This window comes from Diadema antillarum, unplaced genomic scaffold (assembly GCF_040938485.1).
Source record: "Diadema antillarum isolate AM-2024a unplaced genomic scaffold, OU_Dant_1.0 seq00001280_RagTag, whole genome shotgun sequence".
In the NCBI taxonomy this organism is placed as follows: domain Eukaryota; kingdom Metazoa; phylum Echinodermata; class Echinoidea; order Diadematoida; family Diadematidae; genus Diadema; species Diadema antillarum.
Window position 1 is genome coordinate 1 of NW_027272060.1, and position 141,626 is coordinate 141,626.

Below are 141,626 nucleotides of genomic sequence, written 5' to 3' on the forward strand. Positions count from 1 at the left end.
GTAATATTGCTGCTCGGTAGTATTGTGCTCGTCTACTTATAACAGCGCGATGGCCAGTGTTAAAAAAATGTGATTGACACCACCTTTAGAAACAAACGTATTTGTGGACGCAATTCAATCGGCTGAAGGAAAGCCGATTTCGTTAAATCTGCATCTTTCGTCAGTGAGAATTTGAAGCATTCTCGACTCGCGAGGAGTGGAGAAACTCCGTGGGGGTCGTTAGGGTTCTTCACGTGCTTGTCGCCCAGCACGGCGAGGTGCGTCTTATTTAAATTTTCTCTCGGGGATCCTATTTAGACAGCTCAAGTGGATGTGTACCGCACATTGAAGAGCATCGATCTTCCCCGGGTTATCCCAGAGCCTTCCTCGGCGCGGAACAATGGCATCGAGATCGATGAACATATTTACCAAAAACTTGTCATTTCTTTTTTACCTGCGCTGGAACACAGTTGCAGTTGAATGCTCTTAGACGACACGCGCCTTTCAAACAAGTATAGATAAAGTAGCGACCCCATTGTCTGTCTGTTTCACTTCCCCCATTAGATCACTGCTCGCGAACAAGTCGTTCCCCGGGCGTATGGAGCTGCACTCATGAGCATCGCTTTGTAACGGCGCGGAACATTGTTCGTCCCGAGCTGCCTTCCTTGTTTTGTGTTTTCTACACGAGTTGGAACCAACATACTAAAAAGTATCTTGTCATACTCGCTTGTAAGTCTGATTCGAAGCGAAAGATTTGCAGAGATTTGTTGTGTGATGATTATTTGCACTGGAGGAGTTTGGTCGACACTATCAGCGCGTGCATGGCAGATGGGAGTAGCTGAATGCATAGCAGCGTTTCTAGGAGATTTACAGAGAAAAGCAATTTTAGCCAGAAAATTCATCGATTCCGCGTCTTCTATAAGCTCATAGCAAAAACAATAAAAATAAACAACAGACTATGTCACAACATGCGATATACTGCAAGGCTAATATGTGACACAAAATTGTGAACCTGAAAACATAGTAACCTAGATTATTGCTCGTCGGTTTGCATCCTGTTGTCAGCAACTCTCATGACGACGGCAACAGCTTCTTCCAACTCGTGAATGACATCGGCCCGGTATGAGGGTAATCAGGCTAGTTCGATTTCCCCGTTGCCGACTCCGCTGCAGAGTCACGTTTGCCTGCACTCTCGCTGCCCTCGTCCTCCTCGCTTACGCCGCCTTCTTATCGGCCAAGAATACGGAAGGGACGCCGAGAACCGCTCGGCGGCCGCTCATCCTCGAGCCAGAAGACTCGTCGATGGAAGATGAAGATTCAGCGGCCGGTAAGATATGCCCTTCTCTCATCCATCCATCCCGCTGTTTTTTTATCATGCATGCCACCACTTATAACTATGTTTACCTCTCGTTGAGCATTTGCTTATTTATCTTTAGCATAATATACAACATTATAAACAGGAGAGGTTGTAGAAAGGTCTAGCCGTTGGACATCGATCATTGATGTAGCCCTCCACCACCGTATTCGAAAGAAACATTTCCTTCGTGTATCCCAGTACACACCAAAAGAACGTATAGCATTGAAAAGTCGCGATGTTGCTTTGATAAAATGCCTCTACTCATTATAGGCTGTATTGGTCATCTTCGCGCCTACTCTTCATTTCTCTCTCTTTCTCTCTCTCTTTTCTCTCTCATTTTTTCTCTCTCATTTTTCTCTCTCTTCTTTCTTTCTATAAAACAACAACAACAACTACTACTCTTAATTGAATATTTAGGGCCTACCATGGTGGAAGCTGTTAGAGAAGCCCCAAGCCCAAGCTTTAATGTTAATCGGGTGTACCTGAAATGCATCTCTCTGTGCATGCATCCTGATGTATAAACAACAACAACAACAACAACGAGAAGCAATGAAATGCCTTTGAATTCTTTATGTTATCTGTCGTGTGATATAATTATATCTATGCAAATTTGTCTATGCAATGGTCGGAGATAAAACGTATACATGTAGATTATGTACAATAATATGAGGAATTCAAAGAGGAACCAAGTCATACACCGTTCATATCCTGGTGAGATATAGAACAGACAGGTTAATCATGACATGCTCTATTGAGAGTGAAACGTCAAGGTTGCTCTTTTTCTATGCATCTCATACTTGTGTTTGTTATGCTTATCATACTTGTTATGCCAGGCCTACTATCAAAATCACAGTATGCAGCATACAGTGTGAAACATAAATCTTGTTGAAATAGAGTAAAAAAGGTTGTATTCATTAACATTCACAAACCTCGATATTCAGTTTTGTCTGTGTCAAGAACTAAATAAGATAAAGATGTAGACCTTAATCTCAGTGTGTAAATATAAAAACCACATCGCATCGAATTCATAACACAAAGAAAGGAAGGACCTAGAAAACGACCGGTACAAAAGTGGCCTCTCTTATACTATACCCGGTTATTCTATGATTAAGAGTAACGAGCACGGCGGTGACTGCTAACCATCATGATATCATCATATATCATAATTATATATCATATTGAAGCATCGAAAGATATGCAAGATTTGACATGTCAAAAATATCAAACGTTTGGACTCATACCAGTACAATTATCTTCGACATTATTGACCACAATGGTTCGAAATTGTCTATAGAAGCATTTTGTAACGTGTTCCTGCAAGGTAGTCCCGCGGACCTGGTCCTGGTCCTTGAACGTGACGATTGAAGTCTGTTTCATTGTTTGTATTCATTGTACGCCACATTACGCCTACTTTAATCTTTAGATAATTATTCCACTGCGAATCAAACAGCTATCTATCACCCCTTGTCTCATTGTGGCTGAGACTTGCGTGTCAGTCAGCCATATACTTCCGCTGGTACATTACTACAAGAAACAACAACAACAAATTATGTTTATGTTATGTGAAGTACGAGAAAACTTATAGCGTGTCTCATGACTGTGCGACATTCTGTGCAAATTTCCGGGATTCCGAAAGTGGATTATACTTACAGTAATTCGAGGTGTCTGTAATGATAGGACGTGAATTATCTCCTTGGTATAGAAAAGGATTCTGCCCATGCAGTAAGAGGAATGTTGTTATTCTTGGTGGGTTTTTTGGTTTGTTTGTTTTTTTTTTGGGGGGGGGGGTGCAAGGAGGGGCTGTTTGAATGCAGTGAGAAGAGAACTAAGAATCACAAGCATGCAGCGAAGATGAAAACATCGAATTCTGTACCACATTATCACACCGCTCGTGGAAAGCATATGTTGATAATTACTCTCATACTTTTTTTTGTCCTTGTTCAAATCAGCACGCATTTCACCTCCCTTTAAAGTGTATTTCACATTGCAGATAATGAAAGGAGATATTTTGCGTGTCAATTAGGGTTTTTTGTGTTTTTTTGTGTTTTTTTTTTTTTGAAAACAGCTTTTTTTACACGTTAACGCGTCACGATACGTAAAACCGTCATCATTTTGCGTCGCCCCTGTGTTCGGTTTTGAGGAATGACACAAAAATATTTCACAATAGTGCCAGCTGTTTAACATTATACCACATGATACAGTGAAATCAATGATCATTTCGGCGCCCTCGTGCACATGTTACCGATTACTTTCTGGACAGAGCAAATAAGATGATCAACAGGAAAATAGAGCTGTCTCCATGATTGTTATTTTATGGAAAAGAAAACACACACGCAAAATCGTTCTGTTGACCTATAAAAAGATTTGTGATGATTTTGTGCAATTCGTTTTCTCCCATATTTTACGTCTGGAAATACTGTCATCCTTGTTATTGTATACATACCATGGTCAATATCCTATAAACTACAACGAAAAATGTTTCCTTTCCCTCATAAATAAAAGGAAAGTGCCTTGAAGATAACGCCTTCCTTTTCTCGTGACATCTGCGTGGTCTCAGGAATAAACGATGACACTATACTAGATCCCATTTCCTGATTAGACGCAGTCATTGCAGGCGTTTCGGGCTCATTTAAATTTTCTCCAAGACATTTTGTCCCATGCGTGTCAGTAATGATATCTTAACACAATCGAGTAACTTCGTTGTGGAAATAATAGATTGCGTGAAACTGACAGAAGAGTAGAGATTTTTGCTGAAGATCTGGATTTACGATTACCTGTAGATTGAATGGCTGAAGAGCAGGAGGCATCAAACTTTCTCTAATCGTTTTAGAAGGCGGGAGAATAGGCCGGCAAAGTGAATCAATATTGTTCAGAATTTGCGGATTTATATTTTGTATAAGTAGATTATCAACGTAGACAAAAATACTTTCATCCACATGTAGTGATTGTAGAGATGACATTTTTATTCACAGTGATGATGTTAAAGGGATGGTATATTATCGGTGGAGATTATAGGATGGGGCTATTGACTTTTTGCGAGATACCAAAAAACCACTTATGAAATAGTAGATAGCAATACCATTCTAAGAGGAATTCAAAGTTTATTTGATGAAAATTGGTTTTGAAATGGCTGAGACATCCAAAAACTAAGTAAAGTGAAGCTATAGTAATAAAAGGTGCATGAGTCCCACCTTTTATTAGGACCGCTCTGTCTTGGATCTCGGCCATTTTAAAACCAATTTTCATCAAATAAACATTGAAGTCTTCTTAGAATTGCATGCTTTTTCATATTTCATAATTAAAAGGTTTCTCATCATCTCACCAAAAATGTTATAAACCTGAAGTTAGTTTCAATCAAAACTATATACAATCTCTTTAAAGAGCGCACTGTCAACGGATCAATGTTTTTTTCTAATACAATGACTATAATAAGGGCCTATATTGGGACCCCAAAGGTTGTTCTCATTACCAGTCCTCATGGTTTTATCATGGTATCATGTTGCAAAGTAGGCATACAAAATAGTTATTTTCATCTTCAAAGTTCAGTGCCACATTCTGGTTAGAATCAAGTAGACACAACGTGCTCTTTTAGGTTCGAGCATGGAGCTATACAAACGAAACCTCCGTGGCTCGAGGTATCTGAAGCTCTTGTAACAGGTTGAAGTGCCCGAGCTTGAGCGATCAGGTTCCTGGATTAAGGGTGGCGCAGCTTCAATGAGCTTTCTCACCCGAGGAGAAATGAAACCTACAAGCTGAAGGAATTAAAGCGCCGTTGCAATTGGAGAGTTACGTCACTGCCATCAATAGAACTTTTCTTGACGCCACGACAAAGGAACTACTCAATGCCCATACATCTAACCCTGCCTTCCAAACAGATTACCGCAGCTTTCAATAGCCTAAGGGAGAGCGGTTCGAGATTTTAATCTGCACGCGGCCATCCTTGGTTTATTTTTTAAATAAAGTTGTGAGTACTCAATTCTCTTGATAAAACCCCTTCAATGTTCGTTTACTACTGTTAAACAAAAGGTAACACGTATAGTTTCAGCGAGACAAATTGGACAGCTTGTACTGTCTCAAAACTGTCTCAAAACAGAACAGTAGCAATAAAGTATCATGTATATATAGGAACTATACATAAGTAAACGTGTCACTCAGAATCATTAACAAATTCAATTTTTTGAAAGATTAAGTCCCCCCTTAACCTCCCTCTCCCTTGTTAAAAAAAATCTTACATCACATTCGCTTTCGGCTCCTCCCAAACCGTTATTTTTTTTTCTACTCATTCCCTCAAAAGAATGATAATAATACGAGGCAGATGAGCGAGTGACTCTATGACTGAGTGGTCTTATTCATTCTGTATATAAATCTCGAGGGAGTGGGTGATTATTAACGCCAGAAAGAAGCAAAAAAGTTTTCAAAGAGACGATTTACAGCTCTTCTGCTACACTATACTACTATACTAATACAGAACTATAGTCTATAAAGTAAAGCGCGTATTATTCCTAAGTCAGTCCTTTCGACGGACCTCTGTTTAAGGTTGTGACATCAGTGCTTGTCTGCCGATGTATGTGCATGCTTGTTTTGTCATCCTTCCCCTTTTCTCTCTCTCTCTCTCTCTCTCTCTCTCTCTCTCTTGACATATCTATTGGCTAAACAATATTAACCTTATGATTAAACGATATTACTTTATCAATTTAATAAAAACGCATTAGATTTCAAAGAAATGCCATTATTGACGGATAACTATTATGTTAACGTTGTTGTTGTTGTTGTTGTTGTTCATTGTCCATCTGTGAAGATGGCTGGATAGCCCATATTCAGCTACACTAAGCTGGTCTTCCATGGGGTCCAGTTGGATGTGGGGTGGGACCACTTCACCGGTTTAGACACCCTGCTCTTTGCGATGAAACGTGAACCTTGTATAGCAGCAACCTGTGAGAATAACATGATTGATATCGATTAAACTTGCCGTGAAATCTTGAAAGAGTGTTAATCGGACCCTATGGTTTATTCGTAAAAACGCTTTTTAAAAATGTTGGTCCTAATCATCGAGAGGGGAATGGGTTATACTTCATATCGTATATCAGTTTGACCTGTATCTGATTGATCCTCTTCAGCCTCCTTATAATCAGTTTATTTCAGGGAAAATTATCTTGCCATTTCACTCTTTCGCATCTTAAATTGCATTGTCTCATCTCCTGACGATATACGTATCCATGATTTAAAATAAAACGACAACAACAATCAGAGTAGGCGGTAAATGACAACACATCTTTAAGAAGCTGTCATCGTAGCTAACGTTAGACAGTAAAACTTCTGATTCGGGTGACGTCTTTCACAATGCGTGTTCCAATCTTTACATACAGAGATCCTTGTGGGGGTACAAACACAGAAGCATAAAATCTTTCATGATTCTTCGTATTTGTTGTAAAGGTTCATCCCCCACATCTGTCGTGCAACTGGAATGTGTTCAACAGTTCATGCCATTCAAATCACACGGTCTCCGATTATTATCATCAGGGTTATCATCCTGCAATATCGGTTGCAGAAAATGGCCTTAAGGCATCAATTTTCCAGTCGGTGATTATATCTATATTCTGATGCATTCAATGGCTTTATGATTCTCTTTTTAGCTCACCTGAGCCAAAGGCTCAAGTGAGCTATTGCGATCGCCCTTCGTCCGGCGTCCGTCGTGCGTCGTGCGTCGTGCGTCGTCCGTCGTCCGTCGTGCGTAAACTTTTTACATTTTCATCTTCTTCTTGAAAACCCCATAACCGATTTTCATCAAACTTGGCAGGTAGCATCCCTAGGGGGTTAGGAACTCAATTTGTTAAAATGGGCACCATGCCCCACCCAGGGGGCCCCCAGGGGGGCCCAAACCCTCCAAAATTAAGGAATCTGTAAAAATCTTCTTCTCTAGAACCAGAAGTGATAGAGCTAAGTTAATACTATGAGTTGGTACATTGATGACTGTAGTTTCAAGTTTGTTCATGGCAGAATCAGGGGTGCCCCCCTTGGGACCCAGGGGAGGGGGTGGGGAGGGGGTGGGGAGGGGTCCTAATGGGGCCTAAATTGTACATTTTCATCTTCTTCTTGAGAACCCCATGACCCATTTTCACCAAACTTGGCAGGTAGCATCCTTAGGGGGTTAGGAACTCAATTTGTTAAAATGGGCACCATGCCCCACCCAGGGGGCCCCAGGGGGCCCAAACTCACCAAAATGAAGGAATCTTTTAAAATCTTATCTAGAATCAGAAGTTATAGAGCTAAGATAATACTATGAGTGAGTACATTAATGACTGTAGTTTCAAGTTTGTTCATAGCAGATCCAGGGGTGCCCCTCTTGGGGGCGGGGGGGGGGGAGAGATTGGGAAGGTCCAAATAGGGGCCTGAATTGTTCATTTTCATCTTCTTCCTGAAAACCTCTTGATGGATTTTCGTCAAACTTGGCAGGTAGCATCCCTAGGGGGTCAGGATCTCAATTTATCAAAATGGGCACCATGCCCCACCCAGGGGGCCCCAGGGGGCCCCAATCTCCCCAAATTAGGGAATCTTTAAAATTTGGGCCCTTATTGTACATTTTCATCTTCTACTTGAGAATGCCTGGTCAAATTTTAGTAGAGCTGTGAATAATTTAGATTAGTGACTGCGTGAAAGGTAAACTTGCGATACTCAGGTGAGCGCTAGACCCGCGGGTCTCTTGTTTAAAAACTCAGTTTGTCGCTGTGGTTCACATCATCTATATAGTCGTATGAAGCTGACACTGACATTGACTGAGCATAAGAAATACAGTGGGCGGGAGTGAAGACCACAATCTATCCCCCCCCCCCAAAAAAAAAAAAAAACAAACAAACAAAGAAACAAACAAACAAACGGTTTGTAGGCATGAAAATGACATCTAATTCTATAGTGAGCGGTCAATGTGATGTCGGGCTGTCGGCCGACATATCATATCAAAGAAGCAAAGGTCTTGTCTCCTGCATCGTCCTGGTTGAAGTTGTTCCAAGAAAGCCTTCGCGACGTCCGCTTGAAAATCTGATTTTTGGCCTTGAATCCTTGTGCTTCTCAGCGGGTGACCGTCTGCGTAGACAAGAGAAGAGCAGACACGAGAGGACAGTCCATTCGCGCCAAACAGGAAGGAAGGGTATGGAGGCGGAGAGGACGAGAGTGACTTGTCTATATACTCAATAATTTGAGGCAAACACAAAGTTACTGTACATTTCTGCGTGATACATCCTCCCTGGATATAGAAAAGAAAAAAAAAGGAGTGAATATTGAATCAGAATGAAGCGGATGATGTCGCTAGGATACGGAATGACCATCTTGGCTTAAACACTCAAGGATCTTGTCCAGAGCAGTGACGGAGATGAGTGAAATGGGGTCATGATTTTTCCATTTCACCGCATATTTTTTTCTCTGCATCATTGTGGTTGCATTTTCTCGTCCCATTCTCGTCTTTAGTGAGAGTTGGGTCGTCTCTTTCAAGTTTCTCATGATTGATAAATCAGGAATTGATTATTCTTAATATGATGTGTCTGCTATTATTTTCTTCATCATTTGTTTTTAACTGAAATGTTATAGTTAGAACCGCCTTTAAATAAATAAAAATAGTGGAAAAGAGATGAGAAAGGTCTGTCAGATGGACAACGAAACACTATACCGTTAAACTGTCACTGTGCAGCAAGGCAATAATGTGTTACAAGTCCCAATCGACTACTGTATAACCTTCGTATAATACTGTGGCAAAGGATCAATACTTTAGACGTGATATATCGTAGTCAGTCTTCTACCAAAAACATGCCACACTTTATTTTTTCTTTACTGCCGGATATTCGCGTTCTTGGACTTGTAGTCAATAGAAGGCTCCTGGCGGTGTTCCAATGAAGGTCAAAGAAGGTAATTCGAGAGACAGACGTCGGCGCCAGCTGTTTCATTGCGAATTGACTCAGGGTCCATGAGGCAGGGAATTCACAACAAAGGTCGATTATGCGTCAAATGGAGTGATGTATCACCGTCCATGACTGTTTATGACGTGACATTCAAAACTTTCATCTGAAAATAAGAAATTGTCAGAAAGCGGTGAAAATTCGGTGAAGTGGGTATTCCTTTCATGTTAGCAGCTCATGTCGCATATACATAGTAACGATATCATATTCCTGATACAGTGTGACCAAGAATTTGATGCAGTGAGGTGTTGATAATAATAGATTATAATGTAGTAGGAGAACATATAAATAAGGTGGTAGGTGCTTACAGTATCCCACATACGGATACAAAGTGATAACTTTAGTTTGCCGAAAGTCTAGCATTTCTTCAAGACGAATGAAGCAAAAAATAATTATATTTGTTAGATTGGGTGAGTGCAGCGACATTCAGCAGAACATCGTGAATATCGGACATTATCTCAAAAGTTACATTGTGTCAGTTTCTGAAGTTTCGGGGCCGCCACTGCTGGATGAGACGGTTTGATGGCAGGAACTGTTGTCATCCATGCAGCGATGTTGGCACCAAAATTTTAAAACATCATGACTTTTGAACGGATTGTCCGATTTTCTCGAACTATTGTCCTATTATGTTACATTCACTCTATATCCATATGCATGTGGGTTTCAGTCCCCATTGAGAAGCCAACACCCAACCTGTGGATACTGCAGGCAAGTGGAACAATATTATATTTGGTCCCTGATAACATTGAACATCAGTAGCCTATATAATTTCTTAATGTTTAATAGAAGCTTTAAGACTGAATATCTTGAGAGAGAGAGAGAGAGAGAGAGAGAGAGGGAGAGAGACAGAGAGAGAGGGTGGGAGAGAAATCTCCTCTTGTTACCTGATAGGCTACACAGTGTATACAATAGAGCAAGTAATTTTGAATCATGATTCTAGTGATGCAAAGTGGTTAATATTCACCGGCGATTTTTATCGGTAAGAGTTACCTCCCCCACTCGCACACACACACGCACATACACCTCACGACACGGTCGTGTGCGTAATGGTTCGGCTTTTGTCTCGTTCCACTTTACATCCATATACCGCTACAGGTTCAATTTTATTACAAAAATACTATTACGAACTCGAAGTGTGAGTTTTCCAGACATTCTGATTTGATCATTCTTTGCTAACTATTATTATCTATTTTTTTTTCTTTCCCCAGGCAAACAGGGAAATAAGAATAGGCGAAATCGAGCTCCAGCCTTCGGAGAAATCATCAAAGGGACGGTGAGTTTATGGTACCTCGTTTGTTCATATTATTATCAAATCTATGGATCCATTATAGTATTATGGAAACTTGTGGAGTTCCAGAAATCAAACGAAACATAAATTACTTTTTATAACACGATACGCGAAAGGTTCAGAATTGCGCGTGTAATCTTGTGTAGTATAGGCATACTCATTGTCACTTAATTCGTTTCTGCAAAATATTTGGTAAATAGCTAGGATTTTATGTACGATGACTTCTAATTCATTGCAAAAGACGCCATCTCATTTTGTTTATTTAGTGTGTTGGTTCATTATACATAAGGTTTGAATTCTCTTTATTGTTAAATCCAAACAGAAATGAGAGTCAGCGCGCAAACAACATGATGTAGTATGAACCGATATTATGCGTCGTTAATAGTTAAGAGCTTGTTATGGAGTTTGTTGTCATTATCCGATGGTGCACGATGCATAATGACCTCGTCACTATTCCCCCGGGATGCGACCATAGGATATTTATCCACCACCCCGGAACATTGATCAGGGATTTTTAGAAATCGGTGATGTATCAAACGCGAGGCTTTTAATACAGCTGATTCCTAAAGGGAAAGAAGTACAATATTGTAACTACACTGTACATTCAATAGCAACCTCGGTGCGAGCCAATTAGAGCCCATGCATTTTGAAGACCTGCCTATTCGTATGTCACCATATGACTATTACGTAATTACTATACAGCCACTGAAATGAGACATGAAAAGGGAAACCCCAGATTTCGTGAGCAGAAAAGGTGCACAACTTCCCTTTTGTATGGCTTCTCAATTTTATGCTGTGCCGCGTAAGTCAAAAAATTGATAGGCCTATTATACTTTATTTTGTTGCAGTCCTTCAAGGCCTCGCAGAAATGCCTTTCCTCGGCCTGTAAGATGTCTCACGCACACAGAGTGATGAAAAAAAAGGTCTTGACCCATGCATGCATCACAAATTAAGTATATCTGCATGCGATCCTTTTTGACAATCCTTTAAATATATATATTGATTATAGGCATGCCCATATCTCGATACTGATGATGCAGAACGAATCGAAGTTCGCTAAACAAAGCATTCACATATAAGAACGGGCGGTTAATAATTGGCTTAGTCGGTATATAACGCACTTGCCTCCACTCCACATCCGAAGGACCCGAGTTCGATTCCCACGTAGTCTATAGGCAAAGTTGTGTGTGATCAGACCGTCGCGGCGAGTAACAGAGGCAGAACGCCGTTCATTGAATAGGACATAAAACGGAAGTCCTGTTTGTGGAAGAGTAGCAACTCATACATGTAAAATATCCCTCCTCATTTATTTACAATTCATTGCAATTTGGCAGTATTGCCCCTTGGCCTATAGTACTATCAGATGGTCTAGGCCTATACCTCCCAGTTCGCCGAACACCACTATACGGCTAAACTTATTTGTCTAACTCCCGTGTGGTCCAATTCTCATGTAGTGTCTTGGTTTAAAGCCCAGTTTGGCTAAATATCGATTTAAATAGGCCCTACTATAATGGCCAGATGGTCTAATTACATTGTTCTCTCCTTGGACCTTTTCCCATTTTGTCTAATAAGCTGTGGGTATGATATCAGGCCCTATTAGACGAAATGGGCATAGCCCATCATCTGAAAGTAGACCAACTGGTAATGAGTCCTTTTGAAGAGCCATGAGCACCGAATGGTGGACCTGTGCGCTATACATGTAGCCACTATTATTATTATCATTATAAAAAGTGGAATAAATGGTAAATGGACTGGTTGTAGACGAAACGGGATTAGACCATGTGGATTTGAGACCGTAATGGCGACTGGACGAAGTAGGATTAGACCAAGTGATATAGATCACCATTATTCTGTCAGGGTGCATTACTCAGTAAAGTGATGCCGCCTTGAAGTGAAGCGAACATCCATCCTGATCGATACAGCTGGACCCTGGATGTACAGGACTAGCAAATGCAGCGGCATATTATTAATATATTATATATTAAACTTATCAGATGGAAAATGAAACAAATAAACGAAAAAAAATTACACAACTTGTAAGCGAGAGTTCAACGAGGTGGACTATGAATAAGCCAGTTCGGGGTTCCACTTGGATATGGTGGTCATTATCGTACCCAACAGGACATTCGGATGTTGATTTTTAAATTCAGTGAGATAGCATAATCATCTCGTTGTGATCCCCTGAAGTAGGAACCTATAATGTTTCAAGTAATTCTTATACATGTTGATTGCCACTGAAATGCATTTGTCAATTGAACATTCCAGGGCTGGATCCAGGAATTCCGTAAATGGGGAAGGGGGGGGGGGGGGGGCGCAAACAATATTTCTGGTTCTACCTCTGGGTTTCATCTCACATTTTTCTTTTTATTTCGTATGTTTTAACAACAAATAAAGACTTATGGGCGCGCCCGGTGCGCCCCCCCCCCCCCCCGGATCCGCCACTGCATCCAATGCGAAATAATTAGGGCTAAAAAGATGCTCTCCACGATGTAGGCCTATGTTGACAGACCATGATTCACAATTCATCCTTGGTTTCAACTTGATGGATGAATTCCATAAATTGCCACATGGGGCATGCAGGGTTAGAATCATTACTGGCTATAATAAGCTCGGAAGCATGGACGCTTTTTTCGATGGGTCTTCTTGAAGATACCGTACAGCTTTTTGGGCCTACTTTCGACGACAACTCAGCAACGCGCGCACTCGAGCTCCCCGCGGGCCCGCCGCGATGCGACTACAGTTTTAGCCATGGTGGAGAAACCCCATGCGGTTTTTACATGAAGATTATGCCATGTCCATATGCATGATTTGACCGACAAATCTGTCTAATTCCACGAAAAACTTCACATTTATAATAATGACATTTGCTGGGTCAGTTTTTCGCTTTTGAAAAACTGACCCAGCAAATGTCATTATTATATGAGAAGTTTTTCGCGGAATTAGACAGACTTGTCGGTCAAATGCATGATGTGCCCTTCTTTTAACCTTAGTCTTGATGCCAATGATGGTTTCGCAGCTTGCTGTTGGGTGGAGAAAATGTTGCCCTTTCGGTGAGAGCTAATATAACATCACAACATCGACCGGTTGAGACCTGTTTAGATTCTGCCAGTTTTGTCATGATCATTTACCACGGTATCTCACCCCCTGGATAGAAATGACCTCCAGAGAAGAATCTGAGTCAGAATCTACAATTTCCGGTCCGGGAAGAAATTAATGTACCGGGCTGGTGTTCTCTGTTGCGGGTAGTGTAAGATTACCCTTGGTATTCGGAGGTCTGCCGGGACCCTGTGGACCTTTTTCTTACCATGCGCTCTGGCAAATGTTATCTGTTTACCAGATATGTGTGAGAAATGATTTACATGGCATCCAAAAATTCGCGTTCATCCAAAACTTTTGGCCTAGTCAGTCTCTTTGAGACCAGACAGTCTTTTCTGGGAATATTTTGAGATGTTTCCGACATTTTCAGTTGGAAAGACCTTTGTAAGGTGCAGGTTTTGACCATGCCACCAGCCTTTTAGTTCAATTCAATTTATTTCCATTATCATCAACAAAAATGATATATAAAAGTATACAGTATACATGTATCATTTCATGAAACTGAGCAATTTGACAGATCCTGAAATGTAATACTCTATAACAATAATATAACAATATAATAACAATCTGTAATTATATATATACAGATGATTTTATAGTCCTATGTGGAAAACATCGCACACTTTACAATAGAAAAGAAGAAATAATGAAGCAATGGAAAAAAAGTGGGTATACTATCACTCGAGAGAACAAAACAATAAAACCAACTATGCAAATAGCATAAACATCTGATTTTATGTAAATATGTTGCATTAAAGAATTTGAGATATTTTGATGCTAAAAGATAAAAAGTACAAGAACATATAAACACAGAATAACGTTATAATATTATTGTACGGACACTGACCATTAAGCCGTGTGTACTGAACGGAAATAAAGATAGAGTAGAAGAACATAAACACAGCACAACATGATGATGACTTATTCTTTTACGGACACTGTCCATTAAGCCGTGTGTATAACCACGAAAATATGGTGACAAAACTACACTACTTATAGTACACAGAAGTTGGCACGCAAAACAAAAAAGAAAGAAAGAAAAGAAATGCATGCATGAAGAAAAGACCAACATTGTAACAAGAAATAAAAACAAAATCATATTACAACATAACCAGGGACGAAGAGAAGAGAGGAAGAGGAGGAGGGGGAGCAGAGAAATAGGCGAGCGGTCTGTGAACGCGCCACTCCATCGTCAGGACAGGTGAAGGTGCAAAAATTGACACATAAAGAAATTGATAGCTAATGTACGCAGAGAACCAATATTTTCATATATATCTAAATTTGATGATTAAAATGTAAAAGAATCTTTTAAGCGGTTATCTAGGCTATTCCAAAATCTAGACCCATTGTAAACAAATGTATTTTGAGTATGTACAATTCAAGAAAAGAATCGGCTGTGATTCGTTCACTTCAATTGATATCAAAATAGCCACTAAATCAAAAAAAAAAAACACATTAATACTTTATAACTTATGTCTTGTACGTATGTATGTATATGTAACAACACCGGCTCCATTACGATTCCAGTCTTTTCTTATAATTGAATAATCTGATATTTTTATTTTACAATCATTAATGTCTTTGTCAAGCCTAGTCTCATTCAGAGTGCATATATGAACACCATTCTTAATCAGAAAACTTCCTAACTCATCAATATTTTTATCAAACTAACAATATTCAATTGCACACATGTTAGATCCTTTTCATCAAATACATAAAAATTCAACTTATGTGATATCTGTGTACTCTAGTGTAGGAGGGAGTTGATTTTCATGGTCGTGTAATTCACTGTTGACACTCTGCATTCTGCCATCTTTGTCAAGATCATTTACTACAGTATCTAACCCTCTATAGAAATGATCTCTAAAGAAGAATGTGAGTCAGAATCTACAATTTCCGGTCCAGGAAGAATGTACCGGGCTGGTCTTCTCTGTTGCGGGTATAGTGCAAGATTACCCTTGGTGTTCGGAGGTCTGCCGGAACCCTATGAACTTTCTTCTTGCCATCCATCTGCTTTTGTTATCTGTTTACCAGATATGTGTGAGAAATGATCTATATGGCATCCAAAAATTCGCGTTCATCCAAAGCTTTTGGCAGACTACTATGAAGTCTATTTGAGACAAGACAGCCTTTGCTGTGAATATTTTGAGATGTTTCCGACATTTTCATTGGGAAAGACCTCAGGAAGGTACGGATTTTGACCTTGCCACCAGCTTTTCAGTTAAATTCAATATATATCCATTATCATCAACAAAACTGATATATAAAAGTATACATGTATCATTCCATGAAACTGTGCAATTTGACAGATCCTGAAATATAATACTCTATAAAAATAATATAATGATGTAATAATAATCTGTAATTGTGTATACAGATAATTATGTAGGCCTATGTGGAAAACAACGCACACTTTACAATAGAAAAGAAGAAATAATGAAGCAATGGAAAAAGTGGGCATATGATCACTCGAGAGAACAAAATAAAGCCAACTATGCAAGTAACATTCATCTAATTTTATGTAAATATGTTGAATGAAACAAATTGAGATATATATGTATATTTGATGCTCAATGATAAAAAAGTATAAGAACATATAAACGCAGAATAACATTGTAATATTATTGCACGGACACTGACCATTAAGCCGTGTGTACCATGAAAATAAAGATAAAAGTACAAGAACATATAAACACAGAATATTTATAATATTCTTGCACGGACACTGTCCATTATTAGCCGTGTGTATAACCACGAAAATATGGTTACAAAACAACACTACTTATAATACACAGAAGTCGGCACATAAAACAAAGAGGTTTTTTGTCAATGTCTGATATGTATTACCCTAAGCAAGGATTCCATAATTCAAATATGGTAAGACATAGTACATGCACTAAACTTGAATAAAGTGTCATTAATGCACCTGAAGGAAGAAAATATGTCAACCTATCTATTACGCCTATCTATATCAACCCCTCAAATAATATTAACACTTCCACAAAGTTTCATTTTCGACACAAACACCTAAAATTTTATGGACGTAACGTCATCTAATAATGGAGTATTATCAAATGCAATATTCCTGGAAGTCTATCTAAATAGTTGCTCTCAATTTCCAATGACAATTTTATTTGCGCAAATCCGTAGTGAAACTTTCTGTAGTTCATTATTCACTGTTCTTATCAAAATACTAGCGTCAGGGTAAGCGTAAAAAGATTGAAGTCATCCACAAGTGATATGAATGACAGTGTATATATGAGGACCAAATGAAATTCATCAATGTGAATTATGAAAAGCAATGGGCCGAGCAAACATCCTTGAGGATCACCACCACCAATTGTGTACATTCTACTCGAGACAATTTTACATCATTCATTTTTGCATCACAAAATTCGAATTCTGAAATCTTGTTCTTTTACTGTCAGAAGAGTACATAATATAAGTTGATTTTCAGTATTTACAATCAATTATCACGAAACCACTTGGCAATTTGAATAACTCATTCAAAATTTTTATCAACACATTTCAATCAAAATAAAACGTCAAAGTAGAATCATCAGCATATAAAATTAATTCATCCACACGTGCAATATTACATAATGTCACTGATAAACATAAAAAATAGCAATTTCCCTGATGTAGAACCCTGCTCACTCCGTAAAAATCACATAAAATATCTTTATGTAATGTATAAAAAAAATTGTGTCCTACTATTCAAATAACTTCGGTACCACTTTAATGGAAAACCTCTAATACCATAATAATTAAGTTTTTTTTTTTGCACAATGTAAGTTTTTGAAGTTTAAAAAGTTTCTGCAATATATATTGCACGTTTACCCCATACAATATTACAATAACATGATAATTGTGATCAAATCATACTATTTTACAGATTTGCTGAAATTTTCAGTGATAATAGGACCTATATATTTTAGTTGATTCAGTATACTCTCATTATTCTTGATATTGAAAAAATATAATTGATATGATCTTTCTAACTTAAGTATTCATCGATAACACAAAAATGTAATACTTTTATCTCTTCCAGTCTCAATGTCATTATTTGTAATGCTTATTGAATTTTATCAATATTTACATTTCTATAACAAAAAAAAATCGTGTAATATGTCTTTGTATAATTTATCTGTAGTTTGGTGCCTTAAAAACATAATTGCGCCCTTCCAGTTTAGTATTTAGAAGCTGATTAATCACTGCAACATCTTTTCTAGGTAAAACAGGCTGGTGTCATCAGCAAATAAAGTAACAGATATAACAAAATGACAGAATAACACTTGCATAATTGCAAATCCTTGATACACATTATAGTGGTCCAAGCTTTGAGCCTTGTGGAATATACCAACTAATATATCTCTAAATTGTGAATTAACATTATCTTTACAAACATATTAATTTGTTTTTTATTTTTTCCGTTATATTTTCACAGGAAGTGGTCCAAGCTTTGAGCCTTGTGGCATATACCAGCTACAGTGTCTCTAAATTGTGAATTAGCATTATCTTTACAAACATATTAATTTACTTTTTATTTAATCCGTTGTATTTTCACACGAAATGAAAACAACAAAAGTGAAAATACTATACAGAAGCTAAAGTAAATTAAGTGTTTGAAATGCCCCATAGTGAGACAATTGAAGTGGTAAACATAGAGTTATGATATGATATCGGCCGGTTGAGACATGTTTCGTATAGCAGCTGCTCTCATACATAGCTGACTGTCGTATTTCCCCAAATATAGACGCCCATTCCAGTTTGTAAAGCCATCCCCAGCTAGTAGTGGACCCTTTACTTACGAGGACTTATAGCTCTGCCTGAGGGAAGGACTTGATATCACGATCCCGTTCACCCTGGCCCATATCATTACTTGATTAAGCATTAATTATAGTATCCTATATAAGCCTGTAAAATTCCTCAAAGTGAAGATTCACTTATTTTATCAAATTGTTGCTTGTAGATATTTGATACATATACACGTCCTCATTGCCCTATGATTGTTAAAGTGTTTTGAGAATTACTTTGTGTCTCTATATACGAGCTGCGTCTCAAGATGTAGAGACACACCTTTTGTGTGTGTGTGTGTGTGTGTGTGTGTGTGTGCTATTTCACAATTTTGTGAAAACACTTGTCACTGTTTACATTTTATCATAAAGACCTCCAATTTGGAAGCCCCTGCCTTGTCAACGTCCTAGGACTGAGCCCATTAAAAGGTCGTTAATCTGCAATTAGCATGTCTATGTTCTTTTATTTGTTGTAAAATTTTCCGGTTTAAAAATGAAGTTATTATTTATACATGTATATAGACCTACCTAACAGTATATATATGTTTGTATGTGTGTGTTACCCCGTAAATCGAGTACAAACTTAATCTGATGCCACTGACACCACCTATATTGTTTTCAATGCAATATTCATCGTGATGGATATACAATGTACTATATGACAACTCATTCATTATGAAGTACAACATGTTTATTTAGATTTTGTCCTTTATAGAATATCTTCATAATCATGTATCCGTGATTGGTAATTAAGTGCGACCTTTTTCTTAATATCCCAACATTTCTTTCTTCGGCGTATTCATGGTACAGTATCTCTTTTATATTCATGACTTGATAACTTGAATGATTTCATCTATTTCTACTTTTAGTTATTGCAAATCCCCCTCCCCATATTATGCAGGATAACAACATTTTGTTTCAACTACCGTATGTGTGGATCTAAACGCTGTTACAACAAGAATGAAGGATTTCATAACGCGTTTTACTCTGCTTTTTTGTTTCAAAGTATGATGAGATTCATTTATATGTTATTATACTGTTTGGAAATTAGGAGGACATACAATGAAAATTTGAATCAGGGTTAGTTAATGCAGAATCATCTTTTATAGCGTGCCTTTAATACTAGCAATCTCTTTGCTCATCGAAAGACGATGGGATTCTTGAACCTTTAATATTGAGGTATTTGGTATATCTCTTGTTGCATGGAATGATGAGAGTTACCTATTCCTGTATCACTCGTAAATATTTGTTAAGAAGAAGGTTGAACTTACGGATAACGACACACGGAATAGTGTAAAAAACGATCTCGCGGCGTTGTTTGACAAACGCTATCGATGTTCGAAGAGATTTTCTGTACAGCCGGGACTGGAAAATGTGAGTTCCGGGTTGTTTGAAACGGATCTAACTACAGATATTGTGGCTTCTGGAATATCCGTAATGTAGATATACTCAAAACATTGTCACTTAAATAATCAAGGGTACAAGAATAGGGCTTCTGGCATATCCGTAATGTAAATATACTCAAACACTTCAACAATCAAGAGTATGCCAGAATAGTGGTCGAAATAATTTTGTATACAGAGCGTACTATAGAAATCATGCAATTTGTAAGACACACATGTTACTGTGGTCAGCAAACAAAAGATGATTGAAAAGAAAAATGTTAGTTGCTCCACCTAAGAGCGACTCACCTCAATCGTTAAGGGATTTTCCCTTCCCGAGGCCAGTTGTTTAAAAAGAAAAAGAAAAGGAAAGCTTAAGCTTCGTCTCAAGCTTGCTCTCTCTCTCTCTGTCTCTTTCTCTGTCTCTCCTTTCTCTCTCTCTACCCATATATTTGTATTAACTCTTTATTGATTTTATTGATTCCATTGTGAAGCAGTTTTTTTTCCTTTTTTTTTTAAGTGACTCGGCATGCAGTTGAGTGTAAAACTAATTCGTCGCAGCACCAAGCATGTTTTCTCTCTCTTTTTGTTCTATTTTCTTTTTCAAATCGCCGGTAAAAAAGCCAGCATATTTCAATCTAGTTAGATCAATTTTGGTTTATTGCAAATAAAAAGGAGTATAACAGTAAGTCCGTATACTAATATTGCCATACATATAAAAATAAATGAAATATTACAACATATTACATTACTATCAAGGATCGCACTATCGATTTTAAAACTAAATACACATGTGGCAATATACATACATACAGTGTAGACGTACACATTAAACATGCATATAATTTTATGAAAGAAATAACGGTGAAACAAAATGAATTTCCACTGTTATGTGTATGTGATATTAAATTGTATCAGATATGGAATTATGTCAGCCCCCCACAAAATACCAGTATTCCATATATATATATAACACGAAAAATCAACAAATAAACTGGTAATGCATTTGTTTTTTTGTCAAAAAAGAATGAGTTTATTCGACTCAAATTTTCGATGGCCTCCACCTTCTTCAGGAATCGACAATGACGGTATACCAAAATTTGTTCAATTTGTGTTTTGGTACCGTCATTGTCGAGACTCCTGAAAAAGATGGAGGCCACCGAAAATTCGAGTCGAATAAACTCATTCTTTTTTGGTAAAAAAAAATGCATTACCAGTTTATTTCTTGATTCTTCGTTATATTGGAGCCAATACGTACATTCTACACACACACACACACACACACACACACACACACACACACACACACACATGTAAACATATATATATATATATATATATATATATATTAACATTTTAAAAACATTACTAAAATATGATCCTTATCAATGAAATGATATATTTTGTTGGTTTCACATGTCTGTCTCATAAGTTTTCTTTTCATTTAAGATTTGTTCTATTCCACATTCAAATGCAACACGACGATATATATTAGACACTGCACAGGACATGATAAATACCACTGTGCAAAACAAAAGCAACATCCAAAGCAAACAGACGAGCATTAAGAATCAGCTCTGTTGTGCTGAGGTTCATAAAATGAGAGACAATGATAAAAAAAAATGAAAAGTGCTTGTTGAGAACACTTTTGAAAGATTTAAAAAGTTATATTACAATGATTTAGAGAATGAGAAAAAGAGGAAGATGAAGAGAAGGAAAAACAACACGGAAAAAAACACACACGAAAGGAGCCAAGCTCCGGCTGTGAATAATTAAACTGCATGTATTACATTATGACCTATGCGGTTACGTCATAATTGTCACAAGTAATTAAGATATGTAACTGGACCCTTTAATTTCATCTCTAATCGGTAGTGCAGTTCGGAGATATAAAGATGAGACAGATAAAAACCTAACAGTGTTTCCAGTTTGCGTTCAACTTTATATCTAATTTCCATCCGATCGCACATGGAAGTAGACTGATGAATTGCATTCCTTTGACAATGTGCAGCAACACTGACGTGACGTTGGAGATAATAAAGATATCATCAAGCTGGTAAAACGTATTTCCTGACTTGAATATGCCAAGGACCAATAAGTTATCATAAATGCGTTTGGATTATGGGGAAGGGGCACTTGAATTGCAGCTTTGTCAACATAACATGAATGCAAAACAAGAGTCATAAAGATACTCAAAAAACTTTTCCTTAATTAATATCAGAAAATAATGTCATGTTTATAAGGATGATCGACAAGTGCTTACACTGACGGGCCCATTGGCGTGAATAATTGTCGATTAAAATACAAGGACAACGATTGCGTTTACCCCAAATCTCGCAGTCTTCGATATGAATGCCATGGAATTACATCAAGCTCGAGAAAAAAACGCGAACACATCGAAAGGCGCCTTTTATACGCAAAACCACGCATGTATGGTACATCTTCTCCCGATTACGCAACGCCATGGGGGCTTCACAGCTTTACCAAGACGTGAAACTGTGAAAGCTTCACAGCTTTACCAAGACGTGAAACTGTGAAAGCTTCACAGCTTTACCAAGACGTGAAACTGTGAAACCCTTCATAGATTACCAAGACGAGTAGTGTGTCCCTCTTGGCATGTCTCCGTCCGGCCTCTACGAAACCGCAATCTACAACACAGGAGGAGAAATTTCTTAGAATTTGTGGAGAGAGAACAAGAGAGGGAGAGGGAGAGAGAGAAATCATCAGCCAATGCTGAAAAATGTGTAACAAAGTTTTTCTTGGGCAATATCTTAAAATGAGTCACGATGTGAAGATACATGCAGTGAAAATGTAATACACTGCCGACACACAAAGAAAAAAAAGTGATGTAAAAGATGAAAAAATTGCTCTTGATTTCAGGACACGTGTTTAAAAAACAAGAGGAAAAACAACAACGAATAAGTTCACCGATGTACAATTTCCCAAATATTGCAAACTAGCTAAAGAAGAATTTATGTCTCAGTTGATAGAAATTAGTCATTTCTGCAAAACTTTTCACTTTGCCTTGCAGTCTTTTTTTTTCTGTGTGATGAATATATCCGTAATCGCTGGCACCAAGCCGTCTTCTGGGTGGCATTTTATGAAGCATTTTGTCCGACAACTTTGTCTGACAAATTTGCTCTCAGCCAATGAGATGCAAGGATTTCTGTAGCTTTTAACAGTTCGTCAGACGAAATACCTGACAAAACGCTTCATGAAATGCCCCCCAGATCTTCAGATGTAGGTTAGGTTCCCCGAAGCAGGCGTTTTGCTTTTCCACCTCTGATCTGCGTTCCTTTTCGAATCCATGAATATCCCTTTTTACACATCATCAGTCATATCCTTTTCTTTTCAAACTTGCCACGAGAAAAAAAAAAGTTCGCATGAACATCATACACAGCTCATCCACGTGGTCTTTAATACACTTAGTGTGAATGTTTGTCTTGCGTCTGCATCTGTATACGTGTCTGTGCAAGTTTACGTGTGATACACAAACATGTCCATGATTGTTATCATGTGTGTGTATATAAAGTATTTTACTCAAAGAAAAACTTAACCTTGTCAATCATGACAATGACATGTTTTGGTCGATTCACTTGCTCTCATGAATGTGAGGAGATATAGAAATAGCTTCGCCGTTTTTTTATATTTCCGTTTCCTGCACCTATAACATTCCAAGCATGTTGATCTCTGTACATGGTATTGACGACACAATCAATGGAAATGATTCTACGAGGTCAGCTACGATCATGACTATGCAATATCCAACAATCAGAGCATACGCGCCGCCCATGTGAATACACCTTTGTACACCGTTCATGCAGGCACTATGCAATGCGTGTACTATGAACATGTGCTTAACATCCCTTCACGTGAAGACAGATGTCTATGTTTCAGAAAGTAAATATTGTGTCTTGGCCCTACAATAAATATATCTGACTGAATACTTTTATACAAGTGTGTCTGTATTATATATGAATATATCTTGAAGGAGGGTATCATAGTGGCAATTGATAGGCCTATGCATCTATTTCTCTTTTTTTATAATCATATAACACGTGTGTGTGTGTGTGTGTGTGTGTGTGTTAGCGTGTTTGTGTTTGTATGCGTGTCGGGCTTATTTAGATTTGGAGTATGGATAGATAGAGATGGAGAGAGAAAGATAGAGATTGGGAACTTCGCACCTTAAAAAAACAACAACCAAAATAATACACTAAGCAAAATGTTTCCAGTCAACAGCCATCGCAGAATAAAAAGGCGTGCATGGGTTAAGCTCATGGGTCTCTGACTACTTATTAACCAGTTGCATTCTCCCATCATTATTCTGTACTCGAGTGCAAAGAAGTATGAGGCATGCCACAGTCAGGTGGGGACGGTCATTTTCGAATCGTATGGCATTGTCGCCCTACCCAATCAGAACGCAGGTTTTCCCTGGGGAGCAAAATTACCCCCTCATACCTTCTATATCTCATATTAACTTTAGCAATTTAACATTAGTAATTTCTTTATGCAAGTTCCTGGTGTATGCTGGATTATGTATATTCCGTCACATATTATGTTCTCTGCTATAGGCTGCCAAATAAGAATATAATTTGTCCCCATAAACATTTCGTTTTATTTAACTTATAATTTCCATCAAAATGCAAGTGTATCAAACATGTAAACAACTCTTGACTTAGGCAGGTGAATCACCAGTGTTTTTGATCTACGAGTACATGCATCCAGCAGGTTAGCGCATAAAAAAATGTATTCAGAACCCCAAACTGACTAATTCTTGCTTCGAGAAAAATCAATTAACTGATTAAAATCGTTGATTAAAAACTCCCTGACATTTTGTAATAGGATTAGGTCGGCATTATGCACCTTATGAATATACACTATAAACTTCACGCGGGAAAAAAATGCTTGTTTATACATTGGATAGTCATAAAGGCTTTACGGATGGAGCTGAAAAAAAATGAATGCTTGTTGTTTGAACTGTAAAAGCAAATCAACAAATTCCTACCACAATTGAAACATGATAAAAAGAGGGTTTAAAGGTACAAAATATGTCCCCCTATAGGTCCTATTATTCTCTCTATCTTAAATGCTGATCACAGTTTTTTTTTTTCTTAATGACAGAACATCGTCAAGAGATTGAGAGAAATTGGAATATAGTAGGCGATTTTAGAGAGCACAATGTGACTTGACAGCAGCCTGCTTTACAGCCAGCAGACAGAATCGACTTCGTGTTTCTCTCACTAAGACATTTTGCTCTCGAGCGCGTCTGTGCACAGAACAATTTTTTTCACACGCCGTCGCCACTGCACATGAAAGGAACGGCACTCAAATCTCAACAGAATCGAGGCCTCGGAGAAATAACACATAAAGGCTTTCGAGCTTCCAACACTCGACTGAATGGGGCCTTTCACTCGCTACATAAAAAGGACAGGTAGACAATGCGACACACCCGCTATTGTTTAGGGCACTCGAAGTGCTTCCCTGGGACACGCTGTCTGCCGATAGCAACTGCACTGCCAAAACGTTTCATATTTGCCCGGAGCTACATCTCCTTGATGTTTGGAAAGAGCTCACAGTGAGTGGTTGGTTCAGTGGATAGAACCAAGGGATGTAGTTACGCACTTCTGTTTTACACACATGTCAAAGAGGATAAAGAGAGAGGGCGGAAAAGAGGGAGAGAAAGGGAAGGGAGTGGGGTAAGGGAGAAACAGCTTGAAGGGAGTCCGGGAGAGAAACACCTACAGATTAGGAAGAGATACTAAGTGCTGGGTACTGTTTGAAGTGTCTGACCAAACATTGTAAAGTCCATTGTACTATGTATTTTGCTCCCTCGTGTAATCGTTCTTTTGCCAAAGAACGTAAGGAAATGGAAGAACCATAGAAAGTGACAAACAAAACAGACACTTCATTAATTGGTGACACAATAAAGGAAACACAACAACAACAACGACGATGAGGGCGATGACGACAACAGCACAAATGAATCCCGATTAGTTACAGCCCAGGGCAAGTGTATCATGTGAAAGGCAGAGGTTTTTTTTTAGGTATAATGTGTCTAAATTTCTTTGGGTATGAAAGCTCTCACAAGACACGTGTTTAAAGTGCATCGACATTCTAACGTTCAAGTTGACTATACATGACGCCAAATCAAACGAAGAGAATGACAGACGTCACAAAAAAAAATGGAATGTCAAGTAAGTCCGTGTTGGGTCTTTGAGGTCAGTTTCACTTTTCTATCATGAAACAATAATATTTGATCACAACCATTTTTTTTCACCACAAAATGTGGTGATAGCGGCACCACCTATCATGTCTGCCATCGACTTACACATACAAATTTTTATTCATTTCTTTTGTTTTTGTTTTTCAGTGGTATCATGAAAAAAAAAAAAAAAAAATACCATGCTCCGGTATTGTAACACGCGATCAATATTGGCTTTTGGATTTGTTGAAGGGTGAAGGCTTCTGTAGTTGTTGCATTATCAAGCTACAAGGCATGACTTCAATCATATAGCCTATTGTTTACATCCCAGTGGAAGACCTGGATGTGAGGTAATGAAATCATTATCTGATTTTATTTGTATGATGTGGTTGCAATCGACCGGACTATCGATATACGTTGAAAACATATAAAAACAGGAAAATTCCTTTACTTTTTTTTTTGGGGGGGGGGATGTCTTCGTGCAACACCCAGATACCATGACGTTTGTTTGATTTATTCTATCATTGCCGAAGCCGACTCTGTATAACACAGAGTGGGCGTTGCCGCATCCAATACACCTCATACGCAGGAGACAGTCGTGGAAAACTGCGAACTCACTTAACAGGTATCGCGATCATGATTGTGAGACGCGATCGATATACATAGACTCAAATCGTCATCACACTTGGCTTCTGTTACTCCCTCCATTTCACCATGTGTAAGGCCCAGCCCACATCAGAGCAAGCCATGCATAACGGCCGGGCCTCGTGACCACACGTGTGTCTTCGTTTCAGTGCTGTCCATTGTAATGTTCGAAATCTTAAAGGGGCTTCTCCATTTACAGAAAGCATAATAATGTATAATATCCCTCGACACTATAATGTATACGAAGTCGACGAAGCCAAACGAAGATCGGAAGCCATCTTATGCAAAGTATTGTCACCTCAAAATCACAGATCGAGGACTCTCTTCACATTAATAGATCGGTCCCCGTACTTCATGAACAAGACTGTTATTCCTCTGCTGTTCTTTATTTCTACAAGACAAAATTGCTAGAATTCTCTGAGATTGTATACAGTAGCCTACCGAGGTTGTTGTATAGTGATGGATCTGTAAACCGTCTCAAGCCAGTCGGCGGTATACCAGAATGCGAATTTTATAGAAGAATAAGGATTACCTTTATTGAATGTCTATCTTGACTCTGCAGCATGCATATATACATATCAGTAAGCTACTTTTGGTAATGGAAGCTGTTGGGACATTTTGAGAGTGGGAGAGGAAAAAAAACAAATTATGGATAAATCGCCGTTATTTGATTATCATTATACTTAGTTTCTAGTGGTACTGACAAACGTAGAGAGAATGCTTAAAGAGAAGAGTGCTTAATTGGCGGAACCAATGCACTTCTATCACGTCGCGACATTGATAATCTGGTATTGTGCAATGAATAGAGATTCGAATTTGCAACCCACTGACATGGAGGCACCACCTGAAACAAAAAAAAAACAAACCCAAACAAACACACATACACAAAAACACTGTTTTCCCCGAGGCGTCGCGTCGGCTTTCTAAAAGCGCAATTTCTTTCCTGCGAAAGCGAAAATTTCTGTCTTTATATCATGGAATTAAAGACCGCGCCCGATCGTCGTTTGTTTCTACGGTGTCGTTCGCGTGTATTATGCACTCTTTTTCTTTTGTTGTTATCAAAATTGTCTTTGTTTATAGACATTGATGACACGTTGGACCCAGTCCCAGCTACGCCCTATATTATACTTAGTAGTTTGTAGATCATTATTTTTTCATTTAAAAAAGGATTTCTTAAGCGTTTAAAAAATCACAATTGGATGTAATGTATGTTTTCTTATTTTTTCTCCTTCTTTGTGAAATCCCCTCTCAGAGTCACGTGATCCTTAATAATGCTGTGCCTGGTTGTGGATCAGACGAGTTTGTGTCCCTGGTCGGTAGCGCCATCAGGGAGACGAGTTCCTTGACGGTCATTGTTTATCCAGACGAAATCACGGATATGGTGAGTGCAGAGTACAAGCAGGGTGGTGCCCATCTCCCTACCTCTTGCTAACAGCCCTGGCGTAATTAGTACTCATATCTGGCGAGCGAAGAGAACCAGAATTTTCGCCTTGATAATTATTAACTCAATAGGGACACTAACATCGTGTCAGGGCCGTCGACAAGAAGCTACCCTCTCCCTGGAACAAGGCAGCAAACAGGGGCGCGTGTTGTATTATTAGTATCATGTATGTTTACACCTATATGTGAGTAGATTATGTTAATAAAAAGATAGATAGATGGATAGATAGATAGATATAGATAGATAGATAGATAGATAGATAGATAGATAGATAGATAGATAGCAGATAGATAGAAAACACATTCTTGTGGGTGTAATTGTATTACATCTCAAACGCGAGTGACTTTATCAATGTATTTTTGTGCATGACTGCAACTGTTTTTGATTTGTGTTTCTCTTCTTGATACGTGCCAAACATGGCACAAAATAATGAAACCGGAGAAAAATAACCTCGAAAACACTCCAAATAAATCAAATTTTTATGACTGTACGCGCCTAAGTTTTGCTTTGTTTTTTGTTTTGTCCGGGGGAGGGGCGGATCCCCTCCCCCTGTAGATGTTTTCGCTGGTACATAGTCAACGACAAGCATCGGGTCTTGATGTCTCGCGAATCTGAGACAAATTACCCTTCATTATACACCTGACATCGCTCGATCCGACCAGCGGATGGTAATAAAGAATTTTGAACTACACGACCGAAGACACTGAAAATTTGTTAATTCTCATGGTGTATATAGCGGCATTCCGCTGCTTGACAAGAAGCATATGACGTGTGAAACCGTCTCGTGCAATATCATCACACGTTACAGGATCCGCAACATCTGAACTCTCGCTGCAGGAAAACGCCCAGACACCAATTTTACACCGCCATGTTCTACAGGAAGAGAGGATGGGATGCACACATCATTAGATCCTATATACACGTTAGACTTGGTGTTCAGATTCAGATTCAGATTCACCACGCCCCTCTTCCTCCATGTCTGCGCTTTCATGATAACATTACCATGCTACCTCTGGATAGCGTCGTCTGATCAAACAACATTTATTCCTGCAAAAGGGCATCTCTGGTCATTGTTCGAGTACAAAGTCAAACAATCAAAGCAGTAAATATTTTTATTACAAAAAAAAAAAGTTCAAGAAATCAGAACATTTCAAATTCTACATGCTTTTGAGGAGCAGCGCAATATTGTCCCAAGTCGCATTAGGCTCATGCAAATCGAGTGGATGATTGAATTCGACGGCAATGTTGCGGCTGCAAAACTCTTTCATTATGCACAATACATCTAGGCCTATAGAAAATGAATTATTTTTATCCCATGATTCATTAAATTTTAGTTGAACTTAAAAGTCACAATGAGAACTCTGAAATTATTTGATGCAGAAAAACGTCTCCTTTGGCTGAAAAAAAAAAAAAACTGTAGATTTAGAGAACCAGGAGGTAAACGATGATCGTGCTCTGAAAGTTTCTTTTGAACTTAAGCTCATAATGTCTCTCAAGACAGCAAAGTCTGTTCATCTCGTATTAGCATCACAGTGTCCGGGCGTAATCCTATTGACTGTAATTGAGAAGGGGAAATGACTTTGACATAAGCACCTTTGTAAGACTGGAGCGTAACGCACCCCAAACCCCATCCCCTCCCAGCTCTGTGAATAACAGCATCACAAGGAGGGGTAAATGGAGGCGCTTACGAATAATAAACACATCTCCGTTACAATTAACCCTCTGATTAACATCACAATACATCTTAATCTACTCCTTGAGATGACTTCCTCTTGCTGTATGGGGTAAAATCAACGGGCTCTTCAGAAAGTATAAACTTAGTCAATTTAGGGAGGTAACGCTGCTTGATACAATCACTATACAAGGTAAACTTGGTCAGTGTTTGAATGCAGAAAGAAGAAAAAGGACAATACACGGAGATTTGTCATCTCAGGAAGCACGCTATTAAGCTTATAGGTGACATTCAAAAACTACGAACAGGGCTTAAGAAGTCATCAGAAATCCTCTTATAATGGGGGAGGCATTAGTTAGAGTACAGCAGAAAGTACGGAACTGTGTGAAGTGTTTTCATGGATACCAGCACTATCTTGACACCAATAAAACTCATTTATCTATACCTTTCCCCCCTAATAATTAATGACTGTGTTCACTGTAACTGCAAGAATCATTTTGTAATATTACGTGCATGTGTTAACGTCATTTGCGTAGCTCTAGAAATGTGAATGATAATGAGAGAATACAATACATAAGATATCAATTATTTAAACTCCATTTGCCATTCTTCATTATGATACTACTTATTTGTATTTAGAGTTCAGTTTGAATGATTATTCGTTTAAAATTAATTGATTTTTAATATCTTTAAGAAATATCAACTTATTGTAACAAGCCATCCGTTTGAGTAATCTGACAATAATGATGAGGATCACAACCACCATCCTTGACGGGTGAACTTAATACTCCTGCTAATGCAAAAAGATCCCCCTGTCGGATCGTTTAAAAGACTTCTTTTGTACTTTTGATTCTATTATGCTACCATGATGCTGTGGTGGGATGAAGGCCAAGACGACCTCATAATCCCGATTAGTTTTAATCATTGATCTTCAGTGGTCTTGTATAGTGATAGCATCGATGACACAGCTATGCAGGGAGGGCTACTTTATGAGAGAAAGGCTTCTGTTCTCTGAAACGAGCGCGCATTAATTGAATGCAGTAGATCCATAATCTATGTCCGGAAATTTGGCCTCATTTTCTCTATCACCCTCCCTCTGTTGTAAATGTACACACAGAAACACAATTAAACAGTATGTCTCTACCTCTCCCCCTCAAATACAATATATATATATATATATATATATATATATATATATATATATATATATATATAATACAATTGGATTTTCACATTGGTAATTTCTAATATGATTAAACTGTCTACATGCTCCTTCAGAGTCTTAAGATCATCTTAGCTCTATTTTGTAGGAAACCCCATTCAGTTTTGTTCGGTGGTCAAAGAGAAGTTTGATCGCTAATGTCATGGGTCTGATTCTTCCAAGTTTAGCACCTGGATGCTCTTGGAACTGCATATTAATGTGTGAACACAATGGACAGAACATGGAGCGAAGGGATTCCTGACATGCTCTACAAAGCTCCTCATTTCTCTTTGACGACTGAAGGAAATGGGGTGGGAATGTATGCTCTTTTGTGTTTCATAAAAGTAATTTTTAATTATCTTGCAAAAATGTATAACCTCAATTCCCATTTCAATCAAAACTATACAATCCCTTAAGAAGATTGACTTGTCTGTAACCCGCCTGTGGAAAAGCCAACACGGCGGTTAACGTATAGACGGGCCCCCGATGAACCGCACCCAGCTTACCGAATGATCTTCAGTTAATGCCCTCATTGAACAACTTAACCGGATGATACCTTGGCATCACTACTCAATGCTCAAGTAAACAGTATCTGAGTGTATTTCTAAATCAACTATCGTTTTGTCATAAAATCGGGGGCAATGTTTTAACAGAAATAAACACACTCTCATAGGAAGGTGATTTCAGCCCGCTTGCAAAAACTGGTGCCGATCATCTCGCACCCGAATAAACACTTTCTTTATAAGAAACGAAATGCCGATGTTAAATAGTGAATTTGTATTTTATCTTTTCTTTCTTCATGTGCAGACTAACGAACCAGAACAAAAACTATCCCACATTGTCAGTGATATCTATTCCCCGGCGCTTTTCAGTGGTCACTTCTACTTCACACCGGTTTTAATGATGTAAGTATATAATGTGCAAACAAGGTTTTGGACACTTTGCCAAATCCAGGCTTATAACTGTGTTACAGCTGCAGCCATACCTAAACCGCATCCATTAAACTATCTTAACATAAAGTTGCCGTGCCTTGACAACATACGCTTTATCATCAGCTTGAAGAATGTCTTACTAAATGGCTATTGGCTTATCTGAGAGGAGATATATTCTTTTAAAGAGCTAGAGGACAATCATTTCTGGGGGGTATCGCAGGGAAAGGGTTTCTAATGGAGTTATTGTTCGTGGGTGGTTAACTGTCGAAATTATATTATACGGGGCATGCATTTAAGTCCCGTATGTAGCGAAAATTGCTTGCAGTCGCTGAAGACAGCCTTTGGAAAAGAGAAACGACCCCTTGATTGACCATTGACAATTCTGTTCATTCCACCGTGGCTGTTGCATTTTTAGAAAGTAACAACGAGTGAAACTACAACACTCAGGTAGAACGAGATCGGTCTGTTTGCATTATGTTGTCAAATCATTCATTCGCGACGCCTTAATTCCTTTTCAAATAACGAGCATTCACTGGTTTTGCGCGATTACTCGCGAAAGTAAATCACGTTTGAACGCGATGTAGTCATGTGTACACACTAGACGTGCAGGTGCATGAGTGAAAGGGGTGGTGTAGTATTGGTGGAGATGAGGGTTGGGCTTGTAACTCTTTGCGAAATATCCAGAAACTACTTGTGAAATAGTACAAAGCATACTATTCTAAGGAATGGCTTTGGAATGGCTGAAACATAAAAAAACACAAAGAAACAAAAACAAAGTGATGGTAATAAAAAGTGGGTCCCTCCTTTTATTACCATCCGTCTGTTTGAGGTATCTCAGTCATTTCAAAACCAATTTTCATCAAATAATGTTGAAGTCCTCGTGGAATTACGTACTCTTTCATATTTTCATTAAAAGTTTGTCATTATCTCACCGAAAATGTCAGAAAAGAGAAGTTACGTCTCCACCAAAACTATATGATCCTTTTAAGGTCTTTGTATTGTTATTCCTCCCCGTGATTATCTGCAGAAACACCAACCCCTTGATGTTTAGTATTATCAGGGACCCCTTTGAGATGGCCTACGCAGCTTACGGCTTGGTCGATCGCAGATCTGGAGACGTGGTAAGAAAAGAATTAAAGACTCGACAAAATAAAACAAAACTTCTAACTTGTAGCGATGATGTGTGTCGTGGAGTTCACATAGTCACTCTTGACTCTTAACTCCGAAATATCATTCTCCGAATGTGTAAAGAAATCAAGTGATTGAGTTTGATTGATTTAACCAGCTCCCGTGACTAATATCGATGCAGAATTTAGCATTCAGTTGAGATTGGTTCAAACTTGAATCAGTAACGAGACAGTATCTTGATTAGAACTTTTACCCGCTGACTGCTTGGTTTTTTATTTAAATCAGAACCACGCAAAAGCATAAAGTAATTTTAGCATCTCGTCGTTTTTTATCATTCATTCCGATGAGGACCTACAAAGTGCAGCCATAGTTAATTAAGTTACTGCGTCATTTACCGTTGGAATCGCACTTCCATCTTTTGGTCATATATTATATGCATTCAAATTTGATAGTCTTATCCACAGATATGTGTGATTTTTAATTTACTCTCATTATTGAACATTCGATCCCTATGCCATATTTACGTCTCCGCCTATAAATGGTAATGCTTACGATACTAATGATTCATATGTTTTCATTTCCATTATTGTTTCCACTGTTTCCACTGTTACTACCAGAAGGTTTGTGCGACCAGTACTTTACAATAGATTGGTAGCATATCATTTTTTTTTTCTGATGCACTCTCTTTTTTGTTATTCATTTCAGTCTTTCGATCAGTGTGTTCTCCAGAACAGAAGTGACTGTTTTGAACGCAACCAGCTCGTTAAATGGTTTTGTGGCTACGACGAAATCTGCTCGTAAGTCTGTTTTCATAAACTCCACAAATTACTTGATTTACAGTTAGTTCTTCATTTCATGGTAAAGTAGATTGAGTGGAAACTATTTGTGGGTGTGTGCGCGTGTGTGTTTGTATGTATCAAATCTTGTTGTGTAAGCTTTGCATCAAATTATTGACTGTACTGTAACATCCACTAACCACTGAATGTTATGATTCTGTCATCATCAACCCACCCAAGTCCGGTTTCCCCTCTCACTCCTCATCAATCACATGTCGGCACACATTCCACTGTTATGACTGTCTAACCCCTGCGTCTTGATCAACGATCTCACATAAATAAAAATAACTGTATCACTGTATCACATAAACATCACTGCCCTCTTTCCAAGTAGACTAACCACGAACACCATGCACTTGCTTGTACTGCAGACATGTACTATATCAGAAGGATTCCCCAATATATCCTCCCAACTACGAACGAGTAAAGTCCCTGTCCATTGTCTCTGAGTATCTAACTACTCCATAATTATAGTATATACATACTGAAATACACCACCAAAGAGTGTATTCCCAAAAACATTATACATGTACTACTCGGATGTTGGCTTCTAGCCTTCGCACACTTTACGTTGCTCTCACTCAGCTTTGTTATCAACTATAGATTCTATAAACTACAAGGTAAACAGTTGAATTTCAAAGTATTTTAGTTTTGGGTTATTTGCTCTTTTCATGCAGGATGTCGAAAAGCCCCTGAATACCCAGCCCTTCTGAAAGATAAGAATTTCGTAACTTTTTGCTCTTTCTATCTCGAGTTTAAAGGGATGGTATCAGCTGAGGTGAGGATCAGGTTTTGACTTTTTGCGGGATACTTAACCACTTTGTGAAATGTCAAAGAACATACAATTGTAAGAGGAATTCAAAGTTTATTTGATAAAAATTGGTTTTAAAATGGCTGAGATATCCAAGAAAAAGTAAAACAAAACTATCCAAATAAAAGGTGGGTCCCTCTAAAAACATCATAAAATTGTTGCAAACCGGAAACACCATCCCTTTAATGAGACTTTCACAGTTTTGTTAGTTTGTTTCTGTTCTGCTGAATGGTGTATTTCAAACCTAGACCCGATTCTCACTTTAAAATGTAAAGCAATGTATGTTTTACATAATTATGATTGCATCGCTCATATTGAATATGAAAATTGTTTGTTTGCTCATTTTTTTCCTCACAGCGAGCCATCCAAGAAATCAATGGACCGGGCCATGTCCAACGTCAATGAATTCTTCGTGTTCGTGGGTTTGATGGAGGAGTACAAGGAGACGGTGCAATTGGCTGAAAAGCTCTTACCCGACTTGTTTCGGAGAGTGACGAAGTTCCCATCGCACGTGGCGAATGTTGAGAATGGTAACCATCCCTCTTTCCATTTGGAGCAACGTTGAAATGAGTTCAGATGAGAGCAACAGTGAAACTCGAGCGAAAATATTATGTCACTTTTTTTTCGATTTTCTTTTCAGTACCCAAAGTGAACTTTTTTTTTAATTTCTTTTTTTCACCGGGGGGGGGGGGGGGGGAGGGGTAGGGGGAGTAGGGGGTTCAATGAATATTTTTTTTTCCTCTACAGAGGTACTTTATTCATTCATTTTCAAATCAATGAACAGGTGCACCTCAACAGCATCATCAGGACAGCGTCAACATTTCAATGAAAATGTCCTCTGTGAGTCAGAATTACTAGTATAGGTAATATGTGCGTGGCACATCTGTCAAGAACGTGGCATGTGATATTGAGATAATACTGCTATGAGTTATTACTGCAGTGATTTCTATTTTCTATTCGGCATTCTCTTGTTAATGAGTGTTGCAAATCTTCGTGTCTGACTTTAGTTACATTTTTTTTTCAGTGCTAATTTGTTCGCAAAACATTGTTCATATGGATGGGAGAACAAATTATAGATTTTTTTCTCTTTTTTTTTAAGGAAAAAGTATGAAGAAAAGGAGAATGAGAAAAACAAAGCATCCACGACAGATGATGATAGTAACAGTATAGTCATCTTTATTATTGCAATTAAGTATTATAATGCTCGTGATGATATTTACTGGTTGATTTTTTTTTAAAATAATTTTGTTATATTCATTAACAATACTACAATAACAATTATTATTCTCGTCAGGTTATCATGATTAGTGTAAATCGTTTCGTTTTCATATTGTATTCTATTAAAAAAGTTGCAGAAGTAAATTGAAATTGAAACAAAAATTGAGGATTGAAAAAGTGTAAATTATCATTATGATAATTACGATAAAAATCGTTATTTATTCTAATATGAGTAGCATTAGAGTTATGGTTGTATGTAAATGCAAGTTATACCGGTACTTAAGATTTGTTTAGAATACCGAAAGATGTAGTGTTTGGAAAAGAAATGAAAAAAATAAAGAAAAAAAAACATTGTACATATATAGTCAGTATATGTCGAATACAATCACATTAATACCGATCGATGAGTTCAGTTTGATTTTTTTTATTTTATCTATTTTTTCGTTTTGGTCTATTTTGATTTTCTATCATCGTGTCTCGGCGACAGATGTTCGCCGGAAGAAGTCCACATCTCCGCCCGAGGTGAGACAAAGAGTGCGGTCAGAGCTTAAATACGACTACCACTTCTACTACTATGTCCAGAGGAGATTCCGACAACTCAAGGCAACGCACAAGATCGCCAAGTCGGACCACGGATGACCGGGTTGAGGCGGTTGACTGAGGCGAAAGAAGGCCGTTACGGTCCAAGGTTTCAAACGACACATTTTATATGATATATGGCATGCATGTAATGTGTACAAATATATATGCCATTTTATATGGTGTTGTTTCTGGTTGAAAGATAACCAGACAGTCTTGATGACTCGCATGGAGTTTGTTGCAAACCCATGTTCATTTTTTTTTTTTCATATTCTTTGGCATGATGACTTTGTACAATACGTTGTTAAGATTATCAAGTTTTGGTGATTTGATAATGACAGATTCATGGCTGAAGTTGGAGAGCAATATTCGTGGATGAATAAGTAGTCACGTGTCATTAGTTCAGTATAAATTCTATCATCAAATCCTAATTATAATTTCATGTCGTATTTTCATATTTTGTTTCAACTCGACTGAGCGCACTAAAAAAAAACAGTTTTTCTGCAGTCTTCATGTCGGTGCAGCTCAGAGAGATCAAAGCAAGACCATTTTCTAGCAATGACCAAGACCGAAAGAGAATATATACTGAGCGTGTAATTTCTCTCAGTGTGGAAGACAAACGCGTACAATTTGTGAAATTGAGTTCTTGGTTTGAATATCTTGAAAGCACATTGCGAAATAATGCTTTGAGTTAGAAGATTTTAGGATGACATTTTACCACACACACACACACACACACACACACACACACATATATATATATATATATATATATATATATATATAATTATATGCGCGTGAGTGTGTGTGTTTGTGAGACAGTGTGTACGTGTGTGCAGTCTTCCAAAAGACTTGCATAAATTTCTGAATTTACATTGTTGTGACAGTAGCCGCAGTGTTCACTGCAAATTTGTATGCTTTTATCAATGAAATGAATGGTATGCGGACAAACTAAATACTAATATCCATAGAAATATCTTTGAGGTTTTTGTTGACTTATTTTTTGCGGAATGTGTCTTTTTCACGGAGTTTAAACCTCACGAAACGCTCTTACAAAGTCGCATGACATGAACGTCGATGTTTGCTTCACGTGTCGAAAGAGCTTTGCTTGTCATTGAAGTGGTCACGCTTGTATTTTTCGCTGAGTGAGCATTATTTCCTTTTACTGTTCTTTGTACGGACAAAAACCCACGCTGAATTCTTGAAGAGAGTTGAGCGCAGATAAAAAAAAGATTGCAGAGTGTGTATCATGTCTATAATAATATCATACAATCATGATTTTGGAAGATGTTATGATAACAGATTATACCAGTTTAAATCGAAAATGGTAAAAGTTTAATTCACTCTTGAAAGATAAGCACATGTCCGCATGTCATTGCTCACGTTATATCGTTGATGGTTTTTTGCAATATATCCTGCAAAACAGAGGGCTAAACTCCGTCTATATTTCACAGCCATTCCTCAAAGTGTATGGCATTCATGTGCTATATTTGTATGTGTTATGTATGCGTATGTATGCCTTTACATATATTATCAATGAAACACTCCTGACCTTAAATTACGCCGCAGTTACTGGATGGGTTAGCTGACTTTGACTATTATCATATAGAATGTAGACTTTGATCAAGTTTGATATTTTGTTTTTCCATTTTCTATGCTCTCACTTCCGTAGATATCACGTAGCGTTAATCATTTATCAACTTCATGAAATCGGCAATTCGTCTGTAAAGTAGGTTGCCTATAAATTAATGAGGTGTGAGAGTCTAAACTCTGGCCGACATTGAGGGCAGGCGTGCGCAGAAATGTAATTCGCGTCCCAGTCTGCTTGACAATAATATGTGTAAATCAAGTCGACTCAGTTTCGATTATGTTTTAATTGTGACTCTTCGTAATAATGTGGAAAGAAAGTTTGTATAACTTTTGTTGTTTGATATCGCCACGGTCCTTTCATCAGGCGATTATGTCCGCTTGAGTTTGTGCTTTCCTTTGTTTCTTTGTTTGTTGTTTTGTTGTTTGTTGTTTTTACCGGTTTGATTATGTTTATTTTGTGATCTACATTGAGCGTGCAAGGACTGGTCTCTCTTTCATCAGAATTTTTCCTTGTCATTATTCGAGATCTGTTGTCCTTATCTTATTTTTCTCTTATCTTAATCTTGCCAGACGCCAGTTTATTATAATCACATATCCTTGTGTTTTATCTTATATAAGAGACTGTATATGTGTATTATTTGCTAATAATGGGAAACTCGGGCAAAGAGGAAACAAAGTAACGCGTCAGCCGAACACTTGACAAACTATATTATTATGTATCTAAGATACGGTATCAATGGAAATAGAAACTATGGTGAGGGACGTGAAAAATGCAAACAATGACGGTTATAAACAGTGAGAAGAATCCGATGACAGATTATTAAGTGTATAATTCAATGACTAATATTATGATTAAAGGACCGAGAGATATGCAATGCAAATGCAAATTGACTTATGTTGAATATAGTACCTTGGTCATCACTAATCTTATTTGACCAAAATACCTAAATATGTGTCGTATATTTTATGATAATTCTTCGTACAATTTTCTCCAAATTACTTGAATGCGCCGACAAAAAGCTTTTCAAACCAAGATGTAAATGATGTCATTGTCAATCACTGCTAAAGAGCTAGGAATACATGTATCCAAAATTCATTGGAATGCACCTTCCCCTAGAGTGAGCATAGCTTACATTTTTTTTTTTAATGCAATGTCTTCTGTTAATCCAGCAGTGACTGACATATAATATGTCAGAATCTTTGTTTCGGTTTCTTTCTCTCTCTCTCTCTCTCTTTTTTTTTTTTTTTTTTTTTTTTTTTTTAGTAGGCGTATCAAAGTGATCGGAAGAAAAATACAAGAAAATTACTGCATTTATTGTCAAATGAATATATGCCACATATTTAGGTATTCATTTGGCCACATATTATTGTAAGTGATGTCGAGGGTATCATGGCCAACATCAGTCAACATAAGTCAACATGCATTTACGTTGCATGTAGTCATTTTAAAAGCTCGCAATCTGCGCGGCATCCAGCGTCGCAGATTGTGGGGCTGCTGATTAATCGTCAGTTGTGTTCTGTGAACACATTTCATATTATACACAAGTGTGCAAGTTTCCTTCTAATCTCTGCTTTCTGTAATATTACTAATTCTATTAAATCCAAATAGTCTATTCTATCAAATCCAAACAATCAATTTCCACGAAGAACAAAACTGTCATTATGTCATGTGAGTAACAATCCGGGAATACTCGTTGCACCAAAAGAGAAAAACTTTTTTTTTTTTTGGCAGCACATTATTATGCATTACTTTATGTCCATTATTTGCTGTTAAAAAAAGGCAACTGGGAGGACTCAAGCATGGAAGGCCCGCAGCAAATACAATATGTCGTTATCATTGAAATTATATAAGAATATCTTGCTTACTGCAAAACGCATGGCCGAAGATTTGTACATGAATAAAAGTCAATGTCAAAGTGAGTGATGAAATTGTGTTGCGGTGAAATTCTGTTTGAAGTTGTTGGGATGATCAAAGCAGGATACAACTTGCATGCTTTCCTGATTTATTGTTGTTGTTTTTTTCTCCTGCTATATCTTTTCTGTCTTGGAGAAATTTACATCAGACGATCGTATACAGAATGTGATCGTGTCTATAGAAAGAAAAGGACGATTGACATGCTATATACATCTTCCTAATAATTACAAATCGAAACTGCGAAAAGGCGTGAATGATTATGGTACATCGATGCTGTACAATTACACACAGAGTATTCTCTATTTACTTCAAGGTCAGTGAAGGCCTGTACGAATTTGTTTTTTACTTTTTTTAATCAAAATGGTCAAACTTTTTGTTCAATTGTAGAACTCTGGTAAACTTTGAAGGCTATTTTTGCTTGCATAATGATCTATACCTTGCTTTATTCAGGTGACTTCCTTTACTGATGACTTTAGTATCAGTTATTATCTCATACTTATTCTCTTCCAGGGAAGACTGGAATCTACATGTCATGTACAATATATGCGTGAATTTTACCCACTGGTACACAATAGAAAAAAGTGCCATGTTACTAAAGAAAGAAAAAGAAGAACAGACTACAAAGTGGCAAACTCTTACATTGTATTGATGTATTGACATCTGAAATAAAGGTTTAAACCTTTAAAAATGAAAGTATATTTTTCTTGTCTTGAATGCATCTGCGAGAAAATACCACTATTCAGACTGAGAAAATACCACTATTCAGCCATTGAAAATGTATCGTCTGCTTATAAGCACCGAGGCATTATCGATTTTTTTTTTGTTTCACGCAATATCATTATTCATATGTCGATTCCATCATTCATACTTGATTACATTTGAACATTCAGATATTGTTTGCTAGGTGCGTGACACATTTCAAACATATTACAAAATGTTACAAAATAATTTTTGGCACTGTCATTTTGCCAAATTTCTAATTAGTATACGCTACAAAAATAATGCACAATAATTGCATTCATATACTCGTCCCAACAAAAATTATTGAATAATGGAATCAATTCTTGATAATAGGTCAACAGGACCTAATACATTTACAATATATACATTACAGATATATAATGCCCATTAACTCGATTAATGATAGTTGATTCAATTGATTCTATGATTATTATCGGGATTTATTCCATAATTGGATAATGGAATCATTTATTGATACAAAATGTTGATATCGATACCCAAATATTATGGTGATAGAGCGTATTTTGCTTTCGATGGGGTATAATGCGGTGAAAGGCTCATTTCCAATTACGGAATGGGAGAAATGGGAGCAGGTGATAGTGCGTGAAGGAATGAGCCAGAGGGAGAAGGGTCAAAGTTCACTGCGGAGCATGATCTGAGAAGTTTTGTAAGTTGGGATAGAGAGCGCGCGATGGAGAACGCAGGTGTGACAGCCGGGCAAGGGGAGGGGTACATTTTCTTCAATTGTGTGTTCTAGTACGGTGTGTTCTAGTACGGAGTGTTCGTATCGTACAAGCACACTGGAAAGCTATTAAAAAATGTTAGTGCTCCGGTGTTGATGTATTGTGTTGCTTGGTAAAAAAGAAGAGAAAAAAAAATCTCCCCCTATATACATATATATATATATATATACACATATATATATATATATATATATATATATATATATATATATATATATATATAGTGAAACGTGTGTGTGTGTGTGTGTGTGTGTACACATGACAGTATTGTATTGTCAGAGCATCAAAGCATAAAGAAAAACTGGTCATGCTCTAAAATATATCAGAAGTACATTAAAAAAAAATAATTGATTCTAGTACCAAGGGGCATGGTAGTTGGTAGACATAAAGAGGTAGACACCAAGAGGAAAAAATACAAGAACACATCGGTATGCAGTGTCTGAAATCATAGAGCTGTTTATTAAGTTAGCTATTTACAACTTGTTTTGAAAGTGTTACCATGAGAGGCAGACACACAGAAAAACAAAACAATAAAATTATTTATAAACTGACAGAAGAGCGTCATATTTGTAAAAAATATACTCGAGACAATGTTATGTACAATAGACAGAAAGCAGACGTTCGAGTCTTTGTTGATGTTTTTTTTTCAGTATTTAAATAGACTAGCGTTGTTTTTTAAAACAGAAACCGAAACTACACGTGGGTCTGTGGCTTAGCAAGAAGTTTGATTTGAACAAGACTCGTCACAGTTTGACATTAATCACTCACCGCTGGTACTCCCCATGATCTACACAGTATGTCGGTGGGTGGGGGGAATCAACCTCTCTACATTCTTCTTCCAGGCAGGGGACGGCTATTTAAAATCTGACTACCACCTGACTGACAACAAACACTCACGCAACATACACACACACACACACACACACACAGACAGCCACATCATCATCATCATCATCATCATCATCATCATCATCATCATCATCATCATCATCATCCCATATACAGAACAGACACACATACACACACATGAGGTCCTATATAAAACAGCTGATGGTGGTGTGAAATCGAATTCGCTTTTTTTTCTCTCTCTCTCTTTGAAATCAAACCTTTCACGCTCGTTGATACATGTACTTCTTTTGCTGAAATCATCAGTATGACATGTCAGAGCCAAAGACACATACACACAAAATATTGCTTGCAACCGACAATCAATTCTTTAGCAATTTCTATTTAAATACACATACCTTTAATGAGACATGTCCTCATTTCCCTTTAAAAAAAAGACAAAAAGGGATCTATCTTCCCCCTTGCATCTCAGTTGATGGCTGCCAAGTATATAAGGTAAGCTTTCATTGAGACATCCTGACGGACTGTTTGAATGACTTGAGGCAATATTTAAGTATGATCATGACATTCATAATACACTGTCCCAAGTTCCAATAATATCCGTTATATCTATTGCTTCTGATTCTGCTGCTGACCTAAATATTGTGTCTATTCAGAGGGGTAGTGCATTCACAGCAGCTTTGTCCATTTTCCCCAGACTATTTTACTGTCTGAATTAAAACAATGAGTGGTCAGAGTTCTATGTGAAGGTCATGAATATGGTAGCTACTCGTGACACCCTAGACTGGTTATTTTGTCACTGACAGTGCATATTCAACTAAATTTGAAAGAGTCATAATAATGCATCTTCTTAGTTCCTTTGCTGTTTTTATTTTGCTATTCGGTTGGTTGGTTTCCCTCAGGACAGTGTAGAATGAATGTTGACTATGAAATTAGACATCCTTTTGTCTATTCCAAAAGATGAATTCCTTTCCACCATGAAATAATGACACCCTAACCGTCGAGTCATGTAATATGCTCCTAGCTCACGCAATATATTCCTGGTGTTCACGCAAGTGGATAGTCGATATATGAGGTGAATATTGGCAGGTTGTATATATTTACAAATAATGCACATCTTTCAAAAGGATAGACAACACACAACCTGAATATCAATTGCAGTTATGGTTCTTAGCAAAGGTGCACAGTAAGTGGTACGCGTCCTATCTAGGAAAAACTATCATGACAAATTTTTAAAGCACACAAATCCCACAGAGCCCAGCTGGAGAATAATATACACCTTGGACAGCTGAAAGACATTTCTGGATTATTTTTCTGTACAAATCAATTTACTCCAGGAACCTGAAGATTCAATGAGTGCAAGAAAAACTGTGATCACAGGATTCAAGTCGATTTGACAGATAAATAGTCATGCATTAATTTCATCCATCAGGCACTGAATATATAATGTACTGGAATGTCGAGAACTTCATCAATAAATGAGGCATATCATGAATACAAATTCTGTTACAACAGTATCAAAAGGCCACACGGCAGCTGAGAATGAACCAGAATGAATACTGTACAAAATTTTACAGATCGCACAATGAATCTCCATGGTCTGCACTAATAACATAGATGGTACTGCTGCTTTATGGACGGCTTGCCTCACTTAGCATTCAAGTAGACTGTCATAAGAAACATAGATTGTAACAGAAAACAAAACCAGTAGTATTTTCATTAAAAATGAAAACAAATTTACAGATTGTTGGAAGCTTAACACATTCTAATAATGCTATGATTTTGATTGCAATGACATGTCATATGCAAACAAAGGTGATGTTTTGTCTTATAACTCTGACATTGATTTGTGAACTGAAAAATTACAATTACATCATTGTTTTTGTGGACAGTTCACCTGCCTTTTACAAAGTCATCACTAATTGCTTGATTTATTTTAGCTTTGTCTGAAATTTTGTAGCTTTCTAATTTCTTGTTTGATTTAAATGAAAGTGTCCTGTAACAGCTACTCTGTGTATGAAAGTCAATTTGACAGTGGGATGGCATTTCTCTTTAAACATCTTTTATTGCTCACAACATGTTTTCCACTGCAGGAAAGATAATCAAAAACTGCTTAAAATACTCAGAAAATCCACAAAGAAGTCAAGACACACAAGATTCCCTTTAATCATGACTTGCAAAATATGCATGCAACACATTCACAATCCACCCTTACATATTTTACAGGCAGCTAGATGAGCAAAAAATCCTGTACATAAGAGTAAGAATAGAGAAAATGCACAGATTCCATCTTATTTAACAGTGCAGTTGCTTGTCACAAAATGTAGTACTCGCTCTAAAACATTGCAGAAAACCTTGGTGCAGCTCTGACACAATGCTGCAACATTACTGCCATTCCATACAAATGCACAAATATAATTATGCTTTCATAATTCACAAAATATACATACAAAAATCCACTCCTGTACAAAATATATCTGACCACATGCACACCTTCCTGAAGTGAATGTAGATTCCTACACCCAAAATGTTTAATGTGCATAAATTACATCACACAATCATCATTTGTAATATTGCAACAATGACTTTACCACTGATTTGCACTCATTTCTTCCGTTTCAAATCAAATCATACTGCCATGCTATAAATTTCTCCTCGGGTCATATTCTGCAAATCTATGTGGTAAGCACTAGGCAGAGGTATTCATGAAATCATTTTCTACCTGATGACCCCTAACCACATCTTGGAATACTTGTGGGTGATGGTACCAAATTCTGACACATTTCAGTCTTTAGTGTTTGGGTTTAAAATACACATAACTCTCCTGCATAACGCAAAACTGTTGACAAATATACAAACAAGATCATAAATACTGCCACATTTCCCACTGGAAAATCTGTAAATGGAGTGTGACAGATCTGTGCTGCCACTGAAAAAAACATTTCATCTCATTACACTTTGTCTTCTGCTGTGTGGTCTTTGCTGTCTCCTGAGCCTCTGTAGTGGAAAACAACATGGGAGGGAAAAACATGTATGTACATGATTATAATTCAACATACTTGAATAATGTCACATAGTCCCTCAGTCACTTGCAAATACTGGCTATGATTCTAGCATATTTGTAGTTTTCATTAAAGAAAGAAGAAATAAATGATATAAAACACTGGACATGCTATTTGTTATGAGGAGCATTCCAAATTTTGAATTACACAATTGAGAAATATCTGGAAAATTTCATGAATTGCAACTGATTGACAAATTGCCCTACATCGACGTAAATAAGCACTGAATTGATCAGTGTTTTAGTAGTAGCCATGATAAAAAATCATGGGCGTACATACTCGAGCAGGATTCGAACCCACGACCTCCTGATCACCGGACAGGCGTCATCTCCACTACACCACCGAGCTTTCGCCCGACAGCAAGTGTTGGTTCTAATCCTTATAGCATGCAGCGGGTACTGCTTTGTTATTCAAATTTGAATAACAAAGCAGTACCCGCTGCATGCTATAAGGATTAGAACCAACACTTGCTGTTGGGCGAAAGCTCGGTGGTCTAGTGGAGATGACGCCTGTCCGGTGATCAGGAGGTCGTGGGTTCGAATCCTGCTCGAGTATGTACGCCCATGATTTTTTATCATGGCTACTACTAAAACACTGATCAATTCAGTGCTTATTTACGTCGATGTAGGGCAATTTGTCAATCAGTTGCAATGAAAACATCTCGACGGAAGAACTTCATAAATTTGAATTTCATGAATCTCGAGTATCTAAATTGAAATACAAATGAAATGAAATATCTGTCTTGTTACAACATTCACTTGTCTCTCTAAAATGAAACACCTTAACAGTAAGTACAAAATGATCATTTGAAACTGAAGAAACTTCACAGTATTTGGCTATGTCCATTACGTCCCTACAAAATTCAATAAAATTTGTGATCCTGATAAGCAAACCAAAATCTTCAATACATCCTATCTGTTGACTCGTATTCAAATGAAACCATTTATGTAACAAGCAACACACATTAAAACAATACAATTATGTGTTCTTCTTTTTGTTACTCATTATCACATGTATTTTGCTAATTTCATGTTTTTGCAATTATTGCAAATATGTTCTCCTTTTACATTGTATATACATGATTTTCTCTGTTTATTTGATGGAAATAAACATGAATTTGAACTTTGAACTTTGAGCAAATGGATACCCAGATACCAACCCATGCCCTCCTGGTCCCTTTGGAGAGGGAGAACAAGAAAAATGAGATGAAATTTGTGCCATCCACCGGAAGAAAGAGATTACTCACCCGGATGATTCTTTGCCTCCTCCTCCTCCTCCTCCTCCTCCTCCTCCTCCTCCTGCTCCCGCCTCTGGGTCAAACTTGATGTCCACTGATGCCTTGATGTTGTTAGACTGGAGGAACTTGCTGGCCCACGATGGCATCTCACCATTCTTCATCTGCTCCTTGTTCTTCTTTTTCTTCAGCTCCTTGGGCAACGCTGGCTTCTCTACTGTCAGTGTATCTATGGGAACCACGCATGGAAGAAAAAAAAAGGGGGAGGCTGGGTTACATTTCTAATAAGTTCAAATTCATTTTTATTTTTAATAAATACCTTGCTGACATAAGGACATCAAAGCCATATTTATGAATTTGTATCTTTTTCATACTTTGCACAAAAGCGTAGCAAACCAAAAGAAAACAAAACAAAGCCAATCAAACAACACAACAATAAAATTTGTTACATCAGAGAGCATCGGGGGGAAAATATGATTAATATTTGTATATTATACGATCAAAATTTCTGCAGGTAATATCTTATTGGTAAATATTTTATACTCATTTCAATCTGGAAGCAATGGCATTTTCAATCCACACTCATGTGAAATAAATGCTTGTAATTTTAGCATTCTCCCAAAGATGAAAAAAGATCTTTGCAGGGCACTAGCAAATCACATATAGACATAAGTTTAAGAAAAATGAAGGCTGTGCAGATGATAGTTGCAAGCTCTTCTGTATAATCCATGATGTAACTCACTTAGCATTAAAAAGAAAAAAAAATGAAAGAAATATATATAAAACTACAAAGTGCTAAGCCACTAAGTACTGACCAATAAAGCAACAAGTGCTGAAAAGATCCCAAGAGCCAAATTAAAAACAAGCACCACAGATTGCCTCTTTAAGACCTAAATGCATCCTAAACTTGACAGCTTATAACACTGTTTTATCATACTTTGCATTTCTGATTTGCAGCATTATTTCTCTTCACTGTTATAGTCATTTCAGGGAAGCTTCCTCTAAGACTGGCTTAGAGAAAACAGAGATTGCGACAGAAGAGATACATGTGAAAAAGAAATAGCATTTTTTTTCAACACAAAAAAACAACAACATCAAATTAGCATCTACATAGATAAGGTAGATTTACACATTGCAATGCATTCCAATATCTAAGCTTTGTAGTATCCTTCTCTCTGCTTCATGTCACCATATTGAATGAGAAAAAACAAACAAACATATGATGCTCTGATACTTAAAAAAATAAGCATCACTACTGCATGGAAGTGTTAAAAATCATGCTTTCACATAACAATTCACAGAACATGCAGCATGCACTAAACACTGAACATACAAACAAATATGAAACACTTTGCCAATTCATCTCATGCATAATCCAATACCAAGAAAAACAACATCTTCTAGAAGATTTCATGAAACTTATTATAAAGCCACAGATACCCTTGGCCATTCCACTTTTCTTTAGTTTCCCTCATGTCTGCCATGCACAAAAATTTTCTCATTGGTAGATTTACTTTCATGAAATGTAAATTATGTGGAAACATTTTCTTTCAAAGTACATCAACACTTGTAGAAAGTAACTTATGTCATCGTTTGTAATGGACACAAATGATCTCTCTAGCCTCATTCTGGTACTGTACATCATAATCTATTGTAAATTTGAAATGTTTTGGGTCATTAACTACCCATAAGTACATGGATACCCAGAAAAAATATTCAAATTCAATCTTGACTAGAAATTTCATTCACGCAGATTTGAAAATAAAAGAGTTATGTTGCACATCACAACCATCGAACAGTTTTTCAATTTTGCAAAACTCAAAAGTGTGTATATGATACTAAGATGCAATGCCAGGTAACCAATAATTTCTCTTCAATATATGAATATCAATATTTTGTATACATAGCACTTGATGTGCAATGGACATCAGTATTTGAGTAATTAATGTGGGGGATTAGATTTGAGGTGAGGTGCAGGACCATATCTTACACTTTGTCAAAGGATTAGATACTGGAAGGGGGTTGGTAGGGAAGGTAAGGAGGGGGTCAGAGGTTGGTAGAAGGGTACATGGATTAGGTGAGGATTGCCAATGGAAGGGGATTTCTGGAATATAAAATGAACCTCGTAATTTCAGTTTAAACTGGTGTATCGTTATACTCATTCTCTAAAAGGATGAAATTAGTAGTACACATTAACTTTCACTTTCTGGAGTTAGCAAATGTTGTTATCTGTCAGCCATGTTTGCATGTCACACAATTGTCATCACAACTATCTAGGGGCTTCGAAGTCTCTTGTTCAGCTAAAGGACATCAGGCAGTAGTTAAATTTGAAGATTCTCGTTGAACCCTTACTCTGTTTTGTTCTAACAACTGGCAAGCACTCTGAAGTAATTTCTTCACAGATGTCGAGTAATTGATTGTCAACAAATAGAGATTACCTAATCCCCCTAATCCCTTTTGTATCAACAAGCCCTTCCTGGTGTGGAATGAGGTCTATTGCTACACTTGGGTAGGCTTGCCAATCTACAACTCAGTCAACCTTGGATGGATTACTGAGTGGTGATGAAAAAACTTGGCAAGTTAAGTGCCTGTAACGGTTAAGACTCAAGATTAGCTATAACACACATACAGCTGTAGTACTACAAAAACGGCTCCTTGAATACATACTGCATGCTTTTTTTCAACCACTTCTTCTTAAAGTAATCATATATTTATTGTTTTCAATCAAACTTTTTATCAATGCAAATAATCTATAGTAGCACATATCTTAAATCTATTTCAATCTCAATCAAAGAAAACTTCATAGTGGACGGTGTATATCTGGAGTGATACCACAAACCTACAAAAAGAAATGGACTGCATGTTTTAATTCCATTTTAGCTTGATCTTAAATATGCTGCTGCTATGAACTATCTTGGAGACAGAAGATGCCATAATATCATATGACCAACTTTGCCTGGTGTAAAAATGTGAAATCCCATATCATACAGTGCATTATTTGTGCTCCCATACAAATACCATTTCAAAATTTGGAGTGAGGACTCAGTTCACCTACATATATGTGATGTGATGCTGTCAAATATGAGGACTCAGTTCACCTACATATATGTGATGTGATGCTGTCAAATATGTGATGAAAACAAAATGATGTGTGAACGACTCGCTCAATGGAATTGCTTTGTTACATGAGTGGATGTGGTAAATAAACAATATGTCATATTCATCATTCACCCACATTTGTACGCTGTCAACAATAATAGACAGGGTGGTTTTTTTTTAAATCTCTACTTTGATAAAATGTGACGTTGCTTGAATTCACATAAAGCCTCGTCTTAGAAGTTCTCAGAGACTCACGTATGCACACACACACACACACACACACACACACACACACACACACACACACACAGCCTAGATTACTCCTAGCAATGGTTAACATGCAAAGCTGGGCTGAAGCTATTACTACCAGCAGCCTCTAGATTGGATGCTCAAACAGAACATTCAAACCACACTGATAACTTATTCATCACTAAATGCACAAGGGAACATCAACATAAATTCTGCACTGTATCAATTAAATTAGGCCATTATTCCATGGAAGTGATGAAATGGCTGATTGATGCAATGAGGGAAGCAAAATCTGCACTAAAAAAAAAAAAAATGAACAGCAAATCAATGGCAAAATGATGAATGGTAACAAGACATGCATGAGTGATTACAAACATGTGGCAGACTGATGTGAAAAACAAGCATGAACGTTTGATGCGTGTCGAATGCATGGTGAGAAGCCGTGGAATGAGAATGAATATGCAGCAAAACTTACTTTCCGCGTCACCTTCGTTGCCACTATCATCTTGGGTACAAAACATTTTTTTTTTTTGAGGGGTGGGGGGGGGGGGGGTTGGGGTTGTTTGGATTTTTGGAGAGAGAGAGAGAGGATATGAGGAGATATGAATGGTGATGATAAATGAGAGAGAGATAGAAACATTGCCAGAAGGGAAGACTCTCTGAATAATGACAGACTTGTACAACACATTGGGATATTTCACACTATAAGCATATAACATGACATTGATGGTTATTTGTCCCTTTTCCCCTTTCTTTTCTTGGGGTGGAGGAGGGGGTGGGGGTGGGGGCGGGGGAGGTGTTGGGTAGGTAGGGGACAGAAAGTGTCAAAAGTTTTTTTCCAACATTTTTTTTATTATACATTGTTTCTTTTTCACAATTCAAAAGAGATCTATGTCCTTTTCTTGCACTAAAGGGAAGAGAAGCTTCTCCTATCCTACTATTGTTTTTCTTCCTGAATTATATATCAATTGTAGGTCCCAAATTATTTGATCTCTTTCATTCTTAGTTCCTGTTTTATAATCATCCTCAACAAGGATGACACATTTATTCACATACTGGCAAAAATCTATCTGGCTGGTCTTTCAGTATGAAAATATGAATATGAAGAATGAATTTGAATACAAAAAAAGTACTGAAATACTTAAAAGGAATGATCGTTTCTTAAATAAGTCTATTAAGTTACATTCATGTCAATCTACTCAGAATACCTTTAGCAGCCACAGACTAGACTCTCTGGTGGCATGGGCTGAAAAAGTCCTGATTAGGACTTGAGATAGCAATGTCACATTTCTAGCAAAACTGGAAAGTAAAAAAAGGCCAGTCTTGATGGGGCAAGTAGTACTTTGTTAGGTCAATTATTTCCAATCTGATATTATCACTGTTAAAAAAAAAAAAAGACCAGAAGAGATTGTGAAGGCTTTGAGTGTTCAGGAAAACCCAGAAATATGATATGATATCACATGGCATGATATGAATATGTCTTGATTTCACTGCAAGCTCAGAGAAAGTGATGGCGCGAGTCTACCACTGCATGAAGTCTGACAGTTGAGTAAATGAGTGACAATGGGCAAAGAAAATGGGATTCCATCAAGATGGAATCCTATTTATTTTGCTCATTTTCATTCATTTTTTTTTCTTTGATACTTTTTTGGTACATTTTACGCATCTACAAACTGACTTACTACAAATGGAAAATGTCTCATATAAATATGGCACTGTAACGAGAAATGAAATAATGGGATCAGGGAAGTGTCTGAGAGACTCTCTCTCATACCTCTCTGATTACAATGATCTCACTTCAATTTGGAACCCCATTGGCGAATTTTGACGGGGGAACTTAGGTGTATAAACTCAAACAGACCAGTAGATGATGCAAAATGTGCAACACAACACATAGTGAGCCAGGTTAGCCCTTGATCTACAGCCAATCAGTGCGCTTCTTTCATTTCTTGGCAATTCTACTAATCTGCCAATGGGGGGGGGGGGGGGGGGGGGGGGGAATACAGTCTTCAGACGCCAGCTCAACTGGAAGCTTCATGCAGCAGTGTCCCATAGTCATAAAGATATCATAATTCATGGCCATGACTTGTGCATGTATAGATAACACATGGTGGAACAAATCAGGATGTTCTAAGAATAGCTATTCAACTTACTGATTGGACTTGTTTGTATGACAACTAGTGACAAGAAATATGAATATATTTTGCTGGTGAGAAGCATTGTACACTACATTACATGATGTCTCATGTTGTCATATGATGCATAGAAGGTCTTTCATTTGACAATAAGTACAGAAGGCAATACACAGCAATGCCCATGATTTCATATTTCCAGAGTACTGGTATATGAATACATGCTAACTTGGGAAAAGCTGGTTACATAGAATCATGAATGTTGTTGGAGAGGTACATGCATATAATAAAAGTTAATGCAGCTAAGATAACGCTGTATTTGATCTGTGACTATGATACATTGGTGCATCCCTCTTGTAACTTTTCTGTTTTTTTATTTCAACCTGGAATTTTGAATCACAAGAGAATAAAAGGTCGTTACTTCTGACTTCCCACAATCCCTATGCCCTCCTGTATCTCTGACAGGGACTTTGGGTAATTAATCAAATCATTTTATCCTTTTTTTTTTTAATGCTTAACTCCTTGATAATGCATTTTCTCAACTATTGGCTTATCTCTTTTCTTAGTATATACAGCCTCATAATGTAGTGACATTACATTGATTCAATGAATGTGAATGAAACTGCTCGGATGAAGCAGCTACAATTGTACTAGCTCAAACTGAAAGCATGTAAATGGAATGTGGACTAAATGAAACACTACACAGTCCTATACAACCATGTATATCAAAGATTTTAGCAATTTGAAAGAGGTCCCAACTGATATCAAAAGGCAAGGAGTAACATCATTACCATCATATCATATTTCATCACTGAATACTGCATCAATTTTCATGGGACCTCTCACCAGATTGAAGAGAATAGGATATCACTGCAATGAACTTTGATTGTGATGTCATGAATCACACAGATAATGATCTCTAAGGAGAGTCTCAATGAATGCATGCATGATTCAAGAACTCTGAAAGGGGTTGGTATGCAGGAATCTCTGATGTTCACTTCTTTCCCCCAAGGAGTGCTTGAAACTCACCTTTGTCTTGCTCTGGCTCCTCCTCTTCCTCTTCAATCACTTGCTCCATGGGCGGGGCTTGCTGGACACTGATCTGTCATTGGACACAAGAAAGAGAAAGGTGTGGTCATTTGAATGAAAGAAAAGTCATTCTGAGGAAGTGTACACTACCTGATCCATGATCATGCAATTTACTCTCACAGTTTGTGCTCTTTCCCATTTTATATTGTTCACATAATCTGCATAATTCATGATTCTTTACATGAAAGCATTGTAGTACAAAGAGATGTGGATTAGCAAGGTGGGGTATTACATGACAATTAAAATAGAAAGCTTTTTTGATTGGTCCACTGCACAGAGTTGCAAGTTACTGAGATAGATCTCTGAACAATACCTCAACAAAGGAAGAGTGGAACTTACCACTGGAGGAGGAGGAATATTTCTTGGTGTAATCTTGATTTCAGGCTTGGTCTCTGGTTCACTCTCCTCTGCTATGCTCTCCGATCTGGGCATTCAGTACAAGAATGGTTTGTCACTTAGCATTGCATCAAAATATATGGCACACTACGCTGAAGTGATTTCCTCCAAGGTAGGATTCTTCCTGTCATAAATCTTTTCTCTGAATGATTAAAAAATATCTCTTCATCTTTCCAAATGCACAAAATGTGCTGAAGTGTCTGTTGGCAGCAATATTTCCTTTTTCTTTGTGTGTGTGTGCACTATGTACTCAATACATCCTGTACTATAAAAATATCACTATTTTTTAGAAATTATGTGAGATAACTGGTATTCATGAAATTTCAAAAATGAAATATTGCCTCAATTAACAGAGATTCAAGGTATGGATGGTGGGAAATCACTACCATTTCTTATGAAAGGGGTAATATTTATATCTTATTTAATTACTGTGGTCTTTGATCATGAATGCAATCACTCTCAAAATTATCTTACAAAGTCCTAATCAAGAAAATATTCATGGTTGTGACATACATGGCATATTGATGCAGTATATGCATGGCCGACAGAAGAATGAAATCTATATTGAGTCTACATATCCATCAGAAAGTCAGTATGGCAAAATTATAAGCATTTTCAAAGAAGACTGTTGGAATTCTTGGCTCAAAATGTGTCAATTAATGAAAGAATTAAATCAGACGTCCTATTTGAACATACCCACATTTCCTGCCCAAATAGACTTGACTGACTTGAAAGAAGTATCATAATTTTCAAGTCATCAAATGTATGGGTTTTTAGAGAAACAGTAGAGAAATACAGTGATTGAGGTGCAGTTTAAAAATGTACCCCTGCATGTTGTCTACTGTTTGATATAGACAATACATAAACTGTCATGAGGGGACTTATGACTGTCTGAAGGGGAGAACTACACAGACAGAAAAACTTCCATGTAGTTTTCTACAAACATAACTGAAAGAATCGAATGATACTTACATGGTTGGCTGTCTCCGTAATGTCTGACATGGACAAAGAACAAACAATGAAAAAGTTTGCAAGATTGGTCTTACAAGATTTCTGGAACCTCCTCTAAACTATACCACACACATGCCCATTGATATGCTTCAAAACTTTTGCATCATGATCAGTCAATTTCTCAATTATCACACGAAATAATTTGTGTTCTTGCATTTTATCAATCAATAATATGTGAATTGCATGTGACATTTCCAGAAATTTCATTCTCAGCAGAGCTATGGAATATAACAATGTCTAATATCAATGCTGCAAGTATTTAGAATCATCTCTTAACCCTGAGTTGCTGTATTTGTCAAATATCACATGGTGTTTCTATTTTTTTTTTCCAAATTTCACAAGTTGGGTGTTATTTGTGAATGTAACAACACACAAAAATATTGACTCTGATCCTGACATGAATGCGACATGCACACATACATTTCTCTGTTTACTACTGTACTCCATGATCACAAATTTAACCACTCACAAAATTGCCAGGGGGCATTAATTCTCAAAAAATCAGAGTCGCTACATATAATATGGCATATACAGTATTCCATGTTTCAAACTTTGCTTTGCAATGAGATTCAATATCATGAAAACAAACATACAAAAAGACGAGAAAAAATGATGTACTCACCCCTCCAAGACTGGCATTCATTGAGTGTTGAGCCTTTAGAATCTTGTTCAGTTCTTTCAGCTGATAGGAGAAATTTGGATTAATTTTGAGAAAAATAAACGTGAACATCAATACAGCATTTGATGATTATCCACTTAATAAACAGACAGCTGCAATTAAACATGTTATATAGGATAATGAAAAAAAAAATTATGATAACAACAGTTACTACCTTGTAATGCCATTCAAAGCAAAACTGGATCTCTTGTAAATGGATGCTTCTTGTAAATACAGCTGTGCATGCAATGACATGATCAACCATTCAAATATACACTCAGCAAAATACAATTTGTACTTGCATTCCAAGGACTAAGCTGAAGAGGAAATGATAGTAGTTTAATGGACAAGTACAATATTGTTTGGTCAGTCTTTCTGTATGAAGCTCTGGTGATGTTTATGACAAAAACAAGGATATAAAACTAAACAAAAGTTCATTCACCTCTTGAGGGTTGATGACGGTGATGTCTCCCAAGATATCCTTTCTCCAATTACCGCCGGACGTGTTCTTCAACTTGAGCTTGGGCCGTCTGGTCATCGTGTCCATGCTGGAGGTCGACCCCGTCGTCGACATCAGTTGATCTTGAGAGGAACGCTGTGAAGAGCACAAGTCAAAGGAGGGATGTCACAAAGTCATCAAACTTTCTGATATATATCTCAATTATGCATTCAATTTGATGCAAAAGCTACGAGTACATGAAATCACTGACAATGACCAAACAGACCACGGAATGTAATTAAGTACTGAGATGATTGAGATGACTATAATAAAAGACTTTGAATAGAGGGTGAATAAATGGCAAACAAAAGAAAGAGATGAGATTACACATACAGCAGGAGTGACAGAAAATATCAGGGAGCCAAAAGGATGACCAGACAGAGTATGAATGGACAGTGAGAGCGAAATATCGTCGCTGGGGTGACAAGACCTCGTATCTACAAAATGTCAAATGTTCAGGAGAGCCAAAAAACATGGCGGCCAAAGCACTATACTGAATGGGATAGCCTTTCCTTTGACATGCCGTGGTGGCTTCATTTGTGGAGTAAGACAGTTGGGATTTGGACAGGACATTATTAACCAATTATTTGACCATTAATCCAAAAAAGTCATTTTCACCAAAATTGCAGATACAAGGTCTTGTCACCCCAGCGACAATATATAGATACTGAAATAGAAATATTGGGTGTAATGTGTCAAAAATTACCCAAAATGGGTGAAACAGGCCACATTTGAAATAGATGATTTTTTTTGAAGAGTGAAGAAAGGGTAGATACTTGGTATTTTGTGATATAAATGCAGAAGATATGAAAACACAGAGACAAACATAAATAGCAAAAGAGATACAAGTAGACAGATGAATTAAAAAGAGGAGGAGGAGGATGATCTAAAGGTGCAGGCATATATTACATGGTTGAAGAGACAGATATGAGAAAGGGAAAGAATTGTACCCTTCGAGTAAATAGAATAATCTGACAAGCAAGCATCGAATAATATTACACAAAACAAAAGAAAACTATAGAACAGAGAAATGAAAGAAAATGAAGGTGAAGAGAGAAAAAAAAGATGGATTGGAAGTGAATCAAAAGCAAGAGATGCACACAAAGATATGTGACGACTGACATTTTTTCTTAAATTCATGTGGCATCATGTACCGGCAAATTTCCCATTACACTGACCATGTAAGATTCGCTGATGCATAAAGTCACAGCAATGGAGGGGTAATCATTTTTTTTTTTTTTTTCATTCGGCGAGTGACTACCGCCAATTTTGGAAAGAACTAGAGTGAAAACATTGATTTTCCAATGATTCAAAAAGCCAGATCAGGCAAAGCCATCACAAAAGCAATAATTTCCCCTTTATAGCAGGTGTCATATTAGCCAGTTCAGAGAAGCCCCAATACAGCTTTGCATCTTTGTGCGACACCCTGTGGTACTCCCATAGAAAAAATGGACAAGTGATGCTGACCCCTCGTTGTTCACCCCAGGTTACTAGCAATAGTCAGCAAATGGTATCAACCAGGCACAGTGTGCCATACAAGACAAAGAAAACGACTCACCGAAGTGAACCCCGGTGGGCTCATGGGGGCTTCGTCCTTGTCGCTCCAGCCAAGGCTCTCCTCGGTTGCCTTGCGGGCCATGTGGGGGCGCTGCATGAGGGGGACAGGTGCGTTGACTTGGCTGCGTTTGACCTCCCGTACATGTGAGGCTGGAAACCAGCCCTGCTGGTCATTCTTGCGCCCCTCCCACCACTCATCTTGCTGTATGGTGAAAGAATTGCATGCAAGACCCAACATCTCAATACGCTTTCACCAGAAGGATGGGCATCGGATGGGAAAAAAAAATGTCATTTACTGCAAGAAACTGACCTCTTGATTACTGTATCCCATATCACAGCCAAGTTCAGTTTTAATATCTTTGCACTGGCTATTGTTTAAATCCATATGCTATGCCACAAGCAAAATTTCTATTCTCAACCACAACCCGATCTCGACACATCATGGGCTAGGATGACAAACAGCACAACTTGCTGAAATCTGTAAGGTTTGCAACAGTCTGTTTCTACTTCTGTGCTACTGGACTAAACACGCCTAACTCATTCATAATGACAACTAAAAACGAACACTGCTCAAGAAAAGACAGGCTCACTCCAACATTGACAAGGAATGTTTGGGAAAGTACAGAGTCATTCTCACCTTGCCTATCACCTCAATCTCCTCCCCAACGGTGAGATTGAGCTCGGAGTCCTTGGTGGCGCGGAAAGCCGTGATGACCACGATCATGGTCTTGAACTTGTTCTTCTTCTTCTCCCGCTTCTTCTTCATCTGCCTCTTCTTTCGCTCCTCTCGACTCAGTCCGCTCAGGTCCTCCTCTGGCTCCTCCTCCTCTTCCTCCTCTATGATTGGCTGTGGATGAATGATGGACAGAAGGGGAAGGGTCATTACTTGCCAAGGAGAAACTCTGTGTTAACTCTAACCTGATAAGCCCAAAAGGTCATGTTGCTTATAAATACAGGGAGGTGGGCCACCTCCCTGCTTAATACATGCACACACACAAATACACACAGAGATGTCATTTAGTTGAATTTAATCACCCTTAATGCCAATCATGCACAGCATAATACTGCTGACAAGAGCATTTTGATGAAATAACCAAGCGCACATGTAAAAGCCCATTGATGACGCTTTCTTTCAAATTTCTCATGCACTATAGATGAATGAAGCCTTTTGTAAGTAAGCTAGCAGCAATCCACCAGAAACATTTAGCAATACAAATCACATGCCATAGTTGAAACGGAAGGTACATTTGTATGTTACAGTCTCGACATTTATGTACAAGCCACCAGTATCAATGTACAGTACATAGAGAACAAAAGACAATATACCTGAAAACCTTTCAACATAAACTGAATAAAAAGATAGACGTCCAAAAAACAAATTTGGACACCTTGCTTGATCCTGTTTGCATACATTTGTGAATTCAATGTATCATAACTAAAACATACGACTCTCCCATTACAAGATAAGAAAAAAATATAGAAGCTTTCATGATGTTATAATAAATGGATCGAGACAAAGTGCTGGATTAATACTGTATCCATCTGTAAACAATTGCACAGGACTTACAATCTTAACAGCTGGGTTAGGAAAGAAACTCCCAGGAACGCCAAGGTGGTCACAGGGTGAGGTGGGGAAGGCACCAAAAGAGGCTGTGACACTCTGATTAGAGAACACCACCAGTTAGAGAAGGTACAACAGCAGTGTGAGAGGGTACACCGCCATTGTGAGAAGTTACACCAGCAGTGTGAGAAGGTGCACCGGCAGTGTGAGAAGGCGCACCGACAGTGTGAGAAGGCACACCGACAGTGTGAGAAGGTACACCGACAGTGTGACAAGGTGCACCGACAGTGTGAGAAGGTGCACCGGCAGTGTGAGAAGGTGAACCAAAGTAAAGTAAGAGGGCAGATGGTTTGTGCAGTTGGGTTAGGAGAGAGGGGAAAGGGGTTTAAACACACATCAGACATGCATGGCTTAATTCAGGCTAGACAATCACCATAGTCTGTCAACTGTAAATGTAAGGTCTCCACGTATTATACTAAATTGGTGTTGATTGTTGCAACACTAGGCTTTGAAGTAAATATCTTGTATGAATTGTGTCTAGAATTTTAGGTAATTCTTATCATCTGATAATGCATTTAGATTACAAGTACTAACATTATCTTAATTGCAGTATCCTCTCTCAATATGATTGTAGACACTTCCCTTTCCTACATAATACGATTGGATCGCTTTAAATCTCAGTCATTCTACCACCATTGAATGGAACCAATTTCTTCATTAGTTGATTTCAAGCATGAGCAGTCATTTTCCTTTTCGACTCACAATATGTCCCGAATTTCAGACTGTCACATTCTAAGATGGGTTTCTTTATTACCAAAGTGCTGTTACTTCAAGTTTCAAATGTACGTGATAAAAGGTTGAAATCATTCCAGCCAGCAAGAGGATATTTGTTAAAAAGGATCACATGTTACAAGCAGGTAAAGTAAAGACCAGATGGTACACTATTAGGTATTGAGAGCATGTCAACACATGTATAATACAGTTATGATAAAGTCATAATTTTATGAATATATGAATATAATTCTATTTAAAAAAACACACACACATCCCCACAATTAGTTTTCATGCAGTGGTTACAGCAGACATTACTTTCCAATAACTTTTTTTTTCATTCATGGACACAAATTTTACAAGGAAAGAGCACTTTTTAGAGAATTATGAACTGTGATATGCTTTTCTGGAAGAAGTTTCTCATTTCATGCATAATCTTAAGGGCATGCATGAAAAACATTTAATTTGAACTGGACAAGGAGGCAGTACACACAGCTGACTTATGGCAAAATAAAATATAAAACATATAACATAGCACATTAAAAGTATTCATTCCAAAACTGCAATCATTTCTTTTACAGATACAAAATAAAATCAATAAGTTTTATATTTTATAGAGACTACAGTATTTTGAATACTACCACCATTAACCATGTCATATATCATCACTGATGTGAGAATATTATAACTTGTTTAATTGTTAGTAAAGAAACACATCAATCCAGGTGAAATGTTATGTGGCAAATCATCTATGAGACTATCAAAGGTATTAGCCCTCACTGGCAAATCACAGGGTGGGGGGGGGGGGGGGGCTAGAACAGAGAAAATGCAAAACATTGACTAACATGGCAGTAAATATAACTTGATTATTTCTCAAGGACATAATGTGAAACATATCTATTTTATTCGTAAGATGACTTGAAAACATTTTGAACTTCAAAAGCAGATTATCAAGGTCTGAAGAACTTCTAGAGTGATTCTCTTTTGCTTGTAACATCATTACTTTTTCTGAAATCTTGCCTCTCATACGGCAATCTATTTCTTTATGTAAATAGGCTGTTTATTTCAGGAGGGTTCACCAAAAAGGGCTTCTACCATTGGAAGGAAAAGAGAGAAGAGTTAGCTGTCCAACCAATGAGGAAGAAGGAGAGAAGAACTGGGGATTGTTTTTTGTTAAGGATAGCTAGAGCATCTTACCACTCTGCTGGGACGCCTCATCCGAGGACTACTGCTCATTCTGGGACTCTTCTCCTGCTCGCTCTGCCATGACAACACGATGAGAAAAAATAGCCATCTTCATACAGAGGATCCTTCAGATGACATCAACAAGGATCAACACGGCTTGACCCTCCCTGTGATTTACTGTATACACCATATATCTAGCAAGTGTAATTTTTGTGAACTGGGACTTCCTGACAATTTCGCAAGTGGTTAGATTCACGATTGTGGAGTACAGTAATGAAGAAAGAAATGTTGGGATCAGAGTTATCATTTTCACGTGCTCACAAAATTTCACCCCAATCACAAATTCTGCAAAAATAGCAAAAATATAATCCCACAAAATATATGGCGTATACAGTAATCATTCAGCTCATCCCCTGAAAGGTTTTTTTTTCAAAACATTTCCCTGACATGCCTTCTCCACCAATACGCACAGATGTCCTGAGATTAACTATCATTAAATATGAATCATATAAGTTTCTGTATTCCTGTTGCATCACAATGACATCCTAGTTGACCTGTTTTGCCAGAGCAGGTTTGTCCAGCAAATGTTACATCAAAACATTTAAGAAAAAATCTACCACACACTTCTCAAATAGCTAGGCCAATTTTACAGGGGTGCATGGGCACATATAGTGGTAAATCAAAATAGTTAACGATGGAAAATGCCAGTCATATCTGACAACAGGATACCATCATCAAAAACTCTGCCTGTTCCTTGGACAATGATTTCAGTGATACAATGTATATCACATTCACCCTGAAGATCCCATGGCACTTTTCACAGTAATCAGGGAGCAAACCTAGAGAAGCAACCTTTCCCACACACAGCTTCTGAAGGAATAATAGATGATGTCAACCCACCCAATACTAGCCCACAAAAGAGTAATAATAGCCTCCAAAGCTTCTAATCAATCACATCAATTATGCAAGAGGTCGAAGAAAATTGATTGCTATCTCAATTTCCTTTCCTATTCTGCTGCTTTCATGTTATCTCGTTGTCTGCCTGGCAGAAGGGACTTGCGGCTTTCTGGCTCGAAAAATCTCACGCACACAAAAATAATAGTCACATCAAATGAAAGAGCTTTCAAAACTCTGTCAAATTATGTCACAAACAAAAATTTGATTTAGGAGTGACATTTTATGCTGGGATCATTTTGCCCGGCAGATGACAATCTGTTCTTCTGAGAGATTGAAAAGATTGACCTGAAAACTCAACCTGTTGGACCAGTCTAATTTTACAGCTTACCTCTTGAGCTTTCTTGTCAGAATTTTGTGCTTTCTCAAGCTCCCTCTCCGTGCCCAGTTTGTTGTAGGCTTCGATCACTATGGCAACAAAGAGACTGGACAGAAAAACAAAATATTGCAAGGATGAATCTACGTATACATTATACAATGAACGATCAAATCACAAATACAGTTCTGTAAATCGAAACCCTGAATGTACAAAATCGAAACCCTGAATGTACAAGATGTATTCATGTTTATAAGATACAAAACCTGTCACTACAGAGAGTTTTTCTTGAATACTATTATAGACAATATCCTGGGATCCACCTGTATAATTGTGTTTGGGCTCCTGCACTTATGTAGCATATTTTCTTATTTCTTTATGAAAGATGTACATTGATTTAATTGATAACTGAGTATACAGAAGTAGAATGCGCTGAATACACTCTTGTGCAATTTGTGTCAATTGTTTGTATACGATACAAATGTCATGACACCAAAATGCTATAATTCTTCATATAATGCATAATGATCATTTGTAATCGAGAATGCATGATGTAGATTATTGCTTCTTCATGCAGTTAACAGAACAACTATGCATGGGCATTACATCTTTTTGAAAGCTGTCATTATATTCATCCAATTCATATGCAGATGACAAATGACACACAAATATTGTGTCAAGATTAGTCATAATTGGGTTTGGTTTGTTGGTGTTCATTGATCTTATTTCACTACCTATTGGTGGATCAAACATTGACAATGCATATAAACTTAGCTTTGTGTGTATATCACTATCTCTTCTATCTTCCTCTCTCTCTCTCTTTAAGAAGAAAGAAATAGACAAGTACATTGAGAATTCTGACAAAACAAAATTACAAGTCATTACATGTTGATTAATCAAAACTAGATAGCACAGTTTCTGCATGACTTCCCACTCAAAACAATAAAACAAGCTGTGCTCTAAGAGAATTCACAAGTTCAATCAAACATAATGACTTTTGCAATACTTCATCAATCAAACATAATGGTTTTTGCAATGTCTCCGTAACACCCAAAGATATTTGTTGTGACTTACTTCATGACAAAGAGATTGATGGTACTAAAGCAGCCAACGAAATATATGCAGACCCAGTCCGTGGTAGCAACCATAGCCTGCAAAAAAAAAAAGATTACACAAATGTTCTTTAGATTTCGCTCTTTTGCTTCTGTAAGTTATGAAATTAATTTGGGTATCAACAACATCATACATGTACAGTTGAACCTCTCGTATCCGGACAAGTCGGGACCGGGGCTCATCCGGATAAGGGATTTGGCCGGATACGGGAGACTCAATGCTTTATACATGTATATATACATACACATGTACTGATGTAGCCCATTGTAGTACCACATGTAGTAATGTGTATACTGCAACCTTTTCATTGTTACACACAGTAACAGACCCCAAAATAGAGGTTTGTGTTTGCAAGAATGAAATCATTTTCTTTTATAAATTCTTGGGATGATTTACCTAAATAATTATTAAGAAATGTATCAAGTATATGTAATTCATGTGTGTTTGTGTAGGAGTTCTCGTGGAGTTGGGAATCCCCCTTTCCTCCTGTAATTATATTTTTTTTTTTAAATCACGGCGAGATTGCGTCCGTATAATAGAGAGATCCGGATAAAGGGAGGCCGGATAATAGAGGTTCAACTGTATGTTTTTATTCTCATGTGCAGTGTAACTCCACAAATCAAGTATCATCTCCACAAGATGTCCTTTGATACACTCCCTTAGCATCATGACAACAAAGACAGCATAATCATGACATGTGATGAATGATAGCATGGATGATATTAATGACTGCCAGTATACGAATGATGCACAGGGTCTGAGTGCGTCATCAGGAATTGTGTGCATACGGTAACTATGGAATTTTTCAACCAAGGAGGTGCAGCTGTGTAGGTATAGATCAGCTTCCCTGATTAAAGCATGCACACTATTCCTACTGACACATGAAAAGACACATGCATTATATGTTTTATAGAATTATGGACAATTTTTTGCCAATTTTTTTTTTCTGTTTTTAATTATTCATCAGGTAATTACTGAATGCACGACAAATCTATTGGATGCATAACAGGCCATCTCTTGCTAAGTGTGCAAACTCTTACTACTGTACAAGCACAGGATAGCATGTTTACAGTGGCTATACATCGAGTCATTACCAGTTCACAAATTCGATAGAATAAATCTTATGGATGCAATCACATGGATTTTGTGACAGACATACAAAAGAGGTTAGGTAAAATTTCATCATTTCAGCAGGGAAGGGAGACCATTAATGGTACAATAACTTCACTGAGAGTAAAGCAATGTAGCCAGAGATTTGGTAAGGTTACAGTAAGGTACACGTGTATGTCTGCACGTCGGCCATCAACTCACAGCGTTCATGATTTCATGCCAGTTACTCGTGGTCACAATCTGGAACACCATTAGCCAAGAGCACCTGGACGGAAGTGAAAGTCATTCGAGCAGTATTTAGAATCCTCACATCAGCTTTTTTTTTTTTTTTCCAGATGACATTGAGAATCTTTCATACACAAAAATACACACAGCATGTTTTCAAAGTAGGCATCCTGACCCATGATTGGAACACTGCGAAAACTTGTCATAAGTGTACACAAAACACAGTTAGTTTACCCCTATGGAAAGCTGTGAATAATGTAGTACAGATTGTGAATTTGCTTGACTGAATGGGGTTTGTTGCACAGATCTTCCAGTGTCTTTGTCAACAAAATCACTATACTAGGCATACATGGAGAAATTATTCCTTGGTAGTTATCACTAACGATGCTGTGTAAGTAACGGTATGCCTCTACACTACACAATCTATTAGTGGGGGACCTGTTTGGGCACATACAATGGATTCAACTCACAGGAAAGAATCAAAGCCGATGCCACAGTTGTACTCATACACGCCGGCTTCATAGCTTTCGTCCTTTGGGACATCGTAAAACAGCTCCCAACCCAGGACAGAAAAGAAGAATGAACTGGTGAAAAGAAAAGATGGCAAACATTTACAAGTGAGATATTAAATCTTGACTGATCATCTTTATCTGCAAAACCTTCTCTATGCATCATTTATTGCTAAAACAGTTTAAAGTTATTTCTTTTTCATTTAATATCATCATTTTACTTTTGTATTTTAATGCCTGCTCTGTTTTGAAATGAAATCAATCTGTGCTTTTTCATCACAAAATGCAAATTTTGGCAAAGATTTAGGATCATGCCATCCTGGTTGAGGATTTGGCACAGTAGCATTATAACAGTTTCATCACACCTTGGTTCTTTTGAAAGTAGTCTGAGATAGGTCAGCACTATCTCATTATCTCAATATGTTTCTGAAGAAATAATTGTCTGCAATCAATATTGGTGTCAACAACATCATGAAAGAGAAGCTCTGGGTTAATAAATGCAAAAATCAAAGAACGACAAAGATGTGTATTGATTGAGTCTACAACACATCGACCGCCTATTTTCAGATCGACCACCCTGCGAAATGCTTTCTCGCGTATAAAACTAAAAGTACGCTTGGGACAGGGCGCAATACGCTGGAACATTCGAACAAGAATACAAATAAAGAGAAATTAGGGGGATACAGGTATATAACTTGAGGAAACAGGAGGAAAAAGATTTGAAGAAAATCCTCATTAGTAATACACATAATCATTGTTAACACAGCTTTGCCATTCACTAGATTTACGTGCTTTATCAATGGGAGAACGGGCAGTCGATTAAAATGATGAGCTTGCACCGGTGCACAGTAAAAAATGTCACTTGCGTTTGTTGCCGAGAATTCTGCGTATACGGTACGAGTCAACAATCTGAACCCGGGATATGAATCTGCAGTTTTTTTTGCCTCGAGTGAAATGAAATTAAGGTGAAACTGAGGGAAATATTCTAAGATAAAAGGTATTTAATCAAAAAATGGTTGATGAATAGAAGGTCCAACTATACCAGGTACATCATTACTCTAATACATATGACATGTTCTTGTATGTCTGTCCTCCTATATACCCATATTCATATCTATTTATCCATTATATCTATTATATCTATTATCGCTTTCTTTCTTCTCTCTCTCTCTCTTTATATACGTGCCTCTGCTCATGCCTACAGGCACACAGATATACAATAGGCTGCTCAATTATCATAATTTTATCGATGGCACAAGCAAAATTGGCTCTACTTCTTTATGAGACCCAATATAACTGACTTACATGATGATGAAGACTACAATGATGAGGTTGAACATGACAGGAAAGACCTTGATGGAGAACACCAGCACCGCCTTCTTGGTCTGTTGCCATGGAAACAAGAAATGATAACATCTTTGCTAAAGAGACATTCTGTATTGATATCACTATGATTACAGTTAGGAAAGTCTGTCACAATCAACTAGCACTATGAAAATATCATGGATGCCTCAAAGAGAATTCATAAACAAGCACAAGGAGTACATCAGTTCACTATATGACTGAAATAACTTTTCTGAGAACAAGAAGGGGATGGGGACAATTTGCTTACAAGTACATATCAGTCTGATTTGGGAATGACTGAAGGCTTACTTTGGAACCTGAAGATGCTTGACGTTGCATCAGATGTGGAATGCTGATTATTTTTACACAACTTAATCACAAGTCAACTTTAATGAATTCGATCAAAAAATCTCACTCCAAAACAGCGACAACAATACAACTAAGGACCTGACCGAGGACCTATGCTGAGCTTTGTTTGTACATCCACACGTATGCTTTGTAATTAATACATACAGGAACCTGTTTAATGAAGAGTTAAAAGTGATTATATAGTTGATTTCAACTGTAAGTCTATGGCAGCCTGTGTGTTAAGGAAATTTGAAATCGATTTTATCTTTTGATAAAACGGGGCCCTGATCTTCAAAAATTGAATAAGGCTTACATAATCATCGTAACCACTATGGCTTTTAGCTGGGATGATCACATTTTTACACACAAACACAAAGTTACATTACAGCTCAGTTGTTTTTGTTTAATTTTGTTTTTGCTTATTTTTATTAATTAATTTATTATTATTATTATCATTTTTTTTATTTATTTATTTATTTATTTATTTATTTATTTATTTATTTATTTATTTTTTTTTTTGGGGGGGGAAGCAATTCACTGAATGCCAATTAAAGCTTGGAGTGTTCAAGCTACAGGGGCGGATCCTGGAATTCCGTAAAGGGAGGGGGGGGGGGGGGGTTGGCAAAAAATATTTCTGGTGCCACCTCCCGGCTTAATCAGCTGACAAGCAAAAAACAAAACAAACAACCAAAAACACGGCTCACATGCAATTTTTTCCTTTCTTGTTCCACTTCCATGTGTCATCAGCTGACAACCCCCCCCCCCCCCCAAAAAAAAAAAAGGCTTCAGTGCAATTTTCTGGTGCCACTAGAATCGGCTGACAAATATATTTTTTTTTTAAAGATTAAGGGGAAAGGGTGCGCCCAGTGCGCGCCCCTCTGGATCCGCCACTGAGCTAATTGCAAGAGCATAAAGATGTGAACTTCTTGAACAGAGATATTCTCAAAACCATTAAATCCTTTCTGTGCTTTTGAGTTCTGATTGGCACAGAAAACCCCATAGTGTTGTATACACTGTCCAAAGTCCCTGGCACAAAAAGGAGTAAATACTTAACCTGCTCACCTGGTCTGAATTGAAGCACACTCTAATGAGCACAGCAAGCCCTGAGATAATGTTACAGATCCAGAAGTAGGCATCAGGGATGACGTAATACACAATGTTGGCTACCATGGCGATGAAGATGAGGGCAATGTCCAGCATTTCGATGACCTGGAGCAGGTTCCGACCTTCTGCTAGGACGCGTAGGACCACTTCAACCTGTATGGGCGAGGTCCAAAATTAAATATTGTAACAAAGTGATGTCATGATAGTGCGTGTACGCACGTTGTCTTAGAGTATATGGGTACGGACGGGGCGTGCGTTTACACGCACGCGGTATGAATAAGAGTCTGTACAGGAACTGACAAATGGGCAGTTGCGTTCTAGCCACGGCCGGGTAAGGACAGTGTGTGGGTAGTCCGTATACGAGCAGTTGGTGAGATTGTGAAGGGCTGTGGGCAACCCCGTGAGATACTTTCCTATGTTTTATTCGTCCATCTCCGAGAATAAAGGCAAGTAAAGTGCTTGTGCAATATACAATTCAATTACCGTGGCAATAACCGGTGAATTCATTTGTGATATCTGTTACGTACAAATGCGGTGATATATCAGAGAGAATTGAGTCCTTTGTATGCCAAGACAGGAGAGTCCCGACATCGATACACAACGGTCCCGGTTGTGTTACAATATTATTACTATCTCCCAACACTTGGCTACAATGTTGACTTCCTTTTTTTTCCAGTTCGCTATCTCCAAACTCAATACACAAGACTTAACCCATTGAGGACGGGCTGATTTTGCTACAACATACAATTTCCCATGGACCACTGCCCAGTTATACTGGAAACTCGTCTTCAACAGGTTAATATGAAACTACAGGATGTACACTTATGGTGTCTCAAGGACTAGTTACTCCTGAGATTTTCTAATGACTTGTTATACTAGCAATTCATAGTCAATGCCATCTCCTGGTACAATCACTGTCAGAATGATTTACTGAATAAAACCTCAGTGTTTTAATCACCATATGTATATGTTCAATCTGGTTGTACAAATATACAGGGAGATAATTCAAAGACATGAATTTTTTGAAGCAAAAGAAAATATGTATCTGTCACTTTATTATCTATTCAACTATCTTCAAACATTATAAATTAATTCAAACCAAAGCTACTACATGAATAGATATGAATTGCATATTGGCAAATGATTACTTACAAGGAATGCAGAAATGATGGTCGTCTTCAGAATCTGAATGCTGAGCATTGCAGTTGGTGACATGTCATGCCACTTCAGGCAGAACAGAATGCTGTGTGAAGGCAGACAAGAAGATTAATTAATTAATCCATTCATTCATTCATTCATTCATTCATTCAGTCATGCACTCTATCATTGGTGTTCTCATTTATTCCTTCAAACACTTCTTCTATAGTTCCTTTCTTAAATCACTTTTTCCTCTCTTTGTGCAAGCAGTCATGCCACTATAAACTTATTAATTCCAGAAGAAAACCTTCAAACAACACATAATCAATTCCATTTGCCAATCCTGTATGACTGCATTCATGATGAAGGCATTCAAATATTGATGCATTCAGTGATTCTTTTCTAGTCAAGTATCAATTCATATGATAAACTTTTACCATATAATTTTCCTTAACTAAGAATTAAGAGGAATATAAACTTAAAAAGAGATGAGATGAAGTGGCAATAATGTGCCTTTGCCTCAAATACATTGTATCTTTTTTCACTTTTCTTTGCTAATGGAGATGAATACACAGACCTCAGCATCAAAAAAAAAATGTTACTCTCAATAACAATTCAATGTGGTCAATCACAAATGCATGACATTGCAATTACCTCAGTATACAGACAGGCACATAAACCACTCTTCCCCTCACAGATTTTGAAAACTGAATACTGCTTCATACTACACTAAAGTAGAGAGGAGTATTGAGGAAAATGTTAGTGACTGGTGGCATTAGCAATCAACAGATCAGGGCAGGAAAAAGTGGATGAGAATGTACTACAGAGCATTCCAAGGAGATATCTCACCAGTGAAGTAGAATGAGAGTTAGCACAATTCTGGAAAAGGCCTTCGAGCGAATGACCTTCTGACAAAATGACTGCATCGTGAAGACAAACTTTGACCCGCCGGTATCCTGGAAGTAATCACAAAAAAAACAAAAAACAAAAAAACATTGAATTTTATATGCAGACAGTAAAGTAGAGCGTAAATACACCAATATCAAATGAAACACCATGCTTTTCATTTGTGTCTCATTTCATTTCATTTCATTTCATTGTGTAGTACTCATGCATCATTTATAGTGCATGTAGATATCCATTACACAAAATCCATCACCTATAATGTTAAAACATGATATGCACTGTATAGTGAAAAAAATAACTGCACTTAAATCAAATTTTGGTAATGGCACTGACTCCCTAACATGAGATAGAAGATGCACATTTTACTTCAACAGTATTCCATGAACACATCAATATGTTAATAATTTTCATATCAATGGAAAATACACAAGATTTGGATACATATATTTCAACTTATTTAGATGACAATGTTAATTGCATCAACTATCATAACTTATCAAAAGAGAAGATTATTGCATGGGTGATGATTTCTTGATGCATACTGGACTGCCTTAATTGCCAAGGCTCACATATTACTGTATATGCAAAAGTGCATGAATGAATGTAAGTTCCTGTTATCAAAATGCTACCAAAGTTATCAAAATGATAATTTATTGTTTTTATCTTTTTATTTTTTATAGGGGGATTGGGATGTTAGGGAAGAATATGCCCAGATTCTGAGAGACCATTTATTCACTCTCTCTTCTTGCTCTATTCTATCTTAAATATTTTGACTTACAATATCATAAAACTTGTCCTCTTCAAACTCGAATGAGAGTGCTTCGTTGAGTCTGATGGTCCACTCTAGAGAGTCCACCTGTCCATCATTGTTGTCGTCCAGGTAATCAATCAGCTGGCTGTTCATCTCATCAGTGTGCTGTCAATAAAATCCAATGAATAAAAAAAAAACAGTTTGTTTGTTTGTATTGTGTTTATTGTTCCATATTCCACATTTAACAAATAAACCATAAACATTTAAAAAAAAATGCATGGGTGAATTGTCAAATACAACAATAAAACAATTAAACATGTGAAATATGAGGAATCTAAGTAAAAGCATTGCTTGTAGGGAGTAGATATATATCAGAAGAGAAATATATCAGAAGAGCAGAGCTATAAATTCAATCAAACAGCAGAATTTAGAAATAAAGTGGAAATCTCAGGTCTGAAATCCAGTGAAACTGTAGGGGAAGAAATCCAGTGATATAGGATGTTGAAAATCCCAAAAAAGCACATGACTTTGCAATACAATACTCTTACAATGGTTATTTTTGTGCAAGTATTTTTTCACGCTTGGCTGGGTAAGATGATTTTTGTGTGTTTTTAATTCCGCGGAATCAAGACAGATATTAATGGACCATATGACATACAAAAATATTCACATGTTTTTATTTTCGTGCTGGTTTCTGGTTGCCTGAAATGCATGCAATAATTCAGGGTGAAAATTTTGGCAAGCTATCTGACTGAACAATCTTAAAAAAATGAAAAACAAGCAAAGTTCACTGATAATGATCCTACACAAAAACATAAATTAGGTAAAAACTTCCCCTTTTGTAATAGATTGTACGAATATTTAAAGGCAAGAATGCTTGTGTATGCATGTGTCCACAATTGAAGGGGATGATGAAAAGTGCTACTCACATGAGGCTTGAGAATCTTCAGGAGCTTGAGGAAGCGTCCGTCCGTGATTGGGAGGCTGCCGTTGCCAAGGGGATCGAGGAGGTTCCACGCCTTGGCAAGCTCCGCCCTCTCCCTGGCACGCTCCTTCTTGACATGCTTCTTGGCAAAAGACCTAAAAAAAAAGAAAGAAAGACCTTTGACCTTTGACCTCATGACCCCAAACTTTCTCCAGAGAATCGTAATTGGGTAATACATGTATACAATATGTTTCAAGAAATATCTTCAGGAATTGCTTAGATATGGTGGAAATAGTGAAATTTTACGTATTTGACCTTGACTTTTGACCTTGAGCATGTGCACCATAAGTTGGTAGGCACAACTTCACCCCCTCATACACATACATGCCAAGTTTCATTAGGATACCTCAAAAGGCTTTTTAGTTACGCTGTCCACAAAATTCATTACGGACGGACGGAAGGACAGATGGACGGACGGACAACCCGAAAACATAATGCCTCCGGCACCACTTCGTGGCGGAGGCATAAAAAAAACATAAGGATGCTGAATTCAAGCAACATACCCCTGAGCTACAGTTTCCTCTCCACACATACTAATGCTTAATTAATAAATAAAATGCCAAGTCACATTTGCATTATGCATTGCTTGTTATTTTCAACAGAAATACAATTTACTTTCTTCCAAGGCCAGTCAAAGGGGAGCAATGAATATTGGATTAGAAGACCTCGGGTGTACATCATCATTATTTCCTCTTGCCACATTTGGCCAGAAGAGATCAAGCCAAAATGGGAGGCTCATAACAGAGCAATAAATTCCTTCTATGATGACCTCCTGATTAGGATCACTAAAATCAACAGCCAGAGTGACCTCTGAGACATGAGGAGCGGTGAGACAGTTAGGTAAACACACCACTATAGAGACAGACAACGAACCGCGATCCATGATCACACTTCCCTCTCCTCCCCCCCCCCCCCCCCCCCCATTTCGAGGAAGAACAAAGTCAAATCAGGGTAGGGCGTCATTTGATAAACACGAACTAAAATTTCAAAGAATGATATCACCTAGCTAGGATATGATAAATCATAGGATATTGCATTCCAAGGCCCACACACCGTCACCTACAATCAATATTTGCTATTTTGTGTTCGGTTTATTTTTTAAGAAACCAACATCATTACAACTACGCATTCCTGGAATTATCATCTCTCAAAAAGAAATAGTCAGAAGGTTTTGTGATAAAATGTACAAGTCTCCTAGGATGCCTTCCATCCTAAACTATCTTTGTTTTGTTTTTTCACTATCACAATACTTATCCATTAGCTACATTAATAATTATCTACATTTTTAATGTATTCATGGTCCTTTGTGTACAATGTCTGTAATTCAGCCTGTGGGTTGCAATGGATATTGCTCAATAAAGTATCTTTTCAATTCAATTCAATTCAATTCAACCTATTTAGAACTGGAAATTGAAATGAAAGCTTTTAATTGTTGTATTACATCTCTGTTAGTCTAACTTTCACATTTTTTTTGCAGCACTGCATAAAAAGTGTATCTGTCTACGGTAGATACATGATATCATTGCTGCAAGTGTCGATAGGTGTGAGGAACCGCAAAATCAATAATACTATTGCATGACGTTGAAGTACACTGTAACATCAAACCCTTACCATTCTGTTTACCAAACGTTTCAAACAGGAGTTGGAGCTGAGATTAAACTGGACAATGCTACTCCTCTGTAAACATTGCTTGAAAGGTTTGCTTTGCTCTCGTCTTCACCATATTCAAGGTTTTCCAGATAATTTTAGGCGTAAACCTACGCACAAGACATCAATCATTACACTACACACACTTATACAAACACATACAAACCCATCACAACAATTACAGCACATGAAAAAGAGATTTCAGAACTCATTTCCATGACAGGGGAGGAAATCAATCTGACCTCACAAAAAGAAGAAAAAAAAAAAAGGTGCAACAAGCTGGGCTCTACAAGCATCAGATGATGAATATGACCTGCTGACTTCAACATTCTCAAACAGTAAAATTCATTCCCTTGAAGTGAACAAATAAAGTACAACAATCTTGGCTCTTAACTATCAGGTAAAAAATATGACCTACAGACTTCAATATTCCCAAGTAACATCAAGCCCTAAAACTCTACCTGTTACAGAAGGATAGTGTGGTAACTTGACTTACCAGTAGCTGTCGACGATGATAGCAAGCATGATGGCAGTCAGGAAAAATACTCCAACAAAGACAAAGAGACCAAAGTAGAGAAAATTCCAGCGGCTGCTGGTAAACGCCGGAATCATGACGTCCTGCAGATGCGTGTGATAACCAACACAGGATGCACATTTATTACCCTTTCATTCTCCATCTGCCTATAACAATCGAGTTCAAATTAGAGTGAATTCACATGTCTTGATATGCTGATTTCGTATGAAACGTGTAAACTCATATATTGATCCATCTATCTCACTTATCTGTGCAGAAAACAGATAGATATCATCCTGTTGCTTGTATGAAATCATCTGCACTGAAAAACAATTTTGGACACTCTTGGGAGAAACAAAACACACAACTTTACTAGTATTTCTAGAACATTGTAGACTACGCTTTTCTTGTCATACTACTATTACTACTACTACTACAACCGCTAGTACTACTACAACTACTACTTCTACTATAACTACTCCAACTACTTGTACTATTACTACTACTACGATGACTACTACTACTACTACTACTACTACTACTACTATTACCACTATTATTACTACAGCTGTACTACTAATGATGCTGATGAAAATAATGAATACCTTTAAACCATTATTGCTTTCAGCACCACTATTATCATCATGAATATCATGATCTCTATCATATCATTTATTCTTGAAACTTACCGGATAATTTTCGGTAGAGAGTAGCACGAAGAGCCTTAGAAATGAAATGCCAACATGATCAAATGCCCTGAGATAGGAGACAAGAACATTAGGGACATATTTCATGAGAATCCATAATCAAAAGCTCATGCATGAAAAAAATTCCATACAATGAGACCACATCATGGATGTATTTAACACTTGACCATATTAAAAATTTTCTGACAAACTTCACAAAATATCATATTTTCAACTTCAAACAGTAAGACTGTATTCTGAAGGTCGAAATATATCAACATAATATAAAAAAAACCCTTCATTAAAGAATATTTCTCACTATAGGTAGTGACATCTGTGAATGTAGTACACTGAAAAGAGAATGGAATGGAAGAGAAAAATTTTGTGATATCTATATACAAAATACATCTGAAGCAACACTGCACTTTGGCACTGGCCCAATGGTCCATGACCAGTTTGAAAAAAAAAAAATCACTGTCGGACCTGTAACTTTTTCAGGAATAGACCAGTAAAACATGGAAAAACTGGGCACCTACTGGTCTGACAGACAGGTTGGACCAATAGAAAAAATGGGTTAGTGCGCAGCCCTGTCTACAGGAGCATGCACTTGTTGTATAAGTGATTGTTTGTATGTGGCAGTCACATTCTATACACAAACCATTCTCTTGCTATTTCTTTGGAGGATGTCAGTATCAAGAGTATATATCAATTTTTCATGACTTACTTCTTAAAACACATGACAGAAATAAAGCTAGAAGAGCTCTCATCTAAACTTATACTTTTCATCAAGCAATGGAAAAAAAAAAATACTGCTGTATGGTTTACTTACCCTATATATACATTTGTTTCATTTGCATCACAACCCGAACTGTCATCGCTGCTTGTAATATTGTGGTAAGTATTATCATACAGGTGGACTCCAACAGCAGAAAACACAATGATGAAGAAGACAATGCCAACAAAAACCTGCACAAAAAGAGAGCAAAGAACACAATACACATCCTAACACTCTCTTCTGCGCAGACACAAAAATTCCTGTTACAATGATGAGATGGTGTATATGCCACATATTTGGCGATTCAAATTTTCACAAATCGGGCTTCTCGATATTTTAGTGAGTGGTTAGATTCACAATAATGGAGCACAGCACGGGACAGAGACATGTATGCATGTTAAAATCAGAGTTCATATTTTCATGTGTTTTTAGATTTGCAAATACCAGGTAGCACACAACTCATGAAATTCATGAAAATAAAAACCAACAGAATGTATGGCATATACAGTATATAATAAAAACTGAGTAATAATAGTGATAATAATTATGCCATAAAAAAAAACATCAATAATCTTCATCAAGATCATCATTATAAACATCACCATCATCATAATGACATACATGCTAAAGTATGGGAACCAGGAATGACTGGAACAAAATAAGCAAAAATATGATTTTTCAGCCATGTCCCATGCATCACTAGGAGTTGGAAATTAAAAGGAATGCAAGGTTGCAAGATGCTTCTATCCTTGAGGGAAAAAAATGGGATTGTTCTGACTAAAAAAGGAACACTTGACAGGTGTATTATGAAGATAATAATACCATAATTGAAAAAGATAGAAACGATGATAATAACAAGCTTCATGACAATGATTACAAAGGATATCATTTGGTTGACGTCAACGACTTTCAGCTCATTGTCAAAATTACTGGAAATTAGCATATTCTGAACAGTCATTTCAAAGCCAGTAAATTCTTTTGTAATATTCCATTCCAAATTAGACTGTGGGAGGCTCTGAACTTGCCTCAACCTGATCCACTTGCAAACAATACACTTGGGACCAACGGGAAGCGAACACCTATTATTCTTTGTAATTGATCTGATGCTTATGAATGTGGTCAAATGAATGACACTTCTTTTTTAGACAGCGGGTTAATTCATCACATTGAGTGCTTTTCCTTCATGCCCTGTGGGCAGGAGCCATCAAGTGCACCATGGGAGATGGCATCACTGGCCTTGTGATTCTCTGCACTATGTTTCTCGTATGCCAGAGGGATGTATAAATATATTGTCTACTGTGAAATGACATCAATAAATATTTATGTTACACAACAGCACTCTGCCACATGGAAACTGATTTCTGCACAGCCAGCTAAATGCTAAATTAAGTTTCCTGTCACACATTGTTCTGCTCTTGTTGTTGAGATGTTTAGACTTTATCACATTTCAGAATTCTATTTTCAATAATCTGTGAAATTTCTCTAACAGAAAACAAAAACATAATATTCAGTTGTAGAGACGGAAAAAAAAAAGTCATTTTTTTAGATGACCTTTCCACCAGCAGTATATTTGTGTATGTGCATGTGTTTGCATGTCTGTGAGCTTGTCTTTGCATCATAAAAATCATTTCTTGCTACGGGGAAACAAGAACAAAGTTACTGTACCATTACAACCACTGTCACCGAATGATAACAAGAATCAGGAAGATTCACACTTGATATCGAAGGACAACTTACCTCAACAAACTTCACGACACTAGACATAACCACATCCCAGATGTGTTGCACATTGTTCAGCTTGCACAGAATGATGAATGCCCGCAAACATCGAAAGGGCTGAGCCAAACGCTGGTGGAAAAAAGAAAGACTCAAAATGGACAAACTACAAACAGTGGTCTGCTGGCTGAACAATGGGATAAGCTCGATTTCAAAATTGAAATAAAAAAACAACAACAACACAGTTCTGATAAGTTGATTACCAAATTGATAGAATGATTCAACATTAACTCCATAAACCAACCAGAAGAAATACGGTAACAGGGTCTCTAGTTCTGGATTTTGTTGACATACAAAATTTGAAGTGAGCAGTACCACTAAAGACTTTTCCTCTTGCAGGCAGGGGAATTAATCTACTATGTTCCAACTTGTCATTAACATACCAAATACCAGTATGCAAATACTCAATTTATGGCAACTCTACAGTGACCATTCGCTATCTGAGAAGACCTTTGACACCTGCTAAGTGATGCTAAGCAAACCTTACAAAGGCAGTTTGACGTAAATAGAACACTGACACAGCCGATGTGGGAAGAAACACAATTGTATACATCTGCATCAAACACAACACACAAATCTTAGGTCATACATTAGAGGAATAGATTGAAAATAGATAAAACACAAAGAAACAAATGGAAAAATGGAATTCAGAGACCTGGATTCAAATAAAGTACCATACAATCTACAATATATGGTCAATCTGGTATTTTCCCCTCAGAATCATTCTTGTATAAATAAAAGATAACAAAAACACTTATGATAATAAAAATTATTTGTTGAGCACAGAAACTATGATGTTATACTGCACTGCAAAGCTCATCAATGCTTTTTTGCTGCACTGTACTAAATAATTTAAATGCATAAATATTGAATAAATATCACATCCACATAACATAAAAAAGATAATGAAGGTACATATGTACATACATGTATTCAGAGTTTCATAGTGTACACAAACACATAAGTACAAAGGAATATTAGGTCAGCCTTTATCTGTAATGTATATTTCTGTCCACATGGCACAAAATGTCATAAATTCCTTACACTAAAATCTAGAGGGACAAAAACCTTCATACAAAACTCTGATAACTAAAGCAGAAATATTCTTGACTGGAGCTCCATGGAGTAGTACTCTCTTACCTTGCCTATGATCACTTCTAACACCAGCATGAAATAGTCCACACAGTACATGCAGGTGAAAACAAATTCACTCCTGGTGAAGTACAAGAGAAAGATAAGAAAATTTAATAAAAGAACAAAGAAAAAGAATGTAAAAATCACAGATATACCAGTATGATTCTTCCTCTTTCGTATACAGAGTATCAAACACCCTCCTTACCCTAACATGCCAGGACAATGAAACCGTCACATTAAAGGTGCTGTTTAATATTAGGCGCAGTGATTTAAAAAATGTTCGAGATATTACATTTGATGCATAGGTCAGTTGTATCACAAAAATCCTACCCTGTAAAAATTTTTGCAATGAAGCAAAATAATATAAGGAAATATCACTATTTCTCCTTAATAAAACATAACAGTAGATGGTTTAGTCTAGCATACGGGTAGCTATTGTTTACATTTTCTATCTTCAACAATGTTTGATATTAATAATACTGATTAAAACTTTGACATTGGTTGTTTCTATCCCTAACACACATTTTAAAACTATTTTGATGCACCTAAGCTGGGTTTTTGTTTCATCTGCAAATGCAATTGAGCAGGTTGACATACTTCACCAAACATAACAAAGAATCTCATATAATTTATTTATTACAATTCTATCTTGTTTTTCTCTCTCCTAGCAATGAAAGTAACTACTTTTTGACAATGAGAGTAGAAAAGGAGAGGGTAATATTAGGCGAACACACATTTGGCATACCACAGTACTTATCTTGTGTGCAGCCATATACAAGATTTTGGTGCTGACTCCAAAAGTCAGGATGCATCTTACAAATTTGTACCATATACATCTAAGCGCTTTAGGGCACTTGTTGCAAAAGCAGGCAGAGTATGAATATGATTATTGAGTTTTTGCTATCTCATGACATACATTGAAATGTCCATGAGCTCCAAACACATGATGCTACAGCATCTCTCACATACAGTATGATGTCCACTTACCTCAACCACCTATTCTCGTCCAGTGACCAAAACACTCGCCAGGACAGGAACCCCATGTGCACACCAACGTCAATGGCATAGACAATAAGGCAAAGAGGAGTCAGGGCCAGGACTATGTAGATGGTGGGAGACGCTTGTCTGTGTGGTCAAGAATAAGAACAAACACTATCCAATTAGAAACTGCACCTGTAAAACAGACATCTAATGAACATACTTCCAATATATGAGTTGCATTACACAGGGATGCACACTATAAACTTTTTTTTTTTTTTTTTTTTTACTGCTTCGACCTGTTTGTTGGACCAGTATGTACCCAGTTTTTTTATTCTTCACTGGTCCATTCCTGGAAAAGTTACAGGTCCAATAGTGATTTTTACTGGTCAGGGACCATCGTACCAGTGCCAGTGTGCAGTGTTGCATTACTCTGGCTCGTCTTGAACACCATGACAAAAACAGTCAAACCTTTTCTAGAACGACTGCTCAAGGGAAACACAAGTTCAGTCATTATAGTCAGGTCATCATTGTAGACCGGTTGGATGCGTAGCCATCATGACAAACATGTTATACTCGTATTGGTACGTATGTATATGTGTGTGTACAAATGTACTGCAGTATCTATTCAACAATATAACACAGACAAGAATTTATTTGATGTGATAGCCAACAAAGCAAATTGTAAGCTGGTCGTTCTACCTATAGTACAGCATGGATGATTTGGATGCACAGTAGGAGCCTACCTTACTTTCTAAAATGCCTTTATACACCTGATTTCTGCAACACCGATACTGCAGGTTATTTTTGATATTAAAAGCTATCTCTCTATATTTGCATATATGTACATCATGTGCATCTATGACCTTTCCTCCTACAAACGTAATATTCCATCTATCAATTTCTATCTAAGCATGTCTCTTAAAAAACATTTTCCTACAAATATGCTACTGTTTCCATGCACACTGTATGTTTTGGGTTTTGTTGTTGTTTCCAAACATGATCTGCAGGCGCTCCCATCAACAGGGGTTGAAAAGTCAAGTCATTCTCTTTTTTTTTTTTTAATCGTTATATATGGAGAGGCAAATAGCAAACCATTCAATGTTTCAAGACAAGACTATCACAAGTAATTACATAGAGACAGACACAAGTCATATACTGCAAAATGTCAATTTACAGTACCACACTTGGTGCTCAATTAACCGGAACATCGTGTCAAAACTATTTGCACAGTCACTACATGATGATTGAAGATAATCAAGGGAAAATCCATTCAGCATCAGTCTGCTCAAAAAGCCCCCCCCCCCCCCCCCCCCCAAAAAAAAAAAAAAAATCTCAAAGTAAAGAAATGAAAACATTTATGACACTTCCCCAAGTATTTGATCAAGATGAGTATTGATTCTGCATTTCAACATCAAAGAACAAACATTTGTACATAGTTGTGACATGACAGTTGGGATTACCCCATTCACAGTACAATGAAAACAATGTGTACACAGCCCACTGCACAATGATCTATCAAAATCTTATGACAAAATTATTACTTGGTGCTATTTCATTCCAGAGTTTCGATACCAAAATAATGGGTATAAAAAGCCCCAGCACAATTTTTGTTTTTTGTAGTTTTTTTCTGAACACGTTTTACAAGAGTGAAAACATAAATTGTTGTACATTTTCCAGTCTTATCTCTCTTTGGCTCATTTAGTTTGGTGAGTATACAACAGAAAGTTAATACTTAACAAAAAATACCATAAAACGAAATACCACAAAATATTGGAAATGTGACATGTCACGTACAGCAAAGAAAATTTCTCTATAGATAAATTGTTTGAGTACACATAGTCTTCTTTTTAATTGTGCATGATTATATTCATGAGTGCACTTCATTCTGTGTGATTCAATCCAAGTCTAGAGTCCAGTTTAATAGTACATAAAACAAAGACAGAAAAACTAAGTAGGTTATCTAAAATCCATTATTGTATTCTGAATACAATCATAGATTTTAGATTTTAACTGACTTACTGAATTTCAGTAGTGCAGAAAAGTATGCCTAAAATTTATCAAGTCATTTCTGACACTTCCCCGAGACCTTAAATCCACATACATAGAAATTTGTAGGCTCTGTATTACAATAATCCAAAGTCTAAGCATTTAAGTTAAATTTGTATTCTCCAAAACACTCTACAAGATGGTTGAAATATTTTTATCCCCCTTTGACACACACACACAATTATATACATGTGTCAAAGCTGTCTGATCAAAGTATCAAATGCTCTAAGTGAATTGCATGCCAATTGGAGAATGCACCTGTTGTTGACACACAGAAACTGAGCTCTTGAGGGGTAAAGAGACCACAGAAAACAAACACAGATCCACTCTGCCCTAAACAAGTTGCCCTGGTTGCCGGCGGTAACCTGGCAACAAGACTCGAATCTCCTTGAACAGCGATAGACTGATGTAAATACATGTCTTGGCTGTCAAGAAGATGACTTGAAAAAAACCTATGAGCTGGAATTTGGACACTATCACTCTTTCTTTTTTTCTCCTTCTCTTTTTCAAAATATCTCAGCTTTATTGTGATGGCTTCATACTGTATATATATAATGTGACCACCCAGCTCAACACCTACAAAAAGTAGGCCAAGATGAATTTCCACTTTTATACATATACTTTTAAGGAGTAAGCTCTAAGCTTTAAAACAATATCTATAACTTGTTAAAATTGGACCATCCTAACTCATTCAAAAAGTGAATGAAATAAGAGAGTTACAAGGTGTAATTTCAGAGAAAAGAGGATTTAAGAAATGGGTCACTAAGGCTTGACATGCAAAAGTATCAATGAAAATATATTCTATTTCCAAGTGAAAGCAGTACCTGCCTGAAAAATATGGTACAGAAAAACTGCTAATATCACAATGTGGTTTTGTTTTCAGTCACCAGATTTTAACAGTAGGTAAAGCAAAGATTACTCTCTCAGGTAAGGCAAATTTTAAAAAATCTGAGTAGGTCATATTTTGGTCAATTACAGAGAATTCTTATCTGCAACTTTTTGAGGGTTTTGAGCTAGGCAGTCATATATAACACTTTGGCGTGCATTAATTGCATGAAGTTTTTGAATACTGTAAAAGTGGTTATTTTCACGCGAGTCATTTTTTTGTACTCAGCTGGGTGAGATGAATTTCACTTATTTTTAATTCTGCGGAATGAAGATATTTATTAGTGAAACATACGGCAAGCAAAAAATATTCATGTGTTTTTATATTCGTGCTGGTTTCTGGTCACGCGAAAATTTCCACTTTTACAGTACATTATTGTTAAATAAATGCTGAACAAAATACTGAATATGCAATAAAAATGAATAAACAACTGTGTTTATTCACTGTATGTATTTTGACATTTTCCTTGAATATTAGCAATATGAAAAAAAAATACAATTTATAAGAAGACTGAGAATGAAAAAGATCTGAAGCAAAGAATGAGTGAAGAGAATGAAGAAGGAAAATGAGGAAATTATGAAGAAGAATAAAGATAACACAGAAACTTAGTCTAATGGAATCTTCACAAGTAATTACACAAAATGTTAAAACTCACGTCTGGACACTTTTTTCCTCTGGATCAAGACATTTCATTTTTCATTCAGAAATACCATTTCCAATGCCATGTGATATGCTTAAAAGGTGTTCTGATTAAAACTGACATTTGTGGCTGATCCTCAGAGTCCAAATCAAGTCCAATTATGGTACACTGTACAACCTCTGCCAATGGGTCATAGCTTCTAATGAGAAACTTATTGTTCATATCAGAGGGCTGGAGCTACACTGTACTCTGTTATCCCCATCCCATCCCATCTAAATCAACCATGTAAATCAACAGGTGACATTACTGTGTTTGATGAAATGTTTCGTTGCTAAGTGCAGTGGGGGTTCATATTTCCTTGGCTTTTTAAATAACAGAGGGAAACTCTGCCGAGTGTTCTTCAATTAACAATTCAACTCTCTTCTGCATCTTAAAAAACACACTTTGTGTCTACGTCACAAAATGCAGTTTCAGAACATGCAAAATTCACGCACCATATCCTTCCACAATGATGTCAAATACATCTCTTTGTGTACATAAAGTCATGAATACTTAATACCAATTGCAGCTAAACAATACCCTACAAGCATCATTATGACCTCTTTAAAACTCATAGTTTGTATACAAGTACAATTGTATATCCCAGACATTGGTGCAACACAAGAAGACCAAGGATTCATTCTATTTTTGTTGGATTGTTTTCACAATCATTTGAAAAAAAAAAGAAAAAAAGATAAAGAAAAAAAAAGAAGGTTGATTCGGTGATCAACAGCTTCGGCTGAAAGGGTCAAACTTCATAAAAAATATGCACTTTGATGAATGTTTGACACTGTGTATGTACATTGTAGACATTTAATTCACTATTTTTGTTTTGACGATACCATAGCACTAAACTTGAGTACACATGGCTGTGACCTAGCAACCTCAAAGCCTCCTGGGGATATGGTCTGTAGAGGCCTGCTATATGGTATTGTGTAAGATCTCCACCCCATGACAAGATCCCTCTTCCGCCTCAATGGGCAAGCACGGTTTGTTGCCCCCACACAGTTAAATGATTGGCCTTGATGAAAGCCCCTCACATTAAACAATATGTGCAATGAATGAAAAAAAAAAGAAGAAAAATCTCCTTTGAGGCACATTCTTCTGGGTTACATCAATTTCGCTTCAAAATGCAAAAGGCTGTGAAATACACACACAAATGCAAGCCACTGTTAGTTCTGTCAAAATACACCTGTCTTTGACAGCACTCCTTTTTTTCTTCTTCTTCTTCTTTTCTATTTTTTATTTTTATTTTTTTTTGTTGGGGGGGGGGGGGGATATTTTCCTCTCTAAGCGACATATGATGATACCAGTGAGAAATGGCCATGGAAAAGAACTTCAACCAAAGTGTTCTACCCACTACTCACTGATATTCAAAACTTCACTCATTCATTTCTAGTCTGTGATATTCAGGTCCAATTCCATCAAGTACATAAGATAAAAATAAAGGGATCATGAAAAGGTAAATGTAAGTCTATGGCCACAGCCAATAGCAAGATTGCATGTAACACAATTATTTCTTTCCTTCTGCTTTCATCTGTCCAGAGGGGTTCAGACGAGCGCTTGCAAAACTGTCAAAATCATGGACACCATTCCCAGGCTATCATTTTGTATTGTATTCTCTCAAAGAAAGGTGAAGGTTCCCTTCTGCCACCTCCCCACCTCTGCAAGGAAAAAAAAACCAGTACTGACAAAAAATGAGGCAATTTCTTAGACTCTCGTATACTTACTGTTCAAGTTGCTTGGAGGGAGGTTCAAAGAAAGTCAGAACAAGATGAAGAGTTGCCATGAGAAGGACGAGACCCTTGAAATATTTGTTGTTAATCATCTTGAAGCACCTACAAGACACAGATCAATCACCAATGAACATGAATTCCAATCAACCTGGCTCCTATTTCATAAAACTTGTTATCAGTGACAACTGCCACATTTCTATGACAAATTTGCTCTCAGCCAATCAGATGCAAGGATTTCAGTCGCTTGATAACAACTTTCGTAACTTGTCATTTTTATGAAATGGGGCCCAGATCATGCAAAACTTTATGGGATGAAAGATGAAGTTAACATTGAGTACATTCAATGTTTTTCATTTGTCTTTACACAGCAGATGCTGAAAATTTCACTTTGGCATATATATATCTGAGCTATTAATTGGATGAATATTTTCAATCCCATCTGACAGCTGATATGTAATTGTGACTATTGCACTCTTCTTTAACTTTGCAAACTTATAAATAATACATTGTACACTTTAACATACTTTGTTGAAACATCAGCTATAAACATACTGAGAAAATTATGTGTTAAGCATTTTGAAAAAAAAATATGAACAGCAGCAGATACATTGTATCTATAAGAATTTCAGAGTCCAATATCCAGTGTTAGTAGATATAAAGTATTCCAATAAAAATTGAACTTGTCTACATGTACATTTGACCATGTAGGGGAGACTGTTTAACTGAGCTCCCTTGGCAGGTGGCCTCTTTATACATTAAATATCCAACAGCATAAATATACAACAAAAGAAAGGGATTATTAATGTAGAGGGGTGAAGATGTGTTTTTTTTTCTTTTTTTTTTTTCTTATTCGATAAGCCTTGTTCGCCTTGGACTATATGCAACTGTATCTAATATGTAATATCAAAATTTTTGAGCCTGGGTATTTGTTCCAAGTTCATCATGCCACTATGGGCATCCCTGGTGGTAGTGTCTCTGCCAGGAAAGCAGTAGATAACAGGTTCGAATCCAACTGGTTCTTCTTTTCTGACATGTTTGTTAAATATGTAGATCAGCAGTTACAATCTTACAAAATTGTACACAGGGTGACAACTGATAAAATAATTTAAAAAAAAAATCAGCTAGGAACAGCATCATACAATTGTAAATGGCTTTCCATGCAATCAACTACAGTGTAACAAACACAGTATTTACAACTGTACATTGCATACTGTACATATACAGACTACATTGTGCACAGGTGGTCTTTAACCCGTTGAGGACGAGTCCCGAGTATACTCGGGCAGGTGTCTATGGGAAATGCATGTTGTAGCAAAATCAGTCCGTCCTCAACGGGTTAATTTACAGGTGTACTGACATTATGAGGGACTCACCATCGCCCAAATTTTGGCTTGAAGAATGCCCTTGCTTTGCCATACTTTCCACGGCCACTAATGGCATCATCGATGTGAGCTGCAGCCAGCTTCAGCTCACGATCCTCACCCTTCAGCTCAGTGAACGTCTGGGTTAAGGCATCCGTCTACAGGGAGAAATGCACAGGTGATTGTTAACTCTCTGACATCCAGCCAGGCGATTGTTAAATCTCTGACATCCAGCCAGGTTACTCTATACCATCCTATCACTAACACCTACAATTTTGTATTATGGAGTACCATTTTGTCATTTGAGTGCTTTTTTGATGCAATGATCCCTTGAAAAATATGTACAGGGTCTTGTTCATTGTTTTTTTCAGAACAGAGAATATACAGTACACATTATTATGTTAGCCTACAGTAGTGATGTTACATGAAATGTTTTTGGCAACAGAGAATGACACTATATTCCACACAAAGACCAAAAGTCACTGAATATCCATTGATGATCTACTAAATGTGTTATTCTGATATTTTAAACACTGCACATTATGTATTTTTCACACATTAGGTTTATGAATACAATGTAATGCTCTTACATGTGTGATGGTTATAAAAATGGAGAAAAAACAATGTACATGGTCAGATAAAGTCCAGATGCAAGACTTCTTTTCCTAATAAAACCATCAATTAAATGTACAGTACCTACATGTACAAAATCACAACCACAGAGTACTCTCAAAGGAACATGGTTTTCAAATCTAAGGACTAAAAGTTGACAGTACCACAATGTAAACTTGTGTATGATTTGTCTAAAGATGACTGAAGTTCCATAAACCTTATTATCTACAATGCTGCACAAATTTTTAGTTAATTGCATACATTGAGTACAAAGCTGGCATTTATGCTATGTATGACAGAAAGAGAACATAAACTTGTATCGTATGCATTGTATTCATCAAGATTTCACAATTGACAGTGGCGGATCGAGAGGGGGGCTCACCAGGCGCGCGCCCCCTCTTAATTTTTTGTTTATACAAAAGAAATAAAAAGGAAAATATGGGGGGGGGGGCTCATGCGCACCCCTTTAATTTTGTAAAGGCGCCTCCCCTTCACGGAATTCCTGGATCCGCCCCTGCTTGAATTTATAGAGCAACAATCTCTATGCAAAGATTGAAACTACAATTACATATAAAGCATGTTTTCAATCACATGCTCAATTCATTAATTTATCAATTATCTTTCCTTAAAGTTGTATTAAGCTGTGGTACCATCACAAGGCAATTTAATGATATAATCTTCCCATTTTGTCTTGTGGCAACACTCATAATGTCATGAAAGTTGACATTGATATCTTGAAAATTTACATTTAACAGCTTTATAAAATTATTTAATATTTTGTTTGTACTTACTCCATCCACTCTGGGCACCAGGCACAAGGCTGGGGTGAGGAGACCATACAGAGCAAAGTTCTCTTGGGATGATCTCTGTTTGAATGTCCTCATAAAAACTTTATTGTTCCTCATCTTTGTTTCTGAGTCTTCCCTAGGCCCCACTTTCTCCACATCATTTAATGTTTTCACAGATGGTCTCTTCTCCGAGCCTAGAGAGTCAACACCACTGTCTGGTGTCGACACTTTTCCATGGTTTGCTCCATCACGTGCCTTGAAAGCCTGCATTACGTCTTTGAGCATCACGCCTTGGCTATTGTTATTTTTGGAGACCTCTGAGTCCTTGGTAAATGCTTGCTTTTCAGGCTCCTCCACAACTACCATTGGCTCCACCCTGTTGTTCCTGAAAGGTGAGCTTCTTCCGGTGGGAGAGGTTCTTCCACCGGGTGGAGTTGTTTGTCTGTCCACCTTTGGTGCACTGTCTGCGGGAAGAGATGACTCAACCGTGATTTTCACCTCCGTTTTGTCGAAGTTCTCCACCCGAATTGGTGGAGGACTCTGTTTCCTGTCTGGGATGACGCCCAGAGAACTGTTCAGGGATTCGCTGAGGAGGGGTCGCTTGTCCCCCATGGCCCCTCCATCCTTTGGGGGTTTCTTTTCCACATCTTCCTCCAAGGGTTTTGCTCCTTCCTCCCCTTCATTCATCGCCTCCTCATCGCTCTCAAGCTCCAGGAGCATCCTCCGGTACTGCTCAGCAAGCTGTGCTTGCCTTTGAGCCTCCTCATCATCATCGTCCTCCATCTCTGCCTGGTTCTGACCTTCCTTCTCTTCTTCCTCCATCTTGATCAATGATAGGTCCTCCGGTCAAGGATTGACCCCAATTATACTCTTTGGCCTTTCCCTTTCAGTCTACAATTCATGCACTTTTGCTTTTCTTCATGAAGTCCAAAAGAAATCCACAAATTCATAACTTGAGAACTACATGATGAAGCGGAAACGGTTCAGGACAGGAGTAGAGAACCTCTGATGGTCACAGTGTAACTGCATGAAGATGTTTTCATGATTGCTAGCAAGTTTTCTTGTCCTCACGCCATGTCCCATTCATAGATGCATGTGCATCATAGACCTGTACAAAAATGCTGGAAATACAAAAACAATGCATTTAAATGAAAGGACAATAGTGTCAGATTAACGGTTCATTAACATATTGATTGCCTTGCCACCAATTCTAATAATCATCAGAACTGTCTAGTTGACTGCCAATGCATGATTGCAAAACAGCTGCAGGGCTAATCACTAATGCTGACTTAATTGTTCTTCAAGTAACTAGTATTCTGCTATTATATGAGCTACACTGTAAGCCTTTTTAAATTGGCTAGTGCAGCAGTAAAATAAACACCTCCAAAGGATGAATGGCATTGCAACCCTGTTGGGGCATACAGAGATCCATCCAACAGAGGTTTGTTGATCACCATCTTAGTTATTATCAACATCTACTGACAAAACATACATCAAAGCCCCCTCACAAATATCAATGTAACAAGCTGTAACAAGCAGATTGCGAGACTTGTCACTTTTCTTGTTGCATGAAGTCTAGCCAAACATTTTTACTTTAAAGGGAACCCAAACCCAAAGAGCAATGTGGATTGAGTGAAAGCAGCAATATTAGTAGAACACATCAGTGAAATTTGAGGAAAATCAGATAATCGATGCAAAAGTTATGAACTTGCAAAGTTTTGGTGTTGGAACTGCTGGATTATGAGGAGACTACAAGAGGTTATGACGTACACGTTGTATGTGTGGACAACAATATAAAGAAAATATAAAGAAAATTACACAAAAATTCACTTTTCTAGCATAATGAAAGAGCAGTTGACTAACTGTTTTCAGAAAGCAGGGGGAATAATTGTTACCCTTAACGTACATTGTGTATGTCAGTATCAAGTTGATGGAATGTGTAATTTTCATGAAAAATGAATTTTTGTGGAATTCACCAAAATGCAAAGTGACAAATACAATCAGGAATGTACACCACTGGTTTGTAATGGTGTCTTTCCATGTTGTCTTCTTGTTCATCTTTGTACCTACAACTTTTTGTATTGCCATCTTAAGTGCAAGAGAATTTGTCATTGCATGTTTCATAATCATCAAGTTCTATAAAGAATCAACCAACATGTTTTTGTGTGTACTTGGGAGGTGTACAGTAGATGTATTGAACTTTCAGCATAAAGAATTGTTTTATTTAGGAAAGTACATCAGGAGAAAACCCAATCAAAATTCCATTTCACTTCATGTACATCTTTGCAGTGTTTGACAGTACTGGGGGTTGGCAGTTGCAGGATTAATACAGTACAGGGCAGTGTAAGTGTCTGAACATTATCAGAAAAAAAAAGAAAACTTTGAAAAAAAAAATGATTTCTGGATCTTTTAAAGTTGTTTAAGGATACAAATAGGCACTTCAATGTGAATGCATGCACATTCACCACTGGAAGAGAGCATGATTAAACATGATGGAAATATCAATTATGCAAAAATACATCATATGTACATAGATCAAATACATGAATGGTATTTAAAAAAAAAAAGAAGGAGTTAACTGTCATGCTTATTGTCACAACAAGCCCGACTAAATCTACTTCCACGCCTCAGCATATAATTTAGGCTATGTAATCTGGCCTAGCGGGCTTTGTAAGGTACATTGTATGGTATCCAGGGAACCGCTGTTGGTGCTAATCGTGGTCAGTCGAGGGGGCCCGTCCCTTCGCTGCCCAATCAACAAGTGCGTCATGACAGACCTTAAGACAGCTATCCAGTCTTCTGGACAGAGAGAACAATACCAGTCCTCAGCTCCTTGCATTCTGTGTGTGTTTAGTGTCTTTACTATGAGATGGAGTGTATGGAAAGAAGGGGGAGCGTTTGCCCCCTGTCCACTGAAGAAGGAGATGCCTATTGTACTGAACAACTGAAGTGAAGAGAGCTACCAGTGGATCTCTTTTATGGGATAAGAAAGAGGAGAACTGTGTTCAGGGACACAGTCACTGCCTGAGCATTGCATCAAAAGCTGTGTATCCATACTCAGTACATGTATTTATACACGCAGGGGCTTTGGTATCAAAGACAGTCGAGAAGGTACAAATAAGAGGAATTACAGTCTTATTTTTACACTGCTCTTTGCTGTACCTATTAAAAGTATATTATACTCTCTCTTTCTCTTTCTCTACCTCAGTCTCTCAACTAGCTCTCTTTCTTCATAAGTATAATATACCTGTCTGCATCGTCTTTCATTTTACATGCCGGTACTGTAAGAAAATGCATGAAAGTTTCACAAATTCTTGAGTGACATTTACATTTTGCAAGCTGGCATGAAGGTTTCACAAATTCTTGGGTGACATTTATACATGTACGCATGCTGGAATGATGGGTTTAAATAAGGTACGGTAATGCCACAATATATGCTTCAAGAGCCAAATTGGGATGCATTTAGTTGAAAGTAATCTATTCACGCTGTTCTTTACAATGTGCCAAATGTCCTAGATGGAAAACATACCCGATGCACAAAAAGAGATTCTTATCTACTGTAGATATGATTGGCATTTAAAAGGCTGCAAAATAGATCCTATTTCTTTTATTTACTCACATGGCTTTCTGATATGAGTATGATAACAACTGTTCCTACAAGTACATCATGTCCCAGGTTGGAGTGGTAAATTACAGATTTAAAAATGCACGGCAAAATTCTTCATCAGTTCTATAAAAATAAAAGAATGCTTGGAGAAAAGAGCGTGTTTCCATCAAGCCCAAATGAACTAGCAATATTACAGGACAATTTTAAAGTTTAAATCAACGACATAAAACTAACTGTAATCATGTCCAGCAAAAAATGACAAGAAATTGCATTAAATGTTTCATAGGAAAAGTTTATGAATTATGCCTACATCCATGCATGGCATTATTCTTTGCAGTTCTCTTGCTTAAATAAAAGAATGATGGGAGCAAAGAATTATTATGTATGTTACCATCAAACCAAAGTAAACCAGTATTATTAAGGGGCAATTTCAAAGTTAAATCAATATCACATAACTTCAACTAATTCATGTAGAGCAACCAATGACAAGATTGATGGAATGTTTCATACATTGTAGGAAAAGTTTGTGAATATGTACCGCCATGGAACAAAATTTGGAAATTCCATGTACTGTATACGTATTGTGAATTTCCCCTAGATTATTTCATTGTGCTCTAGACAGAGAATTAAAGGGAGAAATCCAGTCTTAATATAAGTTAGTCTGATTAGAAAGAGTAAAATGAATTACGAGTTCAACAGTATAATTTTGATCGCAATTGGATGAAAAATAAGGAAGTTATGGCATTTCGAAGTTTCGCTAAATTTTTTTAAGGAAACAGTTCTTGAACAGTCAATATGAGTATTATGCAAATGACAAAGCGAGCATGTCATCCCCTCACAACTTGCCATACATAGTTTGTACATAAAATTTGGAAATTTCCAGTTTTTCATTCAATTTCAAACGCAATTATACCGGAGGCTCAAATCCTCAACTGATCACTTTTCTGAAGTTATTCAACCAAGAATAACATCAAGTTTCAAACTTCAATGACAGAAACATTGAATTTTCATCATTTTTTTTTTACACAATCAATGGAAAATTGTGAGGTTATGACATGTTAGCTCATCCATTTGCATCGTATTCATATCCACTGTACAAGAACTGTTTTGCTGAAATTTGCAAAACTTCAAAATGTCATAACTTCCTTATTTTTCATCCGATTTCACTCAAATTGTTACCATTGAACTCCTAAGATTTTACTCTTTTTTATCAGATTAACATATATTCAGACTGGATTTCCCCTTTAACCCAAATATAAATAATACTTCTGAATATATTGTATACAATTGTAAGTGGCTGGGAAAAACCGCAATAGGGAATGAAATGAAATTAGACAAATGTCTGAGGTCAATGCATGTATCTCAGAATGTGTACATATTAAAATGACATCATTTATTCATACATGTATGAAGACTTCAACCAAGATTCATCTTGGTTACGTGACAGTAATGTTGTATTTTCCTTAAATTGATCTGTCTTATAGGCCTACACAAGATGTATTTTGGGACAATGTGACATTCATTAATGGAGAAATGTCACAAATTTTACATATTTTCATCGTAGTGGAACATTTTACATTGTATGTGACAATTTTCAAGAAGAACCATTTTGGTCAGATGTCATACGAGTGTAAGTCATCTTCAACAAAAAAAAAAAAGAAGTTTTTGTTTTTAATGAAAATCTATATTGTTCTACATTTTCCTATTCATCTTTATTTTTATCATTTTCTAGTATAATTTACATACCATGAATGTTTATGAAAATAAGAAGAATTTATGAAGGAACACTATGAATATCATATACAGTCAAACCTGCCTTAGCGGCCACCTGTCTATAGCGGCCACCTGTCTATAGCGGCCACGGCAAAATCCCTCCGAGAGAAAAGCCCTGTTATAGACCCTGTGTATAGCGGCCACCTCTCTAACGCGGCCAGCGGCCACAAATTTTGTTTCCCGCGGGAGATATTAACCTGTCTATAGCGGCCAAAAACCCAATGGAGCCGTAGCCAAGCCGATAATTCAGCGTATTTTTCTGTTTGGTAGCCGTGCGAGCAACGTTCAGTGATCGCCACCGCTGCATTCATCCCTCATTCAGTCATAATAATGCACGATTCTTCACGACAATAAACATGCTACTGTGCAACAATTTCATATACACCGGCATGATTAAATGCATGAAACACACGGTTATGCATACGTACACACATACACTGTATATGTACATGTAAGGATACAACGATGATACATGTACATGTAAGCAATGCACTCAAAGTTGGACTACCTGTCTATAGCGGCCACCTGTCTATAACGGCCACTTTTTCCGTCTCCCTTGGGTGGCCGCTATAGACAGGTTTGACTGTATATGACTAACATACTAAAAAAAAAAAAAAAAAAAAAAAACGACAAAAATTCAATATTTCTGTCATTGAAGTCTGAAACATGATGTTATTCCTGGTTTAATAACTTCAGAATAGTGATCAGTTAGATACACTGTACATACCAGGATTTGAGCCTCGGGCATAATTGCATTTGAATGAAAAACTGGAAATTTCAAAAGTTTATGTACAAACTATATGGCAAGTTGTGAGGGAATGACATGCTCACTTTGCCATTTGCATATTGACTGTTCAAGAACTGTTTGCCGAAAAATTAGCAAAAATTTGAAATGTCATAACTTCCTTATTTTTCACTCAATTTCGATCAAAATTTTACCATTGAATTTGTAATATATACAATGTATGTATCTTACTCTTTCTAATCTTATATTTGGAATGGATTTCCTCTTTAAGTAACTTGTACAAATTGGGGAGTCTGTATCCAGAGGTATGTAGACAGAAAGTAACAAGTGGTGACTGTGGTCACCACAAACTACACCTGTGCCATTAACCTTTGAGAGATACAATAGGACTAGATATTGTTGTATATGCTTTCATCAAATTCAATCACAAGTCAAAGATTTGGTTTTGAGTTGTTGGGACATTTCTATGACACATCAGATGCAGAGTAATTAGTACACACTTATTCAATGTCTTCTTTGCTATTAAAGTCCTGTGCTTCGATAAAGCCCACATTTTCTAGATTCATTTTCAAGTACCGTACTTTCTTCTTTTTTTTTTTTTTTGGGGGGGGGGGTACAGACTGTAGGGCAGGAAACTGTACAACAAGCTACCAAACATGTGTACTATTTTATAATCTACCACAGGTATTACAAATCTGGTGGGATGTATTCTCACTTCTGCAGGATCACAGAGTATCAGATCACAAATCATTACATTACAGCCGGACATGAAGTGAACGAATGAAGGGATCCATGTACACTTGCACATACAGTTGTAAACTGTAGAAAGGTAACTCTGGGCCTTATAAATGCACTCTTTATTTGGCATACTTGTGAAATAGGCATAACAGCTCTCCGTACAGATCAACCTATTTAAACAAGATTTAATTGTTGTTTTTTGTACCAAAACCTAAGCCTACACTAATAGTAATACATCATACAATATCATATACCTCATTTCTAGAATCCTCTCATCTGATTGGTTAAAAGGGGAGTCATGAAAATAACTGTGCCCTATTTTTGAGTTACTGTGACCGGGCGCGGGCACAGTTAGTAAATAGGTTTTAGAGACAGTCGCGACCCCGTACACGTATATCGCTCAGATATACGCACCAATGATACGACCGCCGCGCATTCAATCAACGTGCTGTAAAAGAGACTAGCGGACTGGTTTGGAGACTATCGCAACCCCGCCCGTAGTACACGTAACGTATACACTGTACACATCACTGTACGCATCAATGATACGACCGCCGCGCTGTCGATCAGCATTGATTACGAGTGCTGTAAAAGAGACTAGAATCTATATTTTCGGTATCTATATTTCGGAATCTATATTTTCGGTATATAAAACAAATAATGACTGCTTGATATTCGGGGTACAGTTAAAACAAGGAAAAGTAGAAATTACGCGGTGCGTAAAATATGTCCCCGCCGGAAGTAGCATGTAGTATCAAAATGTACTATATAGGTCAAAAGATCAAGGTCAAAGGTCAAAGAAGTCAAAAGTCAACATTTTGTGTAGAAGTTTTGAAGCCCTCACCTAGTGCCATCACATAAAGCAAACGGAATCGAAATCCGGTTAGAAATGGCAAAGGAGTAGCATTTTGTAGCCAATGTACAATATAGGTAAAAAATCAAGGTCAAAGGTAAAAGAAGTCAAAGGTCAAAATTCTGTGTAGAAGTTTTGAAGCCCTCACCTAGTGCCATCACATCAAGCAAACGGAATCGAAATCGGGTTAGAAATGGCGAAGGAGTAGCATTTTGTAGCAAAATGTACAATACAGGTAAAAAAATCAAGGTCAAAGGTCAAAGAAGTCAAGGTCAAAATTCTGTGTAGAAGTGTTGAAGCCCTCACCTCGTGCCATCACATAAAGCAAACGGAATCGAAATCGGTTTAGAAATGGCGAAGGAGTAGCATTTTGTAGCAAAATGTACAATATAGGTCAAAAAATCAAGGTCAAAGGTCAAAGAAGTCAAAGGTCAAAATTCTGTGAAGAAGTTTTGAAGCCCTCACCTAGTGTCATCACATAAAGCAAACGGAATCGAAATCGGGTTAGAAATGGCGAAGGAGTAGCATTTTGTAGCAAAATGTACAATACAGGTCAAAAATCAAGGTCAAAGGTCAAAGAAGTCAAAGGTCAAAATTCTGTGTAGAAGTTTTGAAGCCCTCACCTAGTGCCATCACATAAAGCAAACGGAATCGAAATCGGGTTAGAAATGGCGAAGGAGTAGCATTTTGTAGCAAAATGTACAATATAGGTCAAAGGTCAAGGTCAAAGGTCACGACTGAAATTCTGTGTAGAAGTTTCAAAGCTCCCGTGTAGTGCTATCACATAAAGCAAACAGAATCAAAATTGGCTCATAAATGACAGAGAAGTAGCAAATTGAAGATTTTGATCACACACGGACGCACACACGGACGCACACACGGACGCACGGACGGACGCACGGACGGACACACGGACGGACACACGGACACACACACGTACGGAGCCCGTTTCATAGTCCCCTGCTCGAACTCGTTCGGCGGGGACAATTATGTAGGCCCTTGGTGATGTGAAAACTGTAACCATGCCCTCAGCTTCGCTTCGGGCATAGTTGCGGTTTTCACATCACCTTGGGCCCATAATTTTAACTGTGCCCCTCATAGCAGTCATTATTTGTATACTATTGTATGGTGACTGGTCAGGCCTATCATAATTACCTCCACTAAGGAGGTTGTGTTTTTGTCAGAATTTGAATTTGTTTGTTTGTCTGTCTGTCTGCCAATCACTAAAAAAGTTGTGAACGGATTTCGATGAAACTTACACTAATAGTACAAGTATGTAGGTTGATAATGACACAACTCGCAACTGTCACAAGGGAGATATGATTGAATTTTGGTACAATGTGGATTAACCATCTAGCCTTTTGTCAAGAGGCTTGACAAAAGGCTAATAACTATCTGGATCTTGGATACTGAATGACGCGCCTCAAATACAAAAACAACAACAAAACAACAACTGGGATACTGTATAAGCTGTTATTTTCGCGAGGGTTTAATTTTCGAGAATTTCGCGAATCACAGTTGGATCGCGAATTTAACAATACGCGAAAATGACTCCATGTGCTTTGTAAATAGTGCGTTAACGTAAGCGTCGGCATCAATTCATGAAAACAACATCTCACGAAAATGTCTATGGCCTCGTCATTCATAAAAATATCTGTAGGCCTACGCGAAAATAACAGCGTATACAGTACTTTAAAAAAATCTTTTTGAAGAATTACAATACATGTAATTGTATCATTGGCTAATAGGGCCAACAAACGAGGGAGTTCAAGCTGGGTGCATTTGAGATCGTTGTGTGCATAATATGCACTGAGTGCGCGCTAAGGCGCAGCATGCTGCTTAGCGGCTGATGAGGTATGTGTAGACTCTGAGATGAGACACAACAGAATGGCTTTTATTATTATTATTATTATTATTTATTCGGCATTTGCAAAACAATACAAGTGATAACAGAGAAACAAAATAAACAAACAAAACACAAGAAAACAAAGTGTCAGGCTTTCCCTGTTGAGCTTCCCTAAGGAGCCGGGTTGGAAAAAAGCAATCAAAATCACTATGACCCTTGGGCCTCTCCAACCAACTTAAGGAAGCACATCATCAGGGAGTAGGGGCTTCTTTACAATTGGGGAAAAAACAGTGATTTTCAATGTGCGTGTATGGGTGGAAATGAGCTGCTTGGCGGAGGTCTGCACTCTCCGAGTGCTTTCTAGTTCATAGATGTTCTGTGACACCATATTTCAAGTGCTGCAACCACGGCACTGGATAAGAATCCCATACAACAGTTCATGATGTCAGTGCAGGACAACAATAAAAAGCAAACATAAAGAACATTCAGCATAATTTTCATGAAAAAGTACACAGTTCCTGGACTTGTTACTGGCATTAAATGTTATTAAATGGTATATTATTTCCCCTGCTTTCTGAAATGAGGTAAGTCAAGTGCTCTTTAATTTTGACTGAAAGATCAGTCTTCACAGAATCCCCTCCTCTATAGAGGAGAGCCGTAAATGCAGGGATGCCAAGTTCAAAATATTTCTATGAGTGAGATTTTCATGACTTGGCATCTAAGCGCGCGAATGTGCGCGCGAGCGACGGTGGGAGGGGTTTTCTACCCCTCCCACGGTATTGAGCTTTTTCAATTTTTAGCTCTTATGGTGCGATCAGGTGCATACTTAAGTGACTTTTTTTACTTATTTTGAAAGACAAAAGGGAAATATACCTTTAATCAAATAAATAAATAAATAAATAAAAAAATAACACTTTAATCCTTTGGGCTACAGTGTATGCTCATTATAAATTATAATGAGCATAGCCCAAAGGATTAGTGTTAGTTTTAGTTAGTTTTAGTTAGTTAATAGGCCCAAGTTGCAGACTTTGCCCAATGCGTGAGAAAATTGGATGCCATGCGTAAGATCTTGAGATGGCCGCTAAATGCTTGAGTCTCACTCAGAATGCGTGAGACTTGGTAGCTCTGCAAATGTAAAAAAAAAATTACAAGAAACTCCTCTGGACAGAAGGATTTTTCTGTCTTTCTTTGTTTCTGCTTGAAAAGTGGGGGGAAAAAAACTTTATATTTTCTTTACATCATTGACTTGTCCTGGAGTGATGTCATGAACTGTTGTTGTAGATCCAGCAATACCAATGCAGGGGCGTCACCAGCTTTTTTTCAAGGGGGGTGCGTTTTGACACTAAATGTAACGAGATTTTTTGGACAGACATTTGGAACATAGGAAGCTCTCAATCCCTAGACTTTTACGGTTTTTTTTTTTTTAGGGAAGCCAAGCAGGGAAAGGGCACCGGCGTATCTAGGATTTCATCTTGGGAAGGGGGGGGGGTTAGTATGCGAGGAAGCGAGCAAAGGGGGGGGGGGGAGGGTGTGGAAGTGCATGTTGCAGCAATATCAGGAGAATGGCATATAACGACTACATGCGAGCGAGCGGAGCGAGCGAGCTTGAAAATTTTGACATTTTACAGTCCCAAAACTGCCGTTTGTAGCCATATTTTTTTGATTTGGAAATTAGGGGGGGGGCGCACCGGGCGCAACTGCTGGCAATTACAGGCAGCAACATCAGGTGAATGGCATAACAATTGAATGCGAGCGAACGAAGAGAGCGAGCTCGAAAATTGTGACATATTACAGTCCCAAAACTGCCATTTGGAGCCATATTTTGCGCAACTGCCGGCAATTACTGGCAGCAACATCAGGAGAATTGCATAACAATTAAATGCGAGCGAGCGGAGCGAGCGAGCTTGAAAATTTTGACATTTTACAGTAAAACCTGCCGTTTGTAGCTATACTTCTTCGCTTTGGAATTTAAGGGGGGGGGGCACATCGGGCGCAACTGCTGGCAATTACTGGCAGCAATATCAGGAGAGCATAACGATTAAATGCGAGTGAGCGGAACGAGCGAGCTCGAAAATTTAAAATTTTATACTCCACAAAATGCCGTTCTTAGCCATATTTTTTCGCTTTGGAAATTAAGGGGGGGAGCACCGGGCGCAACTGCTGGCAATTACTGGCAGCAACATCAGGTGAATTGCATAACGATTAAATGCGAGCGAGCGAAGAGAGCGAGCTTGAAAATTTTACATTTTACAGTCCAAAAACTGCAGTTCTTAGCCATATTTTTTCGCTTTGGAAATCAAGGGGGGGGGGGGCGCACCGGGCGCAACTGCTGGCAATTACTGGCAGCAACATCAGGTGAACTGCATAACGATTAAATGCGAGCGAGCGAAGAGAGCGAGCTTGAAAATTTTACATTTTACATTCCAAAAACTGCCGTTCTTAGCCATATTTTTTCGCTTTGGAAATCAAGGAGGGGGGGGGGCGCACCGGGTGCAACTGCTGGCAATTACTGACAGCAACATCAGGTGAACTGCATAGCGATTAAATGCGAGCGAGCGAAGAGAGCGAGCTTGAAAATTTTGACATTTTACAGTAAAAAACTGCCGTTTGTAGCTATACTTCTTCGCTTTGGAATTTAAGGGGGGGCACATCGGGCGCAACTGCTGGCAATTACTGGCAGCAATATCAGGAGAGCATAACGATTAAATGCGAGTGAGCGGAACGAGCGAGCTCGAAAATTTAAAATTTTATACTCCACAAAATGCCGTTCTTAGCCATATTTTTTCGCTTTGGAAATTAAGGGGGGGGGGCACCGGGCGGAACTGCTGGCAATTACTGGCAGCAACATCAGGTGAATTGCATAACGATTAAATGCGAGCGAGCGAAGAGAGCGAGCTTGAAAATTTTAAATTTTACAGTTCAAAAACTGCAGTTCTTAGCCATATTTTTTCGCTTTGGAAATCAAGGGGGGGGGGGGCGCACCGGGCGCAACTGCTGGCAATTACTGGCAGCAACATCAGGTGAACTGCATAACGATTAAATGCGAGCGAGCGAAGAGAGCGAGCTTGAAAATTTTACATTTTACATTCCAAAAACTGCCGTTCTTAGCCATATTTTTTCGCTTTGGAAATCAAGGGGGGGGGGCGCACCGGGCGCAACTGCTGGCAATTACTGGCAGCAACATCAGGTGAACTGCATAACGATTAAATGCGAGCGAGCGAAGAGAGCGAGCTTGAAAATTTTACATTTTACATTCCAAAAACTGCCGTTCTTAGCCATATTTTTTCGCTTTGGAAATCAAGGAGGGGGGGGGGCGCACCGGGTGCAACTGCTGGCAATTACTGACAGCAACATCAGGTGAACTGCATAGCGATTAAATGCGAGCGAGCGAAGAGAGCGAGCTTGAAAATTTTGACATTTTACAGTAAAAAACTGCCGTTTGTAGCTATACTTCTTCGCTTTGGAATTTAAGGGGGGGCACATCGGGCGCAACTGCTGGCAATTACTGGCAGCAATATCAGGAGAGCATAACGATTAAATGCGAGTGAGCGGAACGAGCGAGCTCGAAAATTTAAAATTTTATAACTCCACAAAATGCCGTTCTTAGCCATATTTTTTCGCTTTGGAAATTAAGGGGGGGGCACCGGGCGGAACTGCTGGCAATTACTGGCAGCAACATCAGGTGAATTGCATAACGATTAAATGCGAGCGAGCGAAGAGAGCGAGCTTGAAAATTTTAAATTTTACAGTTCAAAAACTGCAGTTCTTAGCCATATTTTTTCGCTTTGGAAATCAAGGGGGGGGGGCGCACCGGGCGCAACTGCTGGCAATTACTGGCAGCAACATCAGGTGAACTGCATAACGATTAAATGCGAGCGAGCGAAGAGAGCGAGCTTGAAAATTTTACATTTTACATTCCAAAAACTGCCGTTCTTAGCCATATTTTTTCGCTTTGGAAATCAAGGGGGGGGGGGCGCACCGGGTGCAACTGCTGGCAATTACTGACAGCAACATCAGGTGAACTGCATAGCGATTAAATGCGAGCGAGCGAAGAGAGCGAGCTTGAAAATTTTGACATTTTACAGTAAAAAACTGCCGTTTGTAGCTATATTTTTTCGCTTTGAAAATTAAGGGGGGGGGGGCGCACCGGGCGCAACTGCTGACAATTACTGGCAGTAACATCAGAAGAATTGCATAAAGATTAAATGCGAGCGAGGTTGAACATTTTGACATTTTACAGTCCCCAAACTGCCGTTTGAAGCTATATCTGTTTTTTGCTTTAGAAATTAAGGGGGACGCACCGGGCGCAACTGTTGGCAATTACTGGCAGCAATATCAAGAGAATTTAAATGCGAGCGAGCGGAGCGAGCGAGCTTGAAGATTGTGACATTTTACAGTCCCCAAACTGCCGTTTGTAGGTTTATTTTTCGCTTTGGAAATTAAGGGGAGGGCGCACCGGGCGCAACTGCCGGCAATTACTGGCAGCAACTTCAGGAGAATGGCATTATGACTAAATGCGAGCGAGCGGAGCGAGCGAGCTTGAAAATTTTGACATTTTACAGTCCAAAAACTGCCGTTTGAAGCTATATTTTTTCGCTTTGGAAATTAAGAGGAGGGGGGGGGGCGGCCGATGCGCCCCTCCCCCTGGATCCGCCACTGGTAGTCAAGGGTGTCGGTTTATGTCCATGACTGGGGGAGGTATGACCAGCGAGGTGGCGTCGAAATGACCAAGCGGGGGAAGGATGTCAAAAATCTGCACTTTAGAGCATCCCCTGCTCCGTATCGTACGGATGTACAGTAGGCATACGGTCGATAAAATAGAATACTAGTAGATATGTATAAAATCATTGCTGCCAGAACCAGGGGTGCGAATTGTTTTTGCCCACGATTTTTTTATTTCTTTTTTTGGTCCCTGGTGCAAAATATTAAAAAAAAAAATAGAAAAGACTAATTATTTAGCGTCCGGCGTTGAAGTCGCTCGCAGACTGATTTTTTTTTTTTTTTTTTTTTTTAAGGATCTGAAGGGGGGTGCGTTCGCACCCAACGCACCCCCCCTGGTGACGCCCATGCAATGGTGGTATCGAAACTTAAGAAATTCATAACTTTTGAACAAATTGTCTTTGTCATCAAACTTCACTGATGTGTTTTGCTAATATTGCTTCATTCACTCAATCCACACACTGTATGATATTTGGGCTTTTCTCTTTTCTTTTAAAGGACGAAAAAAAAAAACTAACAGTAAGGGATCTCTCGTCTCGTAGTATGAAAGATACATTGTTGTACGCTACGGTACCTGGAGCTGGACTAATTTTCTGTATATTTCCCATGCAGCTCAAGACAAGGCCGAAGGGTTGACTACCCCGGTAGAATATTCAGCACATCAAGCAAAGTTTCCCTCTTCATCTTCACGTTTCTAAAGATCCCATGTATCAGCATTAGACGGAAACATTTTTTCCCAACGCTTTGATCATGCTGTAAAAGCACTGAAACCCGACCTTCAATTCTTACTGAACGGTGCGGTACACGTAACACTAAAACAGGTGCATTTACTACCACTGAACAGGAGCTCCACCACCACCATACACCACCAACCAAAAAACTTGACTTTACACCAGTGAGTAGTGTAGGGCCTATGTCCTCTTCTCTAGAACGATAAAAGCTTATTACTGCACTTGACACCAATAGCTTGAACTTACAATTAATCTGGAGTCTTCTTACCTCTTCTGATTCTCCTGAATAGGGCATCAAATCACAATTAACTCCCTGTTTCAGGTGTTCTTCACCTGCGCTAGGACACTTCGGCTCGTACAGAGACAGTGCCAAAAGTACGTAAGGTTTATGGTCCTGTGTACGACTTTTGCGGTCGTCCATTCATGTGAGGACGAAGCGTTTACATTGGATACAAAGATACCGGATGTCTAATAGTCTGTAAATATAAACCTGTACACAATTACCAACTTTTATCCACATAAAATCATGCAAATATTACTGACAAAAACTTTATCCTTTAGCTAATTAGAAATTTAAAAAACTATGGTCCATAAAAAATTGTTACAGATTCTACCCATTTCTCCTCATAAGGAATAAATTAACGCAAATAGTTTTTATTGAGACTAGGCATTATAGACTAACGTAAAAAAAAAGTTTAAAACTTCCGGCGCATGAGGGCTCTCGACTAGTAATGCTTTTGCACCACCACCACCCTCGAAGCGACCACCGATCCGATCCGCTGGTGAGGCCGACGCCGCCGCGGTGCATGTGTGCCGCAACCGGTCCTACTACTTGACGCAAACTAATGCAAACTAAAGCAAACTGACGCAAACTAATGCAAACTCAATGTAAACTCCATGCAAACTCAATGCAAACTACTAATTAATGCAAACTAACGCAAATTACTGGTAGGCGATCCAAAATATTTCACTGAAAAACATTTTTGTCATGTTATGACTACTCACCCCCATAGTAACAAAGACCTATCCCTCATTCATTTTATTGTTCGCAGCATGAATACAAATTTTGATAGACTAGTTATGCTCCTTAAGAATCTACATGACACATGCTCTGTAATCGGAATATCAGAAACTTGGTTTTCTAGCCCTCCTAGTACAGTTTATGATCTTCCTGGCTATCAACTGCTATTTAACAATCGACATAGCAAACCGGGAGGAGGAGTAGCAATGTACATTCCTGTATCATTGGAGTTTCAGTTTGTATCTGAACTGTCAGTTATGAGTGACGTACTAGAAACTTTGTTTGTTAATATTGTAATTCCTGGGGTAAAGAGCATGCTAGTTGGAGTAGTATACAGGCCACCTGGTGGCAAAGTAAATGATTTTGTGGAAGAAATGTCAAGAATTTTGTCAAACCCAATTGTTAACAATAAAAATATTTTTGTTATGCGTGATTTCAATGTGAATTTATTACATTATGATAATGAAAACTCTGTAAATGAATTCTGTAATTTCTTAATTACTTTTTCTTTAGTGCCACTGATCAATAGGCCAACCAGAATAGTAGAGAACTCACAAACTTTAATTGATTATATTTACAAATATGTACCCTCTCCCATACGCTGGTATTGTAGTTTCTGACTTATCAGACCATTTCCCAGTTTTTGCCAAAATGCCCATGACATTAAAGCATATATGATGCTCCAGGTGATCAATATGTGAGAAAATTTAATCAGGAGAGTATAATTCAATTCAATTCAATTCAATTCATTTATTTTTCATTCTTCTTTTTCCAACAAAACATAACGCATAATATATTTAAATATATATTAAACATAAACATTCGACTTTGTAAAAGATAAATGATACAAATAAACAAAAGAATGCATACTGGCAAAAAAAGTACAAAGTTATGCTTCAGTTGAGAAAAAAAAGAACTGAGAGGTCCACTAAAAAGCAAGCTTGTATGATGTGAACCACTCAAAAAATGAACAAACTTATGAATTACTTATTTACAAATACTTATCACAGATATAATTTACGACAGAACGGAACAAGACAGGAGAAATACAAAAGACATGACACGACTTGACAAAAAAGACGGAAAGAATTGGGAGAGAGAGGAAAAGAAAAAAAGAGAAAGAGAATAAGAGAATGCCTACACGCTGAACTAGGGAAATGGAACAGGGGGTGATTGAGAATGTGCTTCAGAGGGCTGGTACTGCACGCAGCTGTGCAGGGATTTAATGGCTATTGCATAATAATCCATGTAATCCATTACGTAATAATGAAGTCAGTAATCGAAAGATTGGTGGATGGATGATGAACCCTGAGGTTGATGAGATCTAACTAATGACGAAATATATCAAAGAGGATTTAACAGAAATGATTTCAACTTGCACTTAAAAGAATGCAAAGAAGGGGAATTTTTTATTTCACAGCTTAATGAATTCCAATATCTAGGACCGGTGTATATAAATGTACTCTGAGCTAATAAAGTTCTCAGGAGGGGCAAATGAAACTCATTAGATTGTCTAGTCGGATAATTATGAAAAAACTGATTCCGTGGAAACATTGAATTGAAAATACTGGGAAGTGCATTTGCATTGTAATTAAACATAAACTGACCAAGCTGAAAAAAATACAAATCTTTGATTTTCAAAATCTTATATTTAGTAAAAAATGGCTCTGAATGGGAACGTGGCGGGACGCCGCATATGATACGAAGTACCTTCTTTTTTTTTTTGCAGTAATAGTAATTTATCTAATAAAGTTTGATGGGCACTACCCCATGCTAGGAGTCCGTAATTAAGATACGGTAAAATCAGAGAAAAATACAAGGTCAACAAAGAGGACATTGGTATATGAGACTTGAGTCTATTTATGATACCAATATTACGTGAAATGATTGTACTAATGTTAATAATGTGCGGTCTCAATGAAAGTTTATCATCCACTGTGATACCAAGGAATTTTATATGAGATACACGTTCTAACAGAGTGTCATCAAAAATGATATTTGTGCGCAAAGCTTCTACAGAATTGCTAAAAAGCATATACTTAGTTTTCTTGAGATTAAGCGATAATTTATTAGCTCTTATCCACTGAGTAACTTTTTTTCAGTTCAGAATTAACAATGCTTACGAGAGTATCTGGATTTCGGTGAGAAAAGAAAACATCGGAATCATCAGCAAAAAGTATAAATGAGAATATATCAGATGATCTACAAAAGTCATTAATATAAATAATAAAAAGTAATGGTCCTAATAAGCTACCCTGTGGGACGCCACATTTAATAAATTCTAGATGTGAGTCATTCTCGTTCAGAGATACATATTGTTTTCGATTTTGTAGGTAACTCCTGAACCACTCCAAGGCCTTCCCCCGTATTCCATAGTGAGACAATTTATATAATAAAATGTCATGATTTATCGTATCGAAGGCCTTGGAGAAGTCCAGGAAGATACCAACAAGATGAGAATGATTATCAATAGTATGCGCGGCGTGGTCAATAAACTTCAAAAGGGCATGAATGGTACTGTGTTTCTGACGAAACCCAAATTGAGAATTTGTAAAAACATTATGAAAATTAAGAATATTAATTGTTCTTACAACAGGGGCGTCACCAGCTTTTTTTCAAGGGGGGTGCGTTTTGACCCTAATGTAAGGGAGATTCTTTTTTTGACAGACATTTGGAAAAAAGGAAGCTCTCAATCCCTAGACTTTTACTGTTTTTGAGGGAAACCAAGCGGGGAAAGGGCACCGGCGTAGCTAGGATTTCATCTTTTTTTATTTTTTTATTTTATTTATTTATTTATTTATTTATTTTTTTTGGGGGGGTTGTTAGTATGCGAGGGAGCGAGCAAGGGGGGGGGGGGTGGAAGTTCCTGTTGCCCCCCCCCCCCCCCCTCCCACGGTGAGAACTTTTTGCATTTTGATGTTGTAAATGGTGCAATTTGATGCAGGCTTTTTGCGTGTTTTTATCGACTTGAAACAGTCCCATTTGTTTAAGGTAGCAGTACATTTTGATGGAATTTGTTGTTGAACAATGTGCCTATAAACTATATCATTTCAATAAACTTATTGTATTGATTCTTTAATACACTGATGTCATGAACGCGACCGAGCCCGAGCAAGCGGAGAGAGCGAGGGGGGATTTAATGCATGCTTTGCTTGTTTTATCGACTTGAAACAGTCCCACGTGTTTAAAATGAAGCAGTATATTTTGATGTAGATTATCATCAAACAATTTGCCTATAAAAAAGTATCATCCAAACAAACTTCCTGTTTTAATATTTACACTGAATATCATGAACGCGGCCAAGCAAGAGCGAGAGGAGTGGGCGAGGGGGAGGATGTGGGAGGGAGTGTCCCCCTCCCACGGTGAGCGCTTTTTGCATTTTGATGTTGTAAATGGTGCAATTTGATGCAGGTATTTTGCGTGTTTTATCGACTTGAAACAGTCCCACTTGTTTAAGGTATCAGTACACTTTGAAGTAAATTATTATTGAACAATTTGCCTATAAATGGTATAATTCAAATAAACTTCTAGTAATAATTCTTACACTGATGTCATGAACGCGACCGAGCCCGAACAAGCGGAACGAGCAAGAGGGGAGGTTGTGGGAGGGGGTTGTCCCCCTATAAATGGATTATGGAATGACGGTGTAAAACGACAAATTACTGGCAGCAATATCGGGAGAATGACTTAACGATTACACGCGAGCGAGCGGAGCGAGCGAGCTTTAACATTTTTGGCATTTTTTACAGTCCCAAAACTGCCGTTAGTCGCCATATTTTGTTGCTTTGGAAATTAAGGGGGGGGGGGGGCGCACCGGGCGCAACTGCAGGCAATTACTGGCAGCAACATCAGATGAATGGCATAACGATTAAATGCGAGTAAGCGAAGAGAGCGAGCTTGAAAATTTTGACATTTTACAGTAAAAAAACTACCATTTGGAGCTTTATTTTTTTGCTTTAGAAATAAAGGGGGAGGGCGCACCAGGCGCAAATGCAAGCAATTACTGCCAGCAACATCAGGAGAAAGGCATAACAATTAAATGCGAGCGAGCGGAGCGAGCGAGCTTGAATATTTTGACATTTTACAGTAGAAAAAAAAAAACCCTGCCGTTTGTTGCTATATTTTTTCGCTTTAGAATGTAAGGGGGCACATCGAGCGCAACTCCTAGCAATTACTGGCAGCAACATCAGGAGAGCATAACGATTACATGCGAGCGAGCGGAGCGAACGAGCTTGAAAATTTCACATTTTACAGTCCAGAAGCTGCCGTTCTCAGCCATATTTTTTCGCTTTGGAAATCAAGGGAGGGGGGGGGGGCGCACCAGGCGGGAACTGCTGGCAATTACTGGCAGCAACATCAGGTGAATTGCATAACGATTAAATGCGAGCGAGCTTGAAAATTGTATATTTTACAGTCCAAAAACTGCCGTTCTTAGCCGTATTTCTTCGCTTTGGAATTTTTTTTTGGGGGGGGGGGGGGGGGGTGGAGCGCATGCCACCGGGCGCAACTGCTGGCAATTACTGGCAGCAACATCTGGACCCTGTCTTATCAAAAGTTATAATCTATTTTAAATTTCCTTAACACACAGGCTGCCATTGACTTATGATAGAAATCAACTTTATAATCAATTTTAACTCTTCATAACACAGGGTCCAGGTGAATTGCATAACGATTCAATGCGAGCGAGTGAAGAGAGCGAGCTTGAACATTTTTGACATTTTACAGTAGAAAAACTGCCGTTTGTAGCTATATTTTTTCGCTTTGGAAATTAAGGGGAGGGGGGCGCACCGGGCGCAACTGCAGACAATTACTGGCAGTACCATCAGGGGAATTGCGTAAAGATTAAATGCGAGCGAGCTTGAAAATTTTGACATTAAACAGTCCAAAAACTGCCGTTTTAAGCTATATCTTTTTTGCTTTCGAAATTAAGGGGGGGGGGGGCGCACCGGGCGCAACTGCTGGCAATTACTGGCAGTAATATCAGGTGAATTCAAATGCGAGCGAGCGGAGCGAGCGAGCTTGAAAATTGTGACATTTTACATGCCCAAAACTGCCGTTTGTAGCTATATATATATATATATTTTTTTTTTATTTTTTTTTTTTTTTTTGCAGTAAGGGGGGGGGGCGCACCGGGTGGAACTGCCGGCAAATACTGGCAGCAACTTCGGGAGAATGGCATTACGACTAAAATGCCAGCGAGCGGAGCGAGCGAGCTTGAAAATTTTGACATTTTACAGTCCAAAAACTGCCGTTTGTAGCTATACTTTTTCGCTTTGAAAATTGAGAGGGGGCGGGGACGCCCGGTGCGCCCCTCCCCCTGGATCCGCCACTGGTAGTCAAGGGTGTCGGTTTATGTTCATGACTGGGGGAGGTATGACCAGCGAGGTGGCGTCGAAGTGGCCAAGCATGGGAAGATGTCCAAAATCTATCTAAATAGTAAACACTGTATAGAATACACCTGTACTATACAGTAGATATGTATAAAATCAGTGCTGCCAGAACCAGGGGTGCGAATTTTTTTGCCCATGATTTTTTTTTTTTTTTTTTTTTTTTTAGGGTCTGAAGGGGGGTGCGTTCGCACCCAACGCACCCCCCCTGGTGACGCCCATGTTACAAACACCAATTTTTTCCAAAATTTTAGATAAGGATGAAAGCAAAGAAATGGGTCTATAATTACTTACATCAAATTCATCTCCTTTTTTAAATAAAGGAAAAACCTCAGCTATTTTCATAATTTCAGGAAAAACACCACTTAGTATAGATTTATTGAAAATATATGAAAGTAGGTCAGCAATATTGATGATATAATTCCCTTTGAAATAAAATTACTTATATCATCATAACCGGCACTTCGTTTACTATTCATTGCAGTAACAATATCTATTATTTCATATTTGGTAGTTGGAACAAAAAAAAATTGAACTAAAATTAGGTTGACCTAAGAATGTAGAGAAATGCATATTTGACTGTGGTACTTTTTCTGCCAGATTTTCCCCAATCATTGAAAAATAAGAGTTAAAAATATTAACTATATCATTAGGATCTTCAACAATTTTATTATCATATTTTAACTTTGTAATATTTAATTTCTTTTTTGATATATTCATAGCCTGCTTCAATATCTTCCATGTATCCTTTATATCATATTTATATGTCTCTAACTGAATCATATAATATTTCCTCTTTTCCAACCGTATAATCTTCGTTAAGATATTTTTATACGAAGTGTATTTATTTTTTGACTTCTCAGTTTTTTTCATTTTGAATTTATAATATAACCTATTTTTCCTATTTATTGAACGAAGAACAGATTTTGAAATCCATGGAAGTTTAGGAGACGTTTTATAATTAACTAACTTATCTTTTATTTTAGGAATATATTCATCTAAATATTTATTCATAATCCCTGAAAAATTTTCAAATGATGCATTTACGTCATCATTATCATAAACACTAGACCAGTCAGCCCTATCTAAGCAAGCACCAATGCTAACCAAATTTTCCGGTGAAACTCTACGTCTAAATGAAGAAAATTGAAACTTATTAACCAAATGTTTAAGATCAAAACATGTTATAATAGGGAAATGATCAGTTATATCAGATAAAATTATAGCAGAATTTGAAATAAGCACAGAATTAGAAAAAATATTATCAAGGAGGGTTGCGGAGTGATTTGTAACACGAGTTGGCTTCGAAATTAGTGGCAAGAAAGAGGCTGACAAAAACATTTCAAGAAATTCTTGAGATGTGATATCATCATTCCTAATCAAATCAATATTAAAATCACCCATTATGAAAATGCGTTTGTTGATAAACAAAGGACTTTTTAATAGATTTGTCATACAATTCAAAAAATCCTTGGAACTAGAACTTGGGGGTCTATAAACAATACCAATTATAATATTCTTACTTTGCGGAATACAAATTTCCACAAACAAAGTCTCTACAATATCATTCATTACATTTAATTCATCACAAACACTAAATTCAAAATTTTCAGATAAATAAAAAGCGACTCCACCACCCGTCCTGTTTACTCTGTTATTAACAATAAACTCAAAGTTTAAGAGAGAACTTGAATTTACTGACTGGAATGAAGTCTTGAGTGAGACAGATGTTAATAAGTCATTTGAAAAATTTATGGAAATGTTTATGTTATCATACGATCATTGTTTTCTATTTGAGAAAAAGCGTAAACAAAATTATAAAACAAAACCCCGTTTGCCATAGATTACAAAATCATTATTGAGGTCAATAAATAGGAAAAATCGGTTGTTTTATACGTATAAAACAAATTAGACTTTTGAATCTAAACAAAAATATATTGTTTATAGAAATATACTGACATCACTACTGCGCAGGGCAAAGAAAGATTACTATCTTTTTCAATTCAATTCTGTATGCAATACTGTAAAGGGAACATGGAAAGTTATTCGCAATGTTTTGAATGTAAACCCCAAAACTTCGGGTATTCCAAAGCTTGTAGTGAATGAAGAAGAAATTGAAGACAAAAAAGATATATGCGAAGCTTTTAATGAATATTTTTCTAATATAGGTGTTAATTTATCACATGCCATTCCAGACATGCAGGACACATACAAAGATTTTCTGGATAATCCAAACCCCAAAACATTGTTTTTAATTCCTGTAGTAGAAACAGATGTGCTTGATATTGTAAGTAGCCTAAAGAGGAAAAAGAGTCCTGGGTATGATGGAATTAGCAATGATTTGCTAAAAGAAATTATACAATATATAGTAAGACCCCTTACTCACATTTATAATTTGTCCATCGTTTATGGTATTGTGCCCGATAAAATGAAAATCGCAAAAGTTGTTCCTATTTTTAAAAAAGGAAATCGTACAGAAATAGGTAACTATCGACCTATATCTTTACTTACAGTTTTTTCTAAAATTCTTGAAAAACTTGTATACTCTAGACTTATTGCATTTCTTGAAAGGCACACAACATCTCATGCTATCTTGTGTTTAGTAGAGAAAATAGCATCTGCCCTAGATAATCATCTTCATACTATTGCTATATATTTAGACTATTCCAAAGCGTTTGACACTGTCAATCATGATATCTTGTTGCATAAGCTCTATTACTATGGTATAAGAGGATCAGCACTTGAATGGTTTAAAAGTTGTCTTAGAAACAGACAACAGTTTGTACAACTAAATGGTATTGGTTCTAGAATGCAATCTGTCACTTGTGGAGTACCCCAAGAGTCTCTTCTAGGACCGCTTTTATTTATTCTCTATGTAAATGATTTTCCAAAATCATCAAATGTTTTTTCTTTCTTGTTATTTGCAGATGACACCAGTATTTTTTTGCTCTAACAAAGACCTGCGTGTCCTGTTGGAGACAGTAAATATGGAATTACATGGATTAACTAATTGGATTCATGCCAATAAATAATCATTGAATCTGCTTAAAACAACATACATGTTATTCAGTAATAGAGACACCTTAATGCCTGGTCCTGTAATTTTTGATAATGTTCAGATTGAAAGAGTTATATCAACCAAATTTCTTGGCATCCATATTGATGACAAGTTGAATTAGAAAATGCATACAACTCACCTTTGTAATCTTCTCTCTAGAAATGTAGGTATGATGAACAAACTAAAGTCTTTTCTTCCAAATAGCATTTTGGCCATGCTATATTCATCTTTGATTTTGCCTTACTTAAACTATGGTGTATTAGCTTGGGGTGCTACAGCCAAAACTCGCTTAGAAAAAATTTTGCTTCTTCAAAAGAGAGCTGTTAGGATTATGTCAGCAGCAAATGCACATGCTCATACTGATACGCTGTTTTATGGGAATAATGTTTTGAAAATACAAGATATTTATCTATTGTATTTGGCATCCCTCATGTATCAGATCAATAATGGTAATGTGCCCCACGCAATAGCGTCCATGTTTGTTAAGCATGATAGAATACACAATTATTGTACAAGACAGGCTGCTTTATATCATTTCACATCAGTCAGAACCCAACTCAGAAATAATACTGTCGCATTGGCAGGCCCAAAATACTGGAACTCTCTGCAATCCTCTTTTAGACAGGCCATTAGCCTATCTGGATTTAAACGTAAGATGAAATCTTATCTTCTTGACAGATACAATGAATCCTGATGTTGTTTTTTTTTGTATTACTGTACTTCAGATGAAATAACTTGCATAGTTATAAATATACATTTTTGTGCATAATGTGAGTCTGTTTTATGACAATATATATATATATATACATATATATATTGTATTTGTTATGCTTCGTATCGCTGAATTTACTGTAATTCTTTTTTATCATTATTATTGAACGATTAAAATGAAATGAATTGAATTGAATTGAAGTGAATATATACATATATATATATATATATATATAATATATATATATATATATATATATATATATATATAATATATATATATATATATATATATATATATATATATATACAGAGAGAGAGAGAGAGAGAGAGAGAAACACGAAATAGTACATGATAAATAATAGATAATTGAACATGCATGCAAAGTCAAACTGAAAGGAACAATCGTATAAAAACGTGGCATAAAACCGACTCAATTGGCATGATGTTCAAAACTCCAGAAACTTTCACTGTTGCTATGTTCCCAGTCTCACCTCCCCCCCCCCCATGTCAGCCCGCGATAAACTGAAACAACTCAAACCAACTCGCCCTAAAATACGCCACAACAAGCAAATAATTAACACATACAAAAGCAATAACAGTGATCGATTATATCATCATCTACATTTCTTTCTACATTCCACCATTTGTATTGCACATAATCACTTTACAATACTGAGATATACAAGATAACAAATATACTGTAATTATACGTCAATTTGCAAGAAAAAAATATGAAGGGAGGAGTAATGGTAGAGAAAAGTAAGAAAAATAAGAATGGAAAAGGAAGCGGAGGTATAACAGCTCATTTAATAACATAATCTATATCAAACATCATCAGCTATTACATCTTAAATCCAAAAACTGTAAAATCCCAAGATGGTGATCCCAGGTGATGATGATAATGACCCGTCTGTGGCAATGACTGTAAAAATGACAATGATTATGATGGTGAAGCTGATAATGAAGGTGGCGATAATGTTGTCGTTGAAATGATAATGATGGTGATTAAAAACAAGCAAACGTGGGATCTTCAGTGCAGTTTCACTGTTTTACAATACCGTCCCAATCCGACAACTTTCCAAACCATAAATCACCGCAAATTTGTCCCCTATCTATCACAATTCGTCCATTTGAAAGTTCAAGACTCCACTAAAACACCCGCTCATCACAGAAACAATTCCGACAAACTCCTGCTGACCCCTAACCTCCCTCAAATTACTCAATGACAGTAGTATTCCACGTGAAAACAGTGGAAACAAAATCATCAGATAACGGACAGGCAGGCCTCTGGTAGCCCATTAAAGGGGGCGACGTCACGGGCGGCCTCGGGTAGTTCAGCTACTAATGAGTTAACGGGTACTATTAAAAAGTCTAATTGCAAATGGAATGAAAGAATTCAGATATCGGTTTGCCTTGCATTTTGCAGAATGCCGTCGTTTGCCAGATCTCAACCAACAAAGACATTGATGAAGGGGGTGTTAGGGGTCCCTCAAGATATTCACTATACTTTCCTAAGAATTTTTCCTTTAATTTCTAAGAATCAGATTCCTATAGAAATTAAAGATTTTTTTCCCATTGCGATGAGAATAAAAGTGGTGAATTTCATTACCTTTTCATTGCAGCCTCCTATAGTGAACATCGAAAGAAATACTGAATAAGATGTCACAGGAAATACCCGAAATGAAGGTGGATCAATTATTATTTTATTGTGAAAAGAGGGCAGTCATTTCTGGTTAAACCAAGTTTTGCAGTTATATAATGACACATGTTTAGATAATTATTGTCCCTTTCTTAGTTACTGCATAAGCCTTTTCCAGGCCGTGACTTCTTTATCTGTAACGTGTCTTTTCACTCTCCCCCTCTTTCTCTTCATTTCTCCTCCTCTCGCTCTCATCTCCATTTTCCTTCATTCTTTGTTCACTTATCATACATAGGAAGAGTTTGTTTGCAAAAACCGATAAGTCCATTTTTGAAGATTTTGAAGTACGGTTCCTGTCATAAAGTACAAAATAAGACCTTTAAAATGATATATTGGTCACTACATATAAAGAAACATTTTTGAAGTTATGAAAAAAAAATCAAAAATTTTCTTATTATTCTCTATATTTTTCTTGACCTTTAATCGCAAATATCTCCATTTGGCAAATATCGACTTATCGGTTTTTGCAAACAAACTCTTCATTTATTTCCGTACGTCTTTGTTTGTTTGTTCTTTTTTTATTTTCGCGTTGTTTTTCTCAACTATAATCATTATGTGACTAGTATTTCTTTCATTCTAAATTTGTACAGCTGTGCTCATGTCATCAGTTTTGGGTCCTTCTCACTATCCCCCTCCCTTATATTTCTCCCCCCCCCCCCCGTCATATTTTCTTCTTTTTTCGGTTCCCTGTATCGTGTATTAATAGTTCTGCATTTTTTATATTTCTGCACATTTTCTTTGTTCTTTTCATCAATCGTATTTCACTCTCATTTACTTTATTATAGTTATTTTGTATAATTATTTTCAAAGTTACTTGCAACTCTGTTTGCATTATTGAATTGATAACGTGAAATATGACTTGACATTGGACTCCGATACCCAGAATATGGGCTGTTGAGTGAAGTAAAATTTTAACTTTCCACTAATCACAGCACTGCAAACACGTGAAAGGAAGGTGTCGTTCGATTAACAGGTTCTGAAATGCAAACTCCTGAGCGCAGTTGGTCGTAAAATATGTCTCCCACAAAATAACTGACAATTGCTGTACCGAAACAATCAAAGTCATTTTATATTAGCTATATTTATAGTTGCCTTTGTATATTAGTACTTCCATTAATGTTTCTTCACAACAACAGATAAAACTAAACAAATCTACATGCAACTTATTTAACACATCGACAGTCTATCATTTGATTTAAGAGACAATTTAGGAATAGAATATCACAACAATGATATGTTTGAAATGTTAAATCCTTCTGTTCGATATCCGCTCCCCTCTTCATCTCTTCTTTACTTTCTAATCTCAATTTGTGTCATTTATTCCTTCTCTTTCTTATCCTGCCATCACATTTTCTGTTATCAAGCGGGGCTTTAGTTTTAGTTGTTATTGTTATTGGCTTTTTAAAAATACCATTGAGGTAACAATACTTTGTTGTAGTTGTTATACACGTAATAGATATTCTTTTATTTCCATATGATGTAGTAGATATTGTGTTTCTCAATATTCTTGATTTCAGTCAATTAAAGCAATGATCCCAGGGACATCGATCCGTTTCAATGATGCTGATGGGAAAGGGAAGTACAAACTGTAGTATTAGTATGTCTCGGGTGTCATAACTTGTGGGTATTGTTCAGGACAATATAGAATATGGAATATGAATATGAAAATGATAGATGAGTTACGAAACATGAATATAGGATACATAAAAAAGAAATTAAGAAAATGAATGAAGAACGAAATAAAAAGCAAATAATGTAATAGGACGTATTGATGAGTGAAAGGGGTAATAAATGACGTCACTAACTTTGATATTCATAATGACGTCAGGAGCTTTCCTCATTTCACATACATGACGTCATAGGTTGCCTTAATGTAATATCGGGGCGTGGCACACTCTAGCTCTCCACCCACTCCCTGGGTCCTTTGCAAGTGCGCCCCCCCCCCCAAAAAAAAAAAAAAAAAAAATTGGACCTCTCTGAACCCCACCCCCTGGGTCTGTGTACTCTCCACCCCACTCCCTGGGTCCTTTGCAAGTGCGCCCCTGAACCCCCCCCCTGGGTCAAAAAAAAAAAAAATTGGACCGCTCTGAACCCCACCCCCTGGGTCTGTGTACTCTCCACCCCACTCCCTGGGTCCTTTGCAAGTGCGCCCCCCCCCCCCAAAAAAAAAATTGGACCGCTCTGAACCCCACCCCCTGGGTCTGTGCACTCTCCACCCCACTCCCTGGGTCCTTTGCAAGTGCGCCCCCCCCCCAAAAAAAAAAAAATTGGACCGCTCTGAACCCCACCCCCTGGGTCTGTGTACTCTCCACCCCACTCCCTGGGTCCTTTGCAAGTGCGCCCCCCCCCCAAAAAAAAAAAAATTGGACCGCTCTGAACCCCACCCCCTGGGTCTGTGTACTCTCCACCCCACTCCCTGGGTCCTTTGCAAGTGCGCCCCCCCCCCCAAAAAAAAAAAAAAAATTGGACCGCTCTGAACCCCACCCCCTGGGACTGTGTACTCTCCATCCCACTCCCTGGGTCCTTTGCAAGTGCGCCCCCCCCCTTGGACCGCTCTGAACCCCACCCCCTGGGTCTGCGTTCTCTCCACCCCACTCCCTGGGTCCTTTGCAAGTGCGCCCCCCCCAAAAAAAAAAAAAATTGGACCGCTCTGAACCCCACCCCCTGGGTCTGCGTACTCTCCACCCCACTCCCTGGGTCCTTTCCAAGTGCGCCCCCCCCAAAAAAAAAAATTGGACCGCTCTGAACCCCACCCCCTGGGTCTGCGTACTCTCCACCCCACTCCCTGGGTCCTTTGCAAGTGCGCCCCCCCCAAAAAAAAAAAAATTGGACCGCTCTGAACCCCACCCCCTGGGTCTGTGTACTCTCCACCCCACTCCCTGGGTCCTTTGCAAGTGCGCCCCCCCCCCAAAAAAAAATTGGACCGCTCTGAACCCCATCACCTGGGTCTGTGTACTCTCCACCCAACCCCCTGGGTCCTTTGCAAGTGCGCCCCCCCAAAAAAAAAAATTGGACCGCTCTGAACCCTACCCCCTGGGTCTGTGTACTCTCCACCCCACCCCCTGGGTCCTTTGCAAGTGCGCCCTCCCCCCCAAAAAAAATTGGACCGCTCTGAACCCCACCCCCTGGGTCTGTGTACTCTTGCTCTGAACCCCACCCCCTGGGTCTGTGTACTCTTGCTCTGAACCCCACCCCCTGGGTCTGTGTACTCTCCACCCCACTCCCTGGGTCCTTTGCAAGTGCGCCCCCCCCCAAAAAAAAAAAAAAAATTGGACCGCTCTGAACCCCACCCCCTGGGTCTGTGTACTCTCCACCCCACCCCCTGGGTCCTTTGCAAGTGCGCCCCCCCCCCAAAAAAAAAAAAAATTGGACCGCTCTGAACCCCACCCCCTGGGTCTGTGTACTCTCCACCCCACTCCCTGGGTCCTTTGCAAGTGAACCCCCCCCCAAAAAAAAAAAAAAAAAAATTGGACCGCTCTGAACCCCACCCCCTGGGTCTGTGTACTCTCCACCCCACCCCCTGGGTCCTTTGCAAGTGAACCCCCCCCCAAAAAAAAAAAAAATTGGACCGCTCTGAACCCCACCCCCTGGGTCTGTGTACTCTGCCACCCCACCCCCTGGGTCCTTTGCAAGTGCGCCCCCCCCCCCAAAAAAAAAAATTGGACCGCTCTGAACCCCACCCCCTGGGTCTGTGTACTCTTGCTCTGAACCCCACCCCCTGGGTCTGTGTACTCTTGCTCTGAACCCCACCCCCTGGGTCTGTGTACTCTTGCTCTGAACCCCACCCCCTGGGTCTGTGTACTCTTGCTCTGAACCCCACCCCCTGGGTCTGTGTACTCTTGCTCTGAACCCCACCCCCTGGGTCTGTGTACTCTTGCTCTGAACCCCACCCCCTGGGTCTGTGTACTCTTGCTCTGAACCCCACCCCCTGGGTCTGTGTACTCTTGCTCTGAACCCCACCCCCTGGGTCTGTGTACTCTTGCTCTGAACCCCACCCCCTGGGTCTGTGTACTCTTGCTCTGAACCCCACCCCCTGGGTCTGTGTACTCTTGTCACCCCACCCCCTGGGTTGTGTACTCTTGCTCTGAACCCCACCCCCTGGGTCTGTGTACTCTTGCTCTGAACCCCACCCCCTGGGTCTGTGTACTCTTGCTCTGAACCCCACCCCCTGGGTCTGTGTACTCTTGCTCTGAACCCCACCCCCTGGGTCTGTGTACTCTTGCTCTGAACCCCACCCCCTGGGTCTGTGTACTCTTGCTCTGAACCCCACCCCCTGGGTCTGTGTACTCTTGCTCTGAACCCCACCCCCTGGGTCTGTGTACTCTTGCTCTGAACCCCCACCCCCTGGGTCTGTGTACTCTTGCTCTGAACCCCACCCCCTGGGTCTGTGTACTCTTGCTCTGAACCCCACCCCCTGGGTCTGTGTACTCTTGCTCTGAACCCCACCCCCTGGGTCTGTGTACTCTTGCTCTGAACCCCACCCCCTGGGTCTGTGTACTCTTGCTCTGAACCCCACCCCCTGGGTCTGTGTACTCTTGCTCTGAACCCCACCCCCTGGGTCTGTGTACTCTTGCTCTGAACCCCACCCCCTGGGTCTGTGTACTCTTGCTCTGAACCCCACCCCCTGGGTCTGTGTACTCTTGCTCTGAACCCCACCCCCTGGGTCTGTGTACTCTTGCTCTGAACCCCACCCCCTGGGTCTGTGTACTCTTGCTCTGAACCCCACCCCCTGGGTCTGTGTACTCTTGCTCTGAACCCCACCCCCTGGGTCTGTGTACTCTTGCTCTGAACCCCACCCCCTGGGTCTGTGTACTCTTGCTCTGAACCCCACCCCCTGGGTCTGTGTACTCTTGCTCTGAACCCCACCCCCTGGGTCTGTGTACTCTTGCTCTGAACCCCACCCCCTGGGTCTGTGTACTCTTGCTCTGAACCCCACCCCCTGGGTCTGTGTACTCTTGCTCTGAACCCCACCCCCTGGGTCTGTGTACTCTTGCTCTGAACCCCACCCCCTGGGTCTGTGTACTCTTGCTCTGAACCCCACCCCCTGGGTCTGTGTACTCTTGCTCTGAACCCCACCCCCTGGGTCTGTGTACTCTTGCTCTGAACCCCACCCCCTGGGTCTGTGTACTCTTGCTCTGAACCCCACCCCCTGGGTCTGTGTACTCTTGCTCTGAACCCCACCCCCTGGGTCTGTGTACTCTTGCTCTGAACCCCACCCCCTGGGTCTGTGTACTCTTGCTCTGAACCCCACCCCCTGGGTCTGTGTACTCTTGCTCTGAACCCCACCCCCTGGGTCTGTGTACTCTTGCTCTGAACCCCACCCCCTGGGTCTGTGTACTCTTGCTCTGAACCCCACCCCCTGGGTCTGTGTACTCTTGCTCTGAACCCCACCCCCTGGGTCTGTGTACTCTTGCTCTGAACCCCACCCCCTGGGTCTGTGTACTCTTGCTCTGAACCCCACCCCCTGGGTCTGTGTACTCTTGCTCTGAACCCCACCCCCTGGGTCTGTGTACTCTTGCTCTGAACCCCACCCCCTGGGTCTGTGTACTCTTGCTCTGAACCCCACCCCCTGGGTCTGTGTACTCTTGCTCTGAACCCCACCCCCTGGGTCTGTGTACTCTTGCTCTGAACCCCACCCCCTGGGTCTGTGTACTCTTGCTCTGAACCCCACCCCCTGGGTCTGTGTACTCTTGCTCTGAACCCCACCCCCTGGGTCTGTGTACTCTTGCTCTGAACCCCACCCCCTGGGTCTGTGTACTCTTGCTCTGAACCCCACCCCCTGGGTCTGTGTACTCTTGCTCTGAACCCCACCCCCTGGGTCTGTGTACTCTTGCTCTGAACCCCACCCCCTGGGTCTGTGTACTCTTGCTCTGAACCCCACCCCCTGGGTCTGTGTACTCTTGCTCTGAACCCCACCCCCTGGGTCTGTGTACTCTTGCTCTGAACCCCCACCCCCTGGGTCTGTGTACTCTTGCTCTGAACCCCACCCCCTGGGTCTGTGTACTCTTGCTCTGAACCCCACCCCCTGGGTCTGTGTACTCTTGCTCTGAACCCCACCCCCTGGGTCTGTGTACTCTTGCTCTGAACCCCACCCCCTGGGTCTGTGTACTCTTGCTCTGAACCCCACCCCCTGGGTCTGTGTACTCTTGCTCTGAACCCCACCCCCTGGGTCTGTGTACTCTTGCTCTGAACCCCACCCCCTGGGTCTGTGTACTCTTGCTCTGAACCCCACCCCCTGGGTCTGTGTACTCTTGCTCTGAACCCCACCCCCTGGGTCTGTGTACTCTTGCTCTGAACCCCACCCCCTGGGTCTGTGTACTCTTGCTCTGAACCCCACCCCCTGGGTCTGTGTACTCTTGCTCTGAACCCCACCCCCTGGGTCTGTGTACTCTTGCTCTGAACCCCACCCCCTGGGTCTGTGTACTCTTGCTCTGAACCCCACCCCCTGGGTCTGTGTACTCTTGCTCTGAACCCCACCCCCTGGGTCTGTGTACTCTTGCTCTGAACCCCACCCCCTGGGTCTGTGTACTCTTGCTCTGAACCCCACCCCCTGGGTCTGTGTACTCTTGCTCTGAACCCCACCCCCTGGGTCTGTGTACTCTTGCTCTGAACCCCCACCCCCTGGGTCTGTGTACTCTTGCTCTGAACCCCCACCCCCTGGGTCTGTGTACTCTTGCTCTGAACCCCCACCCCCTGGGTCTGTGTACTCTTGCTCTGAACCCCCACCCCCTGGGTCTGTGTACTCTTGCTCTGAACCCCCACCCCCTGGGTCTGTGTACTCTTGCTCTGAACCCCCACCCCCTGGGTCTGTGTACTCTTGCTCTGAACCCCCACCCCCTGGGTCTGTGTACTCTTGCTCTGAACCCCCACCCCCTGGGTCTGTGTACTCTTGCTCTGAACCCCCACCCCCTGGGTCTGTGTACTCTTGCTCTGAACCCCCACCCCCTGGGTCTGTGTACTCTTGCTCTGAACCCCCACCCCCTGGGTCTGTGTACTCTTGCTCTGAACCCCCACCCCCTGGGTCTGTGTACTCTTGCTCTGAACCCCCACCCCCTGGGTCTGTGTACTCTTGCTCTGAACCCCCACCCCCTGGGTCTGTGTACTCTTGCTCTGAACCCCCACCCCCTGGGTCTGTGTACTCTTGCTCTGAACCCCCACCCCCTGGGTCTGTGTACTCTTGCTCTGAACCCCCACCCCCTGGGTCTGTGTACTCTTGCTCTGAACCCCCACCCCCTGGGTCTGTGTACTCTTGCTCTGAACCCCCACCCCCTGGGTCTGTGTACTCTTGCTCTGAACCCCCACCCCCTGGGTCTGTGTACTCTTGCTCTGAACCCCCACCCCCTGGGTCTGTGTACTCTTGCTCTGAACCCCCACCCCCTGGGTCTGTGTACTCTTGCTCTGAACCCCCACCCCCTGGGTCTGTGTACTCTTGCTCTGAACCCCCACCCCCTGGGTCTGTGTACTCTTGCTCTGAACCCCCACCCCCTGGGTCTGTGTACTCTTGCTCTGAACCCCCACCCCCTGGGTCTGTGTACTCTTGCTCTGAACCCCCACCCCCTGGGTCTGTGTACTCTTGCTCTGAACCCCCACCCCCTGGGGTCTGTGTACTCTTGCTCTGAACCCCCACCCCCTGGGTCTGTGTACTCTTGCTCTGAACCCCCACCCCCTGGGTCTGTGTACTCTTGCTCTGAACCCCCACCCCCCTGGGTCTGTGTACTCTTGCTCTGAACCCCCACCCCCCTGGGTCTGTGTACTCTTGCTCTGAACCCCCACCCCCTGGGTCTGTGTACTCTTGCTCTGAACCCCCACCCCCTGGGTCTGTGTACTCTTGCTCTGAACCCCCACCCCCTGGGTCTGTGTACTCTTGCTCTGAACCCCCACCCCCTGGGTCTGTGTACTCTTGCTCTGAACCCCCACCCCCTGGGTCTGTGTACTCTTGCTCTGAACCCCCACCCCCTGGGTCTGTGTACTCTTGCTCTGAACCCCCACCCCCTGGGTCTGTGTACTCTTGCTCTGAACCCCCACCCCCTGGGTCTGTGTACTCTTGCTCTGAACCCCCACCCCCTGGGTCTGTGTACTCTTGCTCTGAACCCCCACCCCCTGGGTCTGTGTACTCTTGCTCTGAACCCCCACCCCCTGGGTCTGTGTACTCTTGCTCTGAACCCCCACCCCCTGGGTCTGTGTACTCTTGCTCTGAACCCCCACCCCCTGGGTCTGTGTACTCTTGCTCTGAACCCCCACCCCCTGGGTCTGTGTACTCTTGCTCTGAACCCCCACCCCCTGGGTCTGTGTACTCTTGCTCTGAACCCCCACCCCCTGGGTCTGTGTACTCTTGCTCTGAACCCCCACCCCCTGGGTCTGTGTACTCTTGCTCTGAACCCCCACCCCCTGGGTCTGTGTACTCTTGCTCTGAACCCCCACCCCCTGGGTCTGTGTACTCTTGCTCTGAACCCCCACCCCCTGGGTCTGTGTACTCTTGCTCTGAACCCCCACCCCCTGGGTCTGTGTACTCTTGCTCTGAACCCCCACCCCCTGGGTCTGTGTACTCTTGCTCTGAACCCCCACCCCCTGGGTCTGTGTACTCTTGCTCTGAACCCCCACCCCCTGGGTCTGTGTACTCTTGCTCTGAACCCCCACCCCCTGGGTCTGTGTACTCTTGCTCTGAACCCCCACCCCCTGGGTCTGTGTACTCTTGCTCTGAACCCCCACCCCCTGGGTCTGTGTACTCTTGCTCTGAACCCCCACCCCCTGGGTCTGTGTACTCTTGCTCTGAACCCCCACCCCCTGGGTCTGTGTACTCTTGCTCTGAACCCCCACCCCCTGGGTCTGTGTACTCTTGCTCTGAACCCCCACCCCCTGGGTCTGTGTACTCTTGCTCTGAACCCCCACCCCCTGGGTCTGTGTACTCTTGCTCTGAACCCCCACCCCCTGGGTCTGTGTACTCTTGCTCTGAACCCCCACCCCCTGGGTCTGTGTACTCTTGCTCTGAACCCCCACCCCCTGGGTCTGTGTACTCTTGCTCTGAACCCCCACCCCCTGGGTCTGTGTACTCTTGCTCTTGCTCTGAGTGGATGTCACGTTTCACACTTTCACAACACTCCCGAAATTAGAAGCCTGAATAAATGAATTTTATTTTCCATTTCATTTTGTATGCCAGAGTATATAAGATAGATATGTCAAAGTGCAGAGTGTACAGACCCCAGGGGGGTGTGCTGTCACAGTGCTGACTGGATAGGCACTGGACAACACACCCCCTGGGGTCTGTACACTCTGCACTTTGACATATTTCGTCTTATATACTCTGCATACAAAATGAGATGGATGTCACATTTCAATCTGGGCACTCTGAAAATAAAGACAAACAGGTTCTGAAAATATTCTTTTAAATTTTCATTTCGTAACGTTATTTCATCTTTATTGCAATCAGCTGTACAAGATATCTACAAGAAGTCCATGAAGCAATCTGCATTTCCACTAAAGATTTGATGCTTGAGCAGGTCTGTGAGATTGAGCGATTTTCAAGTCTTAAGATGAAGCTGTCGTTATTAGAGGGTAAGTCATGTTATTCAGCTAAATGTCTTGAGGCAATGGTGAATACCGTTATAGGACATGCATCACAAAGCACGTCGCCAGCTATTTTGTTGGTTTCTTGGGAAGGTAATTAAAACCAAAAGAATATAGGGTCTAAATTCATTTATTGGAGAGCCTCCATTCAGTCTTATGGTTTAAGATATTAGTAGATTTATATCGTCTGTCACGAAAAGCCAAAATGGATTGTGGATCTATCTAATTATTATCTAACCTTACTTGATGTACAAATGGTTTTAACAGCAGTTCCACCCGAAAGTATATAAAATTACAATTAAAAGCGAAACTTGTTCGCAGTCATTTGCCTTCTAAGATCATTCAGATTCTATCATAAAGAAATAAAGTTATCTGGGATGAAGCAAAGAAACAGCCAGTCCCCAAAAAGACAGCCAAGTCACTTACTAAAAACTTTAGATGCATTGCCCGGGATCGTAAAAGTCGTCCCCACCGTGCTGACCAATGTGAAGTGCGGGAGGGGAGGCCCCGGCCGTCGAAGATGGCTCTATGACTATGGTCAGCTCTAGTAATGGGTTGTTTGAGCGTGGATTAGTCTCGTTGGTTGTATGCCCCACTAAGGCAATGGGATGCTCGGCATTCTGGGTCGTAGACTGGACAAGTAACCTGTAGAAGTATTATTAACTAGAGACATAAAAACATGATATCAATCATAACTTTTCCGCAATCTACATCTCACTACACTGATCAGAATTGGTATTACTTTTTCACTTGTTTTTTTAGTTTTACTTTTTCAAATTAAAAACCAAACGGAAGTCGAGGATATAGATGATACGGTGGCACATGGCATGTAGTAGCATAGCAATTTTCTATAATTTCTGTCCCAAATATGGAATTCAAAAACCAAAGGCAATGAGAGCTTCCAACCAATACATTATCACCGCTTAAAACCGTATTCTGCTAAAATGATGTCCACTTGAGCTAACTGCTAGATTCTATAAATGGTTACGGAACCTGTACAAGAGATAAAAGAGATAAAGTGGCATATTGGACACACCCTATACCGTAACACAAGTGACACAATATATTGCAAGCATAGATTTAAAAGACACAGACTAAACTACTAAATGGCCCATTCGTGGCGGGTACAGGTGGACTGGTGTCTGCTGCCGGGGATGGCTCCGTGGTCGGTCCAGCAGGTGTCCGAACTTGGATTGGTCTCACTGGCTGCACGTCCCCCATAAAGGCTGTTGGGACACTCGGCATGGTGGGCTTGTCGACTAGCATTTACCTTTGATACGACAGGTATTAAATAGTATAAGTAACCAGTTAATACAGTTTCCACACAAACAATGCTACATAACATAACTTGTAAACATAAAAAAGCATTGGATGCACACATTGTGTGTAGTTTTTTCCTCACTAAGACCATAGATCTATATAGTCTACAGATATTTCGTGAAGCAAATAAATAGATAGATAAAGAAATAGAGTGTTAAATGTGTTTTACTTATATTTGCTTTGAATGCCGGTACAAAGGAGCCAAAGTAGACAGCTGCCCAACTCCTGGGAGAGATGATGTCCACGAAACGGTCGTGTGGTCCTCCCCGCTCCTCACCGGTATGATGTCGGATGCCTTGCTGCAGGGAAAATGACTCGTTCCTCAGCATGCACGACTCCTCCATGTAGCATAGACTCTCCTCCAGCGGTGATACAGGCTGGTCTCTATCCACGCTGTCCCCTTTAATACTTTTCACTGACTCTACCCCCTAGCCAATGACAGGAGTAAAAATTCTCTTCAACGCCCAAATGAGAAAATCCCTCGTTTTCATTGGTGCTCACAAAATCAGCAGTTTCTCAATATATTCTGTCACGCGACCCAAAGTGGGTGCGGTTAACATTCCTAGTCAAGGATTCCAATCATAAGTCTAATTTTATTCAAATGCATGCGAATTCCCGCCAACTGATGTTATGTGGGGCAGACTATACTAGAAACAATACAAAAGGGGCAAAATGTCCAATGACAAAATACCGTGTCTTCATTGGTGCTACGAACAAAATCAGCTGTTTCTTAGGGTAGGCCTGGCCTATCACACGAACCAAACTGGGTGCGGTTAACATTCTTAGTCAAATGATTCCTTTCAAAAGCTGAAATATATTCGAATGCATGCAAACTCCCACCACCTGGTGCTATGTGAGGCAAGCTAAGGGGCAAACTGATGCTGTGTGAGGCAAACTACTACGAACATCACAAAATAGGCAACCTGACCACTCGATCGATGCCTTATCGAGAAAATGCCGTGCTTTCATTGGTGCTAACAAAGTCAGCAGTTTCTCAAAGTAGGTGTAGCCTATCACAAGACCCAAACTTGGTACGGTTAACATTCTTAGTCAGTTGATTCCTTTCAAAACCTGAATCGTATTCAAATGCATGCAAACTCCCACCACCTGGTGCTATGTGAGGCAAGCTAAGGGGCAACGTGACCACTCCCTGCCTCATTAACAAAATACCGTGTCTTCATTGGTGCTATCGAAATCACGCAGTTTCTTAAAAAAAAAAGTCGCACAAGGATCCAAACTGGAGGAGGTTAACATTAATGTGCTTGCTTTCAAAACATGAATCGTATTCAAATACATGCAAACTCCCGCCACCTGATGCTATGTGAGGCAGGCTCCCATCTACGGACGGTACGAAGGGGCAACCTGATCACTCGCTGCCCTAATGACAAAAAATACCGTGTCTTCATTAGTGCTATCGAAATCAGCACTTTCTCAAAGTCACCCAAGTATCCAAACTGGGCGAGGTTATCATTTTTAGTCAAGTGTTTCCTTTCAAAATCTGAATCGTATTTAAATTCATGCAAATTCCCGCCACCTGATGCTATGTGAGGCAAGGCACTATGAACAATACAGAAGAAACAAGATGTCCTCTGGGTGCCCTATATGGACAATTCCCCGTGTCTTCATTGGTGCGATCGAAATCGGCCGTTCTTGAAAGATGCCTATCACGACGTCCGTCTGAGAGGTGTTATTTAAACAATCTATCCTTTCTTTTTCATACCCCCAGATTTCTCCGTATCGTTCAGATGTTACACGCTCTATCGCAGGTTTTATACTGAATTGCTTTGACCATGGACATTCATCACCCGTTAATTACAGTTTCTGTCAAAAGCGTTACAATAATATTTTAAACATGCTTTCCTACTTGGATCCCATCATAACCGCCGACAGCCTAACTGAAGGAAAAAAAGGAGGCGTTATAGAGTGGCTTGGAACATGAAACACCAAAGCCAGAAAAATGCTACTTTTTCAATTGTCATCCTACACATATAGGGCCTACGCATAAATATGCAAAATCGCGAAGAGATGTCACTTCTTTTCTAGTAACCACCTGCCTGCGCCACCAAACTGAGTGCAGATAACACTTTCTAGTTAAGTGAATGCTTTCAAAAGCTGAATTTTATTCAAATGCATGCAAACTCTGACTGCCTGTTGCAAGCAACGGTGAGCATTACAAAGGAGGAAAACAAGCAAACAAGTCTCTTCCTTCAAGACAAATTCCTTGTCGTCTCCAATGCTAACAACCAGAGATTCAGCAGATTTTGTATACTATATTACCCAATCAAAACAGCTTGTGCTTTACATGGGGCCTGTCATATGAATCCTGCAAACTGTAAGAAATTGAATTCTATGATTAAAGCGATTATCGGCACCTGTTGCCTTTGAGACCAACTTCTGAAACCAAAGGAGCAAGATGTGTAGACCTACTCCCTGCCCTCATGACGAAATCCTTTTCTTCACCAATGCAAATTGAATCAGCAGTCCCCCCCAGCTCCTATTATATTTTTTATGTAATTAGTCGTAATACTGGTCTTAGCAGCCATATTGGAATTCAAAATGGCGGGCAAACCGTTCGTCAGACAGATCACATTATTCCATTTCCTAACCAAGCGTGTTATAATATTTATGAGCAACCAATTTCAGCGACATTCGTCATTTAGAACTTAAGATAGGGATTTTCAACTTTTTGGTCGAGGCGGCATACTGAAATTCAAAATGGCGGCCATTCGATATGTTTGTCAGACATTTCAAATCCATCCGTCACATGACTTTAAAGTTAGCATGTCCAAAAGCCCTTGTGTACGAAATATTAATGCCACAAGTCATTTAGAAGCCAAGACAAGAATCTTTAAGCCCTAATTGTTTCTTCATGGCGGCCATGATATTGGAATTCAGGATGGCGGCCGACCCAGTGGTCATGTCTCTTTGATCCTGCATTTTTTTTAAACTCAGCGCCCCCAAAATACTTCTAGAAACAAAATGTACTTATTAAGATGCACATAATCAGGTGTCGGCGACGATCATATAAGAAAGACTGCAGTGAACAGTCCATGCATATTAGGTCCATTGAAGGGCCAGCCTCCGGCAAGCTTTGCAACTTTTGTGAATCATAAGCATGCATGATATCTTAATACATTACCTGTCTATTCATATCAACAAAGAAAATATAATAAAAACAGCGAACATTATGCAGGAGAGGAATATGAACTTTTACGGATTCATCATCTCATCTGATTTGTCTATGGTTGTTCATTATGACTTTGCCGGGAAATCATGAAAAAAAGCTCTGATTTCCAAATTTTCCATAATTCAAAAAACATACATCGTTAACGTGTTTGGTTGATATTTTACTTATCAAAAGTCATGTTGAACAAAGACTCGATTTTCCTGTAAATGAACTATAGGGCCTATAATGCAAATGCATGTGGACTTTGCGTTGATTCATGATACCTTCGACGGCATGTGCAATGACCAAATGAATGTCTAAATACATGTCATATGTTTCATAATAGTCTTCTATTATTTTTCTTATACGCCCATAAAAAAAAAAACACTTCAAAACCAAGATCCTACCAGTGGCCTTAGTCAGTCAATTAGGTACTAATGATTAATGAAATAATTTGGAATTCAGCTTTCCCTAGCCTAACTGTCATGCTTCCATGTTCAAAAGACATTGCAGTTGAACACCCAAGTTATTTCCACTATACTGTGAAGACGCATTCCAAAGTCTTTTGTTAATAAAGTAGTTCCTAAATTTGGGAGCGTTGTGAATGTCAGGGGGGCTGAGAAAATAGAGGTACATTTATGTACTGTATACAACAGTTTCGTAATCAAAACGTCACTCTGTTACCATCTGAGGTGGCACAACCTTTTTGGTGTCAGTTTGTTTGTTGGGCATAGATATGCTTATCAAGCTATGATAGCATTTCCAAATGAGTAGCTTAGTCATAATAAATGAATTTTTAACCAATTTGGTCTCGTTTTTATATCCCTATACTTCTGAATCGAAACTAAACCGCTATACAAAGAAGAGCACTGCCTTCTGTATGTCCACAGGTGTTCTGTTGTAAACGCGGTGCGCTTAGTCTTTATTCAAGGCAGCGAAGGGAATATCCAAAGGGTTATGATGTCCACAGCTGTCACGCGGTGCGCTTAGTCTTTATCTAGACCAATGTACCGTTATCATATCTAAAGTTCCTCATAAAAGGGATTATCTATACTGTTTTTATACTACCCTATCAACAAATACATCAGTTTTAAACAAAAATCACTCTGTTCATTTACAATATCATTCATTATAATGTATCGTAGTGTACCGGTACATTGTTTTTGCATTATCTTATATTGTTGGAGGGAAATAAAGCGACATTGGCGTGGTATCAGCGTTTTCACCGTAGCGTTTTCGCGGGAAAATGATAAATAATTGAAAGATACGGTAAAATTCACGAGGAATTGCTTTTGTTGTTGTTGTTGTTTTTAGATAAAAGGATATACACTGTATCATACGCTTTGGATATTCCCTTCGCCGTCTAGAATAAAGACTAAGCGCTGTGGACATCATAACCTTTGGATATTCCCTTCGCTGCCTTGAATAAAGACTAAGCGCACCGCGTTTACAATAGAACACCTGTGAACATACCATAGAGCTGCATTTTACAGCTCTATGGAACATACAGAAGACAGTGCTCTTCTTTGTATAGCGGTTAGTTTCGATTCAGAAGTATAGGGATATAACAACGAGACCAAATTGGTTAAAAATTCATTTACTATGACTAAGCTACTCATTTGGAAATGCTATCATAGCTTGATAAGCATATCTATGCCCGACAAACAAAATGACACCAAAATATGACAATCGCGTCTAAAATAACAGATAAATAATGCTGTCCACTACTATACCCCCCCCCCCCCCCCCCCCAAAAAAAAAAAAAAAAAAAAAGTTGGAGAAGGAGTGGAGTCTTTTCGCAATTTGTGCGAATAGCATATGGGTTCTACAGTATAGCAAGACAAACCCTAACGCTTACCCTAAAGGGGGTATCTCACTGAGCGGCGAACGTTTGCGAACGTAGCGAATTTGGGATTTCGCCAGGGTTCGTAAAGGGTTGCAAAAGGTTCGTTAACAGTCGCAAGAAAGTTCGCAAACGGTTTTTATTGTCGCAAACAGTAACTCTTGTCGCAAAGAAATTTTGAACATGTTCAAAATTTCTTTGCGAACCTTTGCGAATTTGTATTTTCGCTAACAGTTGCAGACATTCGCAAAACATTCGTAAGAATTCGCAAACAGTCGTAATACGGTGTCGCTAACATTTTTATTTGATTCGCCACTGCTAGCGAACAAGTAAGCATAATGGTTCCTATATAAAAGCTTCTGAAACAGACAAGGTTCCACTCTAAGAAAGTTCTTGAAGCTCTTGACATCTCCATCATGTAATTGCTACAAATGCTTTTCATATTGACCAAAGTCTGTCCTCTGCAACAATCACTCTCTGACCCAAACAGTCTTTCTTTTCTTCTTCCTTTCTTGTTTTTCTTTATCTTCCTTCTCTTATGCTGCACGATAGCTGTAGCAGCAGCCTGACAAAGCAGCTCTTCAAGGATAGCAACACGTTGAGCCTCTTCTTGGCAGAAATTTATCTCCATATAATGGAAATCCACCTTGAACGGATGTCACAAGAGATCTGAATTCAGTGGAAGGTTGTACGTTCGTTTTATAGGTCTGACTATGTCATAATCGCCTCGTACTTTTCTAGGTCCCAGAACATTCGCAAATTGTCTGAAAGGATTTGCAAACAGTTGCTAATATTTGCAAAACTGTCGCTAACATTTGCAAAATTGTCGCTAACATTTGCTAACAGTCGCTAATAGTCGCCACCTGTGTTTCACAAACACTTTAGCAAACATTCGCTGAAGTGTTGCTAATTGTCGCTAAACATCGCTAAAAGTCGCTAACTGTCGCTAATGGCAGAAGCGAACCTTGATTTTTCGCAAACATTCGTCAGAAAAGTTGGCGAATCTCAAATTCGCTATACGTTCGCAAACGTTCGCCGCTCAGTGAGATACCAGCTTTAGCATTTCACTGGCTTTGATGTTCCATGCTCCACGCCGCTCTTCCATAGTGTTTGGATATGGAGACCAAAGAAGAGGTTCTTGATTTAAGTAATTTTTAACTGTCTTTCAGAGGAAATTTTGAAATCTTGTATGCAACTTGGTGGTAATCGTGTATGGAATAATATTTTTTTTTCTTCTTCAACTCTCCTTGTTATTAATACCCTTTGACTGAATATTAATATCTCATAAAAAGGTAATATTTAACAATCTTGCGTATATTTAGTGCATAGTTGTATAAAATGTTTGCCGGGTTTAACACTCAATTATCAAATCTTTCGAATTTAGTATTTGGCAATTGCGTGTTTCTGCCTGTTTAGTCGCATTTTACAATTAAAGAAGTACATATTATTTTACTACATTCCTTCGTGTGTCCTATATAGATTTATATTCTTTGCACATTGTACAGTTGCTGCTGAAAATATTGGAGGGGCAGCGCATTGCTACTGGCTAGGATGTTGTATTTTAGGAATGATGCATATACTTAAACAGAAGTGCTGTCTTAGGTGAAAGCAACACCTGCGGTAGAGTGCATAACTTCTCGGCGGCATGGAGCATGGGCGAAAGAAAAGATTCTCGTTTCTTCTCCTCTGACACCCCCATGCTACTGTCAATGACGGGTAATCCCGGCTCGTCAAGTAATGCGTGATTTGCCAAAGCGGGTAACGTTTCTTTATTCAAAATGAAGCCTTCGACCGTCGAATATCATGCAAATAATGCATGTAAAGCTCGGGGCTGTTGCTCGGCACACTGAAATTCAAAATGGCTGCCTTTCGATATGTTTGTCAGACATTTCAAATCCATCCGTCACATGAATTTGAAGTTAGCATGTCCAAAAGCCCTTGTGCATGAAATATTATTGCCACAAGTCATTTAGAAGCTAAGACAAAAATTTTTAAGCCCTAATTTTTTCTTCATGGCGGCCATGATATTGGAATGCAGGATGGGGGCCGACCCAGTGGTCATGTCTCTTGGATCCGGCATTTTTTTTTTTCTTTCAGCGCCCCCAAAATACCTCTAGAAACAAAATTTCATACTCTCCGCCGATGCAAGCATCTCGACCAATCTTTACAGCTACATATCTGCGTTACTACCATACATACCAACAGCATGCATGAATTCCTGAATCTATAATGCCTAACAAACATGCTATGTTTGGTACTTTTCCAAACATAAAGAGTCTGCAATAAACATTTGAATCAAACACATCATTTCTAATCAATTGTCCATTTTGCTACTCGTCCATTTATTTCTATTTGCTATTCGTCCATTTATACTACAGTGTATAAGGGTTTGGAATAAATCGTTCCACAGTATATAAGTAACTAATTACTGTACTTGCTTCGTTCAAATAGCTAACGAATCAGCGATTCCGTTAGATTTTCCATTACTAAGCCTAAACTGCACGTATATGGTATAACCCCCTGTCAGATAAACCCTTGCAATGTCGAATGTCATAAAAGATTCTATATTGTTGTGATACGGAGAATAGATTCTTTGATATCATGCGAAATCAGTGCTCACTATGATTCTCGGTTGCCAGTATATAATTATTTGAGGCACTCGTATAGACCAATTCGGTTTGGGTACTGTTTTTCTGGTAATTTCTAACCGGGGGCTTCAAGTATGCCTGACAAAAGATAATTCATGCACTGACATTGCAACGCACCTGACTTATCTCATAACCCATCGAAAGTGCTTTTGTTCTTCTTTGGAAGCGCCCACTTACGGCTGCCATTTTTTTAAAGCTACAGTGCTCTGAAGTCAGATTTATCTATACTATTACCATGTGAGGCGGCTTGCCCTCGGGAGTGCTAACATCGCTATAAACTATCTGTTACGAATAATGTGGTATTGTTAGGCAGAACAGTAAGGCCAAACAAGCAGATATTGGTAGAAGTTGAATCCAGAAATTAAAGAATGGAAAGCTTATGACTATCGAAGTTTATTGCATTTTCCAAAACTGCAATGGCCGTCTCAAGCACATTAGTAATATGTGACGAGGACATTGTCATTGCCTCACAATTGATATCTGACTTGTTTGTTCATTAAAAAAAAATCTAATAAAAGTGTGTGTTTTTTTTTTCAATATGGACAGGGAGGTATCACCTCCCTGTCCATATTCACAAACAACATTGTAAAGCCGAATGCCCCGTCCTACTAATTGACGCAGACTAATGGAAACTGATGCAAACTGATGCAAACTAATGCAAACTCAATGCAAACTACTAGTTAATGCAAACTAACGCAAATTATAGTGCAAACTAATACAAACCGTTAGCGGTGAAAATTAGGGAGAAATACAGCACCCAATGGACCTGGCTCTTTGTAGGCCACTTAGTTGTCTCGAAACAGATATCGATCAATTAGTAAACCATCCTATCAACGAATGACTAACGTCACGTTTACTTCAGTTCTTCAAGCATCTCCTCTCAACAGTCAACTAAAACGTGGAAAATCATTTGTATTGAAATACTAAGATATTTTTTGACCAAATAGATGTCATGTAGATTCTATTTTGCTTTTAAAATGTGGAAAATGTAGAACAGACAAAGGTCGAAATACTAATTAAAGCAAACTCAACACAAATTCCCAAGACACAACGCTATCCTATGTGAAAACCACGTAATATCGATTACAAATATCGCAAAATGATACCTCGAAATACTAATTAATGCAAACTCAACACAAATTCCGAGACACAACGCTATCCTATTGAAAACCACCTAAATCGATTCTAAATATCGCAAAAATGACACCCCGAGGCCAAGAGACAACGTTATCCTATGTAAAACTGACCTAAATCGATTACAAATATCGGAAAATGACACCCCGAAATCCTAATTAATGCAAACTCCAAGACACAACGTTACCCTATGTAAAAAAGACCTGATTCGATTACAAATATCGGAAAATAACACCCCAAAATATTTTAAAAATCTAGATATTTGACAACCTAGGTTTCACGGAAAGTTGGTACAATCAAGCATCAAATCTCACTCTAGCAGAAGCAAAAATTTAGTTAGCGCCAGATTAAATGAAAATTATAAGCAAGAGTGGCGCAGTGATGTATAGAAGACATTTTAATCCCCAATGTTTGCACTATCGAATTTTCAAGCAGGAGCTTCATTTTAAGAAATACCTCCAACACTGGAATAATTCGCAGGGAAATTTTCATGCAAATTCCGTTGTGCTAATCACAAATTCCCAGCAGTTTCTGGAAGATATTCAAATACTTTAAAATCAAAGATTGTGTGAATAAAAGTGGTGATGAATTCTATTACTCTTTCATTGCAGCCTCTGAATAAACAGCGAAAGAAATAGACTTGCTTAATAAGATAACACAGAAAAATACCCAAAACGAAGATGGATCATTTAATTGTGAAAAGTATGAAAAGAGGGCAGTTCTTTCTAGTTAAACTAAGTTTTGTAGTTATCAGATGACACATGTTAAGATGACTATATATCGTCCCTTTCTTAATTACTGCATAAGCTTTTTTTTTTTTTTTTTTTACAGATTGTGACTTCTTTATCTGTAACGTGTCTTTTCACTCTCCCCCTCTTTCTCTTCATTTTTCTTCCTCTTTCTCTCTCTCTCTCGTTTCCATCTTTCCTTCATTCTTTGTTCACTTATCATATGCATATATTTCCGTACGTCTTTGGTTTTTTTTATTTTCGCGTTGTTTTTCTCAACTATAATTATTATGTGACTCGTATTTCTTTCATTCTAAATTTGTACAGCTGTGCTCATGTCATCAGTTTTGGGTCCTTCTCACTCTTAGGAATTCCCTTCCCCCTCTTTTTCTCTCCCACCGCCTCTCTCTCTCTCTCTCTCTCTCTCTCTCTCCATATTTTCCTTCTTTTTTTTTTGTTCACGGGGTCGTGTATTATAATAGGCCTATACAATAAGTGTACATTTTCTTGGTTCTTTTCATCAATCGTGATTCACTCTGATTTACTTATATACTTATATTTTATATTTTCAAAGTTACTTGCAACTCTGTTTGTATTATTGAATTGAAATATGACTTTACATTGGACTCCGATACCAAGTATATGGGTTATATAGTGAAAGAAATAAAATTTTAACTTTCCGCTAATCACAGTACTGCAAACTTGTGAAAGGAAAGTGTCTATCGATTAACAGGTTCTGACATGCAAACTCCTTAGCGCAGTTGGTCTTAAAATGAATCTGTTTCCCCACAAATTACTGACAATTACTGTACCAAAACAATCAAAATCACATTGGCTATATTAATAGTTGCCTTTGTATGTTAGTACTTTTATCAATGTTTGTTCACAACATCAGGTTAAACAAAACCCCACATACAAAGAATATTTATATGCTAACCAATTTATATTCAACTTTGACACATCGACAGTCTATCATTTATTTTAAAAGACAATTTAGGAACCAAATATCACAACAATGTTACGTTCGAAATGTTAAATCCTTCTGCTCGATATCAGCTCCCCTCTCCATCTCTTCTTTCCCTTCTAATCTTAAGTTGTCTCATCTATTCCTTTGTTTCGTATCATTCCATCTCATTTTCTGTAATCATTGCGGGGCTTTAGTTTCAGTTGTTATAGTTATTGGCTTGTTTCTAAAGGTATGAATACTTTGCTGTTGTTGTTGTTGTTTGTGTAAATTACGGTTCTGTTATGATGGGATTTTTTTTCGGGGGCCTATCTAATATACTGGCTGTGCTTTTGATTTAGACTCCTCCACTTAGGTTCTTAAACTAGTTATTTACGGTTTGTTGCAAGCGTCTATAATTTGACCATGTTTTGAGATTATTATGTTTTTTACATAAAAGATAGATTTTTACTTTTTTTCATAATCATTGTAACTCATTTTTTCCTGTTCTTGTGAACACAAAGTGGAAATTAATTCAGATCAATTCAATTAAAGTAACGATGTGATTTTTTTTTTTTGGGGGGGGGCAGTTAATACAAGCTTCGTAGGCTCCTTTGACTACATAAATGCTCTTCTGTTGCAAAAGTTTCATGTGCTTTATAATTTTTTGTACGTCCAAAAAAATGGACAAAAATGCTATTGTATAATCATTGGAAGTCAATTATGTTTGTTTTTGTGCTAGCGAACACAAAGTGGAAATAATTTCAAATCGAATAGAATTAATCAATCATTCATACAATCAATCAATCAATCAATCAATCAATCAATCAATCAATCAATCAATCAATCAATCAATCAATCAAGCAATCAAGCAATCAAGCAAGCAAGCAAGCAAGCAAGCAAGCAAGCAAGCAAGCAAGCAAGCAAGCAAGCAATCAAGCAATCTCCTAGACGGTGCATTTTGTTTTACCTATTGTTGTGAACAAGCATTCATGAAAGTATTAAAATACAAATATAAGTCAATTATCAGTATTGATATTACCTATTATTCCATCGTTTCGGCACAGTAATTGGCAGCAATTTGGAGGAATCAGATACAGTATCATAAAGAAAATCGATCTAATGCGCTCGGGAGCTTGCGTTGCACGATCTGTTAATCGATCGACACCTTCCTTTCATGACGTGTTTGCGGGACTGTAGTCGAAAGTTGAAAGTTCATTTTACTCAACAACCCATATTCTGGCTATCGGAGTCCAATTTAAAATCATATTTCATGTTATTACTTCAATAATACACGTAACTTTAAGTCTATACAAACAACTATGATAAAGTAAATAAGAGTGAAATACGATTGATGAAAAGAAACAAAGAAGAATGTACAGAAACACACGCTTTATTATCATAAACGACATAGTGAACTAAAAGGAAGGAAAATATGACGACAGATGAGAGAGAGGGAGAGAGAGAGAGAGGATACACAAAGAGTAAGAGGAAACTGTAAGAAGGACACAAAGCTGATGACAAATTCCTTGGACAAATTAACGAAAGAAATATGAGTAACATAATAATAAAAAAAAAACAACAACAAAGAAAATTTAAAAACGTTAAAACGTACAGAAATATATTCATACGATGAATAAAGAATGTTAAATGTTTCTTAGGGGCAACATGTATGGGTTCACATGTCTACGGGCAATAGTAAATAACTTCTGTGTCCCCTGACCATCATTTTGGCTCCATTTATTTCATTTTATTTTGTGTGACATATACAGTAGGCCTACAGTGCATTCCTTTGTAATGTTCATTCTGGTTTTGTTTCATGTTTGAAATGTTTATGATATGTATCCTATATTCTTAACTTGATCGAATGATTACATGAAATATGGACACAAGAGCGAGAAGAGAAAGGAAGAGAATGAGGGGAGAGTGGGATACATGTTGCAGATAAGGCACAGGCTGTAAAAAGGGTTATGTAGGAATTAAGAAAAGGTCGAAAAAATATTAGTCATCTAAACAATCATATTTCCTTAGTAACTTTAAAACTTGGTTTAACTAGGAAGGACTGCCATCTTTCCACAATTGAATAATTGATCCACCTTCATTTTGGGTATTTCCTGTGATATCTGATTAAGTATTTCTTTCGCTGCTCATTTAAGAGGCTGCAATGAAAAATTAATCACCAATTTTATTCTTATTGCAATGGGTTCAAAATCTTTAATTTCTAAGAATGTGATTTATCTTCCAGAAACAATTGGCAATTTGGGATAATATGCCCGACGAAATTTGCTTAAAAATTTCTCTGCGAATCATTGGAGTGTTGGAAGTATTTCTTAAAATAAAGCTCCCGCTTGAAAATTTGAGAGTTCTAACATTGGGAATTAAAATTTCCTCTACATCACTACCCCACTCTTGCTGGAAACTGTTATTCAGTCTGGTGCTAATCAAATTTGCGCTTCGCGCAAGAGTAAAAATTTGATACAGGAAAATAAAAGTGTTTTGGAAGTATGGTTTACATGTCCTACATTATAATATCGTGTTTGTTTGTTTTTTTAATATCGAGGTGTTATTTTCAGATATTTGTAATTGATGTAGGTAGTTTTCAGGTAGAAAAACTTTTTGTTTTGGAATTTGCATTACTAAAGTGTTTCGATGTGTCATTTCATGATATTTATAATCGATTTAGGTTATTTTAACATTGGATAACGTATGAGTTTGCATTGCACATCGGGTGTCATTTTCCGATATTTGTAATCGATATAGGTGATTTTCACATAGGATAGCGTTGTATCTTCGGGTTTGCATTTTAGTACTAGGTGTTACAAAAAAAAAAAAAAAAAAAAACATTTCCCACTCTTGATGCCTAATACATGTAGCTCGAAAACTATATATCAGATAAAACCGTCATTGATATGAGTAATAGCTGAATAGTGTACATTTTAGTTGGAGGTGATTTGAATATGAAAACCTATATTAGTTTTATGAAATCCATGATTAATTTCAAAGTTAGGTTCCAGATTTTGGTCAAATTTTAACCCTCTGTACAAAACCTGAACTTTACACAGGAACTAATGACGTGTATGTGAGTGTGTACATGCAATGACCCTGAACAATGGACCTGGATACCACCTGTTCAGAGCTCTGCTGCAAGGCACATGAATGCTTTATTAATTATTCATGATGGATTACCTGGGCACTGCTAGTTTAAATTCCTAGCAAAGGGTGAAATGCATGCACATGAAAAAAGTATAAAAAGCACATGTTTCCATGTGCTTGCATACACCACATTTCAGAATGAATAAAGACTAGCTGTAATAGTGGGATTTCTCATGAATAATGTAGCATTCAAATCCTGGTCATTGTCCAGGACCATTGATTGTCTGGGTGTCAACTACACACTTCCGTCAAGGAGGTTTAATACAATGGAGTTCCAACTGGCTGCAGTTATTCAAACAGTTGTCAGATTTCTATTGATGTACAAAAGAATTTTACAGGTGCACTTGTGCCTTTGATGACCGATGTTCCAAGCCGCCGTCTTGCTGAGCAATCTGAAGATTCATTTTGAACGTTATCATAATGTTGGCCATATTTTGCTTATTTATTTATTAAATGAAATGAAATTTAACGTAATGATAAAGCATGTAAAACAAAAGTAAATTCCGTCCAGAAATTTGCGCAAAAGTGTAAATCAGAGCTGTATCATGTGAAAATGTTTAAAACTGTACCATCCTGGAAAGCTGCTTTTATCACTTTTCCGCTTAATTTCCACAAATGAAACTAAAGTGGAATAATCTTCAAGTATAATTCTTTATTTATAGATATATCAGATTAGTGCCCGGGTATGCCCAGTCGAGTAATTTTCATCTTTATTTCAGCATTTTTTGCTCAATTTCTATTCGCGCATCCTCGTGTCTGTACCACCTACCTTTTATAAGAAGGAATAGCGAAAAGTAATTACCATCACAAAGAAATATCTTCCTTTGAAAGGGGCTGGTGATTATGCAATGAGACACGAGTCAATTGTCTTCCTATCTGATCCACTTTGCCACATGCTTCAAATATTTTTGAGCGGCGGCTTCGAACATCTAGCAAGGGAAATAAGACGGTTGTGACTCCATTCTCTAGAACCTCCTTGCTTCCATACACACCAGTTGACTTCTGTGCAAAGTTAAAGTTTTGTACAGAGGGTTGAAATTAGAGCAAAATCTGAAACCTAGCTGAAAAATTAATGTTTAATTTAATGAAACTGAATTATGCTGTCATTTTGAAATTGCCTCCAACAAAATTGTAAACTATTCATCTATTGCTCATATCAATGTCAGCGTTATCTGATATATATTTTTTGAACTATTAAGCATCAAAAGTGGGAAATGTTTTTTGTAACACCTAATATTTAGGGGTGTCATTTTCCGATATTTGTAATCGATATACGTGGTTTTTACATAGGATAGCGTTGTGTCTTTTTGAGTTGAGTTTGCATTAATTAGTATTTCGGCCCTTAATGATCGATCATTAAAATCCGTATTTTTGTGCCTCATTCTGTTCTACATTTTCTGAATTTTGAAAGTAAAATAAAATGTAAACGACATCTGTTTGGTCAAAAAATATGAATTCGATGATATTTCTATAAAATGGTTTTCCGAGTTTTTGCTGACTGTTGAGGTGAGATGCTTGAAGTAGCAAGTATGGTTGGGTGTTCATAATACCGGACACCTAACGTTTTTCTATCAATAGAAACGTGAAAAATCTCACAATTTGACTGAAATTTTACTCACGTGTGGAGAAAATACTCCGGATTCACAAGCGCGCACTGAAAATGCGATCTGAGGTACGCGCTCTTAGATGGCGGCTTCGAACACGTGGGGTGTCATTTTTTCCGCACTCAGTTGCCCTGCTCATTTCAACCGACCACCCTGACAATGCGTATAAAGGGCACTTAAATGCGTTTTTTCGACAGGCCGCTGTTTTTTTCTAGCCGTCATTTTTTCCCCAATAATATTTGAATATATTTTGAATCCTTCAATATTACTTTTGAAGGACTGTTTGATGAATTTGACTTGATTTTCATTAGGAAACTTTTCATCGTAATTGAAATAAATTAGATGAGTCGGTTTGTTGTTTCACATTCATTTCTCGTTTCTGCATCAACTCGTACGGTCGTAGCGGGCGACAAAATGTTTATGTCATGTATATAAAATGTGTAACGTGTGTGCACGATCGTACAAGCGGCGGTGACAATTTTGCGGTCAAAATCGTCAAATTTATTACGGAAGGATACTCTACATCTAACAACGAGTCAGCAAAGGTAGGCCTAGTTATATGTAGTTACACGATAAATCTTATTCGATTTTGCTAAATGTCGTTAATTTATAGGGAATACTTATTTGTTTTCGTCTCATTTTACTCGGTAGCGTAGCCCAGTGAAGAATCGAACACCGTTGCGCGTAGTCCCATGCGTACATTTTCTTTCTGTACGCGCAATGCCATTATAATGCGCGGCCGGTCGTTATGGACCCGGTCGGTAGGTTGGACACCTACCATACTTAATTAATGACGCTAGTCATTCTTCGATAGGATGGATTTACTTGATCGATATCTGTTTCGAGACGACTATCAAAGTGGCCCAGGAAGAGAAACAGGCCCCAGGTGCTGTAATTCACCCTAATTTTCACCGCTAACGTTTTGTATTAGTGTGCATTAATTAGTATTTTGCGTTAGTTTGCATTAATTAGTAGTTCGCATTGAGTTTACATTGAGTTTGCATTAGTTTGCATTAGTTTGCGTTGCTAATAGTAGGACCCTGCGGCAACCGGCGCCGCCGGCGCGGCAGAGTCAAATGCAGCTTCTCTTGCTTGTGTAGGACATCACTGTTTTACCACAAGCGAGTTTTCTTAGAAATTGGTTGCACAAACATATGTTATACTCTAAAGCGACTCGAACATCAGCACTGATTTTTGAAATTAGCTTTCACTGAGGTGTTGTCCGCATTTTGTGCTCTATTGGAAATATTTTTAGATCATTCAACAGAAGATCGAGTCTGACTTAAGTAACTAAAATTACAGTGAAGTCCACTCATCAACATCGCCGACAACAACGCGATGACTCACTATCTTCCTTTGATA

At 38.6% G+C, this 141,626-nt stretch overlaps 2 protein-coding genes across 2 annotated transcripts; one reads left to right on the top strand and one right to left on the bottom strand.

Moving 5' to 3' along the window:
- Nucleotides 1–450: 450 nt before the first annotated feature.
- On the top strand, nucleotides 451–36,569 carry LOC139745633 (uronyl 2-sulfotransferase-like). Its single transcript, XM_071656032.1, has 8 exons — nucleotides 451–1,306; nucleotides 10,491–10,555; nucleotides 27,944–28,072; nucleotides 31,813–31,910; nucleotides 32,965–33,058; nucleotides 33,771–33,862; nucleotides 35,070–35,242; nucleotides 36,418–36,569. The coding sequence occupies exons 1-8, from the start codon at nucleotides 1,102–1,104 to the stop codon at nucleotides 36,567–36,569; spliced, it is 1,008 nt and encodes a 335-aa protein (XP_071512133.1). The 5' UTR covers nucleotides 451–1,101.
- An 8,726-nt stretch (nucleotides 36,570–45,295) lies between these two features.
- On the bottom strand, nucleotides 45,296–88,092 carry LOC139745634 (uncharacterized). Its single transcript, XM_071656033.1, has 30 exons — nucleotides 87,274–88,092; nucleotides 85,883–86,028; nucleotides 84,504–84,611; nucleotides 79,169–79,306; nucleotides 78,188–78,260; nucleotides 77,009–77,119; nucleotides 75,326–75,462; nucleotides 74,500–74,566; nucleotides 73,793–73,914; nucleotides 71,594–71,744; nucleotides 70,692–70,829; nucleotides 69,857–69,963; nucleotides 69,023–69,113; nucleotides 67,829–68,023; nucleotides 66,380–66,459; nucleotides 65,036–65,149; nucleotides 64,542–64,605; nucleotides 63,192–63,268; nucleotides 62,133–62,226; nucleotides 60,860–60,922; nucleotides 57,968–58,177; nucleotides 57,332–57,532; nucleotides 55,717–55,869; nucleotides 55,239–55,298; nucleotides 54,578–54,600; nucleotides 53,549–53,633; nucleotides 53,150–53,222; nucleotides 50,464–50,493; nucleotides 46,653–46,869; nucleotides 45,296–45,341 (listed from the first exon to the last, which is right to left on the bottom strand). The coding sequence occupies exons 1-30, from the start codon at nucleotides 88,090–88,092 to the stop codon at nucleotides 45,296–45,298; spliced, it is 3,993 nt and encodes a 1,330-aa protein (XP_071512134.1).
- Between the last annotated feature and the right edge of the window lie 53,534 nt (nucleotides 88,093–141,626).

Coding starts and splice junctions, on each gene's coding strand:
- LOC139745633 (XM_071656032.1), top strand. CDS start 1,102: ATGAGGGTAATCAGGCTAGTTCGATTTCCCCGTTGCCGACTCCGCTGC. Junction 28,073..31,812: donor CAGACGAAATCACGGATATG/GTGAGTGCAGAG, acceptor CTTCATGTGCAG/ACTAACGAACCAGAACAAAA. Junction 35,243..36,417: donor CGTGGCGAATGTTGAGAATG/GTAACCATCCCT, acceptor TCTCGGCGACAG/ATGTTCGCCGGAAGAAGTCC.
- LOC139745634 (XM_071656033.1), bottom strand. CDS start 88,092: ATGGAGGAAGAAGAGAAGGAAGGTCAGAACCAGGCAGAGATGGAGGAC. Junction 55,870..57,331: donor GCCCACCGGGGTTCACTTCG/GTGAGTCGTTTT, acceptor TGCTCTTCACAG/CGTTCCTCTCAAGATCAACT. Junction 46,870..50,463: donor CAACGAAGGTGACGCGGAAA/GTAAGTTTTGCT, acceptor TGGTTCCCATAG/ATACACTGACAGTAGAGAAG.